Here is a 144,179-nt window from a genome sequence, read left to right as displayed (position 1 = left end):
GGTGGGGAACATAGAACCTTTTTTGGGGGTAAGTGGGGAACATATAGGGTGGACCCCGTTGAGGATAGCAGTCTGAGCCAAATCTCTAAATATCAGTCCATTGTAGGCTAAGCAGACAAAATAATGTAGCCTGACCAAATGGACCCGTGGCTACATGTCCACACTCTGAGTGACAGACTCTAGCAGAGCAGACAGACAAACAATCAAGCACGCATTGGCGCACGCACCATCACACACACACACACACACACACACACACACACACACACACACACACACACACACACACACACACACACACACACACACACACACACACACACAACACACACAGAATGGTTTATTCAGACATACCCGTTTGTTTTCGTGTTGTCCGCTGCTGCTGCTCTCCCCGTCCCCGGCCAGAGAGGCTCGGCTGCGGCTCAGGCTGTCCTGCTGCTGCGGTGACATGTTTTCCATCCAGGCTACAAAAATAGCGCACCGAAGCTCAAAGTCGCACGGCGGGTCCCCGAGGGTGATGCAAGAGTAAAAGTCTGTTTAGCAGCTCCATCCCATCCAATACATGCAGGCAAAGAAGCTAAAGAAAACGTGTATCTGGCATTTAATCGAGTGCGTAAAATAAAATGACGAATGAACTTCAAGAGACAGATATTTCTGTTTCAATCTGTCCAAACTATAAAATAAACAAACCATCTTCATCATTCATTATCCATTGGGAATGAAGTGGGCTCTGCTCTGAAGTAGCTCACCTCCAGAGGAATCCTGTGTGAATGGCCCACACTTTAAAGTGTGCCAATTCATTATGCGTCTTTACGCACAGCCTGGAGGCACATGGGGGCGGGGCCTATCGGTCACTTGGGGCCAGTGGCTCCAATCTAGAGCGGACAGGGGCGTCAATTGGGTATGGCAGGGGTATGCAGCTGCCATACCTTGGGTTAACAAATGGTCACTTTAACAAGGTATTATTATATTCTCCACCCTTGTATTCTCCCCATCTTGACAACATGCTATATTCCCAGGTTCCGCAGGTCAGCTGCACAGGTGCAATGCATTATTGTTAATTGTGGCACGTTTACTAACATGCCAAGTTTCCATATCCAGCCCAAGAAACTGTAGAAACGGGGGGAAAATAGAATGTACTTCTTAAAATAAATGTGTCATGCCTGACTGGTGTCTTGCATGCGCGTGAAGGTGCGTGTGCAAGACACCAGTCATGTTGCCATACCTTAGCTTTTTCTGAACTGACGCTACTGAGCGGACAAAGGATATAGACTAGAGGTGTGTAAAAATAAAAATATGTTTTAAAGTGATGATAGGACTAGGTCTCTTGACTGTTTATGTATCATCATTATTATTATTATTATTATTATTAAGGAATGTGAACTCATGGCAGGCTGGTGTTGACAAGCAGTGCTGTAAAGTAACTACATTTTATTTAAGTACAATTTTGAAGTATTAGTACTTTAGTACAATACTTTTACCTCTACTCCACTAGCCTACATCTCAAATAGTGTAGGCCTACTTTAACTCCACTACATGTATTTGAAAACTTGCTAGTTACTTTGTAGATTGTGATTCTTATTACAAAATAATATACATTAAAGTGTTTAATGATTAAACACTTAGACATTTTGTCCATTTGAAAATATAGCTTATCTAGAAACTTAATGTAGAACTGCTATTTTCAAAAGTATTTTTTCATACATTTGAAACTTGAAAAGGGACTTTCTGCCTAATGAGTACTTTTACTTTGGGTATACTTTAAGTACATTTTGATGCCAATACTTTTGTACTTTTACTCAAGTACATTTTGATTTTGACATTATGTGGACAGTTGGAACACAAATCAATTAGCACAGATAAATGATAATAGAAAATTCCCCATTTAATTTGGACTTTATGTCCAGATTTAATATCTAACCATAATAATCACACAGCTGACAAGACAAGACAGTACACACTCCCTGTCCAATAAAAAAACTTGGATCTTCCTGGTGTCCACACACAGCTAAATATAACAAGACAAGAATGTATTAAAAGGTACAGGAAACAAACCTTTGGACAATAGTCTTCCTCAGGGAACCCCTGAGGAAGACACTTTGCTTGGTTTCAAGGGGAGCTAACATGAAAACAGATGCTGCAAAACATCAAGACAAAGAAATAATGCATATGTTGTGAACCGCTCAGGGGTGTCAATTGGGTATGGCAGGGGTATGCAGCTGCCATACTTTACTTTTAAATAAAAAGTGTCTCTTTGTCTATCTGTTCTGGTTATTATGTTGTTAGATTACAGTAGAATAACTACAAATGCAAAATTTATTATAATTATATTCTCCACACTTGTATTCTCCCCATCTTGACAAAATGGTATATTACCAGGTTCCGCAGATCAGCTGCACAGGTGCAATTCATTATTGTTAATTGTGGCACGTTTACTAACATGCCACATGCACTTGAACAACCATTCCAGGCTGCCATATCCAGCCCAAGAAACCGTAGAAACGGGGGGAAAAATAGAATGTACTTCTTAAAATAAATGTATCATGCTTGTTGCCAAGGTATGGCAACATGTCTGGTGTCTTGCTCGCGTGCAAGACACCAGTCATGTTGCCATACCTTAGCTTTTTCTGAACTGACGCCACTGGAACCACTGTGAATAAGCATGGATCATTCAGCATGGATCATTCAATATCAGACTGAATGAAGAGGGAGAAATCCAGACAATGTGTGCGTGTGCCAGAAAAAAGGCGCTGAAGTAGAAAGAGACAGAAAAAAATGATGCGCATCGTCCCCAAATCGATTATACTTCTGGGGACAGAAGTGGGCCACAAACTGGGCTAAACTAGAACCAGGACAAAAAGTGACACAGAGAGAAAAGTGTGTGAGCTATATGTCTGCACATGTTCGCGCCCCAAATTGGCCCCAAAACAGCCTTGTTAAGTGGATCAGTGCAATGATTACCACCTAGTGAGATGTTGATAATGAGCTGCCTTGGGCATGGTGAAGAAAAGCAGTCATCCCTCCCAACAACTGTCTGTCTGGCTCAGTTTTCAGGGGAAAGAGGTTGTGTTAGCTTTATTAAAGGGATATTTCACTTTCAAAAAAACTTTTGGTAATTTTATCGTCTAATCAGGCTTTTATGAACACCCTGAACAGTTTTTAATTTGCTTGATTCAATATTTAGATAGTTGATGTAAATGTTACCATGGCCTCCAGGCCCAGGGCCTCTCCCCCCGCACACACAACTTCAAACTTCATTTTAACCATGATAGATTAATTAAAAACACCGGGGCACGGTGGCGCAGTGGTTAGCGCTTAGCCTCACAGTTAGAAGGTCCTGGGTTTGATTCCTGCCGGGGAACGCTGTGGGCGCTGGCGGCGTGTTCCTCCCTCCGCGTCAGGTGGGGTTGGCGATAGGGCCTTTCTGTGTGGAGTTTGCATGTTCTCCCCGTGTCTCCTAGGGTAGATACCCTAACAAAAACATGCAGTAATCCTGGTCCCCTCCATCAGGCGACCCTGGCCAGCTGGGGCGCCTGACGGTGGGGAAAGGAACTGGTTGGAATAACGTGTTCCACGCGCTACGTCCAAAACAGGGAAATCTCCAATGTCAGGTGAAAAGGAGCAACTTGGACTCCTCATGCGTAGAAGGAAGCATGAGGTCAGTCCGTTGTCTCCCCAGGCGCGGCAGAGGGAGAGCAGAGCCCAGGATTACAATTAGCACTGGGTGAAAAATGGGTTCCAAAATTGTGGGATAATAAATAAATAAATAAATAAAAACACCCATTATTTTTTTCTGGTGACTCATCCTAATACGTGAGCAGGCCGTGTTTTTTAGATAACTTTTTTCATTTATTTTTAATAATTATTTTTTTTTGTATTTAATTTTTTCCATTTCCCAAATAATTGTTAATTGTTTGTATCATAAAGGTGGGGACGCCCCCTAAAACCATGTAGGGACCCCTCCTAGGGCTTCCTGCCCATAAGTTGAGAACTACTGCTACAGTATAGCATACCACCACTCATCTGTTTTCCACGTTTGCATGCACAAAATGTGTGCATGCAGATGTGGATACATACATCTACGTCACACACATGTCTTCAGCTTTTGGGACACATTTAGTACCTGGGGTGTCGCACCAAATTCTGGGCCCTGGCTACAAGGGTTCCCTGCGGGCCCCCCATGAATATGCTTTAACTGTTGAAAAAATAGAGCTTGTAGATCTGCTATTTTTGAAAAAAAAAAAAAAAAAAAAAAAGAAATGTGAAAAGTATTCAAATCCTTCTTTCCTTTTTTTTTTTTGAAAAACCTATGTTTCTATGTCAGTGGTGCTCAAACTTTTTTCACGTGAAGGACCCCCAAAATGATATGTATTTGGCCATGGACCCCCATCTCAACAACTTTTAGTTCCAGGGACCCCCAGAAGCAACATTTGAGTTACAAATGTTCGCTTTAAAATACACATATTCAAAGACTTGCAAAAATTTTCACAACTTTGCGAGCTTGTATATCTGCAATTTTTCAATAGTTAAAGCATAAAATAATGAAGGCCCCTCCACTTTGGGCCCTGGTAACTCAGTCCCACTTTCCCCCCTTGTGACAACCCTGTTTAGGACACAGCACTGCTTGTGCTGCCTTTATTAAATAAGAATAAGAAGGATTGTCCCTTTATACTCCAGTCATCTGATAACTGATAACAAAATGTGTGGGAGCCACACAACACACAACAGTGAAAAAGAACCAGCACAATATGCTATAGATTTTCACTTGGCATTCGTCATTGCCAAATATTAGAGGCAGAAATTGTGAAAATAGCTGATCTACATGCTCACTAGAACCGTGTTATACAAAATTCCTCAACTCTTAGTGCTCGTCAGGGTGGGGGTTCCCCAGTTCAAATATGATTATTAGAGGCAGAAATTGTGAAAATAGCTGCTCTACATGCTCACAACGCCTCACGTTGCGAGGCATTGTGAGCATGTAGATCTGCTATTTTCACAATAGAACCGTGTTATACAAAATTCCTCAACTCTTAGTGCTTGTCAGGGTGGGGGGTCCCCAGTTCAAATATGATTATTTCGGGGGTCACGGCCTGAAAAGGTTGAGAACCACTGGCATACACTACCTGTCTTTGGGCATTGCGCATCGGAGTAAGCGACTTGTTATTGAGCTGAATTATTGTTATATAGTCCTGGAAATCGGGTTAGCTATTCTGGAAAAGTTTTAGAAATGAATTGGTAAAGATGTGTGGGAACCCTGTTATTTGCATAGTGATCGCAACCTTGAGCGCACGGACGGCCCCATTAGCCATTGAGTCCTGCCACCGGGCCTGATACACAGCCATTCTGTTCTCCACTCCGTTTTGATAAACGTTCATCTTCTGTCATATGTACCATGTTTTGTTTTGTTTTGTTTCATGGATGCTGGATGGTACTGATACACAGCTCAAGGGCCTGTATGTGAAAACATATAAAAAATGTCTCTGCTCAGCTCTGAACGTTTTTCTAACCATTTGTAATGACCAGAGTTTGGTGGCCGAGTTTCATACATTTATTGATATCGTCCCTGTCAGGCAATTCCTCCCATAAATGAATTCCCTATTCTATATTGCCTATAATAGATATACAGTACCAGGTTGAAAGTGGTTAAGTAGGCTAGTGTATGTCTGAGTTTTATAAATATTTAACCAATGAAAAATTCAAACATACATTGGATCCACTGGATTGGAACATCAGTTATTTTTCCCATTTCCATAAAAAGTTACGGTTTTGGACATGTAACAGGTTTCTGCCGGATAGCGACATGGTGAATTGAGTGCCACTTTAGCTGTGCTGCCATATAACCCTCTAGTCTAGAGCTCAGTAGAAACTCTTACAAGCTTGTTAGTAAATGTCTTGTTGGTGTAGATCTTTCTAGTATATTGGAGTATTTTACCCAAGGCTGGTGTATGTGGTAGTGCTGGATATGGTGGGTGTATCACTGTAACTACACCATGACTTGAGTGTTAATAGTTATTAGAACAATTGTAAGTGATACTGTGTTAATTGCTGTACTACAATTTATACTTTTGTGTACATACGGAGAGAAACTCCTCTAAACGTTTCATATAACAGCACAGGCCACGAAAGCAGAACAAATAATGAGTTCATAATAAATAATAAATATATAGGTTAATCAATTACTCCTTTGAAAGGCAAGGATATCGTTTTGTTGAACGTTTTAATAGGACAGGCAAAACCATTTATGGGAATGACCCATGGCCTGAAGAGATAATACAACCGCAAAGAGGAATTATAATTTCAAGGCCATAGTTTTTTTTTTCTTTCTTTATTTTTTAATATACATATCGTCACTGTCGGGCAGAAACCCAGCACAGGTGCGAGGCGTTGTGTGCTTGTAGATCGGCTGTTTTCACTAGTTTAAAGTGATAAATACAAAACGAATGGTTTTGGACATACAAGGTTTCCACCCAACTAAGATATCTAGAGGCATATGTGACTGAGCATGACACTGGGGCAGTCATTTCGGAAGCCACTACTTTAGACCACAGCTGAAATTACTTTTTTTTTTCTTTTTTCTAAAATGTGATAAAGCCACAAAAGCATGTCATAAATATCAGGCTACATTTCACTTAAACGCCAGAGCTTAACTCTGCATGTAAATAAGCCTTTTTTTAAATTAATGTGAGAGATCGGGACATAATTCTGTTGGTCCTCCCAAATTTAGAACTTGAATATCTCAACAGCTTGTCCGTGTGTATCTGTCTATAACGCCTGACACTGTGGTTCTATGGATTTGTCGCTCTGACATCACTGTGATGTCAGGGGAACCACTCTTAACAGAATAGGTTTGCCGCTCTGACATCACCTCTGGCTTCACTGTGATGTCACACTAACATAATCCCTTTTATGCCCATATTTGGAGTTCCCTGATGTCATCAATATTAAGCCCATACTGTATCTAACAGGACTTCATATGGGAATGCCCATATATACAGTAGAGGCCACATTGGCCACATACCACACTAAAGGCTGGTTCTACAGACAGGGATCTCCCATGTATGGGCATAAAAAGGTATGTCGTCAGATCATGTCATTGACATCATAGGACTACATATATGGGTAACTGGTCTGATATACATCACTGGCCAGATGGCCGGGCGAGGTCGCATGTCGCCCTGAGGCGTCTTACTAGTTTAATTAGCGTACATGATAGAAAACCTTTTTTCCTGAAATCAACTATTAGGAGTAAATTGGGACACTTATATACGTAGGTTTACAGCTCTTATACAGTAGCTACAGCATGTGCCTATTATACTGAGCTAACCCTAACCCTAACGTGAATAGATCTATCTATAAAAAGTCACGGCATAATCACATAAACAGACGACAATCTCGCTTGTATTTAATCATCTTTATTGAGATCAGATCACAAAACCACCAGTGTTGAAAACTTACCTGGTAGGTAGCTTCCATCATCTTGGAAATAAGAGCGCAGAGATGTTGAAGTTGAGGTGTAACAGTGTTGTAATACAACCGTGCTACAGTGTGTGGGGAAAGAAACAAGCCTTTACCTTTCTTTTTACTTTGGACGATGAGACAATACTGTCACAGCCAGTTAGCACTGAGAGAGTAATGATATGTCTCTTCCCCTGCTAGTGTTGCCATGTCTGCTTATTAACAGTTTTACTGCCAGATTTATTATTTATTTATTGGGGCCGGTGCCAGCAAAAAGCAGCTTACCTTTGCAATGTTATAGAAAAAGATCTATTGATTATTTCCAAACCTTTTTTTTTGTTTTTTTTACCTATTATATGTGTACTTTAGCCAAGCTGGCAGCATTATGCAAAGAATGGATGTGAAATGGCCCTCCCCTCTTTCCGTCGTTCAGAGCATAGAAATGCATAATCTAGATCAGGTCCACAGAGAACAGCCAGGAAGTGAATTGGACATCCATTGATGTTTACGTGTGGTGGAGATTTGAAAGCAACATTACGGGAGATGTCTTTTACTGTACACACCCGCGCGACCCCTCATCAGCTTACAGTCATCAGACAAGGTAAAAGAACGGCCGTTCGTATTGGCAACGCGCTGTCAGAATTGGGAAGAGTTAAAAAATGACTTCGGGCTTGTTTTTCTGTAAATTGGTACAGTAGTTTAGCCTAGTTCCAGACCCTGAATCGCTAGCCACACCCCTTTAATTTTTTTGTTTTGGCGATTCAGGTCTAGAATCGCTCTCAATGAGGAGGCCTGCCTCGGTTGAAAATCCAAACGGGCGAATCAGCGTCGTGAATCAGCGTCTTGTGATCAGCGTGGGTGGGGGTTTCCCAGAACTCGTGTGTTTCCAAGTACACCAGCGCCGCCGCCGTACCGTACCGCACATCGTGTCGCGGTAAAATGCGGTAAATTGCGGTAAAATGCAATCGTATCGATCTCGCTATGAAACACCAGTAGCAGGCATGTTATGTTGTGTTTGATTACTAGTTCGTAGTGCTCCTATTCTGACTGTTTCTTTGGTTAGCAAGTAGCACTAGCAAGCAACAGGCTAGCCACTAGCCAGTCACACATAACAACACTATGTCATGTGTTGGTCGGTGAACCAATCGCTGAAGACTGCCTCTTTTTGGCAACGCCCATCCCTGCAAATGCCATGGGGGAAACTGAGTTCAGACTGAATAATGAAGTGAAACGAAATGTCAATTCAGGCTGAGTGTCAGGCTAACAGTAGTTGCGAGTTTGCCACCAAATGAATATACGTACTGTATGTGTCCCTAACCTGAAAATGAAAATCTGAAAATATTTTGTGCCAGGGAGCCCCGTACCAGATTTGTGTTTGCGACCGTCAGGGAGCAGTTTACTATGAAAACCTCCACCGGCCGTCCGTCGGTCGGTCACACGTCACACCTTTGCCCTGCTCATAGTATGACATCACACCACATGTGTACACAAACCTTTGTGTACGTTGCTGTGGCAACAGTCTGTTGTTGCTGGTTTGTTAGTGTACGTTAGCAACCACCTTAGCAACCATGGTTTTACCCTAGCAACCAACTGTTTACCCTAGCAACCAACTGTTTACCATAGCAACCATGTTTTTTTTACCCTAGCAACCAACTGTTTACCATAGCAACCAGATACGCAGAGCAGGGATCTCCATATATGGGCATAAACAGGTGACATCACACTGATGTCAGATACTCAGAGCAGGGATTTCTCCATAATATATGGGCATAAAAGGGATTCTGTTAGGGATCTCCATATATGGGCATGAAAGGGATTCTGTTAGGGATCTCCATATATGGGCATACAAGGGATTCTGTTAGGGATCTCCATATATGGGCATAAAAGGGATTCTGTTAGGGATCTCCATATATGGGCATAAAAGGGATTATGTTAGGGATCTCCATATATGGGCATAAAAGGGATTCTGTTAGGGATCTCCATATATGGGCATAAAAGGGATTATGTTAGGGATCTCCATATATGGGCATAAAAGGGATTCTGTTAGCTGTTAGTGATCTCCATATATGGGCATAAAAGGGATGCTGTTAGGGATCTCCATATATGGGCATAAAAGGGATTCTGTTAGGGATCTCCATATATGGGCATGAAAGGGATTCTGTTAGGGATCTCCATATATGGGCATAAAAGGGATTGTATCCCAGATGATGCCCTGTTAGGAGATCCACACTAACAGAATCCATATATGGTCCTACCGACAGCTGCTATAAGCCAACCCTGGCGATAAGGTCTGAGTCGAAGAAATGCTTCTTTCCTGGCAAGAATTGCGCCTTTATACTGTAGGGCTCGTTTGTGTATTGTATGACATCACGCCACATCATCGGCTGAGGACTGTGTGATGTCATCATATCTCCATATATGGAGACATAAGTTGCTCATGCCCAAATATGGGCTGGTGAGGTCAGACTTAGTGTGATGCGTAGGTTATCTCCATATATGGAGATTCAACTTCAATGAGTAACCATGGCAAACTGTCAACTGCCCGTATGTCTTGATAATTGGTAAAACAAATTTTTTGGCCTATTTGTGGAGATAAGCGACCAACGGTCGCTTATCTCCCGATTAGGGAGTCTTACTGGTGTTAGAACTTACAGTGTGTTTCCAAATATTCCACATTTTATATGATATTAGATCTTTAAAGATCTTTCCTATAAGCTCACAACGCACGTTTAAAAGTGCCATAGTCGCTTCTTTTGGGCTGTCCCCCGGGCCAGCTTCTCACACGTGAACATGGGCAATTGTGTTCACTGGGGTGCCCAGCCAAGCGGAAGGCTCAGGGTTCCCACGGTCATGAAATTCCTGGAAATATTTTGAAATTAGAAAAATATTTTTCCAGTACTGGAAACGTTTTGGAATTTATCAAGGGTCCTGGAAGGTCCTGGAAAAAATATCTATGCATTGTCTTTGGTTATTGATTTCGTTAAAGGAGTAGTTCACCCTCAACATGACTTTTTTCTATTGATTACTCATGCCATGGAGAGTAGAGTTCAATAATATTTTTTGGTTTTTGTCACATTCCTAAGACAAAAATGTGATAACAATACATTTTCCCCCATTGATTCCGGATGGTGACCCGTTTCGAAACGGGTCACCAATGGAATCAATGAGGGAAAATTTACTCTAATCAAATTTTTGTCTTAGGAATGTGACAAAAACCAAAAAATATTATTGAACTCTAGTCTCCATGGCATGAGTAATCAATAGAAAAAAAGTCATTTTGTGGGTGAACTACTCCTTTAATACCTCTGAAATGACAAATTGAACATGGGCCAAATTCAGTCAGAAATTGTGAAAATAGCCGATCTACATGCTCACAACGCCTCGCAACGCGAGGCGTTGTGAGCATGTAGATCTGCTATTTTCACAATAGAACCGTGTTATTCAAAATTCCTCAACTCTTAGTGCCCGTCAGGGTGCCGAGACCCCAGTTAAAACATGATTATTTCGGGGGTCACAGCCTGAAAAGGTTGAGAACCACCTGGCATACACTACCTGTCTTTGGGCATTGCGCATAGGAGTAAGCGACCTGTTATTGACCTGAATTATTGTTATATAGTCCTGGAAATTGGGTTAAATATTCTGGAAAAGTTTTAGAAATTAATTGGTAAAAATGTGTGGGAACCCTGAAGGCTCCGAGGAGGAATCAAACCTGGTAAATGTGTTCCCATCAACATTTACCATGGAATGTAGAGATAGCGTGTGTACAGGCTTCTTCACCATGTCCTCTGTTCTCCCGTCTGTATGATGTGCAGTAGGGGGACCTATGTGTGAAAGAGAACACAGAGAGAATGTTTCGATTTTGTAATATGAAATATTTCACGTTCTTCTCTTCAGTACTTCATCCATAAATCAGATCCCACAGGAACATTGGATTAACATAAAGGCTCATTCGTACTCCAGAGAAGCTAAAGAGCAATCCACCCCGGTGTAGCTTTCTAAAGTCAGAAAAGTACAACATTACGTCATTAGCTGCGGTGAAGAGGCTTCACTGCCAACCCTGACACATCTCCCTTGCTTTTACCTTTATCACCCAATCACCCCATCACCTAAAAAAAGTGAGGAGCTGCTCACTTCACCCTAGTATGAATGAGCCTTCAGAATACCCAAGGTCTAGCCTAGAGCAGTGTTTCTAAACCTTTTTTCTGCATGGGAACAATTTTCATGTCCCAAGAATCCATGGGCACACCAACATAATACGGGGGTGTAAATATGTCACTGTCGAGAAGAAACCTTGTATCTCCAAGTTTCAAATCTGTACGTTTCTTCGTAAAGTGAAGCCCTGCTTCATCATACAAGGCTGTCGCACAACAGTAGTGAAAACAGCAGATCTACAAGCACACACCACCTCGCACTGCGAGGCGTTGTGTGCTTGTAGATCTGCTGTTTTCACTAGTTTAAATCATTTTTAAAATGATAAATACAATAATGGCTTTCAAGCAGTTTCAAGGGGCACACTTGACCCTTCTCAGGGGCACACCAAAGGTCCCCAGGCACATTGGTTGAGAAACACTGGCCTATAGGGTCCCTTCACTTTTCAGGGTTTGATCCGGCCGGGAGCGGAAACCACTTTATGTCATGTTGTAGTCCTAGACAGACTACACTTTGGCCAGAACTATCAAACCGGAAGCAGTTAACCCAAACCCAAAATATTACCTCGCACTCAAGGACATACTTTTAGGGCCTACCTAATAAACCCCTGCATGCGTTGGTATATGCAACTTTTAGTCCAACTCGTAGTGACTGGCAAGACTACACTAGGCTACTTGAGCATTTTAATTGGGGAACAACACCACATCAAATGAAAAGAAACACAGAGCACAGAAGGAAAATCGAATAATAACATTATGAACCTTTTTGGTTGCCAGCGGCACCCCTGAACTGATGTTACCTTATTGCACCTCCCTCATCATCTCAACCCGAACAAACAGGGGTTTAGAACAGGGGTCTTCAACATTTTCAGGCCAAGGACGCCTTAGCAGAGAGAGAGAGATGAAGCAGGGGCCCCCTCTACATACATCGTACATGTATATGTACGATCCTACATCGTATAAGCCGTGTGATGGAGAGTCTCGTTGATTTCATAGATAGATCATAGACTTGTTTGACACTTAACCACTTAAAATCATAAATCGTCGATATTTGACCTTTCACTCTGTACGTGTTCTGCTCTTTTTTACCGATACAACAAACCTATTTTTGGCTGAAGTTCTTCTCAGAGTATAAGGATGCAAGGGTTCAATTGTTCATTTAAAATAACTAGTAAGACACCTCAGGGTGACATGTCACCCTGAGGTGAATTATTGGCCAATTCTTGGCCATCTGGCCAGTGATTTATATGGGACCAGTTAATCATATGGAGACCCCTTCATGATAGTTATGTTATGTCAAAACATGCCCATATATGGACATTACCAAATATGGGCATTCCCATATATGTCCTTAATATTGATGAATCTCCATATATGGGCATAAAACGTATGTTAATTAGTAATGCCAAGCAGGGCCTTGGTGAGTTAGGGCCTTGGTTTGATGCCTGTGGATCTCCATATATGGGCATAATGGGGTACCCTAACATTCTCATTTTCGGCCTAGGATTTATGACATCAGAAATCTCCATGTATGGGCATAAAAGGTTTTTTTCTTTTTCTGGGAATGACCATATATGGACTTTTATACCCTGAGAAATCTCGTAGCTTGTCTGACTGTCAGTACAGGAAGTGATGTCACTGACATCCTTTTTATGCCCATATATGAGTCATTCTGTGCACGAGAGTGGAGAGGGGCGCATTCGAGAGAGCTCGCTTAGAGCGCCGACTAGACGCGCTACGGCCCTGCATGAAACCACTTGCTGAATGCCAGTCAGCATTGAGCATTTTTTTTTTATATATATTTTTTATAGGGTGTAAAAGTTTGGGCCCATTCAATTAATATAAACTATACTATAAAGGAAAAAAAAATACCCCAAAGAAATCTGCTTTAAGTAGCATGTGAGGGGTCAAACTAGGGTTTTTTAATTGTTCTGAATCCATTGCAAGCATTTTGTTTGGCAAGAAAAACATGCACCCCCCCCCACACACACACACACACACACACACACAGCCCAAGGAATGTTTTTTCATGCAAAACAAATGCTTGCAATGGATTCAGAATAATTAAAAACCCCTAGTTTGACGCCTCACATGCTACGTAAAGCAGATTTTTATAAAATAAATTGCTCAATGCTGACTGGCGGTCAGCAGGTGGATTCATGACTTTATGTATATATAGAAAAAAAAAAAAGAAAAAAAAATATATAATATATATATATATACCTGTGTATGTATGTGTATATATACACACACACACACACACACACACACACACACACACACACACACACACACACACACACATATACACCAAATTTCATACCCCACCTCAGTGGCAGGCGGACTATCTTGTCGTGAGCTGAAAACAGTAGTTCAACAATCTCACATCACACAGCAGACGCGACACTTTGTGAACTTGTAGATCTGCCATTGTCAGCGCATGATTCTGTCGTAAGACGGAGCGTAAACCAAGCATTAGTCTGCAACTGAGGTTGTCAAACCACGATGTGAGTTTAAAAGTGAGTCATTCTCTGAACCTAAATAAAAAAGGTTTTAACTGTCCGACAATGCTCCAGTGTCATCACTCTCCTACAACTATTGTTGTCCCTGTTCCTGTGACTCACCGGACGAGCCGCATTAGGCTGAGGCACGCCGGTAGAATCCCTTTGTTCTTGAGTACATCTTGTGCGCCTTTTCTAAAATCGGTTGGCTCATGTCAAGACTAAGATAAGGCACTGTTCTTGTATATTGTCACTGTCTGGCCAAAACCTCTTAAAGGGATATTACACTTTCAAAAAACTTTTGGTCATTGTATGGTCTAATCAGGCTTGTATAAACACCCTGAACAGTTTTTAATTTACTTCATTCAGTATTTAGATATTTGATGTAAATGTTACCAGCTCCAACACGCCCAGGCCCTCTCCACATACACACCCATTGTAACTTCAAACTCCATTTTAACCATGATAGATTCATTAAAAACACCCATTATTTTTTCTGGTGACTCATAATACCCTCCTAATACGTGAGCAGACCGTGTTTTTTCAATAACTTTTTTCATTTATTTTCAATAAAATATTATTGTATTTAATGTTTTCCATTTTCCCAAAGAATTATTAAAAATAAAAGAAAAAAGTTATTGAAAAAACACGGTCTGCTCACGTATTAGGAGGGTATTATGAGTCACCAGAAAAAATAATGGGTGTTTTTGATGAATCTATCATGGTTAAAATGGAGTTTGAAGTTACAATGGGTGTGTATGTGGAGAGGGCCTGGGCGTGTTGGAGCTGGTAACATTTACATCAAATATCTAAATACTGAATGAAGTAAATTAAAAACTGTTCAGGGTGTTTATACAAGCCTGATTAGACCATACAATGACCAAAAGTTTTTTGAAAGTGTAATATCCCTTTAACTCCATTTTTGAGGTTTTTGATTTTTTTGTGTGGCATAAATCAGGGCTATTGAACACCCTGAGTGTTGGTTAAAATAATATTGAACCAATGGAAAGTAGTAAGAAGTGCTTGGGACAAAACCTCCTAACTCCACACTTTCTGCCAAACCAGCTAACTCCACCCGATTGGCCTGCTCTTTTGTTCATAATTATGTGCTATTGAACACCCTTTACGTCTGTGTGTTGGTTAAAATAATACTGAACCAATGAAAAGTAGTAAAAAGCCCTTCGGTTAAAACCTCCTAACTCCACTTGAGCTCATTTTCCTGAAAATTGACATTTTGGAGTTAGGAGGTTTCGGCCCGACAGAAGAAATGTTTGAAGAACTTCTCTTCACTAAAAGTCCAAGGTCATGTCATCAGAATACTATACAAACTATCATTGTACTTAACTTCTTGGATCATGATTTCATTTGTATGAAAAGAAAACAGGAGTAGGCCTACATTTCCTTGCGGGAGTCCTGTACAAGTAGGATAATCAGACATTTCTGTGGTCGGTTAAAATGTTTTCATAGTATTAATCAGAACTAAAATCCAAAAAATCATTCTTGCTTATTCTGGTGCTTGATTCTGTACTATAATAATCTGTGTCGAGACAAATAGTTACCAAAGGATTCACAGGTATTTGTTAACAATGTAAAATATTGAATTTTATTCATGGAAATTTGTAAGTGTGTAAATTTTCTTTCCAAAATAGAATACAATAAAAGTTGTCTGGAGCACAAGATTCCAAAGCAAATCTACATGCACTACCCAATTTGCGAATTTACCTGTTTGTGATACAGTGTTCAAAAAACACTCTTCTGTGAAGACAAACTGAAATCCTATTGCAAAAACACCATCCCTTTTCATCGACGGTGACACTATTACATCATCCTTTCATTTCATACCTTCTTTGGATTGAAACCAAAATGGGTCACAATCCTCTTTGTTCTGGGCTCACACAAGTGTACCCTTTTTCGTAAGGAGAGAATGGCAGAGGGAGAGAATAGCGGAGATATGAGTAGGGCAAAAGTGTGACATGATGTGTGACGGCCAGCCAGCCAGCCAGCCGGTGGAGGTTTCGATAGTAACTGCGACCTGACAGTCTTAATAATGGTGAACCAACTGACCTTAAGGTGCCATTAGCTATTTTTGACCACTAGAGGGAAGCAAGTAGTAACTCCATAGTTTTAACTGGATGGATTTCCACCATACTGTAATGAAAAATACATACATTTGTCTAATATTTAGGGATGCACAACATTAGTCATCTTGGTATCGGGAAAATTATTAATTAATTAAGAAAAATGTATTGATTACTCACCCCATGGAGACTTGAGTTCAATATGTTTTTGTATTTGTCGCATTCCTGAGACAAATAATTGATAATAGTCAATTTACAACATTGATTCCGGATGGAGACCCAAATGCATTTGGGTCCCCATCCGGAATCAATGGACCTACAAAGAGTCTCCTCAAATGTTTGGCTTAGGAATGTGTCAAAAACTAATAATAATAATAATAATAATAAAAAAATAATTATATATATATATATATATATATATATTACTGAACACAAGCCTCCATGGGCTGAGTAATCAATAGGAAAAAAAAGTAATTTTGGGGGTGAACTACTCTTAATAATCAGCCTGAAGATCGAACATCCGGAAATACTGCATTCCTCCGCACATCCGTAATATTTTGGAGAGAATGATCTCAAAAGTCGGGCCAATTATTTTACAGCAATGGCGGATCATCTTTAAACCATGGGTTTGGTTCTTTAGTTTTACATTATTTTCAGCACACAAATACTTTAACACAGGGGTCTTCAACATTTTCAAGCCAACAACTCCTTAGTTGAGAGAGAGATGAAGCAGGGACTTCCAGCATAGATTCCATATAGTTTCATTGTTTGACAGCACAATCATCAGTGTATTTTGGATTCATGCCAATGTGTGTTCTCACAGATATTTAACCACTTGAACAGTCAATATTAATAAACTTGACCTTTCACTCTGTACTTAGTCTGCTCTTTTTCCCCTCTACACCAAACCTATTTGCTGAAAATAGCCGATCTACAAGCTCACAACGCCTCGCTGTGCTTGTAGATCTGCTATTTTTGGCTAAAGTTCTCAGAATATGGACGCTGGGGTTCAAATGGTTAAGGAGAAGAAACGATTTGGAGGACCCCCTGTAGTAACTTCAGACACCAAGACCCTTGCTTTAACACACACACACACACACGCGCGCACGCACACGCACACGCACACACACACACATTTCCTCTTACGCCCATTTTACTTTAGACAAGGTTATGCTGATGTTGATGTATCGTATTTGTGACTGATTAGGCATTATCAACTATTAATGTCCCAGGGGGCCAAAGGTGCGACCCCGTCCCCCTGATTGCCGTGAAACGTTGCACGCACATTCCCAGTTCCCCACAAGGCCAAGGAAGAAATTACACAACATTTTTTTCAAATCAGCCTCATGGTGTTGCTATAAACACATTTTTTAATATTACTCCAACAGATTTTGTCCAAACGTCACGCAAATCGGTACCCATGTCTGTTCTGTCATATTTTTCCATCAACATTGGCATCTAAACTTTAACCACAAAATTATGCCTCATGAAAACCCCTTTCTCCCGAAATTAGTATCTGTTTAAATCATAGGATATATTTTATATAAAAGACAGGTTATAATAGCAGCGTAGCTCCAAATGTCTTCTTGTCTATGACATATCTATGATTAAACTAAATGTTAGTGGCAAAATTAAGGAACTTCTGGGAACTCAGATTAAACTAAATGTAACTCAAAGCCCCATTGACTTCCATTATAAAATTTCCCAAAAATTGAGCAGTGCAAACACGACACATGTGCATATCTCCTTGTATGGCCGTTCTGTCTGTGACATCAGTTACTTTATGTGTATGAGCACAGATCTCCATACATGCAGATCTATACTAATACATTGTGACATCAGTTACTTTATGTGTATGAGCACGGATGGAGATCCATACTAATACATTGGCATTCCGTACTAAAACACACAGTGAAATGCAGTGGTGAAAAAAATACTCACATATTTTACTTAAGTAAAAGTATCAATACTACAATATAGAAATACTTTGTTACATAAAGTGAAGTAAAAGTAAAAGTCCAGAATTCAAAATGTACGTGAGTAAAAGTATGAAAGTGTTGGCATCAAATTGCACTTAACTCATTGAGTGCCTATCCCGAACTAGTTCGGGATTATTATCGCATCCCAGAGTGCCTATCCCGAACTAGTTCGGGATATAAAAAAAAAATAAAAAAATTTGAAAATTTTTTTTTGGACCCCATCAAATCTAGTGAACATGATTTCAATCGCGATTTTGCATGTTCCACCCCCATACAACCCCATCTAACATACAGGGCAGCCATTTTTGTTTACATAACATGTAAAACATAATGGCTATTATCTCAAGAATGCCTGAACGGATTTCCAATCGGATTTTTTTGTTTGAAAGCTGTGAACAAACTGCACAAATCCACTCCAATGCAATCCAGGATTGCATTGGATTTTTTAGAGCTCATTCTTCTCTGTTTCTTTCCCATGCATGAGGTGTGCAAGGTTTAATCGTGGCTAAATTGCCGAAAATAGATCTTCTAAAATGCTTGGTAGCCAATAGCTAACTTCAAGCTAACTTCATTCTCTTCCTGTACATGCACAAAGGAAAGTGTTCTGGCAAGTCATGGCTCCAGGGCTTGGGCATGCATTACCAGCATATCTCTATTATTCTATGGCCACTGGGCGCCCTCTAGTGGTGATAGGGTGGCACTAAATGAGTTAAAGTACCAAAAGTAAAAGTACAAAATGTTTGAAAATAGCAGATCTACAAGCTCACAATGCGACGTGTTGTGAGCTTGTAGACCAGCTATTTTCAAATAGCCATGGTATAAAATAGAGCTAGAGAGGTTTATGTATTATGTTTACCTATAACTCCACTGATCAGTGTACAACTTTGTATGTGCACCCCCTAGAGGCCAAGGAAAAACCTTTGCCCTGCATTTTTCATGTCTGCCTTTTATAGCGCCACCAGGAGGCCAACTTATTGAAAACACTTTATTTCCTATTATTCCTTGAGATTGTATCCAAAAATCATGCAGATCAGTACACAGTATCTCTATTGTCATGTGATCAAGATGGATCTGTCCGATATTTCACATTCCATCCTAATTGGCTAACATTGGCTTCCAAAGTTTACAAGATAAAGGGTATGCGCGTGACATCACTGTTGCTGGAAGTTATGTGGGAACGCCTACTGAGTGGCAAAAATGGCAAAAAACTCATTTTTGCCATTGACAGCCCATACATCCAAACAGAAAAGTCCTATCTGATTGTATTAAACAAAGTTAAACTCACCAACCTTGCGGCTGTACCGAAAGCTTGAATTATCCTCTTTCTATCTGCACAGTTTTTGTTTCATAAAAATCCACCATAGGCATGTTATGAGCTACTTTCTGTCAAGACATTCTGTGCAGGTTTTTATTTTTCCAAGTGTCAGAGTTTGGAAGCACTCATTTTCAACAACACAACATCCTGCTGCCTCCTGCATTATGTGCAATTTAGAAACAGGTGGTATGCAGGGCCGTTGAGTGAGATTTGCAACTAGCACTTCCAAACTCCAATGCTCCATGCTGCTCAATGTTTTGCCACCCAGTCTAGATTAGGGGGGCGGGTCCAAGTGGATGTGCATACCCTCTATAGGTCCATTTTGAACAAAATTACATAAATCATGAACGCAGCTTGTGATTATGGAGAAATTCTGCACACACATTCCCACTAAGTAAAGTACAAATACCTCAAAATATTTGGAATTCATTTGGACTTTTAGTATATTTAGTATCATTTTAAACTTGAAGTTCAACGTTATTTTCAGTCAGTTCTAACCAAAATGGCTATTATCTCAATGTTTTCCTCACAACATAATCACTAAAATATCGTCACTGTCGGGCAGAAACCTCGTATCTCCAAGTTTCAAATGTGTACGTCTTTTGTTAAAGCAAAGCCCTGCTTCATCATACAAGACTGTCGCACAAAACTAGTGAAAACTGCCGATCTACAAGCACACAGCGCCTCGCGACGCGTTGTGTGCTTGTAGATCTGCTGTTTTCACTAGTTTAGTACATTTTATAGATGATAAATACAATATAATACAAAAAATATAAATACAATACAAAACGAACGGTTTTGGACATATAAGATTTCCACTCGACAACGACGACATGCTATAAATATAAGGTGCTGGGAGTGGAAAATTATAATGTAGGGGTGCCTCGGATTAAAAAAATATTTATGGGGTTTGGGAACCCCTGTTCTAGACCAGTAGTTCTCAACCTTTTCAGGCCGCGAACCCCAAAATAATCATATTTGAGTTGGGGACCCCCCCCCCCCCCCCCACACACACACACTACGAGCACTAAGAGTTGAGGCATTACATCTTGGATAACATGGTTCTATTGTGAAAATAGCAAATCTACAGCCTCGTTGTGAGCATGTAGATCAGCTATTTTCACAATGTCTGCCTCCAATATTTTACAACTTGACAATGTTTAGAGATATTAAAAAGTCCATAAATTGGCACTTTAGAAATGTGCAGATACCCTGTATACACTTAAACATTATGTTTATGTTTGTTTAATGTTGTCCCGACCCACAGGTTGAGAACCACTGTTCTAGACGGCTCAGATGGACAGATCATTCTTTTGCATGAACGTAATGGCAGAAGAGAAACCGCCATCTCTTCGCTAGTTCACTTTAATTCAAGCATGCATTTGAGAAAACTCTGACACACTATTTTTAGGGCATTTCCCTGGGTTAGGGTCCTTGGTAGCAGTAACTACTGAGGGCATCACTATGTCCTAGGCCAGGGGTCTTCAACAGGGGGTCCGGGACCCCTAGGGGGTCCCCAGAGTTACTACAGGGGGTCCTCCAAATATTTGAGTGATAGAAGAAAAATGTTAACCACTTGAACTCTAGCGTCCATATTCTGAGAACTTTAGCCAAAAATAGCAGACCTACAAGCTCACAACGAGCTTGTAGATTGGCTATTTTTGGCAAAGAGCTTTGGTGTAGAGGGGAAAAAGAGCAGACTAAGTACAGAATGCAAGGTCAAGTGTATTAAGTATTGACGGTTCAAGTGGTTAAATATCTGAAAACACACATTGACAACAATCCAAAATACAGTGCTGTCAAACAATGAAACTATATGGAATCTATGAAAAGGTTGTGGGGGTCCCTGCTTCATCTCTCTCTCAACTAAGGGGTCCTTGGCCTGAAAACGTTGAAGACCCCTGTCCTAGGCACTTGGTAAACATGAATGCCATTGTTACAATAAAGGGAGGGGGGACATAGCCATACATTAGCATAACGAGGTTGAGTGTTTTCTTATTGGGGTTATTTTATTTGATGCTTTATTTAGACAGGAAAGTGTAAACAGGAAACCTAAGGGCAGAGAGAAGGGAGACATTTAACCCATGATGGGAGTTGGATTCTGCCTGGGATCCTCATGAGTCATGACTGACAAGGATTAAGACCTCAAAAATACATAAAACGTCTTCTAAATCCTAACGGTTTTCTGAAAAAAATCAGTGGTGCTCAAACCTTTTAATGTCAAGGACCCCTAGAACAGTGGTTCTCAACCTGTGGGTCGGGACCCTCAGGGGGGTCCCCAAATAATGTTGGGGACCCAGATGATTAACTTCATGTGCAACATTGTTTTCTCACTCAACAGTAAAAAAATAAAAATAAAAATAAGTTTAAGTATATAGAGGGTATCTAAACATTTCTTAATTGACAATTTAAGGACTTTTTAACTCTTTTAGTGCCAGCCATTTTTCTAATTGGGTGGGTAGCAAGTGCCAGGCATTTTCTTACCATTTTGGCCCAACTTTGCAGAGCCACAGAGAATCCAAAAATAGTCATATATGAGCAAACTTTTTTTTTTTTTTGAAGATTCAGGTTTGTACTTTCAGCCGCAAGAGACAGTGATCGTTTATATTGTATACTTTTTTAGTTATCGGCCGCAGAGCGCAAAGCGTTTTGCCCCAATATGTCCCCTGGGAATTAGAAAAGGAGATACAGCCATTTGAAAAAAAAAAGGTTTATGACGCTGAAATCATGGGGATTTCTGAGCCGTTTTCAACATGCAGCACACCGTTGGAAAGTGGAGAAAGTTTTCTCTAACGCTGGCGAACATGAGTTTGTAATATTGTATACTTTTGTCGTAATCTGCAAAAGAGTGCGAAGAGGTAGGACTTTTTGACACAAGGTTTTGCTACACTCTGTACAACTAAAAGGGTTCCACCAGATGTCAGTGTTGACTGACTATAACTTTATCATTGCACTGTGTGCAGTCCAGCAGGGGGCATCAACGCTTCACTCACTGTGACACACACACACACACACACACACACACACACACACACACACACACACACACACGCACGCCTTCTACAAAGATAGATAAGACAGACACACGCACACACACACACACACGCACACACACGCACGCACACACACACACACACACACACACACACACACACACACGCACACGCACACACATATATATGTACATACATATACATATATTTGACTGTCAAAAACAGACATACTTCAGGTGAGCACACACATGCCCACACACACGCCCACACACACACACACACACACACACACACACACACACACACACACACACACACACACACACACACACACACACACACACACACACACACACACACACACACACACACACACACACACACACACACGCACAATATACTTTCAACTCTTGAGAGAAATATGCTTTTTTTCATCTCCTGTAGGGCCTCCATCTCACCCTGATATGACACATATATTTTATCCTCTGTACTGTTCAAATAAACCATCAATTTACCACTAATTTAGCACTAAGAATATTGAACTGTGTTATTTTCAGACCAGATTTGAACTCATAACCTTGCGACCTATAGTTCATGTATCTACCAATGTAGCTACATGAACTCGAACTTGACATTGTCTTAGTAAAGTTGGACTCTGAGAATGCGAGAGAGAGAAATTATCTGCTGGTGAATGCACCAACATTGCAAAATGTAGCTACGACAAACATTTGTATAGCGATGTTGGGTTCTCAGAAAAGCACTATATAATATTGATATATTTTCATTGTTGAGATTTGAACCCAATAATGGTTGTCGGGCTTGTTTGATATACATACAGTACGACCAACCACACAAGCCAGGAAACCATTCACATGTCTAAGTGACATGTCATATATGAACACACATGATGCAGATCTTCGTGTGCATGTATTACATATTACAGTTTCATATTTATGACAGACTAGCTCAGTCGATAGTGCACTCACCTCTGATACGGGAGGTTGTGGGTTCAAGTCTGGTGAAACTATAATTATACCAATTGTATAATGGGAATTGATGAGCATCAGTGAACCCAAGAAAGACAACATCATGGTTTATCTCACTTAGTTTGAGTTTTAGTCATTCACGTCATATATAAAACACAAATAATGCAGATCTGTGTATATCTATTACATGTTAGAATCACATATTTATGACTCATTAGCTCAGTTGATAGATTCCTTGCCTCTCATATCGAAGGTCATAAGTTCGAGTCTGGTAAAAAAATTATCTTATTAGACTGGCCTTGCCTGGGCCAGTCCTGAACCCTTCTTGAGTTCCAAGCTCTTGTGAGCTTGGATGGCAAAGAGAGCAGAACAGACATTTGCATCTATTTCACAATAGTAAAAACTGCTGCACCTCTTCCTATCTGGGCTTTGAGAATTCAGTGTATGAATAACAGTGGTTGCTGAGTGTAAATGCATTTTGAGGAAAAGAAGAATTATACCATTTGTTCGAAAATATATATGTAACGGAGATGATCTGAACTTCCCCACCCGGCTTCGTACCCGGGTCTCCCACGCGAAAGTCCAATAACTTAACCACTAGACCAAAGAGACATCTTTTGTGATCTGGGGGAGATACTAGACTTTTGAGGCTTCAAGGCTGGGGCTGCCTTTACCATTTTCAGGTCTACAAGCTCACAACGCGTCGCGGCGCGTTGTGAGCTTGTAGATCGGCTATTTTACAAGATTGATCAATGATATTTTCTACAAGCTCACAACGCGTTGCGCGAGGCTACTAAATGGTAAATGGTGCATTTATATAGCGATTTTATCCAAAGCGCTTTTATATAGATTGTGCATTACATTCACCCATTCACGCACACATTCATACACCGGTGGCAGAGGAAACCATGCAAGGCAGTGAAGGCCCAACCTACTCAAGGCAAACTTCAAATAAAGTCTTCAATCAATCAATCAAAACCAGGAGCAACTAGGGGTTCAGAGTCTTGCCCAAGGACTCTTCGACATTAACTCAGGGGGAACCCGGATTCGAACTGGGAACCCTTTGTGTTCTAATAACGGTTTCTCCACCCCTGAGCTATGCCGCCCCTGCTACTTAGTTCTGACAAAGCCAAAATAGCAGATCTACAAGCTCACGTTGTGTTAGTGATAGGCAATCTCGTTCATTTCAGTGAACGGATCATTTCACGTTCCCCTGTGTTCTATTTGTCTGTCATTCAATGTTATATGAGATACTTCAATGGTTTCCAGTGGAAATAAGCTTAGGCTTTTCATGGATCACCAGTGAACTGTACCGTCATGAAACTGTACCTTTTCCTATGCAAACTTCTAATAAAGTCTTCAATCAATCAATCAATCAAACCCCCCTGCCAGCCAGGGGGGGAGGGGCGGGAGGGGACGGGTGAACCACGTAGGCTAGGGGTTTGAACATTTCATTTCATTTCATTTATTTTTGTTTCGCACATGTAGTGTACATTACAGTTATATTATATTTATACTCAGAATTTCAATATTTTACAGTACACACACATGAACGAAAAGGAGCAAGCAGAAGAATAAATTCTTATAAATACCTGCCCCCTATTCAAAAAAATATATATAATGATCGGCATATACAGCCTGCATGTTCATGCCTTGAGAAGTGTAAATCTGAACCAAACAAAAAACAACAAAAGCAAAAAAACAACGATGCTGCCACCTGGCAGTCAGATGAACATATTACGTCTCAGGACATAGTCCCCCCTATGTCCTCCTCCTCAGGCTCATGACAAACAATCTATTTTGTCTTTGAATGAATGTCATCACCTTCATAGTCTATAGTCATTGTCTAATACAGTTAGAAGAAAAAGAATAGCTAGGTTGACGCGATACTTGACCCTCGTCAACCATGCGGTTTTTATACAAGTTTGTATAAAAAAAACGTGCGATTGAATTCAACAGGATCAATAGTCTCAATAGCTCTGGTCCATAGCGTTAGCGATAACAGCGTGCAGTGCTGTGCTACAATGATTATTATGCTATTCAGTCAGTTAGTAAACTTTTTGGTTACCACCGCGCTCCCTTTAGATCAACATGTAGGAGGAGAATGGATCGCACACAGTGAAGAAGCACACACTGAAGAAGGCTTACAGTCGAAACGTTTGTTTCTCATCCATGCAAATGCAAGAATAAAGAAAACATCAACTCTTGCCACTGTGCGATCCATCCTCCTCCTTCTACATTCAGTCAGTTAGAAACCCACTTGTGTTAGTAGTGTACCTGACTGTATCCATATGCATGCGGGAGGAACCAGCTTCAACGGCCGTAGCGTAGATGATATCCGAGCTGATCGTGAAATCCACAGACGAGCAAAATTCCGGGGGTCCGCAGCCAACTACGGGCAGGTATTCCGACACATAAAACTAACCCTAACCCCCAAGTTGGCCCAACCCTAACCTCAGTGACCGGCGAACGCGACCACGACGCCTTGGTTCTTCAACAAGCAATCCGAGTTCACACGCAGTGCCCAGGGGTGGGGGCTGCTGCCAGCAGTGGCGTCAGTTCAGCAAAAGCTAAGGTATGGCAACATGACTGGTGTCTTGCATGCACGGTCGCGTGCCCTCACGCGCATGCAAGACAACAGTCATGTTGCCATACCTTAGCAACAGACACAATGAAAAGTACATTTTATTATTTCCCCTGTAGCCAAGGGATGGCAGCTGCCATAACTTGCCATACCCAATTGACACCTCTCATACCCAATTGACACCTCTGGCTGTCAGAGCCGAAAGCCGTGCTGTGCTGCGTGCACCACAGAAATCAACCATACATTTGTATAATATACAATAAAAGGCAGAGAAATGGGCAGTTATCCTTGATTTTATAGAGGATTCTAAGTGATCACTTGCTCACTGGATGTCCTAGGCACATGGACAACATCGCAAAACAACGGATCTTTGTCAGATTAAAGATCAAAATGTGATTTTTCCAAAAAAAGAAAAAAAAAAAAAAAAAAAACATTTTCGGTTTTGGCATTTCTTAATACGTTTTAAAAAACCGAACATTTTCGGTTTTGGCACTAGATGAGTTAATACCTCTAAAATGAGTAATAAAACATTGGCCAAATTGTCAAATATTAGAGGCAGAAATTGTGAAAATAGCAGATCTACATGCTCACAACGCCTCGCAACGTGAGGCGTTGTGAGCATGTAGATCGGCTATTTTCACAATAGAACCGTGTCATACAAAATGTAATACCTCAACTCTTAGTGCTCGTAGGGTGGGGGGTCCCCAGGTTGGTTGAGAACCACTGCCCTAGAATGTTATGAATTTGACAGCGGACCCCCATCTCAAAATATTTTGTTCCAGGGACCCCAAGAAAGAAAGATTTGAGTTACAAATGCGTGCTGTGAGCTTGTAGAGCTGCTATTTTTTTAAGCATAAAATAATGATTAAAGTGGTTAAAAAAGTGACACCAATGCGTTCCTGGTCTGAATGGATTAAGGTCAGTGTATTAACTGGTTGAGTCTCCTGGCAGATTTTATGAGGAATATATATGTTACAGGGTAAATGGGTAACTCAGGGAGACCTCGGTAAGAGCGCTCGTTTTGTAGTTCACCACACACTAATCACCACCAGATGGCGACGTCAGCCACTGGATAAGAGAGTTACGTCACGCTTTGAACTCGCCGCAGACCGGAAGTGTTTACTCTTTATTTACTAGCCTAGCCTAGCCTAGCCTAGCCTAGCCATTAGCTCCATTGTAGTCACTTGGACAGGGCGTTTAACGTGCGCTTGCCCAGGCCTTACGGCCTGGGCATAAATATAACGATTGCATTCACCACGGCTTCGTAACTCGCGCGGCGCTCCGCCGGCCGCGCGGCCCTGGCCCGCTCTTCGCGGCCACTCGCGCCTGCGGCGCTCGGGGGCGAAGAGCAGGACCAAGGTCCGCTGGCCTTCGCGCCGCTTGGGGCTTCGTGGACCCAGGGGGGCCTCGTAACTCGTTTGGGCTTCGTGGATACAGGGGGGCTTCGGTAGCCGCTCGCAGTGTCGTGGACAATAGAGCGGCGCACCGCCTGGAGTACGTTGTATTGGCGACCGCTTGCTCCGCCCCGTGCCGCACCACGAGTGCTCCGCGTCTCGAATGCCCTGGTTCTCTTTAAAACCGTGACATATATACTCATACTCATGTACCACTTTAGTTTAGGCACACTTGTCCAACTGCACATTGAATTTCTAATCAGCCAATCACACAGGAGCAACTTGGCATGCATTTAGGCATGTACAGATGGTCAAGACAATCTGCTGCATTTCAAAACCCAGCAACAGAACGGGGAAGAAGGCATTTCAGAAACTGAAGATCTACTGGCATTTTCACTGCCATAACAAAAGCACTGGTCTGCAATTTGTAAATGGTCCTAGAAAAGCCAGCGAAGCTTAACACCAGAAATGACTCCCCCAATGTTTACTGTACTTATATACGTCCGTTCAGGGGCGTCGATTGGGTATGGCAGGGGTATGCAGCTGCCATACCCTGGGTCCAGGGGGGAAAATAAAAGTTACTTTTAAATATAAATCCATGAATGTCTCTTTGTCTATCTGTTCTGGTTATTATGTTGTTAAATTACAGTAAAATAACTACAAATGCAACATTTTACAAAATGGTCCTTTGACAAGGTATTATAATTATATTCTCCACACTTGTATTTTCCCCATCTTGACAAAATGGTATATTCCCAGGTTCCGCAGGTCAGCTGCACAGGTGCAATGCATTATTGTTAATTGTGGCACGTTTACTAACATGCCAAGTTTAGTTGCACTTGAACAACCGTTCAGGCTGCCATATCCAGCCCAAGAAACTGTAGAAACGGGGGAAAAAATAAAATGTCATGCCTGTGCTAAGGTGTGGCAACATGACTGGTGTCTTTGCTAAGTTATAGCAACATGACTGGTGTCTTTGTGCGCAAGACACCAGTCATGTTGCCATACCTTAGCTTTTTCTTAACTGACGCCATTGCGTCCGTTGCAGTGTTTGGCTTGTTTATTAGTGTGGTTGCCTAGTACAGGGCAATCAATAGTTATTTCTCCAGCTTTATTAGTGTGGTTGCCTATAGGCAGTGGTGGGAAAAGTACTCACACGTTGGGATATTTCAATTTAAAAAAAGAAAAAAACCTTTGGTCATTTTATTGTCTAATCAGGCTTTTATGAACACCCTGAACAGTTTTTAATTTGCTTGATTCAAAAATGTTATATTATATGTAAATGTTACCACTGAGGCCCTCCATGCCCAGGGCCTCTCCCCATACACACTCATTGTCACTTCAAACTCCATTTTAACAATGATAGATTCATTAAAGACACCCATTATTTCTTTCTGGTGACTCATACTACCTTCCTAACACCTGAGCAGGCCATATTTTTTCAATAACTGTTTTCATTTATGTTTAAAGGAGCTATGGTCAACTTTTTCTTGAAAAACGGATGCTAAAATAAAAATGTTTCGAAAATATTTTATAAAAAAATAAGCTTCATATATGTGTTTCAATTAAAAAATGACCACAAAAAGCGTAAAATAATGGTAAAATAATCATTTTGGCCATTGTCAGACCGACACTTTGTTTACATTCTAGTCTATAGACTAGGATGTAAACAAAGTGTCGGCCCTACAATGAAAAAGTTGACTATAGCTCCTTTAATAATTCTTTGGGAAAAAAATAATAATAATAATAAATATTACAAATAAATGAAAAACTTTATTGAAAAAATTAGTCACCAGAAAAAAAAACAAAAAAAAAACAAATACAGGTAATGGGTGTTTTTAATGAATATATCATGGTTAAAGCCTGAAGTGTCCATATACGCCATCATGACCAAGCAGCAAGACCTTATAGCACTTATTACCCGGCTAATACATACAATTAATAATTTGACTAAAAACTAAAAAGTATTTCCTTGTTTACAGACGGCTGAAAGTGTTCCACAAGTGTTGCGCTCGCAGGTCGCCTTGGAAAACAAGGAAGTGCTGATCAAATGGAATCCATTTTCTGTTAGTACGTCGTCTATTTCTCGCCTCAAATGTTTTTAAAAACATTCTTCAGAGCAACGTTTGGTTGTAAATGACGCTGTGTGTTCGTTTAGGGGGCTGACATGGATACGGCACTAATTCCACGCAGAGCAGCCTGAATACAGCAGCTGCTCTGAGCCGTTGATTAGGCAGCTGTGAATTATAGAGCGGAGCGGTCATTATACGCCTATAATTCACTGCTGATTTCAGCGCTCGACCAATCAGAATCAAGCATCCAAACAAGCCGGGTAATAATTATTTATATGATCATCTAGAGCAGGGGTTTTCAAAGTGGGTGACGGGGCACCCTGGGGTGCCGGGAGATAATTTGATAATATTTGGAATTCATTTGGACAATATTTAAAATAATATTTAGTATAATTTTAAACTTGAAGTACAAAGTTATTTTCAGGCAGTACTAATCAAAATGGCCATTATCTCAATGTTTTCCTTGCAACCTAATCACTAAAATACCGGTATGGCATAAATAGTTGGTGTAGTTGGTTCTCTATGACATAATATATTTATCGTTGATTTACAACCTGGAATTCCTTCTTGCATAAGAGAAACGACACCTTCCATTGTTCATGTCTTTTATTTAACCTCGATAACCAACAAAGCAGAGGAGACATTCAATGACGGCATGGATGGAAGTTAATGTAGTTTGTGCTACAGCCTTTTGGTTTAGAAAACAAAGCAGAAAAGATATTCAACTACTGACTAAACAGGATCACAACAAAACACCAAAAGAAGATATTTATTAGATACATACGTTCTAGGAGGAACAATTTGAGCCTGGCATTCTTGGGTACCATTTGGTTTTGTTTCCTTGAAAAGGTACTGTACTTACAGGCCTCTTGTTAAACATGTTGTTATCTAAAGCATAGAGCAAGTATGTATAAGTCTATTAGGATATTAGTGGTTTAATTAGATGGGCAACGCTCAACATGCTATATTTTTTTTTTCACATTCAATGGATTCAATGGAAACTATGGCCAATTAATGATATCAAAGATTTTGAATCCATTATTTGAGTGCTGAAACAACCAGACACGCTCTTACAACCACAGATGCAGTAACGTTCAGAAAATAATGAAATAAAAAAAATATATATACAGGACAGATCAGTGTTTCTACAAAGCATTTGGGGTACTGTGGTCAAACATCATACGCCTGTTATGTTAGTAAGAGTTATGCAATTGTCATAACTACCAAATTAAAAATGTAAAAGACAATATCAAGTCCCCAGCTTCCACTGATAAGAACAAACAAACAAAGAGTATAATCACAGAATTTCCATTAATGGGCAACAGCCTCTAGTTACGAGGACGGTAACTTCAGAATAAAAACGAAATTAAAAAAAAGCAGGCAATAATGGTGTGTGAGGGCAGGAAAATGAAAATCTAAATTTAAACTGGGCAGTTATGCAAAAACTGTAAACCGTCAAAAGTCCCTTGTCTGAATGGAAATCGACTCAATATCTACGACGCTTGTTGTTGGGGCCATCAAAGTTTCCCCCAACAGGGCTTCCCCGGCCAAACCCTGGGGCCCCTCCGACCTGAGGGCCGGGCTGCTGCTGCTGTTGGGTCTGCTGCTGAGGGGACTCTACCCCTGGCCGGGCCCCCATTAACCCAGCTTGTGGGAAACGATCGTTACGCTGAAGCAATGTCATGCCAAAATGTAGTGGTGAAAGTATGTTCCCGATACAGGATGAGAGACAAAAAGAATGATTGAAAAATAAAGAGATAAAGAGAGAGAGAGAGTGAGAGTGTGTGTGTGTGTGTGTGTGTGTGTGTGTGTGTGTGTGTGTGTGTGTGTGTGTGTGTGTGTGTGTGTGTGTGTGTGTGTGTGTGTGTGTGTGTTTTGGGGAATATTTAGGGAGTGAGCGGTGAAAACAATGAATCCATTGGGCGACGATGGGTCATTCAGCAACAGGGTTTTTCAAAGTTCGCCAGTCGGGGGTTTAATTTGATCCAAACGTGATGTGAAGCAAGAAGGGTGGCCAAACAGAGACACAGAGAGAGAGGAATGAACTCATTAGTTATTGACCCAATGTTTCCCAACATCCAAATCAAATAAAGGTCCTATGACATGAAATGTCCCCTTTTCTTAGTTTTTGGTCCTTTGGTCCACTCAGTGGTTATTTTTAGTCAAGTTATTTCTGAATAATGTGTACTTGGGGCTATCACGATTCTGACATTTTACATGACGATTAATTGTCACTCAAATAATTGCGATTAACGATTTAATTGTGTATTTGTCATTGATAATTACATTCCTGTTTGGCTTTTAGGCTTTGAAGTTGCACATGGCAATTATGACACAAAACCTAAATATACAAAGAAATTACTGACATATTTGACAACTTTATACTTAAAAAAAGAACATTGATAGTGGAAATAGCAGATCTACAAGCTCACAACGCGTCGCAATGCTATTTCCATTACTTTCTGAAAGTGTTTGAAACTATATTAACATTTCTCAACATGGAAAAGATTAGGACGATTATGCAAAAAAAATTACCTCAAATAATTGCGATTATGATGATTAATTGTGACAGCCCTATGTGTACGACTTAAAAAGGGTTCTGTCGGCCCATCCGCCATGTTTTAGCACCTATGCCAATTAATGATTATTTGTATTTATTTATCTAGGTACATAAAAATATACATTTCTCATTCAATTGCTCAGTTACATCAGCATTGTTCTAACCAGCACCACTATGAAGCAGTGAGTTTATTTAATGTAATAATGAAACTAAGAGGTAACAGCAAAATGCGGGAATAGTTTAAGTTTCATGTCACAGTAGACTGGGATCAATTCTGTTCGCAGGTTGCAGATCCGGTTTAGAGTGGACATGGAAAATGTGTTTGCATGTATGCGTGTGTGGAAATGACCGGATCTGAGCACTGGACAATAAATAGAAACCAGACAATCCACAGTTAGTGTGAAAAGTCCCTCAACTGCGCCCCCTGCAGCCAGAAATGTTATTTATCATTGCAGCATGTCATAAGACCTTTAAAACATTTCCTTCCTGCTAGAATGTAAGGTTTTAAGCCTTTGGGGCAGCTCTGAGTGCACTCAATTTAGACTCAACTATTAGTTTACTGATTAACATTTTACAACATAAATGTATTTAAAGGGATCCCTGGCTAATACGACAAATATGTTTTAATACATTATAATTGTCCTCTATGAATACAATGTAAAATTAAAAACACCTCAATTATTTTATTTCTTCTAGAAATAGCTAATCTTTCACTCAATAGGGGAAACGCCCGTCGCAGGTTGATGATGTCATAAATGTAATTTGTGATCTATCCCTATGGAATTTATGTCATGCATGTGCAAATAAAAACAAGCGTAATACTTCCTATGGTTAATATGAGCATCAAATCAATATTTCAAATGTGTTTTTTTGCACATGCATGCCATAAAATGTATCATCAACTTGCGACAGGTATTTCCCCTATTGAGTGAAAGATTAGCTATTTCTAGAAGAAATAAAATATTTAAGGTTTTTTAAATTTTACATTGCAGTTATAGAGGATAATTATAATGTATTAAGGCATATTTGTCGTATTAGCCAGGGATCCTTTTAACAAGACAACTCGATTCAAAGCTTTCATTACAATTCACCCTTTGTCAAGTCCCACCCCATGTCGCTCTGTTACTAGGTGGGACAAAAAAGCCAGGGATTTTTCATAGCCTCATTATTACTATTTAAAGTACCAAAAGAAAAACATCTACGTGATATTAATAAAAAAGGAACAAAAAAGTACAGTAGTTTTAATTCGTTTAATCCTCTGAAACAGGCAGAAGGCAGAGAGAGAGAGAGAGCAGTGCATCTAGGGTGACTCGCACTGACCAGGAAATTGTGGAACTATAGGCTCGCTCTCAACATAAAATGTATTTTAATTGTAATTCTGCCCATTTAAAATATATGTACCCAATCGAATATCTTAGTTACATCGATATCGTTCATGTGAACTAGTTTGTTGAAGCTTATTTCATTATAATTATCGAAATCGCTATGACCACGCAGCGCCGTACTGCGCTGCGGCCGTGCCGTGCATCACAATCAGAAGGTTGACAAAGGGTGAATTGCTTCAACAGAGAGAATGAGCTCAAATACATTACCATGGCTCCATTCTCTGGCATCGTGCCCATATTTGGAGTTCCCTCTTGGCCAATGGCTCCGCTCCTTCCACTTATTGCCATGCCCATCATCTGAGGCGGGAGTTGGTTACCACTGGCCCCAGCAGAGGCAGGGTTATAGCCATCTACACGCAAAACAATGGAGCATTGTTTGGTAACTTAGGAAGAATAAACCCAACGCACACAACCACCTCCCGAGGAACTTCACTTCAGTTTGGTGGGGCAAATATCAACAAGTGCACAAAGCTATAGCTAACGTAGCTAACGTTGGCTTTTGGTCACAAACGTTTAAAATGTCTGCCAGACATCTGACCAGTACCTCGGAATTTACCATACATAAAACAAGCAGGGCTATACATTTTAAATGCTGTTAACGGCTGCTTAGCGATGAGATGGTTACATTTCCAAAGCAATAGTATAAATACAGTATACTGTGCAAACCTAACGTTTGTCGTGTAGTTATGTGTATACACAATTCTGCGTTAACCAAAAACCAACATTAGGCTAAAATAGTTACGGTGCCATTTCATTTTACGGAAAAATATATTTTAGATATTTAATCATAGTGCAGAGTCAGCTGTGGGAGGTTCTCTTATAGACAGCTAAGACTTGAGGCAAAGGCAAACGTCCACATTTGTATATTAGACAAACCCAGAACTGCACACCATCTTAGTCAGAGAGCAAGAGAGTAGTTGTTGGAAACTTGACCAGACCTACAATAGACTGACGAGTCATAGTTTTACCACAACCAGACAAAATGCCACGATTAACATACAGTACCACTACTGTACACATGTTTGGTAGTTCAGAGAAGTAGCACACAAGAAATGTTCTTGCACTCAAACCCCACAAAAAGATGCCGTATATTAGAGTACATATGAGAGTTTTGGAGTAGAGGTACATATACTGTAGATGGCAATCTAGTGAAGGAAAATGCTATTAATATCTACAATGAGAGAGATGAGAGATGGACAGGTGTCCAATATTTGAATATAATACATGCCTTGAAAAACACAAACGGGCACAATCACACACAGAAACACACTCAAACTTTTACATTACATTATACTGCCCTTGATCTTAAAAAAAGATCAATTAATCTGTTCTGAAATGGTGGAATACTACAAATAGAGATGATACATGACAAAATCATTATGTGTTTTAACGACTTGCTCGATAATGCTACCTGCCTTGAAGTTGCTAATTATTGTGACTGCATGTGCAAAAAAAAAAAAAAAAAAAAAAAAAGCAGATTTACAAGCTCGCAGCGCGGCACTGCCTCGTAGATCAGCTTTTTTTGTTTGTTTTTTTATCGTGAAAAGTCTTTGAATATACATTTATCAAAACAAACTTCTGTAATTCAAATCTCTGCTTCTGTGGGTCCCTGGAACAACATATTTTGATATGAGGGTCCGTGGTCAAATATGTCATTCTGGGGGTCCTTGGCATGAAAATTCAGAAGGATTTAGAAGACATTTACTGTATAGAATTGGGTTAAAATATTCAAAGACTCACAAAAATAGTAGATCTACAAGCTCACAGCGCGTCTGTGAGCTTGTATATCTAAAAGCATAAAATAATGGTTAAAGTGGTTCAAGTCTAACGCGACAAAGATGCGTTCCAATTCTAAATGACTTCACACATTCTGATCATACATTGGAAAACATACACAATGTTTTCATAGAGAGGTCCGGTCTATTGTGGCTCTTTAAAGTGTGAGGCGATCAATAATATAGTGTGACAATAAATAATCTAGCATGTATTCCATACACTCATGAACCAACGAGATTCCCATAATTGTTTCACGACAACAAACCAGAAGATGACTGGGCTTTTGCATTCAGAGCTGCTACATAGTCGGGGGCCTTAGGGTTTTTTCGTGCTAATCAGTCTAAAAGCGCCACATTGCACAGATGTAGCCCAGGGCATGCTCTAATGATTTAGCTAGGGCGCCCGAGTCGGCGACCTTCGGGGTCGCCACATCGGTCAAATCAAGTTGGGCTCCCATCGACACTATACTACAGGAAGAAAATACCCAGAAAAAAAAAAATCTGCTTTAAGTAGGATGTGAGGGGTCTAACTAAGGGTTTGTCATGATTTTGAATCCATTGCAAGCATTTGTTTTGCACAAAAAAAACATTTTTTGGGCTAAAAATGGCCCACAAAAAACTGTGAAAAGTGATGACTCATCACTAAACCATTGTTTTGTGGCACAGTTATTAGCCCAAGGAAAGTGTTGGAGACCCCACCCCTCATTTCTCACATGGCCCTCTAGCGCCACCATGAGGCCGATTCAGATTTTGCCTTAAAATCAAAAAAATCACTACACAGTATGTCTACACTCATGTCATCAACATGCTCAGGAAGATTTTGGAAAAACACATTTTTGCTCTATTTGTGGAGATAAGTGACCTACGGTCGCTTATCTCCCGATTAGGGAGTCTTACTGGTAGCCAAACTTGATTTGGCCACTGTAGCGACCCCGAAGGTCGCAGACTCGGGCGCCCTTGCATTATTAGAGCATGCCCTGGGCTACATCTGTGCAAAATCTGGCGCTTTTAGACTGATTAGCACGAAATGACCATTTTATCTCCCCAAGGCCCCTGACTAACACAACATGCCCTGCCCGAGGACACCAGGCTTGCTGAGTGAGTGCCTGGTTTTGTATCCCTTCTTAAATTTGCACTTTTAATGCTTAATCCCCTTCTTGCGGTTGTCTACATGTCTCATTTATTGTTCGGAGCACTAACATTTAAAAAAAGTGATATACAAATAAAGTTTATTATCGTTTCAGAGACCTACACAGACGACCTACACAGATGTATTTTTAAATAACATTTTGTGTGTGTGTGTGCGTTATTGCAACTGATTACATTTACATTTATTTTGTAATTTAATTATGTAACAGCTACATTTATAAAGCCTAGCCACAGCTATTTAAACTCCCAACATACTTTAGCGGTCTAATTATAGCATTTTGTTCTTTGCTGAAACATAAATCCTCATAAACAACTATAATTATACGTTTAATATTATTATAATTATATATTATATAATTGTAAGACAAATCTGTGTTCAAAACACAGAATAGAAGCCAGAAATTCAATAAACAAAATCACATTTTCATTCCACGGCACACACACCAGACGGTCACTTTCTCTCTCACACACACACACACACTAAAACAACAAAGATGTTAGAAACCGTTTCAATGTATGGCAAATATTCCTTGGCATTTTGTGATCATATGCAAAAGGTAAACACAATTAAACGACATACAGTAGCTTAGTTGATACTTGATAGTGATGGTGTGCAGTCCTGGATTATAACATTGACAGGGTGAAAAGTCACCATGAACCTCTGACAGTGGACTCTAGCTCTGACAACAGAGTATGGCCCTGCCTAGCTCTGGTCCCCAGACTCTCACCCTGCAGACAGCAGAGCAGTAACAAGTTTGCACACTAGATTTGATTTAGTAAATACAATTGGCCTGGAACTCCTGTAACGTATTCTTACAAAGCATTCAGCTTCAGCCCCTGTACATTTGCTTAAAGGTGATACACCATGCATTTAAAAAGTATTTGTCATATTGTTTATGTCCCAAAAACGTTTTTCAAAAGGCTTGAGGCTAAATTACCACTCCTGAATAGAGAGCCTCTCTCATTTTGAATGGCTTCAGCTGCAGTACCACCTTTGGCCTGAACTGCACCACCCCCCAAAATCTTTTTGAAAAAAAAAAAAAAATGTGAAAAAAAAATAAGTTTTTGAAAAAAAAAAAAAAAAATCTTCAAAAACGGCCGTCGATGACGTCAGCGACGGCAGCAAATCTGGACAGCCTGTTTTGAGAACCCATGGGATACTTTTAACCTCCGCCTTCCCAAAACCAGAGAAAGACACAACGGTCAGAAATGGGACTTTGTGAGGATAGAAGGTGCTAGTGGGACCCCAAAAAAGGTTTTAAAATAGGAAAAGTGAAATTTCATGGTGTATCACCTTTAAAATATAATAATAAACACTTTGCTGCCCCCCCCCCATAAACTTGCTACTTGTTTCAGATGACAGAGGATGAGAGCTTAAGGACCAGACAAAGGTTTTAACTATGAATCCCACCCCCCTACCCACACAATAAAGACTCAGCAGAGTATAGATAATGCACTCTACTGCATATTCCAAATACAGGTGCTTGACTGAAAAGTTGTGTCTCCCCCCCCCCACCCCCCAGTAAAGGAAGGTTTTGTTGTGCACCCCAAGTGGCTCCACATCTGTTTGGATGTATTAAAAAATTAAAGGCAAACTCTGAACGTCTACACAGTGGAATAACACTGCATGGAAATGGAGCCACTAGGGATGTAAAACAACATCAGAGCACTCTCTGCTCAGCTTGTATTTTTCAGTAGTGACCAGTCCTTATATGGTCATGCCCCTACCTCCCATATTAATGGCTCCACGAGGGCCCAGCTCACCCATTCTCATTTCCTGGAAGAAGTGAAGAAGAACCTTGAAAACAAAAGCCTCCCAGCGACCGTTACGGACCGCTCCACACTCATACACTACTAGAACAAAACTAACACACAGCACTGTATTACTGAGGATAATTAGGTAGCCTATGTTAACTAATATGGATGAGATTTCACCATACTTTGGAGTTTGGGCAATACAGGCTAAACATAACGGGGTAAAATGTCTGTAAACTTATACAAGGTCATCTGGTCTATAACTAACCACATGGTATGGCATTTCCTTGACCTCAAATAGAATTATTTGTCCAGATACAATCATGTTTGCATAGTGTGAGTGTATTAACTATATAAAACACCAACTAAACAAATGTAAATTCTATCCATAATCATTTGTAAAGGGGAACTAATCCTTAAAGGAGGCATCCAGACCAAAAACATATGGGGCTGTTAAGTATGACATCATTTTGTAGGCAGAGGAGAATTTCTGCCCCCAGTTTCCGTGAATCTTTTTACTATTTTTACTATTTACACATTTTTCTTCTCTTTGTTGTTGAAAGGAAAGAGTTAGAATTATACTTTAGTCGTTATTTTTGTCTCGGATCTGTTGAAATAGCGAGGGACAGAAAATGCTCTGGGGGCAGAGTTCTCCTCTGCCTACAAAATGATGTCACGGCTTAAAAGCCCATCAGATCCCTTCATACATGCCGCAGTTGTTTTTTTTATATACATGCCCCTGTTCTGCATTCTCCCCACCCCTCCACAGCTAAAACGGGGGTATTTGAAGAGGTAGCTACTCACTAATGCGGCTATTTCTGTCGCTCCAAACATCCTTTTTGTCAATGGATTGAGTATTTACCGTCTCGTGAGACTCACAGATGCACTGTTTGTCCCTCTCTAGCAGCCGTTTATGCAGAAATGAAGAGTAGACTACTCTTCAAATACCAGCGTTTTAGCTGTGGAGAGGTGGGGAGAATGCAGAACAGGGGCATGTATGTATGTATGTATGTATGTATATATATATATATATATATAAAACTGCAGCATGTATGAGGAGATCTGATAAAAGGCAGATTTTGGTCTGGATGCCTCCTTTAAGTGTAAAGCACACTGCTGGCGCATGTCAAAAAAACTGCCCCCATTATTGTCTGGCATAACTTATCGTTTTTAAATTTAATTTAAACCTCTGTGAGTTTGAGCTTGGTCCTGTAATGTAAGATACACAGCTGCAGCCAATAAGCTTAATAATGACTATTGTCAGTTGGCATAAACACACTACGGTCAGCGGTATATATTCTTTTAGCTGCATCAGTGTTGCTTACATCAGTGCAATACGAAACCATGCCTTTAGATTAATTTCAACCTTTAGATGGCAGAAAACTCACAAAATGTCAAGGGTTTAGTTCCCCTTTAATTTTTCTTACGGTTTTATAAAGATCAATTGTTAAACCCAACCCAATATCACAACCTAATGATTAGATATACATTAGTATAGTAATAATACTATTATGAACTCAGTCTTCCAAGCACACAAAAACACACTATAAGGATGGCAAAGGATTCCAGCAACACACAAACAATCCCTACATAAAACAGTCACACACACACACACACACACACACACACACACACACACACACACACACACACACACACACACACACACACACACACACACACACACACACACACACACACACACACACACACACACACACACACACACACACACACACACGCATGGAATGATTTACCTGACTTGGGTTAAGCTTGGCTCTGCAAATTAATATTCCAAATGAAGGAAACCATTTTTTTTACAACTCTGTCAACACTTATTTCAAGTCAGGCAAACCAGCCCAACATGGCATTTGTCCAGAAGGAAAATTGCATCACATAGTACATAATTCACCAATTTATACCAGCATCAACATGAGCCTTGGGAACTAATTATTTCCCCAGACATAGTGTAGAACATAATAAAACATGCACCAACGACACATGAAAATTAAAATAAATGAAAAGATCACTTCATCCTGAACTCACCAGCTGCCAAGAGACACGTGGCCACATTACCACAAGTGTCAAAGCAACAGTTTGAACTTCACCACAAAGTCATCTAGTAGGGCTGTCACGATATGACATTTTACATGACGATTAATTGTCACTCAAATAATTGGCGATTAACGATTTAATTGTGTATTTGTCGTTGATAATTACATTTCTGTTTGGCTTTTAGGCTTTGAAGTTGCATATGGTAGATATGACACATAACCTAAATATAAAAATACATTACTGACATATTTGACAACTTACTACTTAAATAACATTGATAGTGGAAATAGCCGATCTACAAGCTCACAACGCGTCGCGATGCGACGCGTTGTGAGCTTGTAGATCTGCTATTTCCACTATTTCTGACATTTTTCAACATTCACGATTATGACGATTATGACAAAATAATTGCGATAATGTCAAATAATCACGATTAGACGATTATGTAATAATTGTGACAGCCCTATCATCTAGGCCTACCATGTACTGTAGATGGCTCAAAGAATTAGGAAGATATTACTTTACTTAAGGTTCGGGCCATGTACTTATGGTCCACCGATATGGACCACCGGTCCAACCGATATGTCCGAGTCAGTGTTATGGGCTTTGTCAGAGTACCCATTGTAGCTCTGTCTGTCTTTTTTATGCCCATATATGGAGATCAATTTATGTCCGTCTACCAGATCAATGTACAGTAGTGTCCCCTTTAAGCCCAAGATCTTTTTAAAATGTCTTATCTGTTAGTCCGTATCCCTTTTATACCCACATATGGATATCCCTGATGTCATCAATATATGCCCATATATGGGCGTATGGGGTTTGTTTAAGGTTATGTCTGAGTCAGAGTGACGTGGCCGTCGTCCTGCCTATATATGGGCGTATCGGGTTTATGGTTTTATGGTACATTTTTATATATAGGATAAAAACTGTTTACAGTAGGACTTATGTAGCACAGATGAGAAGTTGTTTGCGTATTACAGGCTAAACATTTTAAGCATGGTGTAAATGTGCATTTTTAAATGAAACTAAAGAGTTTAAAATGCCATTTTTAAAATTACATTGAAATAAATGTACTTCATAATGTCATTGAATGGCATAAGTCATAAGAAACGTTTTTTATGTAATATCTTGCAAAGGCATAAAATGTATGGCTTATATCTAATGATTTCTCTCATTGCACCATCTTCAGGCAGTCTTCTTTCCTTGTATAATGTAACCTCGCCTCACCAGGCTTTCCCCTGAGAGAAAGCCTGGTCTTCGTTTACTAAACGGGCCGTTTGATCCGGTCGGGAGCGGAAGAGCTCCTACGTTTTTCTGTAGTCCAAAACGGACTACACTTTGGCCGGAAACAACGACCGGAAACAGTTTCAACCCAGTTTAGCGCATGCGCAAGTAGTTAGCGCATGCGCAAGTACGGGTTAAAACTGTTTCCGGTCGTTGTTTCCGGCCAAAGTGTAGTCCGTTTTGGACTACAGAAAAACGTAGGAGCTCTTCCGCTCCCGACCGGATCAAAAGCCCGAAATTGGAAGCCAGCCCAGGCTATGTATAATGCGTAACTTTGAATATTTTCTTCAATAACTTTGTTTTTCTAAACAAAAGCTGGATAGTCTGGTCTCATCCAAAGTTACTACTTCGATGAAAACTTCAGTTTAGAATCAGCAATGTTGTGTGTTACAGGCGCAAATTATGATACATTTAGAACTACCACTACCACCAACGTTACTTCATCATCCATTTCTAAAGAAGTACATCTGGTAAAAGTTGCAGACCTATATGGTTTTACAGCTTTAGAAAATGTCTGAGTGATGAATAGTAACTTACACCAAGTCACAGTGTGTTAAAAGTGTCTTCAGATTTGGGCCTACATTTCAGTGAAAGGTGTAAAGCTGTAGTACATATTTACTGTACAGCTGACTTGTAATGAACTTGTAAACATTTAGAATTTTACATGGTTGCTATAGTTCATCATCACCAGACGAATCGGCCTGATTGCAAAGAAGGTTTTGACCTAACCAGACAGCAAAGAAAAACATGGAAGAAAGAGGAAGGAAAAATTAGGAAGAGGAAAGAAGAAAAAACAGGTTACCTGGCCGGACACCTAAATATCTTGAACAAGCTACAATAAATGAAAGAAATTGCACATGGAGAGCAATTCAATTCAATGTGAATTGTGTGTGTGTTTTTTTTAAGGCCATGTAATTGAAGTGTCCGTAGTTGATATGTGAAAATCATATGGATAGAAGACAAATGATTATGCAAGGTGTAATAGAATGGCTGTAATAATTGCATTAATTTCCAATATTCTATTGTTTCTAGGAGATGTGTGAAACACTTGTCAACATCCTGTCAGCCGTTTAAACCACTAGGCAAAATAATTATCTGAGTTTGTCATATCCCATACAGCAGTTTTAAACCTGATTATACTTAAAGGAGCTATAGTCAACTTTTTCTTGAAAAACGGATGCTAAAATAAAAATAATGTTTCGAAAATATTTTATAAAAAATAAGCTTCATATATGTGTTTCAATTCAAAAATGACCACCAAAAGCTAAAATAATGATAAAATAATCATTTTGGCCATTGTCAGACGGACACTTTGTTTACATTCTAGTCTATTCTTTGATAGTGTTAGACTAGGATGTAAACAAAGTGTCGGCCCGACAATGGCCAAAATGATTATTTTATCATTATTTTGTGGTCATTTTTGAATTGAAACGCATATAAAGATTATTTTTTTTATAACATATTGTCAAAACATTATTTTTATTTTGGCATCCGTTTATCAAGAAAAAGTTGACTGTAGCTCCTTTAAGTTAGATCCTAGTGATACATGTTGGTGTTGGTGCATCTACTCAGAACAACAACATACCTGGTTAAACGAAAGCTAGTAGAAATAGCGTCTTCATGTATATCAAACAATTGTGAAGAATGCAATACAATAGCTTGGGATCCAGCCTTCTACGATACATTTGGCAGATTCTTTTATTTTTTTTCCTCACTTGAGAGAAAAACATTAGCTGAACGTAGCATAACAGGCTGCATCCTAGGCTAGCAATACAACATCACGTATAAATACATAACATTTTTAACTATGCAGTCAGGGAGTTCCACCTTAAACAGAGTAGGGAAGTTGGGTCAGTTTAAACACAGGTAATTGACCCAAGAATACTTACCAGTTGAAAGATATTGTCATGGTAATCACAAAACAGCTACTCATATGAACATTAACATTAACAGCTAAATAATAATTATAATGTGTTTTAAAGGGCATAAAATACATGTATTAAAATAAGTAAGAATATATATAATTAACAAAATAACTCAACTAGTTAACTTCAATAACACAAGTCAACCCCCACCTGGATAAGTGCAGAGCCAAGCGAGACCCTACAGTAAATCCCCTTTTTTATTTCTAATCCCTGTACGTTACTACCCATTTACTCTTAATTTCTTATTCATGAAGCTCTCCCTCTCTTTATCCGTCTTGTGTTTCATACTGCAGTGCTAATATGACAACTGAATTGACCTTGTGGGATCAATTCAGTTGTCATATTAGCACTGCATTCATTTGTCTATCTCGTCTGACTGTTTATCTAGATAGCAACAGTAGATAGCTATAATCTTCAGCAATACAATAACTATTTGACAAGAACAATGTTGGTGTAACACTGTAACTAGGGTTAGTAGTACAGCTCTTTTGTTTTCTTTTTCCCGACTGTGTCCCAGGTAGGTTTTATGTTTTGACTAAGAGGACAGGACGAGTTAGTCTTAAGCCTTAATATTGCATAGTCTTGCATGCTTTAGAGAGCTCTTGCACGAGAATTATGCATTAGATAACTGTTATAAATAGGAGTTATCTAATGTGGGAACAGAAACCACACAGACATTCTCCATAAAGGAGGCAAATTGAAGAGTGACCATCTACTGCTTTGGTCAGATATGTATCCATCAATCTTATGGACTTCATGTGGGAAAGGGGCTATAAATACAAGATATGAATGTGGTAATAGTTAATATTGTAACAATACCAGCTAATAGAACATCATCTTATGCCCCTAATATGGCAATTGCTGGCTTGTTACACTGTGTTCAACAACATGCACAACTCATAGCAGGCATCTACAAGTGTGTAACAAATAGCAAGCTACAAAAAAACGAACTGAAATGCCAGTAGCACTGCAAAATATTAATAAAAAAGTAACAGCCCTATCCAGCCAATTCATTAGGATAAAAATGCCTTGGAGAAATCCAAATCCACCATCCAAAAACACTCTGCATCAAAGTGTACAAGACACCATAACGTCATCTACAGGGATCTAATAAAAGGTTATTTTTATCATGGCACAATATCATGAAGCCTCTATTATAGGTTTATGACTATGTAGCAAAGAATTTCCTTAAAATTGATTGTATAGAACACAGACCATAATAAGTTGTCATATAGAGAATAATTTGTCTTTTTGGATAGATGGCTGTCCAGGATCAATACCCATTAAACAGTGGTTCTCAAAGTGGGGACCTAAAGGTTGTTTGAGGGGGTCCAAAAGAACCCTTACTGGCTTAACTCTGATCCATTTGTACACTCTCAGAGTTATGAGGGTCCTTGAAATGAAAACTATCAATATGTACTGTATGTATATTTCATACACAAACATGGCTGTCTGGATTTAGTTGCAGAAATATGAAATTAGTAATATTCTTTCAATTGCTATCTTAGTTGGGTGCAGAAGATAGCACCTTCCAGAATAGCATTAATTCGTTACAATTCCTGATACTTGGATAATAACATTTTCAAGTATTCTGGAAAACTTCAAATTTGTATTCTAACTACACATATTGGTGTTCCCGGATTGAATGTTATCACATCGTATACAGTAGATGATTTCAGGCCTGAATGGGTTAAAGCAGGTTACTGACACATACACAGAGAGACAGAACACACACCCACACCCACACCCACACCCACACACACACACACACACACACACACACACACTCTACACGAACATATTACTTCATACATATAGAATGTGAAATAATCTACTTCTATCAACTTGCATAATAGGAAAAGGTTTTGCAATATTATCAATGAATTAATAACTTAATTGAGAAGAAAATATTGGTCTAAATAATGGATCCAATGACAATATGAATCCAAATTCCAATTGGTTTCATTGTGTCAATTCCATTGGTTCTCACCATTTTGATTAATGTCTGTTTCTATTGTCCTTATATTCCAGATTATTTGGCATACGTGCATACACACCAAAATGAGGCATGCTCCCCTTGATGTTTAGAATAATCTGCATTTAAAAACTATATTTAATAATAAAAAACATACAAGATCAGGTAATATATAACTGTCATTTCCATAACCATTTCCATTTTTAATTTAGGGTTAGCACTTTTGTTAAAATGCTGTCTTGTATAAGGCATTTTCAAAAGATTTAAGAATTTTATCCCATTGGGAAATTTAAATAATTGTAGCCTTTGTGGTAGGATGTTTTAATAAATATAAAACTCATTAAGCCATGTGGCTTGGACATTTTCCACAAAAAATATATGAACAAAAAGCATGTTGTCATACGTGTTCTTTACGTGAGATCATGTGATCTGGACGTTTTTTCTTGGTCAAAAATAAATAAATAAATAATCTATGAAGTAAAAAATAGCAATAAACATAGAGTGGAGGTAGAGTGTTTGTGACAGTCTATCACAGTCAGTTCATCATGTCACGTAGAAAATACTGGGAATAATAATAAGTTATATTAAGTTTCAATAAACAATTTGGGCTGTATTTTCATTATCAGCTCTTAAAGTTATACTATGTAACTTTTTTTATAAAACAAATCTTAAAATTGTCCTAACTATTAAATCACAAAAGTTTTAGAAGATCTGCTCCGTGAATTTCAGCCTGTAAAGCCTTCTCTATATATGTAAACGCGATCCTTACCGGGGACCGGATCTCGCGCCAAAATAACGTCATCTGCATCTGAATCCGTATCCGCCTTGTCCCGGATCATACTTCTGGCCAATCACAGCGCGTGTTCTCCGGAAGTAACTAGAGGCTTTGCAAATAACATCAGCCATTACGCTAGCACAGGCTGGCCTGGTTGTAGTTATTCTGGAGCTGAACTATGGAGAAGCAACAGCCGAAAAAACCTGAGCTCCCTGGAACTAATCCTCCACCCACGAAAAGGAAAAAAACACAGGACTATATTCAAAAACAAAAATAATATGACCAGCTACGGCAGAAATCACGGATTTATCTGCTTCATATACACGAGAGGTGGCAAAAGTTGAAGAAAGAAAAAAACTTCCCCACTGATTGGAAACTGGCTCTTTTTCTTTTGAACTGGTAAGTTTGTAAAAAATAAACATACTTGCTCTGTCGGGATGTCGTTCGGTGGTCAGAGACAGTATGGACAGGCCTTTAAGTTAAGGCATAAGAGCTGGTACTTAAGACAAAATACAGCCCAAATTGTTAATTGAAACTTAATAACTTATTATTATTATTCCCAGTATTTTCTACTGTCACGAACACTCTACCTCATGTTTATTGCCATTTCTTACTTCATAGAAATGTTTTATTTGACCAAGAAAAAAACTTCCAGATCACACAATCTCACGTAAAGAACACTTGACAACATGACAACATGCTTTTTGCAAGTTCTAAGGAGGTACAGGGCTGACCTACCCAGCTTGGAGACTGCTAACATTGGTTAACATAAAGATTCCTCTGAGCTCGGATCTGAATGTGTGGTGAAAATCCCAACTTGACATTGCATTTACTGCATATGATAGAAGTAATATTGAGGAGGATGGTGTTATTTTTAAACAAAGATGTGACGCCAATACAACCAAGCTGACATACTGTTGCATATATTAACTAGAAGAAGTGCTCTTCCGAGCACAGGTCTCCACCAGCCATGCGTCCTGGTGGTGCTATAATAGGCCAATGTAAAAAGGGTGGCATGTGTTCTTCACCAATCTTAGACCTTTCATGGCGCCACCATGAGGCTGATCTGAACATTTTGTAGTGTAATTTCTTCCTTGGCCTTTTGCGAATGTGCGTGCACAATTTCATTACAATTGCACGCTGTGTTTGATTTGAGGCATTTTGTTCGAAACGGATCAATCCTGCAAAGTTTGGAGGCCAATTTTAGCCAATCAGGATTGAATATTTAATACGGGACAGATCTGTCTTGATCATATGACTGTAGAGATACTGTGTACTGATTTGTGTTAATTTTGGGTAAAATCTGAAGGAGTAATATCCAAAAATGTGTCTCACATAAGTCGGCCTCCTGGTGGCGCTATAAATGGCTGATGTGAAAAATACAAGGAAAGGGTTTTTCCTTGGCCTATAGGGAGTGTGCTTACAAAGTTTGAAACTGATCGATGGAGTTATAGGTAAAACCACGAATAGTTATAGTGCCACCATTTGGCCTCCTGGTGGCGCTAGAACAGGGCCATTTGAAAAATGTGGGGCAGAGGTTCTGAATTGGCATCCAGGGAGTGCACTTACAAAGTTTGAAACTGATCGGTGGAGTTATAGGTAAAACCACGAATCGGCCTGTTATAGCGCCACCATGAGGCTGATTTCAAAAATTTGAAGTGGCATTTCTTCCTCGGCCTAGTGGGAACGTGTGTGCGCGATTTCATGTTAATTGCACTCTGCATTTGTGATTTGAGGCATTTTGTCCAAAATGGACCAATCTTACAAACTTTGAAAGCCAATATCAGCCAATCAGGATGGAATATGGACAATCAGACAGATCCGTGTCGATCACATGACTGTAGAGACACTGTCTACCGATTTGCGTGATTTTTGGTCAAAATCTGTAGGAGTAGTGTACAGAAATGTGTTTTGCAAACATCGGCCTCAAGGTGGCGCTAGAATAGGGCCATTTGAAAAATGTGGGGCAGAGGTTCTGAAATGGCATCCAGGGAGTGTGTGTGCTAATTTTGGCAGCGACCGGGCCAACGGCGCCGGAGATTAGCTGTACACAAACTTGGAGGACGGACGGACGCACGGACGGACGGACGCTTTTGCTTTTTGGTGCTTTTACCATGGTGCTGACACCTGACGGGCTCCTTTTCAAATCATCTGTTGGTTGAAAATTAATTTTCAAAAACTCAGAACGCCTTGTATTATTTTCTCACTGAATCTCACTGAATCTCGAGAACAAAACAGCAATTTTGTAGTCTAGAGATTCAATGAGGTAGAGGTACAACTAGGGATGGGACGATCATCACTATTATTCTTTATCGTGATTAAAAACACTCACAATAATTGTATGGTGGAGATTAAAATTTATCGTGAAATTGTCCTCCGTCATGCACTGGGATCAATTCACTTTTTATTTGTCGAGCTTCATATCTGGGACAACCCCTCTAATTGGTAAAACGGACCTGTAAATAATGTGCTGGATTCTTTTTTTTTTCACTACCAAATCTCTTTGCCAAAAAAATAGCAGATCTGCTGCAAAGGTTCTGGCTCAGAATGGATGTTGAGGATATTTTAAAATCAATTTTTTTGTGACATTTTCATATCGTCCCATCCCTAGTTACAACAGACATTGTATGACAATTTAAAATGGAATGTGTTTTTATTTGGCCTGTGTGTGTGTGTGTGTGTGTGTGTGTGTGTGTGTGTGTGTGTGTGTGTGTGTGTGTGTGTGTGTGTGTGTGTGTGTGACTCCGGGGAACTTGTCAACACAGCAAAGGACTGGAGGAGAAAGGTTATTACAGATGAAATCAACATCAACATCAAGTCACACACTTCTGCATCTGCTACAGTACATGCATACTGACGAGTTGGGATGTGGCCATTGACTGAGAATTAATTCATACAATTCAGCGGTTTTATTCGTGGATGACACAAATATTTTGCTATAAACTGTAATAAATATGTTCTTCATTTAACTCAATACATATATACTGCTGAAAGAAATTAAGGGAACAAATTATTCCCTTAATTTATTTGAGTATAGTATATTGTAGTACTGCTCAAAGAATTAAAGCTATACTATGTAACTTTTTTAATAAAACAAATCTTAAAATTGTCCTAACTATTAAATCGCTAAAGTTTTAGAACACCCACTCTGTTAATTTCAGCCCCAAAAGCCTTTTCTTTATATGTGTTCTACTGAGCCCGTGTGGCCGTGACGGGGACTGATTTTCCCGGCAAAATTACGTCATCTGCATCATTCTGTACACGTGTCTCCCTACCGGCCAATCACAGCCCAGATCATACACTGCCGGCCAATCACAGCGCATCTTGCGTCTCTTCAGGAAGTAGCTTGCTTCAACAGCAGTGTTGTTTACGCTGGTCTAGGAGTCTAGCCTGCACACCGGTCCGCAGAGGGACACGAGAGACCTCTACGGATGCGTGGCGAGGCGGGCGAGGTGGACGTGGTGGTCTGAAGGCCCGGTCCGCGGCGAAAAACGGCCGAAAAAAGCAGACGCGACCGCGGTTTGCTGTACCGCTACTGACCACTAATTGAGTAACTTACACAGTATAGCTTTAAGGGAACATTTTGTTCCCTTAATTTCTTTGAGCAGTAGGTCTATACTTTAACTCATACCCTGCCAAAAAATATGTTTCTATGATAAAAACGTCTTTAAAACGTCTTTTTCACTATGGACCTCCCTGCCAGACGTCTTCTGAACGTCTTTTTAAAAAAAATAATAAAAAAAAATTTTTTTCTTTTTTGAAAAAAAAAATTTTGAAAAATTTTTTTTTGGACCTCCAACAGTGTACTAGGCATGATCGCGATCGCGAAATTGCATGTTTAACCCCCATACCAACCCCATCTTTCAAACATGGCAGCCATGTTTGTTTACATTTGAAGAAAACATAAGGGCTCCTTTCTCCTGAATGCCTGAACGGATTTCCAAGCGGATTTTTTTGTTTGAAAGCTGTGAAAAGCATGCACATGCATAGTGCCTGATCTGTGCACGAATGTGTGCACCAGCGTGCACACTATTTTTTTAACCCTTTGTTGGCGAACCGGCAATATAAGAGGTCATCCCACTTTAAATATGGCACCGACTGAGTTAATAAGCCTAAGTGCTTGAACTCTGTCATGGAGGTATTCGTTTTTCTGCTCTTCAAGGTTTGATGATGCAGTAATACCACAAGCTTAGTGGTATTATTGTATTATACAGCAATAACGTGATACGTCTAGGGTTGCAAAGGGCCTGCAATGGTTAAGCTGTGGAATTTGGGGAAAACTGCTCAATTTCAATAAATACAATCTTATAACCATAACCAATCAAGTGTGAACTTATTTTGGGGTAAACATGCACATATGGCAATACTATAGCCTGGCATTGCCAGACTGATGACGTGGATTCACTCACAATCAGTCTGGATTTCGGCCCATAGGCAGAGAGTATGAGAAATCAGAAAATGACCGGACCAATAGTGCAGTGTTTCTCAACCACTGTGCCTGGGGACCTTTGGTGTGCCCCTGAGAAGGGTCAAGGTGCCCCTTGAAACTGCTTGAGAGCCAGTATTGTATTTATCATTTTAAAAATGATTTAAACTAGTGAAAACAGCAGATCTACAAGCACAATGCCTCGCAATGCGAGGCGTTGTGTGCTTGTAGATCTGCTGTTTTCACTACTGTTGTGCAGTATGAAGCAGGGCTTTACTTTGCAAAGAACGTACAAATTTGAAACTTGTAGATAAAAGGTTTCTTCCCAACAGTGACGATATTTACATATTTATGTTGGTGTGCCCATGGATTCTTGGGACATGAAAAGTGTGCCAATGCAGAAAAAAGGTTGAGAAACACTGCAATAGTGACTGCTTTTCACCATTTTACGGACTGAAATTGAAACAAAGTCACTGATTGGTCCGGTCATTTTCTGATTTGTCTTAATCTCTTTACTGCATATGGGCCAAAGTCCAGACTGATACTGTGGAGGAACGTGTGAACGGATCCACGTCAGTCTGGCAATGCCAGGCTAGCAATACTAGGTCTTGTGGCATGCTTTGGTTAAAAGTTTAAAACATCTTATTTAATGAAAGTTCAGCTGAATTGCAACCATGCACTAAGCATTCAATGTGTAGTGTATTTTTTCTTTCCCATTTAATCATAATTCAGTATTATTACAACCCTCTGCATGCACAGTGCATTCTGTTTTCACTCCTCCATCATAATGTGGCGATTATCAGAGCTTCACAGCTCCCACCTACTGACTATGCTTAAATCCCAGCGATTAGATACAACCATGCCATTCCCTGCCTGGCCTCACTCGCAGGGCATTAGATTTTATGAGTGGAATGACATAGTCGGTCACTCTACCAGAGTCAGCTAGGACTGGAGGTGGATGCCCATTGTTTAATCTGTGGATACTGTGGTGAAGAGAAACACTCCCAATTCCCGAAATACAACAGGGTATCAAGTGACCGGGAAATCCGGCTCACTCGTTGACTGTAGAAAGTGCATGCATCTCCTAATCTTACTTTTAAATCACGTTCATGTTTAAAACGGGGCCTTCTCTACCGGCCTTTACAAAAGCACTGAAGCCCATAATTGTTATTTTTCTGTTCTGAGTGAAAGCAAATACTGTGAAAATATACAGGACATACTCGGATTACATTTACTCTTACTTACTTTTTGTCCTGGACCTTCAAAACAAGGTCAAATGGTGGGTTTCCATGGCAACAGCCGATTAAATCTTGAATAATCCTGAGCTCATGTGTTAAAATACAAAGTGCATGGGTGCAACCAAAAAATAAATAAATAAATAAAAAGATTAGCTCTACTAAATAAATAAAAAAAACATTAATTTTTAAAAGGATCCCTGGCTAATATGACACATATGCCTTAATACTAGCCTGATCTCAGACTCGGCTCATGCAGTAGTCTGAAACTGTGCCCTATTCTGAGCGATTTACAGGGGAGGGACTTTTTGCGAGCGTGCAAGCGGATGCGCGCGAGTGATCGCAACGCACAAGTGATCGAGACGCACGGTGGACGCGGCGCACGGTCGCGGAGTGTGCGTGTGATTGTGTCTGATTGTGTCTGTCTGTGCCAGTGACTGCTTCCACATAGAACTGCGACCAGAAACATGTAATCAACATTAACAGCTTGGTGAAATCAGCGCGCGCGTGCGTGTGTGTGTTTGTGCCTTCCTCAGCCTGTGTGTGTGAACTTCGTTTGAATCGTTTCAACTGCTGCGTGGATTGGATATTCGTTAGACCCACCCCCCGCGCTCATTGGAGCAGCCGAAAATAAATGCTGATTCATGTACTCAGCTCCAGACCAGAGAAACAGTCCACACTGAGAGTGGGCGGGGTCTATGGTCTGGAAGCAGGCTACCTTAAAGGGCCAGTTCACCACTGGGACAACCAGATCTTATTTTATTGTCGTTTGTTGATGCAGCATGATGACTCATATGATGCAAAATGCATCATCATTCATGCTGGAACACTAAAATATCTCAAAACACAGATTGAACACAAAAAAAAACTCAGGATTGTGTTGATCGTGTCCCAAACAACAATAAAATAATAAGATCTGGCTGTCCCAGAGGTGAACTGGCCCTTTAATACATTATAATTGTCCTCTAAAACTACAATGTAAAATTAAAAACACCTCAAATATATTATTTCTTAGAAATAGCTAATCTTCCACTCAATAGGGGAAATGCCTGCCGCAAGTTGATGATGTCATAAATGTCATGATTGTGTCATTTTTATGGCATGCATGTGCAAAAAAACAAAACAAACACAAACACATTTGAAATATTGATTTGGTGGTCATATTAACCATAGGAAGTATTAAGTTTGTTTTTATTTGCACATCTATACATACATTTTAGAACTGCAGCCAGCGGTATTTATTTGTTTGTCAGACACGACCAAATGCAGCACTCCAATTGGCTAGGACTGATCACGTGGCACACGGAGTTCTTAACCGGAAGTGCGTCCGGCGGTCAAATATGTCCGACCGGAAACGTGCTGCGGCACAATAGTTCCGCCACAATAGTTCCCCCCCCCCAAAAAAAGATTTTTTTTTATTTTTTTTTATTTTTTATTTTTTTTACTTTTTTTCAAAAAACTTTTTTTTTTGGAAAAAAAAAGTTTTTTAGTAAAGAAGCGGGCGTGGACTCTAGATGTGAGCGGCCCGAAGGGCCGCGAACCTCTAGTACTGTACATGCCATAAATTCCATAGAGATAGATCACAAATTACATTTATGACATCATCAACTTGCGATGGGGCCCCTATTGAGTGAAAGATTAGCTATTTCTAGAAGAAATAAAATAATTAAAGTGTTTTTAGCATTGTAGTTATAGAGGACAATTATAATGCATTAAGGCATATTTGTCGGATCGATGGGCATTTCCCCTATTGAGTGAAAGATTAGCTATTTCTAGAAGAAATAAAATAATTAAGGTGTTTTTAGCATTGTAGTTATAGAGGACAATTATAATGCATTAAGGCATATTTGTTGTATTAGCCAGGGTTAACTAAAACACTGTAAAGAGTCCTTTCTTATCTAGGTTGAATTTCATTATTATGCAAGAAGCTAATTGTATAAATCCAAGTGGCAACTTCAAAGAAGTACTAAGAAGTACAGCTCTATGACAATAACAAAAGACACCAATAAGTTAGAATCATGTCATACTTTAAAAAAAAATCTGTGAATGTGACAACGATGGCCATTCAACATCTAGGTTATGTTATTACCCATTAGGTTTTGTATTTGTCAGCATTTTGCCATACCGCAAGAATAAGATCAGTCCAGGGTAAAGCACTGCATGATTATAATCAACAACCCTAACCGATACGTCATCACTGTAAGAAATGCATCCAAAGTACAGCGACCGAGGCTGCACACCAGCAAATAAACGTCATGACCTCGCAAACATCTGAAAAGAATAAACCCACTATCCAATCCAAGTTCAACGAGGATATTCATTCTGGGCAAAGGAACGAGGGGCAGTCTTCAATAAAGTTTGCGAACTTGACACTGAAGGAGAATGTTATGAATTCTACATCAAGGTGCCGTCAAAGGTGTCTGCGGTGTTGGCACAGGTGTTGTGGTAGGTGTCTGTGGTGTTTGCTGTAGGAACACAGCTGTTGTCATGGCTGTGGTGTTGATGCATGTACAGACTAGGGCATTCACCAAATATTCAAATATTCGAATATCAAAGTCACTATTCGACGTTGTTCACAGAAGTCGAATATTCGCTTTTTTTTTTCTCTCTCTCTCTCTCTCTCTCTCTATAGATATAGTTTATAAAGCTTGGCTAGATAGGTCATAAGAATGAGTTGTCAATGCCCCTGGTGGATGAATTTGTTAATGCTCTATACCAAGGGGTTCTCAAACCTTTTTAGGCCATGACCCCCAAAATAAACATATTTGAACTGGGGACACCCACTCTGACAAGCACTTGGAATTGTAGGTATATTTAATGTGACTCGGTTCCGCAGATAAATATTGTGCCAATAGCCGATCTACATGCTCACAACGCCTCGCAACGCGAGGCGTTGTGAGCATGTAGATCTGCTATTTTCACAATGTTCGCCTCTTGCTTACTTACTATTTGACAGTTTGGCCAGTCCTGTCGAATATTCGACAATTTGAATACTCTGAGGTCGAATAATTCTAATACTAAAAATCACTATTTGTGAATGCCCTAGTAGGTACTGTATGCAGAATGCTATGCCAGTCTCTATCTTGTGTTGTCTAGAACGAAAGTATGACACTGTTATCTAGTTTTTTACAGCAGTCGTATCCACAATCCACAGGTCAAGTCTACACAGAACTATACAGCTCTTACATAGTTACAGCGACACCTTGACGCAGAAGGATAACACAGTCTCAACTGAGTGACTACTTGTGTTTTCCTCTCAAACATGTATACATATCATTCACATTGACAATGCACAATGCACATGGACATAGTTTGCATACATCATTACATGTACTCCCCTTGCTGATAAAAAAAAATGTGATGCCCTTCCCTGTATCCAAACAATCTTTAATCTTGCATGTTTACTGTGCATCACTATTATATCCTGTCAAAAGCATGGATGTAGCAAGGGGCATCAATTGGGTATGGCAGGGGTATGCAGCTGCCATACCCTGGGTTCAGGGGGACAATAAAAGTTACTTTTATATATAAATCCATGAGTCTCTTTGGTACCCATCTTTAAGAAGGGGGACCAGAGGGTGTGTTCCAACTACAGGGGGATCACACTCCTCAGCCTCCCCGGTAAGGTCTTCGCGAAGGTACTGGAGAGGAGGGTCCGGTCGATAGTTGAACCTCGGATCGAGGAGGAGCAATGTGGTTTTCGTCCTGGCCGTGGAACCATGGACCATCTCTTTACCCTCTCTGGGGTGCTAGAGGGGGCATGGGAGTTTGCCCAACCAGTCCACATGTGTTTTGTGGATTTGGAAAAGGCTTACGACCGTGTCCCCCGAGGTATCCTGTGGGGGGTGCTCCAGGAGTATGGGGTTGATGGCGCGTTGCTAAGGGCCATTCAATCCCTGTACCGAAGGAGTGTGAGTCTGGTCCGTGTAGCCGGCAGTAAGTCGGACCTGTTTCCGGTGGGAGTTGGACTCCGCCAAGGCTGCCCTTTGTCACCGGTTCTGTTCATAATTTTTATGGACAGAATTTCTAGGCGCAGCCGGGGGGCGGAGGGTGTCGAGTTCGGTGGCGGGAGGATCTCATCCCTGCTTTTTGCGGATGATGTGATCCTCTTTGCTGCTTCGAGCAACGACCTCCAGCTCTCCCTGGGGCGGTTCGCCGCCGAGTGTGAAGCGGCCGGGATGAGGATCAGCACCTCCAAGTCCGAGGCTATGGTTCTCAGCCGGAAAAGGGTGGAGTGCCCACTCCAGGTCGGGGAGGTGGCCCTGCTTCAAGTGGAGGAGTTCAAGTACCTCGGGATCTTGTTCACGAGTGATGGAAGGAGGGAGCGGGAGATTGACAGGCGGATCGGGGCAGCGTCCGCAGTAATGCGGACGCTGCACCGGTCCGTTGTGGTGAAAAGAGAGCTGAGCCGCAAGGCAAAGCTCTCGATTTACCGGTCGGTCTACGTCCCAATCCTCACCTATGGTCATGAGCTTTGGGTAATGACCGAAAGAATGAGGTCGCGAGTACAAGCGGCCGAAATGAGTTTCCTCCGCAGGGTGTCTGGGCTAAGCCTTAGAGATAGGGTGAGGAACTCAGACATCCGGGAGGGACTCGGAGTAGAGCCGCTGCTCCTACACGTCGAGAGGAGCCAGTTGAGGTGGGTCGGGCATCTGGTTAGGATGCCTCCCGGACGCTTCCCTGGGGAAGTGTTTCGGGCACGTCCAACCGGGAGGAGACCTCGGGGTCGACCCAGAACACGCTGGAGAGATTATATCTCTCAGCTGGCCTGGGAACGCCTCGGGATCCCCCCGGAGGAGCTGGTGGAAGTGGCTGGGGAGAGGACTGTCTGGGCTTCCCTGCTGAGGATACTGCCCCCGCGACCCGGACCCTGACCGGAAAAGCGGAAGAAGACGAGACGAGACGAGTCTCTTTGTCTATCTGTGCTGGTTATTATGTTGTTACATTAAAATAACTACAAATGCAAAATTTTACAAAATGGTCACTTTAACAATTCTCCCCATCTTGACAAAATGGTATATTCCCAGGTTCCGTGGGTCAGCTGCACAGGTGCAATGCATTATTGTTAATTGTGGCACGTTTACTAACATGCCAAGTTTATCTGCACTTGAACAACCGTTCCAGGCTGCCATATCCAGCCCAAGAAACCATAGAAACGGGGAGAAAAATAAATAAAACGTACTTCAAAATAAATGTATCATGCCTGTTGCTAAGGTATGGCGATTGGCGACACCAGTCATGTTGCCATACCGTAGCTTTTTCTGAACTGACGCTACTGGATGTAGCCTTCTAAGTGTTGGCGTTACTGGTGTGGCCTATGGAGTGTTACAGAATAGGTGTGTGTGAGAGATACAGAACATTCCGAAAGGTACTAGGGATGGAAATCGGCCAATATAAAAAATCGGCAGGTAAGATATCAAACCGTCTGAATCGGTGACCGGCAGGTCACTGACATAAATACCGGTTTTATGCCAATTGTGTCTATGGCACAGCACAGCATGATGCTCTGGTCCTGTGACTAAAGTAAACATTAGCAAGTAGCAGCCAGTCTACTTAGTGGCAGCCTCTTTGCAATGTAAGGATATATTCCATAATCCTGTGTCAATGTAGTCTCCAAAAAGAAGGGGGGAAAAAAGCACGCGTCACCTGCTTTCCTCCTGACTAGTCCAGACGGTCATATTAGACTGGATATTGTCTGTGATTTTGGATATTGTACTATTGTGATTGATTTGGCATTAGTGTTCTTCTAGCTTATTGCTACTCAAATTGAAGTATGTCTTGTAGGCCTACTTGGCCTGAAAAAAAGAAAAGAAAAAAAAGACGTATTGGAGCAACCCTATTTTCTAGTTCTTAGCTAAAGAAATCGGTATCGGAAAAATCGGTTTTGGCAGGTCAGACCTTCATAAAACCGGTGGATCGGTATCGGACAAGAATTTTGCAATCGGTCCATCTCTAGTACTCACATTGTCCATGAAGTTGGACTTGAAGCCTTCTGGCTGTCGTCTGATGTCCTCCTGCTCCCTGTGTCTCATCATCTCCTCCTCCCGACGCCTCCGCTCCTCCTCGTGCCTGGGCGGGGGAGAAAGGTGACTGATCAGTCGAAGAGAAAATTAGTCCAAAGTCTGCTCGTTTATACAGCCAAAACTACGGTAAAAAAGGGCCCAATTATTAATACAACTCTGTGGATGTAACTAGGGATGGGACGATATGAAAAGTTCATATCACGATTATTGTGACAAAAGAAATTGCGATTTACGATATTATTGCGATTATCAAAATCCATTATCTTGGGGCGGAACATTTGCCAAAAAAATAGCCGATCTACAAGCTCACAACGCGCCGCGAGCTTGTAGATCGGCAATTTTTTGGCAAAGACATTTGATAGAGAGTGAAAAAAAGACTATCAAGTACGTATATTATAAGTACCTTTTACCAATTATAGAGGGTTTAAGTGGTACCAGATATGCAGCTTGGCAAATAGAAGGTGAATTGATCCCAGTTCATGACAGAGGACGGCATCACGGTAAATGAAATCTCCACGATACGATTATCGTGACTGTTTTTTATCCCGATAAACGATAATATCGCATATCGTCCCATCCCTAGATGTAACTCGAGATGAGTCTTGTTGAGAAAAGTGCTGTTGAATCCCCCCTACCTTAGCCCCACCCCCTTGTTTCCCCGATCCTGTACATATAGTTTTTATAACTGCAAGATTATTGAATGTTTTCTTTGCTTGCTATTTATTTATGTCCATTAATTAAATACAGAGGGCTTTCAACGTAAAAAAAAGACCGTAACAGGTCTTATTTGAGATGTTCCTTTTAGGCAGGGTGTTTAACTGTACTTGTACTGTACTACATTTCAATTGTATTGACTATACTTGTACTGTTCTCCATTGTTGTCTAACAAAATAATCAACTCAATCAATCAATACTCTTAATTGTGTATGCTTACGTCCTTGTAACAACAGTACCACGGTTAATGTGTAGTCACGTTGGAAATTGTATTCTTAAATGACCTGTAACCTAGAGGGACCTACAGTTACTACCATGTGTTGTTGTCAATACAAGGAAGCTAGATTTCCTGGTAGGACATTTGATTTCGCTTCTTTGCAAACACTTTTTAATCTAGTTTTTAGCTTTGATAAAAACATATCACGTCATCCAAATATGCAGTTCATTCCGTCGTCAGTCAATTCATTCCGAGTCCTATATTTTCTATAGGAATCAAAACCTGGACCAGCTGTCCGTCAGTCTGTCCATCAGTCTGTCTGTCACACGTCACCTAAAATCACGCTGCGACCTGACGGTCATTTATCTCCCGATTAGGGAGTCTTACTGGTATCTCTATTGTTCGTTCCCAGAAGCTATCGTAGCTCTGTATGTGTCAACCTATTGAGAATACTAGCAAGTGTTTTAGAGTGGTACAGTAATTGCTTTCTCGCAGCCTCAAAACCTCCCAAAAACAACTGTTAAATGACGTTCTGACTGCCTTATGTATGCCAGGTCACACGAGACACTACTAGGGAGTTCAATTTCAGCTCCAAGTCAAGCGGCAGAGAGTGAACATTCCATAAGAGGAAACCTCCCAGAAGTGAAGTTCTGTAATATTCTTTTCTTCTAAAATGTTTGCTTACAAAGTAGTATAGGTTTAACTGGTTAACCCTCAAAGACCTGGAATGTGCCCAATCATGTTAAATTTTAACCACTTTTTAACCATTATTTGATGCTTTAACTATTTAAAAATAGCAGATATACAAGCTCACAGCGAGCTTGTAGATCTGCTATTTTTGAAAAATCGTAAAAAAAAAAAAACGTGTGCAAGTCTTTGAAATTCTACTTCTAAATCCTTCCTCTAAATCAGTGGTTCTCAAACTTTTTCATGTCAAGGACCCCCAAAATTACATTTATTTGGCCGCAGACCCCCATCTCAAAATATGTTGTTCCAGGGACCCCCCAGAAGCAGAGATTTGAGTTACAAAAGTTTTCCTTTGAAAAATATATATTGAACATTTTTCATGATTTCTCAAAAATAGCAGATCCACAAGCTCGCAGAGCGGCACTCGGTGCCGCGCTGCGAGCTTGTATATCTGCTATTTTTCAATAGCATTAAATAATTCTAGAGTAAGTTGAGTTCCGTACCTCATCTCTATCTGCTTGCGCTTTTGCAGTTCCTGGTTACGAAGCTCCTCCAGCCTTCTCAGTTCCTCCTGACGCCTCATCAGATCTTGGAAAAGGAGAGAAATTAGAAGAGAAAAGAAGAGCAGAGGGAGAACAGAAACATGTATTATGTGTCCGTTTATTCTGTTCAGTTCTACTTTGAAGGCTTGAGAACCAAGCCTCCTCAAAACAGTGGAGTATATCTTTGAAAGACCCCTTTTGAAGCATGTCACCCCCCGGTAGAGATTAAAAGTTCAGCCCGAGCCGACGGGTCGGCGCGGCGCGGGCTGGGCCGGGCTCAATTTGTCACGTATATGTCGGGCTTTGGGCTGGGTTGGGCTTTTATAATCCTGTAGGCAAGCGCAGCACAGTATCATGATGTCTCTGTGACTGTGTAAGCTACGCGCTCATGACTATCGCTGCGCTGCGCTGCGCCGCTGCTGGGCAACTTGACACAGTTGAGCGTGTGTGACTGTATGTGCGCTGCTGCGCAACTTTCAGATAGTTGAGCGTGTGAGTGTGCTCCCGTGTGACTGTGTGTGTGTAGCGGTGGCTGCTGTGGCGTGTGTGTGTGTGTGCATGCATGCACTGCCTGAGCAGAGCGGAGGACATCGTTGAAACCATTCACACAGACACTTTTGTATATCCTAATAATATTATAGACGTAGTGTGAATGTTGTAGCTATAACAGCCTGTACGCCTGTTTCCTGATTTAGCGATGGCCGTCAGCTGTGTTCTCCAGCGAGTCTCCGATGTTTATTTGTTCCATACAGGACAGGACAGTGCTTGCTACAATGTCTTTTATATATAGCCAATAAAGACAGTTGGAAAATGGTAGAATGACTCTGTTCTTAACGAATCACCAATATTTTATGAGAAAAAAGGCTACTGCAGCATGCAGCAATTAAGCTAGTTAAGAATGTCGGGCTGCAGGCTGTGTCGGTCTCCAATTGTCAATTATGTATCGGGCTTTGGGCCGAGCTCGGGCTGACGTTCTGCCGGGCTGGGCTGGGCTCACTTTTTTTGGCCCGATTTAAGCTCTACCCCCCAGCTCTACCGAGCGGTTACATGTCTCCTTTCCGACACTAACCCTATCCCTAACCCTAAACTCTATGGAAGTGTTGCCACTCCGACAATAAGAAGTCACTGTGGAATGGAGAGCACCCCCCCCCCCCCCCCCCCCCCCCCCCCCCCCCACACGGTGCGAAGCCATTGGTTTCTATGCGGCGAAAATGACGCTTTTTTGTCCCTTGTATGGGTGTCGCCATCATTGTTTGAATGGTACCCCAGGAATCATAAGGAATGCTATTGGCTGCCAATGGTCACGTGTAACCGCAGGGATACATGGGAGAATGTGGTCGGAGCCTCCCGAAATACAGCACACGAAGAAGAACACAGCCGGCTAGTATCAGTTTAGTTGTCCACGCCCCCTGCAACTTTATCATCAATTTTAACAAATGGGACCATATTTGCACAAAACGCATATCATGGTAATTGAAAGGCAGTTTTTCACTAGCGACAGGAACCATAAAGTATTTATGACGATGTTTATTAAGGTTAGAAAATCAAAGAGGAAAATGAATGGGATCGAGTGGAGAACAAATCTTTTTGGTACCTCGCGGGGGGAAAACAGCGCAACTAGCGGCCAATCATGGTATCTTTCTCTTCCGGGAAAGCTTCATGAATAATCCAGCCAACAACACCCCTGGTTTTAATCAATGAAGGGTGCTTCACTGCCGACGCTCTGATCCACAATGTCCAGTCATGTATAAAATATGATTAAATGCATTGTATATTTAAACGTAGGCAATATGCACGTGCATCCATTCACGTCATTCACATTTACAGATCCTTCTCAAAAAATTATAACATTGTTTAAAAGTTCATTTTCTTCTGTAACATAATAGATTTTTTTAAACTTTGTTTTATTTTATATTCATTGTGCATGCAATGAAATATTCAAAAGCTTTTTTTTGTTTTAATTATGATTTTTATGGCATACAGCTCATGAAAATCAAAAATCCATATCTCAAAATATTAGAATATTCCACACAGCCACGCAAAAGAAGGATTTATAATACAGAAATGTAAAAGTTCTGAAAGGTTATGTTTATTTATGCACTCAGTACTTTGTATGGAATACTTTTGAACAAATTCCTTCATCAGTGGGGCGTGGCATGAAGGTGGTCAGCCTAAGGTACTGCTGAGGTGTTATGGAAGCCCAGGTTTGCTTTTATAGAGGCCATAAGCTCATCTGTGTGGTTGAGTCTGGTGTCTGTCATCTTCCTCTTGACAACACAACACAGATTCTCTGTGGGTTTCAGGTCAGGCCAGTTTGCTGGTCAGTTAAGGCTAGTAATACCATGGTCACTACACCAGTTACTGTAGTTTTGGCTCTGTGGGCTGATGCCACGTGCTTCTGGCTAAAGGAAATCATCATTTCCTTAAAGCTTGTCAACCTACAGAAGCGCAAAGTGCTCTAAAATCCCCAGGTAGATGGCTGTGTTGACTCGCAGTGTGGGCAAAACCAGCATTGCATTGTATTGCAGGTGTTGGTCCTAACCATTTGTTCAAAAGTATTCTATACAAAGTACTGAGTGCATAAATTAACATAACCTTTCAGAACTTTTACATTTCTGTATTATAAATCCTTCTTTTGAGTGGCTGTGTGGAATATTCTAATATTTTGAGATATGGATTTTTGATTTTCATGAGCTGTATGCCATAAACATCATAATTAACTCATTGAATGCCATTTCAAGATGGCCCCCAAGTACCAGACTGCCACTATCCTAGATTTCTAGTGCACGGATCAATTTTTAGTGCACGGATCGTGCACGCCCATGCACCATATATGCATCATATGTGTAGTACTTTTTAACAGCTTTCAAACAAAAAAATCCGCTTGGAAATCCGTTCAGGCCTTCATGAGTTACAAGCCTTCAAAGTCAGACAAAACAAACACTGCCACCTTCCTAAATTTCGAGTGCACGGATCAATCTTTTGTGCACGGATCGTGCACGCCCATGCACCATATATGCATTATATGTGTAGTACTTTTTAAAAGCTTTCAAACAAAAAAATACGCTTGGAAATCCGTTCAGGCCTTCATGAGTTACAAGCCTTCAAAGTCAGACAAAACAGCCATTTTTGACATTTTGAAAGATGTGTTTGTTATGGGGCTAAACATGCAATTTCACAATTGTGATCATGCCTAATACATTTGAGGCATTTTTAGAAATTTTTTTATAAAAAGAAATTTTGAAAAAAAAAAAAAGATTTTTTTTTTTTTTTTTTTTTCAAAATGGCTTCCAACTCGGGAAACTCGGGCTGTGGCAGCCTGGGAGTACTGCAATAACTCGTGAAACTCGTGCCTTGGCAGTCAATGAGTTAAAACAAAAAAAAAAGCTTTTGAATATTTCACTGCATGTACAATGAATCTAAAATATATCAAAGTTTAAAAAAATCTATTATGTTACAGAAGAAAATGAACTTTTAAACAATATTCTAATTTTTTTAGAAGGATCTGTAGATGTCCCAAAAATCAGAGCATATTTTTTATGTAATTACAGTGGTCTTCTTACTTTGATAAAATTATGTATAAACACAACAGGCTGGGAAACAACTCCTTTCTCATTTCTTCCTCCTAAAACAGGTCAGCAGTGAGTGACTGAGTCTGAAGTTCTCTGAACACTAAAGCCAGATTTGTATACATTGTCGTGGCGGTGCAGGTGCACCGAAAATAGCCGATCTACAAGCTCACAAAACAGCATGTCCTGACTGCATGCGACATGTTGTGAGCTTGTAGATCTGCTACTTTTTTTCAGCACTTTACACAGCATAAATGATAAATTAGGCATAATTTTACAGCTGATAATGCTAATATCCTCATCTGATCTTTGATTGAAATATCAACAAATTCACGTTCAGTGGAGCCAGTCGGATCTCAACCATCTATTCCATTCTTGGTGTGTTCAATTGATGATGGTACAATGATAGATTAAAAGCCTGTAATGTAACTCAATAGCGCCCCTCAGTGGCTTCTAAGTATTACTGCAAATGGTCATTGTTCTAAGTGGCTGTACAGTAGTAGATAGGCTGTCTTGAAGTTGGTGATTTTGCAAGTAAGATTTTGGTTAAATCAGCAAAGACAATTATTGTTATTCTTCTTACAGAGAACTCACAAGTATGGGAAATAGGGCGGTCATGATTATGACATTGTACATGACGATTAATTGTCACTCAAATAATTGTGATTTAATTGTGTTTTTGTCGTTGACAATTACATTTTAGTTAGGCTTTTAGGCTTTGAAGTTGCACATGGCAGATATGACACATAACCTAAATATACAAAGAAATTACAGACATATTTGACAACTTTATACTTAAAAAAGAACATTGATAGTGGAAATAGCCGTTCTACAAGCCCACAACTCGACGTATCGCGTCGTGTTGTGAGCTTGTAGATCGGCTACTTCCACTACTATTGACTTTTTTAAATAGATGAAATTTTTCAACATGGAAACGATTATGAAAAATAACCGTGATTATGTCAAATAATTGCCATTAGACGATTATGTAATAACTGTGACAGCCCTAATAGGAAAAATCAATATTGACCAAGGCAAGCCTAGCAGGTGTGCACATGTGGAGTCTCTACCTTGTCTCATTAGCATGAGCTGGTGCTCATGCTTGGCAGACTCCATCTCGGTTTCCAGCTTCTCTTTGGCCTCTCTGATGTTTATGTCCACCTGCTCCCTCTGCTGCTTCTCCATCTCGTCCAGAGCCTTCCAACGGGACGCATACTCAAACTCAAAGGTGCCTGGCTGGGCGAAGCGTGGCGGCTGCTCCCTCTCTCTGGATAAGAAAACACACGGAACATGGAACCATTTAGACCGGGTACACATTATTGCGTATTATTATTTTATGCTTTAACTATTAAAAAAATAGCAGATCTACAAGCTCACAGCACTGCGAGCTTGTAGATCTGCAATTTTTTTTTTAATCGTGAACATTTGAATTTTGACCTAAGTGTCTCCTAAATCTTTCTAAGGTTTTTTGAAAAACCCATGTTTTTATGTCAGTGGTGCTCAAACTTTTTCATGTGAAGGACCCCCAAAATGATATGTATTTGGCCACGGACCCCCATCTCAAAATATTTAGTTCCAGGGACCACCCCCATAAGCAAAATTTGAGTTACAAACGTTCACTTTAAAAATACATATATTCAAAGATTTGCACACATTTTCACTACTTCAAAAATAGCAGATCTACAAGCTCGCAGCGAGGCACTCGGTGCCGCGCTGTGAGCTTGTATATCTGCTATTTTTCAATAGTTAAAGCATTCAATAATTCTAGGTCTAAATGGTTTAAATACTGATGAACATGACTATCATCCCACCAGCATAACATAAGCCTTTAATTAGTATTCAACTACTGTAAAGTATCAGTCAAAGGGTTGGACACACCTTCTCATTTACCCGACTAACCGGGTACCCAGTTCCAATACTAGGCAGTTTAAGCTCCCTGTTTCTACAACCGCAACGCGAGGGGTCCCACCCCTTTCACTGAACACTTTGGTTCCCATGGCAACTCGTCTACACAGCAGGCGTAGTAGACGCTACGTGGGAAGGGACCTTCTGGTGTTGTAGAGGCAGCTGCGACGGTGGCAGGTTGATCTATCGAGCGCTGATCATTTCCGGTTACCGTTGTCATCTGCCGTTGCCGCAGCGTTGCTTAAAGTCGCTACTATAGCAGGACCACAGCAATGAACACAGTCCTGTTCACCCCGGTTGTAACATAAAGACTAATATTAGACTGTAAAATGCTTAGCACCTCATTGCCATGAATGACCTGGCACTTTTGCAATGGAAATTAAGCATTGGACTTAGTTAGTTAGTTTCATTTATTTGTCCACAATGTGGAGATTTGTCTTTTGTCTCATATCTCATATACAATTACAACATTAAAACAGATAACAGCAACAAACAGACAGACAGGTAAGACAAACCATGGGTCCCAGAGGAACACAGTCAGGAACCATTGTTATAGCTAAGCCATCTATACGTTTGCATTCCACCAGTGTTGTTTTTGACAGCAAATTTTGATTTAGTTTTAGTCATAGTCTTTTGAATAAAATGTCATTTAGTTTTAGTCATAATTTAGTCAGCTGAAAAGCTTCAGTTTTAGTCTAATTTTAGTCGACTAAATATCATAAGATCAACTGAAATGTATTTTGGCATCGTAATGACTGATTTTACACTTGGTTGTGTGCTGAAAATAGCAGATCTACAAGCTCACAACGCGCGTTGAGAGCTCTCAGATCGGCTATTTTCAGCACGCAACACCTGAGAGCAACCAAACATAAAATGACTCTTCTCCACTAGTCCTTCCCTAACATTTTAGTCAAGTTTTTATTTAGTTGACCAAATTGTCAATATATTTAGTCTTAGTTTTAGTCATCACAGCTTAGTTTTTTAGTTTTCGTCGGTGAAAAAAACTACAAACATTTTCCCTCATAGTTTTAGTCGAGGAAATCAACAGTGCATTCCACATACTTGTGATACCCTGGATTTTTCTGCAGGAGTTTCTCTGGCAGTCCATCCTCGTCATCCAGCTGCTCTGTGGGCTCCACGATCACCGGACGAGGGGTGCTGCAGGGAGGGAGGGCAATGCAAAAAGTTCAAACAAACTCTACATTAGGGATGGGACGATATATCATATCACGATTATTGTGACAAAATAAATCGCGATTTACAATATTATCGCGATGACCAAAAGGGTTTATGTGGTACATAAAAGGGTGAATTGATCCCAGTGCATGACGGAGGACGATATCACGATATATTAAGAATGAAGAAGAATTTACCTACATCATCCCACAAGGTAAATTCCGTTTTCAGCTTAACCCAGCTGAACCCAGTGCTGCCCACAAGGAGCGAGAGGTGGAGGGGAGAAGTGATAGCTGGAGCGGGGAATCGTACCAGCGACCTCTGGGACCTCTGGAGTCCTAGGTATGGACACTAACCACTCAGCTATCACTGCTATGAAATATTATATTAAATCTCCACAATACGATTATCGTGAGTTTTTTATCGCGATGAACGATATCGCTTATCGTCCCATCCCTACTCTACATACGGTTACTATAAGTTACTCCACACAGAAGTCCGTGCTGTCTCACTGAAGGGCTTAAAGTACACTCAGGCGGCATTCACACAGGCACGTTTTATTACGATTAAAACGAATCCTATAACGTATTGTTGGAAAATACACAACGGTTGGGCATGTGTGAAGACGCATCCGTATTCTTTTTCGAATAAAAGAAACAAATGCAAATCCACAAAAAAAAACGGTGGTTTCGATGCGCTACCGCAAACGTTTCCCTGTTGGTGTGAATCCATCCGTCTCAAATACAGGCAATATATAGAGCCATGTGCGGGTTAAATCCATAGTTATTTATAAAAGGTTAAATCCCCCTCCAGACCGTCCGTTCTCATTAGATTTCTGACCATTCTGGCCGCCTCCTCCCCTCATTGATTCAATTTCTGATCACCGCTCCCTCGATCGCACATGGTGTATTAGGAGTTGCTCACAGTTAGATAAAAGGAAAGTGCCACAGGAGTCACTTGTATATCATATATAGGCTATAGGCCTAATATAATATAGGCCGATGTGTGGGTCTCTCGCCCTTGCGCGCGGCTCTCTGTGCCAAATAATGTCCAAATGGAGACGCTTCATGCGCGGAGCGCAGAGAGGGAACCAGCGGAGGGCAAGACGAGGGGCAGAGAGAGAGAGAGAGAGAGAGAGAGAGAGAGAGAGAGAGAGAGAGAGAGAGAGAGAGAGAGAGAGAGAGAGAGACGTTGATGTCCTCCTCTTCGTAGATGGCTATTAAAAGTATTTGCTGTCTGGTTTATTGCTGGTAGATTTTGCGAGTCCCTCTGGCCGCCGCTGGTTTTATTTTTTGATCGCCCGTTTACGATCGTCGACCGCAGATAAATAGGCTGACGCCTGCGCCTCAATTTTGCGGCGGTCCTGTGGTTACATTGTGAGTTGAACTTGAAGAATTAATAAACACAGGGAGATGGAGGGGGCATTATTATGCAGCTTGGATACATACATGTCCCATGGACAGACGTGGACGATTCCTTGTTTCGGATGACAATGTGCAGTGTGAGGGCAAACGTATCAATTAAATATGCAAGAATGTAGCAACTTCACCCCTCCCATTCGCACGACTAAACCGAATTATATTATGAGAATGTGGCCTCACACAAGGCTAATACTACCAACAGCGATAGGCAAAGGGAAAGTTCATGGAGCGTGCCGTCTTATGACCTCCATGTACAGGGAGGATTCCACCATTGTTCAAACCCTGTAATAATGCAGAGAACCCTACCATTTATACTGTAGGTCAGGGTTCACCAATTAGTTTTCCCCAAGGGCCGAATTATGTCTAGGGTACCAAGCCGAGGGCCATAACATTGCAGGGGGCGACGGTGGCGTTGTCACTTCTCCAGCGACAGTTTTCGTCGTTGTTGGATGACTGTGTCCAAAACCGTTAGTTTTGAATTTATCATTTTAAAAAGGATTTAAACTAGTGAAAACAGCCAATCTACAAGCACACAACGCCTCACGGTGCAAGGCGTTGTGTGCTTGTAGAACTGCTGTTTTCACTACTTTTGTGCGACGGTCTTGTATGATTTGCAAAAGAACGTACAAATTTGGAGATACAAGATTTCCACCCGACAACGACGATATACTAGTGTTGTTGCTGCTCTTATACCACCATTATTATTGGGGTTCGTGTGGGCCAGACAGTAGCCCCCCGTGGGCCGCAAATGGCCCGCGGGCCACCTATTGGGGAACCCTGCTGTAGGTTCTAGTGATGCGCGGGCCGACCCGGTGCCCACAGCACCCGCCAAGGGTGGGTCAAGGTTTCAGACTCAATTGGCGGTCGGGCGGGTTATCACCACTTTCATGTGCAAAAAATAAATATGAATAATCACCTGTTCTTATTTGCCTTTTATTCTTAATAAGAGTAAGAATACAACGTTTTGAATACGAGCACGAGTGAGTTTTAAAATGCGCCAGAGCGGCTTGGAGAGTTCCTTGGTGCAAGTACCATCCCAATTCCGCTCCTGTTGGGGCCGCGAACCACATTTTGCCAACATTTGCGCTCGCTGACACCATCAGACACAACGTGAGCATAGCAGAGAAGAATGCACAAACAATTCAGCGCGTGTCGCAGATCAGGATTTCACTTAAATGTCTCTGTCATCCACACAAGTCTACTTTGTGTCGGTATATAACCTAAACCAGCCAGTCAACAGATACGATTTGAAACAACTTTCGCAAGTGAGACGGATTTTTTGACTGAATGAACCAACCACGCTCACCTTGAGTCGCTCCCATCTCTCCAATCTGGTGATTAATCAATAACCAACAGGATTTAATATTGTCCATCTTTTGTCGTCTGTTTAAAGTGCGAGGCGCTGTATATAAATATGATTGACATAAAACCTGAAACGCCATTCTTACCCCGACGATGCCCCGGCGATTTAGAGAATGAACGTCTTTGAATGAATGTCTTTTAGGCTAAACCCCAATTTGAACAACACGTTTGTTTATTTAGCCCATGACAATATTGTGCTACTATAAACCTTTCTGTAAAGCGACTTTCTGGTACTTAGAAGAGCCGTATATAAAGATGAGCTATTGTGGAGATGATATACCATCTTTTTTTTAAATGCGGGTTGCGGGGCGGGCGGATTCGTTGATTTGTATATTGTTCTGCGGTGCGGGCGGGCGGGTTACGTTCCGTGCGGGCTGTGGGCCGTGCGGGTTATGAAAAAAACCTGACCCGCGCATCACTAGTAGGTTCATCATTACATTTTATTTGAATGACCATATAATTAATATAACCGTATTAATGCACAAATTGAACCTTATTCCATCTGGAATGTTACAGTCTCTTTATCACCCACACACAACACACACAATGCTTGCACGCCTCTTACGTGGTGAGCAGCAGTGCCCCCTCGTTGCAGCGGTCCAGGGCTTTGCGAGCAGTCGGTTTGTTGGCAAACTCCACAAAGCCCTTTCCTGTGGGACGCCCACGGTCATCCACCACCACAACTGCTCGTTCCACTGGCCCAAACTCAGCAAATGCCTGCAGATTAATGTTGATCAGAATAATGATGTGTTGGAAACTTGGTATGCTAAGTAGGGCTGTCACAATTATTACATAATGGTCTAATCGCAATTATTTGACATAATCGCAATTCATTTGAGATATTTGTCATAATCGTTTACATCAGGGGTCTTCAACGTTTTCAGGCCAAGGACCCCTTAGCTGAGACCCCCACAACATATTGTATAAAATAGTTTTGCAGATTTTCATATACTTTTTGACAGCACTGTCATCAGATGTTGGATTCATTTAAAAAAAAAAAATTTCAGACATTTAACCACTTAAATCATCGACACTTAGTCAATTTGACCTTTCACTATGTACTTGGTCTGATCTTTTTTTTAAACTCTACACCAAACCTATTTGCCAAAAATAGATGATCTACAAACTCTCAAGATTCTCCTCAGAATAGGGATGCGTTTCTGTGTGGAGTTTGCATGTTCTCCCTGTGTCTCCTAGGGTAGATACCCTCACAAAAACATGCAGTAATCCTGGTCTCTATAAAGCCTCCCCCTGGCCAGCCGGGGCGCCTGATGGAGGGGAATGGAACTGGTTGGAATAACGTGTTCCTTCCACGCGCTACGTCCAACTGGGGAAGCTCCCCCTGTCAGGTGATAAGAAGCGGCCTGCTCACTCCTCATGCATTGAAGGAAGCATGAGCTCAGTTCGGGGCCCTCCCCAGGTTGGCAGAGGGAGAGTAGAGCCCAGGATCACAGCTTAGGCAATTGGCACCGGGTGAAAAAATGGGTTACAAAAATCGTGGGATAAAGATTTTTTTTTTAAAAAGAATAGGGATGCGAGGGTTCAAGTTGTTAATTTAAAATGATCCTATCATACAGCGATTTGGGGGCCCCCCTGTAGTAACTCTGAGGACCCCCTTGGAGTCCCGTACCCCCTGTTGAAGACCTCTGGTTTACATGTTGAAAAATGTTTCTATATGTTCAAACAATTAAAAAATAGTGGAAATAGCAGATCTACAAGCTCACAACACGTCGCATCGTGACGCGATGCGAGCCTGTAGATCGGCCATTTCCAATATCAATGTAACTGTCAACGACAAAAACACAATTAAATCGTTAATCGCAATTATTTGAGTGACAATTAATCGGCATGTAAAATGTCATAATCGTAACAGCCCTAATGCGTTGGATTGGAATGACGAATGCAATCACAAAGCAGGAGAAACCCAACTAAAACGATAGTAAAAGCAATGAGCAAACGTGCACAGGGGTGCACTACAGTTTGTGTGACTACCTCTTCCAGCAGCTCGTTGGTAACCACGGGAGACAGATTGCGCACAGTGAGTGCAGAGCCATGTGTAGCAAAACGGATCCTTATAGGTCGGTTTTTCAAGACGGTCCCGTCCAACTCTGCCTTGGCGATCTCTGCCAGTGTGCGGGTTTCCTGTGACACAGTAACAAGGAGGATTAAAAAGATGTCCTATACCTAAAAAAAATCCTTACTTCAGTTCAACTGTATAATTCGGGTCTACTATATGGTAGGGTATTCACCAAATATTCGAAAATATTCGAATAACAAAGTCACTATTCGACGTTGTTCACCGAAGTTGAATATACGCTTATTTTTATTTTTTATTGTTTTCTCTTTAAAAATATATAGTTAATAAAGCTTGGCTAGATAGGAAGTCATAAGAATGAGTTGTCTTGTCAATACCCCTGGTGGATGAATTTGTTAATGCTCTATACCAGGGCTTCTCAAACCCAAAATAAACACATTTGAACTGGGGACCCCTACCCTGACAAGCACTTGGAATTGTAGGTATTACATTTAATGTGACTCGGTTCCACAGATAAATATTTTGAAAATAGCCGATCTACATGCTCATCATGAGCATGTAGATCTGCTATTTTCACAATGTTCGCCTCTTGCTTACTTAATATTGTGAATGCCCTACTATATGGTTGAAATGAATGCTAAAATAGTATCCCTTGTTGCAAGAGCCTCATTTTGACAGTGCAATATTAATGCTAGAACAAAACACTGCAGGCAAATAGGTTTTGTATATTATATTAATATATATATTGTATATTTGGCAATAACGTGTCGGCCCATTAGTATTTAGAAATAATTTACTAATACTAATTAAGATATTCACCAGAAATGATCGATTACTCTTTTACGTTTTCTGTTTAATAAAGTATGCATGACAGCTTATGGAGCCTACAATTTTGTTTTAGAATGACAGTCACTAGCAGCAACCGCCAACTTCTGAATCATGAGCCCGAATTTTCTGTGGACACAATACAGGTATGCAAGCGCATATACACACTACTACAGGTGCAAAAACGCTTACGTTTCAGTACTGAGCAGCTGCAAGTGGGACCACTATAACTGATGAAACCAATCTAGACTGTTGGATATTTTTAAATGCATTGCTAGTCCAGAGCATTGGTACCTGACTGAGAAATTAATAACACACATGAATTGCACCCCTGCAGCAGGGTGTACCATGTGCCACCAAGCAGGGTACCAGCCAGTACAGTACCGTAGCCTACAACGAGACTCATAGCGGACGCTTGCCAAGGCCTAATAGGATAACCTAGGGCAACTGTTACCTTGCACTACTGGAACGAAAAGTTGTACGGACTCTGACCTCTAACATACTTTTCCCTGAGAGGGTTGCTGTGGCGTCTTGCAGTGGCACCCTTTTTTTAATTGATTATCGTGATAATCGCGATTTCTTTTGTCACAATAATCGTGGTATGACATTTTCATATCGTCCCATCCCTAATAAGAACACAACTGGCTTGGGGAGGGAAGCCAGGCAGGGAGGGCGATATATTTGTTAATTCAAGATGGTAGTCCTACAGCTGGGGCAGCACCCGTCAGCAGGGAGGGGGAGGAGCAGGACAAAGGCTCTAGTCCAGTGTTTCTCAACCACTGTGCCTGGGGACCTTTGGTGTGCCCCTTGAAACTTCTTGAAAGCCAGTATTGTATTCATCATTTTAAAAAGTACTACACATATGATGCATATATGGTGCATGGGCGTGCACGATCCGTGCACTAAAAATTGATCCGTGCACTAGAAATCTAGGAACGTGGCATCCTGGTACTTGGCGGCCATCTTGAAAAGGGCATTCAATGAGTTAAAAATGATTAACTAGTGAAAACAGACGATCTACAAGCACACAACTCCTCGCGGTGCGAGGCGTTGTGTGCTTGTAGATCTGCTGTTTTCACTACTGTAGTGCGACAGCCTTGTATGATGAAGCAGGGCCTTACTTTGCGAAGAAACGTAAAGATTTGAAACTTGGAGATACAAGGTTTCTTCCCGACAGCGACAATACACCCCCGTATTATGTTGGTGTGCCCATGGATTCTTGGGACATGAAAAGTGTGCCCAGAAAAAAGGTTGAGAAACACTGCTCTAGTCTATGTCCTCCCGGTGGGGGCTCCACTACACTAGCAGGTGAGACAGTGGGGTACAGCAGCAGTGGCAAGAAATTCAATGGCATAAATAAATTGGGAAGAATAGGGGTTAAAAAAATCAAACCTCGGTTCAAAGTGAAGCGGTGAATTTTTATTCTATGTGTTCTAGTCTAGAGCTATGAAATCTGTGTTCTAGATCTATACATTCATTCTGTGTTCTAGATCTATACTTTCTATGTGCTTTAGTTCTATATTTTTATGAATTCTGAATTCTAAATTATTTTGTCTGGAGGGCCAAATTGTCATGTGAAGCTTGACCAATCCTCAATTCTGCATGCACAAGACATGTACGGGACAGACAATGCCACTCCTTGAGAATCTATGGGAATCCTCAAAAAAAAATGTACGGGACAGACAAAGCTTTTACCGCTTCAAAAAGAATTGACCGAAAAGGTCCTATGTTCCCCAGGTTCTATGTTCCCCACTCACTCACACAAAAAAAGGTTCTATGTTCCCCACTCATCCAAAAATGCAGGAAACATTAATTTCTAATCTATACTATAATTTTGCGAATGTCTGTCTGAGTGAGTGTCTGTCTGTCTGTCTGTCTGTCTGTCTGTCTGTCTGTCTGTCTGTCTGTCTGTCTGTCTGTCTGTCTGTCTGAAACAGCGTTTCTCCTCAGTGGCTGGAGCAATTGATCTGAAATCGCATCACCATTAGCATATGAACAGTGAACACACCTGACATAACTGTGAAGCCCGTTTGTCACTTTCACAAATCGTATGCTGTATATTAGCATTTTTATGGTGTATCTACTATCTATTCTGCATCTAGCATGAGGCACATCTATTCTGCATCTAGCTTGAGGCAAAATGTTTAACCAGCTCTGTGTGTGTGTGTGTGTGTGTGTGTGTGTGTGTGTGTGTGTGTGTGTGTGTGTGTGTGTGTGTGTGTGTGTGTGTGTGCAGGCAGGCAGGCGGGTGTGTGTGCAGGCGGGTGGGCGGGCGGGCTGGGGGGGGGGGGGTTAGCCATTAAACGAAACGGGTATTTCTTACATTGATGCTCCTACATATTATCATGCAAGCACCAGTTAAAGTTACTTTCCATCCCTCATATACTGTATGCACAGTGCACATCCCATAACCCACACACTGCACATCATTTTGGAGCTCATATCTTTGAACGGGTAAGGGCTAGTTATTAATAACAACTCAGAACACACAATAATGGGGAGAAATTACTAATACTAGTGGGACAGGGGTACTAGGGACATCTGGACACCATACTTTTGTTAAGGCTGGGCATCTGGATGAGTGGGCACCTAGTCGAGTGGGCACTTAGGGGTGGAGACATCTGGGCACCTGGGCAACTAAATTAGGATTGCCCACATGTTCTTACTTCTTAGTGCCCAGATGTCCCACCATTTCCTGCATTTGAGTTGGGAACATATTTTTTATTTGTATTTATTTTTTGGTAGGGAACATACAGTAGATCCTTTTTTGGTTGTTTGGGGAACATAGAACCTTTTTGTGGGGAGGGTGGGTGGGGAACATAGAACCTGGGGAACATAGAACCTTTTTGTGGGGAGGGTGGGTGGGGAACATAGAACCTTTTTTGGATGGAAGTGGGGAACAGAACCTGGGGAACATAGGGTGGACCCGCACACACACACACACACACACACACACACACACACATACATAAATACATACATAAAGCAGCAAATCATGTATTTGAGGCTGAGCCCTCCACCTCCATCTAAATGAGTCAGAATTTGACAGGTTTGCCAATCATTTAGTGCAACACACCGACCGTTACCACGAGCAACGCAGCAAAACAAACAGCAAAACACAATTTGCATCGCAACTCATTGGAAATTACCAGGCGGATGAAGCCGAACCCCCGGTCCCGGTTGATGAACACCTCGTTCACCTCGCCGTACTTGGTGAACATCTTCTTGAACGCCTCCTCGGAGATGTCCGTGGGCAGGTTGCCCACGAACAGGCGGCAGCGCTGCGTGAACGTCTTCTCCCACGGCCTCCGCATGCTCTTCAGGTCCAGGACCATCTCCCGCGGGCCCTCGCCGCTGCCCTCCTCCTTGGGAGCGGCCTGGGGAGGCGGCGTGGGGCCCTCTTTGTTCGGCCCTCTCTGCTGCTCCGCCGCCGGGGACTCGGTGCCGCCGCGCCTCGGAGGCTGAGGGGAGCTTCTGTTGTTGTTGTTGTTGCCCTGCATGCTCACTTGCTTCAGATTTCGGTTGGCCATTCTCAGACTCCGGAGTGTTGGTTTCTTATGTTGTTGTTTTTTGTTTTATTTTTGCACTAACGTGAATGAACGCCGTTTTTCGACCCTCCGCAGCTTCTGTTGTGTCGGCTAAATGTTCGCTTTAGCAAGATGGTGTTGAAGTGGGACGTTCGCGAACGGATCGAGTCTTTTGAACGGCTCTTTGAAATGAACGATGGGATCCGGTTCGCAGTAGGGAGTGTGTGTGTGTGTGTGTGTGTGTGTGTGTGTGTGTGTGTGTGTGTGTGTGTGTGTGTGTGTGTGTACTTTCAACACATTTTCATGTTATATTGTTTTTATTTTATTACAAATGTATGCTTTACATGTATGCTTATATGCTTACATTTTGCTGGGTTCTCCAACATTTCTTCTGTTATTCCTACATTTCCACATGCAAGCACCACTAATCCCTCATATAGCCTATTGTACACACCCCATCACCTACACTCTGCACATAATTTGAAGCACATGTCTTTGAACAGGTAGGACTAGTTCTTTATAATAAAGGGATTTTATATTTGACAAATCTGCTAAGTAAATCATTACCAAGAAATGTCTTCACCAATGTGTTTCTAAAGGTGTGTAATGTAGACTACTAAGGTTGAAATTCAATTCAACTCCCATTGTGAGCTTGTAGATCGGCTATTTTCAAATGGCCGAAATGTATCTATGGCTGAAATGATTTGTAATTATAATCAAAATCTACAAAGTGACAAACTTGTAACTAAAATGAGTCTTGAACAGCTCTTTGAAAGGAACGGACCCCAGAGCTCCAGCTCACTTCAAAGAGCCATAAATCCCATCTCTAGAATGGTGATGGCTGCGCGCGCAGAGAGCAGCGTGAATTGGCGAATATAGGACTTTCGGTGTAAGAGAACGAATATAAGACCTTCAAAATAAGATGTCGGGAGTGTGGTGTGGCAGAGGAAAGCGTGCGTGTGCTGTAAAGTGCCGACACGAAGAGGCTGAGCCGCCTGCTCTCCAGCGCCCACTAAAGTCGGACATGGTGCATTTTGAGCGCCTGGCTGCACTGTACGGCCTGCAGCAGTTGCAATGCCGCCTCTCCCGCTTAGCGGAGAGTGCGGTGTGGCAGAACGTGTGCATGGGTCAAAAGTGCCGACACGAAGAGTTGTCTCCTGTCCAGCGTCCAATTTGTAAAGGCTATGCACTCCATTGAACAGCATTTATCCATTGATATATTTTTTATGTTATTAAAACTTTTTTATTAGACCCAAAAACATAATTATCATTTAATGTACATTTTGAATGTGCATATCATGGGAAGATTAATCGTTTTTCACCATTTTTCAATTGGCTGAGGGGTACTCTTATTCTGAAGAGATCAGCTTATATTCGCCAGTTTCACATAGACGGATGTTTGTTATGGGACAGACCCGGCGCGACGGTGTGATATTATGGCGGTGTGGTGTCAACATTCGTCCATTTGTCAGTAAATGTTTAAAAGTGGAAATACGCTAAGAGATGTCAGAAACAGCAGTTAAACGTCCAGGAGTTGGAGTGGGTGTGCTGGTGACAGACTCAGCACGGAACCCCCACTGTGTGCTCGTAGGGAAACGTAGGAGTGCGATGGGTCACGGGACATACTAGCCCTAGAATGTCTCTTATTTTCGGTCGATTGACCCTTTGGGTAATCCCTCAAATAGAGCCATAGAACGCTCCCATGGCGCGGCGGTTAGCAAATAATCTGCGCGGCCCTAAAGTGCAGCGCGCTACTTGTGTACTCACCCAATAATGTATTCCTCAGCCTGGGAGAACGATATTGTCCTGTAGTGTTATATCCATTTGAAAGTTCTGGCTGAAAACATGTACTTTGTAAAATATCACCACTTAACACGAGCCAACACGGACGACTTATACGACCGGGCTAGGGGCTCGGAATGACTGCTGGACTGAATATATCATAACTTCCTTTGGGAAGCACAAAACGTACGGGGCAACACAATTGACAGGTGCTTGTGATTGACGTGGGGTGACTAATCACACCACCTGCGTGATTGTGTGCCCCGTACGTTTTGTGCTTCCCAAAGGAAGTTATGATATATTCAGTCCAGCAGTCATTCCGAGCCCCTCGCCCGGTCGTATAAGTCGTCCGTGTTGGCTCGTGTTAAGTGGTGATATTTTACAAAGTACATGTTTTCAGCCAGAACTTTCAAATGGATATAACACTACAGGACAATATCGTTCTCCCAGGCTGAGGAATACATTATTGGGTGAGTACACAAGTAGCGCGCTGCACTTTAGGGCCGCGCAGATTATTTGCTAAGCGCCGCGCCATGGGAGCGTTCTATGGCTCTATTTGAGGGATTACCCAAAGGGTCAATCGACCGAAAATAAGAGACATTCTAGGGCTAGGGACATACCAGCTCCCCGGGGGGCACTTAGAGTTTGGGTGAGCACTACTCTGTACGGATCAGATGATGATAGGCCTAATAATAACTTTCCATGTCCAAACGTCAAACCATTACAGAGAGATGTCAGCTGTGTGAGACTGAGACCCCTATTAGTGACAGACTCAAGACTGGGGAACACGAGGCAATATCTCCTGTGTAAATAAGCAGAAAAGCTTACTAGGATCTCCTTTTAGTTGACCTTTTAGTTGGTTTGTTGACTTACTTGACTTACTTGGTTGGTTTGTACAGTCATGAAATTGTACTTTTTTCTATGCAACCTTCTAATAAATTATTCAATTCTGTTTCTAAAATAAAGCAAGGGGACCTGACGTTATGATGATAATTATGGTAGCTGCCTGGTATGTCTGTCCTGTCCAGCAATGAATGCCATTGCACAGAAGCAGAACACAATTTACAATACAAATACCTGCATTTGTCTTCTCGCCGTTTTCTGTTATTCTACTCTTATCCTTTTATTTTATTTAATAGAGGGTATGCATCATATGCAACTCAGGATCAGCACCATGCAGGAAATTAAGTCATTTTTTTGGAAGAATCGTTAGGTTTGCGAATGCGATACAAGCACCACATTTTGCACAAAGTTTCCTCTGGACCTACCTTTTCCAGAAAGCATGTTAGCCACTCAATAAAAAAACAATAGGGTTGGGGTCCCATTGACTTTCTATACAGTAAAACACAACTGTGTTATGACTCATCACTAAACCATACTTTTGTGGGGCCTTTTTTTAGCCCAATGAATGTTTTTCGTGCAAAACAAACGTTTGCATTGGATTCAGGATCATGAAAAACCCATAGTTTGACCCCTCACATGCTACTTAAAGCAGATTATTATTTTTTTGCCTATAGAAAGTCAATGGGACCCCAACCCTATTTGTTTTTAATTGAGTGGCTAACATGCTTTTTGGAAAAAGTAGGTCCAGAGGAAACTTTGTGCAAAATGTGGTGCTTGTATCACAAAGTGAACGATTGTTTCACAAATTTCCTGGGGAAACAATGATGTCACGCGGAATACCCTCTATATGTGGACTCCATGATCATTAGGCCTATAAGAGTGATTCTCAACCCTTCTTATTTTAAGGACACCCAGTTTGATATGCATAAGGCGGAGAACCATATCGCTCTCATATATAGGCTTTATTTATTACGGGTCTGTTTGGTTTATTTGTACACTCTTTGAGTTACAGACCCCCGGACTCAATATTGAGAACTAGTGGTCTATACTCTAGTAGCCTATAGATTAGAGCAGGGGTCTTCAACAGGGGGTCCTCCAAATCTTTATGTGATAGAATTATTTTTCTTCTTTTTTATATTAACCTCTTGATCCCTAACGTCCATATTCTGAGAACTTTAGCCAAAAATAGCAGATCTACAAGCTCACAACGCCTCGCAGTGCGAGTTGTTGTGAGCCTGTAGATTGGCTATTTTTGGCAAAGAGGTTTGGTGTAGACGAGAAAAAGAGCAGACAAAGTACGGAGTGAAAGGTCAAGCTTATTAAGTGTTGACGGTTCAAGTGGTTAAATATCTGAAAACACAAATTGACATGAATGAATCCAAAATACACTGATGATTTTGCTGTCAAACGAAGAAACTATATGGAATCCACGAAAAGGTGGGGGTCCCTGCTTCATCTCTCTCTCAGCTAAGGGGTCCTTGGCCCGAAAACGTCGAAGACCGATAGGCGGCCCGCGGGCCATTTGCGGCCCGCGGGGGGCTACTGTCTACTCTGGCCCCCACCAACCCCAGTAATAATGGTGGTATAAGAGCAGCAACAACAACACTAGTATATCGTTGTTGTCGGCTGGAAATCTTGTATCTCCAAATGTGTACGTTCTTTCGCAAATCATACAAGGCCGTCGCACAAAAGTAGTGAAAACAGCAGATCTACAAGCACACAACGCCTCGTACTGCAAGGCGTGTGCTTGTAGATCGGCTGTTTTCACTAGTTTAAATAATTTAAAAAATTATAAATTCAAAATATCTGAACGATATCTGAACTGTCGCTGGAGTAGCAGGAACGCCCCCCTGCAATGTTGTAGCCCTCGGCTTGGTACGCTAGACATAATTAGGCCCTTGGGGAAAACTAATTGGGGAACCCTGGTCTAGTCTATACTGTTCCTTTTGGGGGTATTTGATTTAACCGTGGTGTCCGAATGTGCTGCTGATTTATTTCTGTCTGCTTTGAAAGGGAGACGTGGGAGGAGTGTGCCCACAGAGAGGTGATGGAAGAGGCGGGGGTGCGCTTGGTCAACGTGCGCTTTGCGTCTGTGGTGAACTCCATCAAGTTGGAGGAGCATTACCATTATGTGACCATCATCATGCAAGGGGAACTGGACAGGACACACCCGGCGGAGCCAGTCAACGTAGAGCCAGAGAAGAATGAAGGTTTGTGACACACTCAGCGCGTTGGTACGACGGTCAGCGGTTTCCTGTGGCAGTGTTTCTCAACCTTTTTTCTGCATGGGCACACTTTTCATGTCCCAAGAATCCATGGGCACACCAACATACTGTAATACGGGGGTGTAAATATCGTCACTGTCGGGAAGAAAACTTGTATCTCCAAGTTTCAAATGTGTACGTTTCTTCGCAAAGTAAAGCCCTGCTTCATCATACAATTCTGTCGCACAACAGCAGATCTACAAACACACAACTGTGTGCTTGTAGATCGGCTGTAGATCGGCTGTTTTCACTAATTTAAATCATTTTTAAAATGATAAATACAATACTGGCTTTCAAGCAGTTTCAAGGGGCACACTTGACCCTTCTCAGGGGCACACCAAAGGTCCCCAGGCACAGTGGTTGAGAAACACTGTCCAATGGAGACACAAAGGAAACTCTTTGTCAAGTTATTGGCTCAGGAATGTGAGAAAAAACAAAGAAAATCCATGAAATCAAGTCTCCACGGGGTGATCTCTTTACGCCTAATTTACATTTCAGTATCACATGCCAAAAATATCAACATATTACATGAGAGCATGGAATAGATAGAATAAAAGATATACAACTAAAAACAATGTTTAGCAAATAGTTGACGTCGGTGTTTGAATGTTTGATATTTGAATGAAAATCTATGTTGTTTTGGACAGTTACAGACTGTCATAATTTAGTCTCCTGAAAAGTTTTGGTTTTAGTGTAATTTTAGTCGACTAAATATCATAAGTTTTTAGGCGACTAAATCTACAGTTGATTTAGTCAACTAAAATGTATTTTGGCAGGCCTTGATGGCATCGTAATGACTGATTTTACATTTGGTTGTGTTCTGAAAATAGCCGATCTACAAGCTCACAACGCGTCACTGATACTCTATTTTGAGCTTTCCAAATTGCCAACTGACCATGTGACGATTCTTTTCCTTGACCAGGGTGGGGCTGGATTCACTGGGATGAGTTTCCCCCTGAGGAGCAGCTCTTCCTGCCATTAGCCTGTCTGAGGCGACAAAGATTCCAGCCTTTCATGGACTCTGACACACAGCCCTCTGTCACCATGGGACAGTAGCAACTGCCTTATGATACTGTCTTCTGTTTATTAGTTCTGTGAAATACTGTTTACTATTTTGTTGTTACAATGATCATGCAGCCCAAAACCTGAACATGAACTCTATCTGGGCCCAAACATTTGGCCAAAAAATAGCAGATCTACAAGCTCACGATATGTTGTGACTGTGAGCTTGTAGATTGGCTATTTTTCGTCCAAGAAATTTGGTGTAGAAGGAAAAACGGAGCATACCAATTGTAGAACCCTGGGTAACTGAGATTGCAATGTACTGTATATCAGTAGGTTTTAAGTTGTTTACAGTATCACTGTTACTTTATCAAAGTACACCAGACTGACCATAGAGATTTTTGTCTGCAAATATTTATTGACTTAGTTTACAATTGTACAGAACGATTACAAAATATTTTGAAGACTAAATTGGAATGTAGGCTCTATTTGGTGTGATATTTCATGCTTAAACCATCCAATAAATTCCAAATGAATCCTCAACTGTCGCAGAAGGGCAGGATTTATTGATGTAGAACAGGGGGTTTTAACAGGTGGTCCGTGGACCACTGGTGATCTATGAAGATATTGCATGATATGGTCCCTGACCATGCATTTAGTAATGTAAGAAAGTGAAGATTTATTTGTCATTTCCTTCCACAAAATGGTACACTAAATGACCTATGATGGCGCATCAATGTTGTCAGTTACTGGTAAGTCGGAGATGAAGAAATTCCACAGTTAGAAGGGGAAGTGTACAGCAGGGGTTTTCAAAGTGGGTGACGGGGCACCCTGGGGTGCCGTGACGGCAGTCCAGGGGTGCCCCGAGATAATTTGATAATATTTGGAATTTATTTGGACAGTTGAAAAAATATTTAGCATAATTTTAAACTTGAAGTACAAAGTTATTTTCTGTCAGTTCTAACCAAAATGGCTATTATCTCAACGTTTTCCTCGCAACATCCCAACAGCAACATCACAACAGCCGATCTACAAGCACACAACAGCGTTGTTTGATGTAGATCGGCTGTTTTCACTAGTTTAGTACATTTTATAGATGATACCAAACGTACGGTTTTGGACATACAAGGTTTCCACACAACAACGATGATATGCTATAAATATAAGGTGCTCGGAGTGAAAATTATAATGTAGGGTGCCTTGGATTCAAAAGATATTTATGGGGTGCCCTGAGACAAAAAAGTTTGGGAACCTCTGGTGTACAGAATTTCCTGGTTGTGTCATCATTATTATATGTGCCTATATAAATCTGTATATCAGCTAACATGAGTTTAATGGAAGGTTGGATAAAGTAAGAGAATGGAATAAGGGTGACTGTGGGATAGGAATTAGATCAGTGCATATTAAATTAAGCCTGGGCTTGATATCATTTGTTGCATGCATTATCATGTAACAAATTAAATCAAGCCCTTAACAGTCATTATTTAATCTGCTTTATCTGCTTAGTGCCTCTTGGCGCATACAGCTTAGAATAAACCATAACCATGAAAATTTTCGGGATAAAAAACACTAAACAATATGCTTTAATTTGTACACAAGTTACACAACTCCCCAGATCCTTGAAATACATTTAAAATTACAGCTCAGATCTCTTATTGTCTTCACAGTTTCTGCTCGGACATTTAAATGAATGAGTCTGCGTGAACGCAGTAGAAGTGATCATAGAACGATGTTGCGCCGCTCTCACAGCGCTGCGGTGCCAGTGACGAACGCCGCCAGCAGTGTGGTCCACAGCGTGGCGGTGGCGGTGAGGACTGCACCAGACTGAGGAGTGAAGTTCTTGTTGTGCACGTGGTGGATGATGTGCAGGACTCCGGCGTACGCCTCCTCACACGTAGGCTTGATCTGGTCCTCTGGCAGCTTGAAGCCATACTGGCCCTTGTCCCGGAGCTCGAAACAGAATGAGAAAGGGATCCCCACTTGGCGAGCCCAGTCTTGTGAAGAACCAGAATTCGGGTCTGCAGGGAAAGATGAGGAACTTGTCATGCAGTGTTCTGCCGCGACGGCACCCCAAAATGGCTATTATCTCAACGTTTTCCTAGGAACATAATCACTAAAATATCGTCACTGTCGGGCAGAAAGCTTGCATCTCCAAGTTTCAAATAGGTACGTCTTTTGGTAAAGCAAAGCCCTGCTTCATCATACAAGACTGTCACACAAAACTAGTGAAAACAGCCGAGCACAAGAGCTATAGCCAGCAAGCCTTGATCAACTTGCAACACACTTATAAAACTTTTTAATAATCATATAACCTTGTTAATATAACACCATTTAGATCAATGCTATAACATTATGTAGTGATATAAATAGCAGCCAGTCATTGACTATAAGTCAACTTCTGTGTGAGATTGTTGCGCGGCTACTGTGGCCTCATCAAAAGCTCTTGAAACGGGCCTCCAGATTACTAAGGCCGCCCCTGAATGCCTCGGATTCAAAAAATATTTATGGGGTGCCCTGAGACAAAAAAGTTTGGGAACCCCTGTGCTAGAGGTCTGCTCCTATACTTACACAGTATGTCTGGAGACCTTCCCACAGTGTAGTTCATCCCATGAACCTCCTTTATGGCATCTGTTGCAGCCAGACCCACCTCCATCTGAGAAACCAAACAATAGTAATAACGTGTACAGCGATGCTGACAGAACCATCGCTAAAAGCCCCAGGACAAAAATCCACTCGTCCGAGACAGTTGGCCGTCCTGGCCCCCAAGATGTGGAATAAACTCCCTGTCGCACTGAAGACTCACCTTTTCAGACTCCACCTAAACCCATAGCACTACTGAGAAACACTCAATGACCATACAGGAAGCTAGTTAGCATTTGTTTTTAGGTTTTTTAGAATCCTTTTTTTGATTGATATTCATATGCATTTGTTATATTGTTGTTGACGTTCTGACATGTTATCTTGTTTATTATAGTGACTAGCCTACAGCCCCCTGCGGGGGCCTGGCCCCTTTGTGTGTGTGCCTGTTAGTCCCCCTTGGTGTGAAGCAGACAGACTGTCATGTTGCTCTCTCTGGAAGTGCCCCCGGACTGGGAGTGCGCTGCTTGTTGACGCCCATTTGTGATGTAATTCGCATCACAGGACAAAGCCGCCTACAGGCCAAAATTTGGGAAAATATTTTAAACATTTGGGGATTATGAGAAGTAGAGACACATCTGAAGGTGATAAAGTTGATGTTGGGCAAGGTACATGCGTTATTGATTTTTGTATTATGTTTTTTAGACAATTGAACAACTGCTGAACGTGGAGTTACAGATGGAAACACACACACACACATACACGGGGCGATTCTAATTAAGGTTGTGGGATGTATTATCTGCTTATTGTAAGTCGCTTTGGATTAAAAGCTAAATGCCTAAACTGTAAACTGTACACACAGGCAAGTTTGAACAATGGAAGTGGTAATATATGTCTTTATATGTCTTTATTTATGAACAGTATGGTTATCCTCTGTGTAGACTTTGGTACCAGCTCATTGTAGTTGGGGGCAGTGACATTGGGAAGCCCGTAGGGGACCAGAATCATCTGTCCATTGGTGTGGATGGTCAGGAAACACAGGACGTCGTCCATCATTCTCCCTACGAAGTCTGCGAATGCCCGAGCCTCGGGTTCAGACAGGGCCTTGGGGCTGCAGTAATTCCATGAACAGCAGTTATATGATGCGATGGCTGGGGAGTAGTGGTGCAACAGTCAATCAAACTAATTTAATTATAACAAAATAAATAATTAAATGTTGGGGGGAATATAAAAGCATTTGATGCAGTCTGTTTCTGGCAACATTTTAACTAATTTGGCGGCAGTAACATTAGGTCTTTTCTCGCCGTCAGTTAATACTTCATATCCATAGTCAAACTGCCGAGCTAATTTGTTTATTGTTGGAATACAGTTATTATTATAACTGTATTTGACGCAACATAACCCTAACCCTAACCCTAACCCTAACCCTTTAGGCCACAATCTGTAGGAGCATGAGGTGATCTGTGGGGAAGAGCATAGTAGCAATACTGTATGGTAAATGATATGACTGTGATGTTGCCGATTCAACTACAGTAAGCAACGGTTTTAAAAAGGCCAAACCCAAGTTTATATTCACTTACCTCTAGCATTGGATGGTATTTGTAGTAGTCATATTCACTCTGTTAGACCCATAACTCAAATAAACACAGCACACTGAGCACAGTATGTCATAAAGACACAAAGTGTTACAGTATTTACTACAGGTAGAAAGAAAACAGTGGTAAAAAGCAGTAATCAGGCCTTCTGAACAAACAAAGTCACTGAGTATGTTTGTTCATTAGGAAACTGGCATCTGTTTGTCATTTCCGGTCATGGTAATATATTTTTCTTTACATTTATTTTTAAATTTCCATTTCTTCTAAGCAGCAAGTTATATGCTTCGATTTTTTTCATTTATAATAAGAAACATTTGCTAAACAGTAAAGATGAAACAGAAATGGCGAGGAGGCTTCACATCTGCTTTATCATTTGTTAATCTCCATCTTTTAGATAGGTCCCTTTATGAAAGGCCAGATGTGACCTGGTAGGAGGTGGCTGGTGGACTAAGGAAGAAGCCTTTTCCTACTGATGATGTTAGAATAGTTGGAGGAGTTGGCAGCAGAAAGGGTTTACTTGTACCGTTATTAAACAATTATTAACATAAACTTAAAGGGGAAGACCACCCATTTTCAATATTGAACTATGTCATTAATATACCTTAGAGGTTCCCCCTCTTCTGTGTTGCCTAGAACTGGAGGATTGATTTGGGGGTTTGTATTGTAAAGTACAACGGTGTGATGTCATCACATTGTGATTTTGCATTTTTGTATTTCCACACAACTCCTCTAAGGTATATTAATGACATAGTTCAATATTGAAAATGTGTGGTCTTCCCCTTTAAGAGGCACCATGTCACTTTTCTTTTTAAGAATAAAATGTGATTTTGTGTAATCTAATGCAAAATAACTTATACAATTGGGATTGTTGTATTTTGTCTCCCTGCTCGTCTATTGAGACATTTATATTGGATCACAGGATCAGACATGAATATTGACCTGATGGTCGAGATGTAATTTATCCCCTGAGCAAGCAGCTCAATGGTAAAAATGCCAGCACTTGTGCAGGAAACCGGGTTCAAATCCAAGGTAGAAGAGGAAAGTTGCATAGTTGCAGATTTAACAAACAGCTAATAAGTAGTTTACTAATAGTTTTATAATCTAAATTGTTACCCTCCTTGTTATCTCCACTCCAGACTCACCGGTCCTCTGTTGTCGCACCCTGAATGTGTGTCTGAATGGGTGAATGTAATGCACAATCTCTGTAAAGCGTTTCGTATTTTTACCTGTAACTCCACCGATCAGTGTAAAACTTTGTATGACACTCTCTAGAGGTCAAGGAAAAACCTTTGCCCTGCATTTTTCACATTTGCCTTTTCTAGCGCCACCAGTAGGCCGACTTATGTAAAACAATCTTTTTGATATTACTCCTTCAGATTTTATCCAAAAATCATGCAAACCCTTTTCACATTGGCCTATTATAGCGCCACCAGCAGGTCGACTTTTGCAAAACAGAAGAAGACATGGCACCCTTTTCACATTGGCTTATTATAGCACCACCAGGAGGCCACAATAACATACTTGACCTGGCGGAGACCTTTGCTTGGAAGAGTTTATATCTAGTTTATGTATTTATTTAGACGGGACACTGCATATCAATGAACAATACATATCAGTATGTAGTTACATCTGTAATTAAAGTGTTCTATATGATGAGAGATTTACATAGCGAACAGGATAAGGAAAGCAACCATCAAACAGAATAGACTGGATTTAGCAAAGGTGCTAATTTAGTCCACACAAAAAACACACACCCCTAAGGGTGAAAAGTGACCTCGCCCTAAATTCGCACAGGACGGAATTCATTTGCAATTTCGAGTTGCGGTTGTTGTTTAAGTTGGACAGAATGTAGACAAAGTATTTTCCCAAATATGGATATGACTGACATCTGATATCATAGATGTCTTATGTTATAGAGAATATAGACCACATGAGACTAACACAATATGTCCATATATATGGGCATTTCAAGCGTGGAAGGAGAGGAACGCCCGCACACTGTTTATATGCTCCAAAAACGTGACCCATGCCGCCAGCAGTGTGGTCCACAGCGTGGCGGTGAGGACTGCACCAGACTGAGGAGTGAAGTTCTTGTCGTGCACGTGCTGGATGATGTGCAGGACTCCCACATACGCCTCCTCACACGCAGGCTTGATCTGTTCCTCTGGCAGCTCGAAGCCATGCTGGCCCCAGAGCTGCTCCCGGAGCTCAAACCCAAAGGTGAAGGGGATCCCCACTTGGCGAGCCCAGTCCATTGAAGAGCCAGAGTTCGGGTCTGCAGAGAAAGATGAGGAACTTGTCATGTGTGTGTTATAAGAAGAAGAACACTGAACTTGCTAGCCTGATCCCCTCAGGTCATTTCAAAGCCAAGGTAACCCTAGCTGGTGGCAAAGGCTAAATCCAACTTTAGGTGATTTTTGTGTGGGTCTGCTGCTGCTAGTGGTCTGCTCCTACTTACATAACACGTCTTGAGAACTTCCCACAGTGTAGTTCATCCCATGGACCTCCTTTATGGCATCTGCTGCAGCCAGACCCACCTCCATCTGAGAAACCAAACAATAGTGGGTCATGTACTCACAGACAAGGTTGAAAATGGAAGTGTCTGTTTTCGTATAAGCTCAGTTTTCATGATAATATTTTTAATTTTGTCTTTATTTATGAACAGTATGGTTATCCTCTGTGTAGACTTTGGTACCAGCTCATTGTAGTTGGGGGCAGTGACATTGGGAAGCCCGTAGGGGACCAGAATCAGCTGTCCGAAGGCGTGCATGGTCAGGAAACACAGGACGTCGTCCTTCATTCTCCCAACAAAGTCGGTGACGGCCCGAGCCTCGGGTTCAGACAGGGCCTTGGGGCCACAGTAAAACGCTGAACAGCAGTTGTGTGACACCCCGACAGCTGTGGAGTAGGGGTGCAACAGTTCATCAAACTGTAAAAATCCATTTGATGATCTAGCCCAGCCGATTTGGACGTTATCATCCGATATCCTCTGCAATTATCACTTCTTATCAGCAGATTGAAATGCGCCAGTAGGGCCATGCTCTCCCGACTGAGTCGGTCAGAGTGTTAGTGCGCATGCGCCGACGCATGTTGACTCGAATTGTTATCTCCCTTGATAGGCGAACCCGGACCATAGTGATAGTGGCCACCTTGCTCTACTCACTGAGCTACCTAGCAGCTGGCCTTTGACAACGTGGATACTGGGGGACTAATATTTACTATACTGTCCATAACGGCACATAACTCGGTAACGGCGCTGAGTTGGCTCATGCGACATTCGCACCGCTCGACCCAGCGACTCGCTCGCTCGGCGGTGTCTCGCAGGGCTCATCATCGCCTGAGACGGCGCACCTCCGTCGTGGATCCTCTGGTGTGAGCAGTAGCGTCGGGTGGCTGGGAAACACAAGGAATTGGTTTCAAATCCTACCCGGGATTCCCTTTCTTTCTTTGACCACTTGAAGGTGCAATTGCATTACTTATGACGCGCAGCGCTTCAGTCTGCAGATCATGTAGATACAATCGGCTGATGACAGCCTACTGACAGACTCAGTTGGCACAGCATGGCCCTACTGGCCCATTACAATTGGCTGATAATATGTGATAATCTGCCATTGTATGTCATGATAACATCCAAAACGTGTGGCTAGCCATGTGGTACAGTGTTGCCATGGGAGCACACATTTACAATTGTGTTGCATCTCACTCAGACAGTAAAACAAGTTTGAGTGGGGATAGTCTGAGTGTTTCGTGCACAAATCGTGCACTTTATGATAGAAGCATTTGGCACACAGTTAGAAAATGCCATATACCCAGGGGGCAAAGGAAGGTGTGCTGCATTTGCCCCGACATACAAAGTTGTCCACCAGAAATATTATCTATGGCCCAGTAGGATCACAACCTATATGGACAACCCGGTCAATTTGTACAACAAAGTCCAATATGGCCGCCTTTAGTTTTAATGGGGGGTGAATAGGGCAAAATTTTAAACTGAGGGGTATTTCCACGAAACTTCACAGGTTGATCAATTGTATACATATGAACATTTTTTGTATTGCAAGTTTCCATGAAATCCAATATGGCCACCACAATATGGCCGCCATAATGTAAGGACCCAGAAAATGGTTTTGCCTCTAACTTCTGAACCAGATGAGCTAGAAACGCAAACTTGGTGTCTATTTCATGGTGTCTGACCATGGGAGACCCAATGGAATAGCACATTTTATTATTGGGTGTGTCTGGACCTTTATTGTGCATATTTGCAAGATGGTGGACTCCCAAAATAGAGCTTTAACATAATTTCTACCATGATTGTTGACTGCTTTTGCAAATACAAGCAATATGAATCCATTTGCTAATATGGCACAGAAGGGACTTATACCTGTATTATTCTTGAGTTTGCATGTACTACTGTATGTAGTTGTAGCAATGACTTCAGATAAAATCAGAGACCAAAACAATGTATCTTAGAAATTATGTTTTAATTTAAAAAAATAATACAGTAAAATAATACAAAAAATAAATATGCTTTAAGTAGCATGTGAGGGGTCAAACTAGGGGTTTCCAATGCAAGCATTTGTTTTGCACGAAAAACATTCCTTTCCGAAAACATAAGTAGTATATCAATAATCTAGTCTAGAGACTGGGATCAGCGTTTCCTGATCCAGAGAGAAATCTACTAGTGTTAGCTGGTTAGCTGTCTGAATAGTCAGTCCAAAGTCGGACAGTTTTATTATTCATGTTAACAGCAGCACATAAGTACTACAAAATGATGTAATTAAATGTATTTTGAACATGTTGCATACATTAATGTACAAAGTAACGGCATTAAGGTGTGTATGTATGTGTGTGTGTGTGCGTGCGTGCGTGCGTGCGTGCGTGCGTGCGTGCGTGTGCGCGCGTACGCGTGTGTGGTACACCATACGCACGTGTAATCTGTTCTATAATAGCCTATATCGTCATGAACAAAGCAGGTGTCACAACGCAGGTCAACTCCCCAAAACACTGACTGAATTAATTCTCTCTCTCTCAGAGAGAGATTAGATTTGTTTGAACCAGACAAGATCCAGCACATCACAAATTTGGACCGCTGCATATTATGTCAGACCCACCGCTATATTCCATAGATTTCTAGAAGAACACTCACACCCCCAGTTGGCATCAAAGTTGCGGTTGAGGTCAGTGCCACCATCACCGAAACAGACACAGTCCTCAGGTCCCGGTGATCTGGTGTTCCTCCACATTCGAGTCTGCAGAAATCAAATGGTTTAATCAATTCGTCCCAGTCATTCCATCAGTCAATCAATTTATACATTAAATCTGAGCACTTCACATTTCTGTAAAAATATGGTTTTCCCACGTATAAATTCTATTATAATTTAGGCTTATATTAAGGTTTCAATGTAATCCCACTGCTGGCCCAGAAAAGGCATTTCTTCAATTCATCAGCAAATATGGAACAGTTTCTTATATTTTCTAGGCTAAAAGTAAAACATAAACTAGAGATAAAACACTGGGAACAGTGATGGAATTCATAAAGGTAACGTCATTTTAAAGCATTAAAAAACATGCTGACAACTCCTAAGTACATCTCTAAACCAGGGGTTTCAACAGGTGGTCTGTGTAACACTGGTGGTCCGTGAAGATATTGCATGTGGTGCCTGAAAGTGAAGATTTATTTAATGTCAAGCTTTTTCTCCCACACTACACCTAAAATGGATGGAATTGGATGGAATATTATTTGAACATATTTTAATACATTTAACAAAAGTATTTTATTTATGTACCAGTAAGACTCCCTAATCGGGAGATAAGCGACCGTCAGGTCGCAGCGTGATTTTAGGCCAAAATGTGTAGGAGCAGTGTCCAAAAATGTGTTTAAAAAAATCGGCCTGATGGTGGCGCTATATGGGACAGATCCATGTTGATGACATGAGTGTAGACATACAGTGTAGCAATTTGCGTGATTTTAGGGCAAAATCTGTAGGAGTAGTGGCCAAAAATGTGTTTTAAAAAATCGGCCTGAAGGTGGCGCTAAATGGGACAGTTCCATGTTGATGACATGAGTGTAGAGCAAGTGTGTACTGATTTGCGTGATTCTAGGGCAAAAATTGTAGGAGCAGTGTCCAAAAATTTGTTTTGCAAGAATCGGCCTCATGGTGGCGCTAGAAGAAGGCCATGTGAGAATTGATGGGTGGGGGTTGTGGTTTGGCAGGCAAGGAGTGTGTGTGCAAAATGTGTTATGGATCGGGGCAACGGTTGCGGAGATATGAGCAGGGCAAAAGTGTGACGTGTGACGTGTGACTGACTGACGGACTGACTGACGGACGGACAGCCGGTGGAGGTTTTGATAGTAAATGCGACCTGACGGTCGCAATTACCATTCAAACATATTTCCCCACCATAGTAGTTTGTGGACCATTGGATGAGAAACAGTGGGATATAGACATGGGACACATACTGAAGCAATCTCAACCCATATGCCCTCCCCCCAACACAACAATGGTCCCCAGGTTAATTCTTAGGGTGGTGGTCCCTGGTTCACAATCAGTTGAAACCCCCTGCTCTAAACCATTCACCAATGTCATACATGATCACTGAATGATTCATTCTGGACAACAAGACTAAGTGCCGATGCATAGGCTTTCCACTTTTAGAGCCGAGTTTAATGCGGTTCGGAGTCACATCTCGGCGGTATCCGCCCCCGAACCTCTGAATGACGTCATATTGTAGTTTGGACAGAATGTAGCTTGGACTAAAAGTGAACTGAAAGTGGAGTAGGCCTATGCACCGGCCCCAACGTTTCCATAACATGAGACATTGGTACTCACTGTGTTATCCTTCCAGGAGTAGATGTATCCATCCACATTCAGCACAGGGGTCACGTAGAAGTCCACGTTATTCATCATCTCACTCATCTTTGGGTCGGTTTTGTATGCCTGGAGGATCTGATGGCGAGTTGAACATACACTCTTGAACACAAATTAAATGCACACATTCTGCCCCATTCACAGTTTATTTACACACACACACACACACACACACACACAAGGATTATATCTCCAGACTGGCCTGGGAACGCCTCGGTATACTCCCAGAGGGAGTGGAGGAAGTTGCGCAGGATAAGGAAATCTGGAAGTCTCAGTTGGAACTGTTGCCCCCGCGACCCGATTCCGGATAAGCGGTTGAAGATGGATGGATGGACACACACACACACACACACACACACACACACACACACACACACACACGCACACACATGCGCGCGCGCACACACACACACACACACACACACACACACACACCGTACCTCTCTGACAAAGTACTGACAGAATGCTGGGGCGAGCCATTCTCTAGAGTGGATTCCACAGTCCATCCAGATAGCTTTCTTTCTTTCTTTTGTCTCTCCAGTTCTCTTGCCAACCTAGAGAACAGATTTGGGGATCTCATTGCTAAGCTACATGCACTCACATAACTGTATCATGCAAATTGGGAACTATATGTTCTCTTATTTCATGTTGTTGTGTGCAATAAATACATAATGTGGTATGTTAATTACCTTGAGAAGGCTAATTGTTCTGTTTTCATAAGTCTTGCCGTAAGCCACTAGGGACACAAGTGAAGGGTATTCCATGACAGTCTGCTCCATCCAATAGGTGATCTGTGGGGAAGAGCATAGTACTGTATGGTAAAAGCTTAAGGCCAAACTCAATTGCTACACACATAAACTATGGGGAGTACAACATCTCCGTTAGTTGACTCTGTGACTACTTAATCGAAACTCTCCCACTTCAGTAAATGTTTTTATTGCACAATTAAAGGGATATTACACTTTCAAAAAACTTTTGGTCATTGTATGGTCTAATCAGGCTTGTATGAACACCCTGAACAGTTTTTAATTGGCTTCATTCAGTATTTAGATATTTGATGTAAATGTTACCAGCTCCAACACGCCCAGGCCCTCTCCCCACACACACCCATTGTAACTTCAAGCTCCATTTTAACCATGATAGATTCATCAAAAACACCCATTATTTTTTCTGGTGACTCATAATACCCTCCTAATACGTGAGCAGACCGTGTTTTTTCAATAACTTTTTTCTTTTATTTTTAATAATTCTTTGGGAAAATGGAAAACATTAAATACAATAATATTTTATTGAAAATAAATGAAAAAAGTTATTGAAAAAACACGGTCTGCTCACGTATTAGGAGGGTATTATGAGTCACCAGAAAAAATAATGGGTGTTTTTAATGAATCTATCATGGTTAAAATGGAGTTTGAAGTTACAATGAGTGTGTATGTGGAGAGGGCCTGGGCGTGTTGGAGCTGGTAACATTTACATCAAATATCTAAATACTGAATGAAGCAAATTAAAAACTGTTCAGGGTGTTCATACAAGCCTGATTAGACCATACAATGACCAAAAGTGTTTTGAAAGTGTAATATCCCTTTAAGGACTCGCTCACGTGTGTGAAATGCTGGGTTGTTTTGGCTGGGTTGAGGCTGTTGTGTCATTTAATTGGGTTGTTTTCATGCAAATGGGTATTCTGAGAATGTTGGGTATTGAGTTGTTAGCTGTTGGGTTGTAATTTCCATATCATTTGTCGGGTTATTTTGGACTACCCAACACGTTGGGTTAATAAGTTGGTCACCTGTGCAATGCATGCTGGGACAGCATGAAAGGGACAGCATGCTGGGTAAAGCATTTCCAGGGGCATTTTAAGCTTTCGGGAGCTAAAAATGCTAAATGTGTCACATCCACGTGTCTGCCTAGGCAATCTGACTGACATATGTCAGAATTTGATTTGTCAGTATTTGAGCTTCAACCGTAAGTTAGGGCGCTAGGTTAGGGTTGAGCTCCCTCGCCATGGTTACGAAATAAAAGCAGAACCCTTGAGGACTCTCATTAAAGGGCCCCACCATACTTTTCAAAATATATATTTTATATAAATATTGTTCCATAATACGGTTCTCTACAGGTTTTAGCCTATACAACCACTCGGATATTTAAATTTCATGTTCTGTCTGTCTCTAATTCCAAGCCATTTCAGATGCAATACCAAAATGCCCTTTGTATGCTGTCTTTGGGCTAAAATTGGAACGACACAGAGAAGATACCATGGCACCATACTAATCTTCTCTATATTGTTCCAATTTAAGCATGACACCATGCTAACTTTATCTGTATCATTCCAATTTTTGCTTGGTACCATGATGAGAACCATATAGAGTCAATCCATTCCCTAACCCAATAAACAACCCAACGTTGGATTAATTGACCGGCGTTGGGTTGGGGAACGACCCAATTTGGGTTGTTCTTAACCCAGTATGTGCATCCCTGGTGCCTTCAGGTACACAGTGAGTTTGTAATCACTTACCTCTATCATTGGATGGTATTTGTAGTAGTCATATTTCACTCTGTTAGACAAACACATACACACAAACCAAATTAACACAGTACAGTATGTCATACAGACACAAAGTGCTACAGTATTTACTACCTACACAAGTAGAAAGAAAACAAACAAAGGTAAATAGCAGTGCTCAGGCCTTCTGAACAAACAAACTCACTGTGTATGTTCATTAGTGAATGAGGAATACTTATTTGCAACTTTAGGAATTAGAGTAAGAGTTCCAATAGCGTCTATAAACTATTAAGGCCCTTTTCCACCGGCAGTGATAACGATGACGATAGCCATAAAATATCACAGCGATAATTATGCCTTCACATTGATTGACCCCCCCCCCCCCACACACACACACACACCCACCCAAAACATGATTATCAGGTATTATGATTATACTAGAAGGATTTATTTTTCTCCAAAAAAGTGTACAGAAAGAGTTAAAATTAGGTTTTTATGTGGCCACACCCACCAGTTCATTATGTGGCCACACCCACCAGTTCATTAAGTATGCCTGGTTGTCATGGTGGGTGGTGACCCCGCTGAAGTTAGCCACACCCACAGTGTTGGGTGAATGATAAAAGGGGAGGGGATGATTATATGATGTCATTTTATCTGTGTTTTTGGATCGGCACTTTTGACCCACAAGGTGGCAGCCTCCAGGAAGAAACCCCAAATAAAAAGGCAGTGATGTCATTACGTGCGCATCTCACATCAAAAACTCATTCAAGTCACCCAGGGACTCATTCATGTCATGGTCCTGGGGTCCCGGGGATGCGCCTCCATTGGAGTCCATGTTAAAATAATTTACCGCTCAATATAAAGTTTACACGCGCAAAATGGCGTCGGACGTCGGTGGAATCTAAACATTGACGTTTCTATCGCCTGTTTAAGACTTTCTAGGTTGATTTTATTTGTGTTAACGTAGGGTAAAGTAGGATGCTTTCACCCATGAACAATGGTGGTGTCTGTGGATTTTTTCTTTTTTTTCTTTTACCGCGACGCGACCCATTTGAATGACCACCTGTGGGTCCCGGGACCCATTACATTGAAAACCTAGTAACATCACTGAAAAGGGAATACATAATTGCTCATAACAACCACACCAGTGGGTCTAATGAAATAACCTCCTAGACACATGAAAACCAGAAAAAGTACAAAACTATGGCACCACCGCTTTAATGCAATATGACTTATACAACTGGGATTGTTGTATTTTGTCTCCCTGCTTTTCTATTGATACATTTAGATTGTGTCCAGGGGCGTCAATTGGGTATGGCAGGGGTATGCAGCTGCCATACACTGAAAAGTCATACACTGAAAAGTCAACACCAGGAAAGCAGCGGGACCTGATAACATCAACTCTAAGGTGCTTAAGGCTTGCGCGGAGCAGCTTGCTGTCCCCCTTACGCATCTCTTCAACCTCTCCCTGAGGACGGGGAAGGTACCACAGCTGTGGAAGTCCTCCTGCATTGTCCCGGTGCCTAAGAAGACCCGTCCCTCGGTCCTCAATGATTACAGACCAGTCGCCCTGACATCACAGGTCATGAAGGTCTTTGAACGTCTGGTTCTGAACCTACTGAGACCGGCGGTCAGTGATCACCTGGACCCCCTTCAGTTTGCCTACCAGGCTGATATTGGGGTTGATGACGCCATCACCTACATACTCCATAAGTCTCTCACCCATCTGGAAGATCTGGGCAGCACAGTCAGAATTATGTTTTTTGACTTCTCCAGTGCTTTCAACACTATCCAACCGTCTCTGCTTGCGGAGAAGCTTACGCTGATGGGGGTGGACAAGGGCTTTGTGGCATGGATCACAGACTACCTTTCAGAAAGACCACAGTCTGTGAGACTGCAGGGCTGTCGGTCCGATGTGCTGGTGAGCAACACGGGGGCCCCTCAAGGAACTGTGCTCTCACCCTTCCTGTTCACTCTCTATACATCGGACTTCCGCTTCAACTCCAAGACCTGTCATCTGCAGAAGTTCTCAGATGATACCGTAGTGATCAGCAAGATCTCGGGTGACAACACGGCTGAGCACGATGGTGTGGTTAGGGACTTTGTGCAGTGGAGCGAGGACAACCATCTCAAACTCAACGCAAGCAAGACTAAGGAGATGGTGGTGGACTTCCGCACCTCCAAGAGAGTCCCCCCGGTGCCAAGCACCATTAACGGTGAGGTGGTTGAGCTCGTGGATAACTACAAATTCCTCGGAGTACACCTGAATAGTTCACTGGATTGGTCGGACAACGTGCAGGCGATTCACAGCAAGGGGAAAAGCAGGCTGTTCCTCCTGAGAAGACTGAGATCGTTTGGGGTGTGCAATAGGATGCTACAGATCAGTCTGTCATGGCAAGTGTCCTCTTTTTTGGTATAACATGCTGGGGTGGCAACAACAGAGCAGGTGACACGTTTAACCTAAACAGACTGGTGAAGAAAGCAGGCTCTGTCGTTGGGTCCTCTCTGCAGGGGGTGGAGGAAGTAACCAGGGTGCGCACTGCGAAGAAGCTAGATTCCATCTTGGAGAACTCCTCCCACCCCCTCCATCTAGAGATCACCAGTTACTGGAGTAAGAGAGGAAACGACCGCTTTACCTACCCAGTACGGAGATGTGAGAGATTGCTATGGTCTCTTTTGCAAGACACTTTATGTATATATACTTATATATTATTCGCCCCCTCTATTGATGCACCTTCTCTTTATTGGTACTGTACTGCTCTTGTCTTTGTTTTTTTCCCTCTTATCTTTCTTTTCTTACGTCTCTGTAACTTTGTATATAACTGTATACTGCTGTGCTACTTCTGGACAACTGAATTTCCCCCTTGGGATAATAAAAGTATCTATCTATCTATCCACACTGGGTCCAGAAAATACATATATACAAGGATAAATCCATGTGCTACAAATCCACTACAAATGCAAAATTTAACAAAAATGGTCACTTTAACATGGTATTATAATTAGCCTACTGTATATTCTCCCCATCTTGACAAAATGGTATATTCCCACCCAGGTTCCACAGGTCAGCTGCACAGGTGCAATGCATTATTGTTAATTGTGGCACGTTTACTAACATGCCAAGTTTAGCTGCACTTGAACAACCATTCCAGGCTGCCATATCCAGCCCAATAAACCGTAGAAATGGGGGAAAAGAATAGAATGTACTTCTAAAAATAAATGTATCATGCCTGTTGCCAAGGTATGGCAACATACAAGACACCAGTCATGTTGCCATACCTTAGCTTTTTCTGAACTGACGCCACTGATTGTGTCAAAGGTCATGTCACAGGATCAGACATGAATAATCTGCACTTGTGCAGGAAACCGGGTTCAAATCCAAGGTAGAAGAGGAAAGTTACGTAGTGCAGCTTTAACAAATAAGTTGTTTACAAATAGTTCATGAGTTAGTAACTATTCATTAGTAGTATATTCTAAAGTCTAAATTGTTACCCTCCTTGTTATCTCCACTCCAGACTCACCGGTCCTCTGTTGTCGTACCAGTCCAACATAGCAGCATCAGAAAAGAAAGTCCCACGTATGGCACCATGGCATCCAGTTGAGAAATCCCTGACTTTTCTTTTTTTTATATATATTTGTAGTCTCTAAGCCCACCTCTCCTCCGTAGCAGTCTAGATTTGACCAATGGTATTACTATTGCAATACATTATAATCTGGTTCTGTCAGGAACAAGAGGTGTTGTTGTAGGACCCATGTGCAGGAACTCAGAACAGACACGAGATGAGAATCATAAACTTGTTTACTTAGAAAGCAATGATATCATTTACAAACATTATAACCACAATAACTGAACCCACACAGAAACAGTCTACTCTCAGCAGCTTGTCACAACTTATGACCCGGGTCATAAGTTGTACAGTATTCATTGCTGGCCAGCATTGAATACACACAGAAACAGTCTTTATACTCTCAGCAGCAGCTGGTCACCAAACCAGGCTCAGCTGGTCCTCATATGTGACGGCACCAGTGTTGGGAAAGTTCACTTTCAAAATGAACTTTAGTTCAAGTTCAAAACTTCTAAAATGAACTAGTTCATTTCATAGTTCATAATACCACATTTTGAACTAAAGTTCATGGTTCCCCAAAATGAACTAACAGTTCTTTTTAATCATATTTTTTTAATACTTTTGGCTATTCAAATTTTAGACATTACTACAAGCTATTATTTGTCAAATCTATTGGCACAGCCCATATAGAACCTCACACAGCAATTATTTCCGTTTTAACACCCTGAAACTATGTGTTAGATTCATCTTCGCAAAGCCCATTCAGTCCACACTAGCAGCTGCAGGCAGCTTTCATCTCTAGTACAGTATATTTACATAAACATGAGTAAAAACGTGCTGCTTGAATGGTCTTTAGACTCTTTATTATGAATAGAAAAACAGGACTTTAGTCCTTAAAGGCCCACTTCACCTCTGGGACAACCCCATCTTATTTTATTGTTGTTTGGGACACGATCAACACAATCCTGAGTAATTTTTTGTGTTCAATCTGTGTTTTTAGATATTTTGGTATTTCAGCATGTACTAGTGATGCATTTTGCATCATCAGTGATGCGTTTTGCATCATATGATGCAAAACGCATCACTAGTACATGCTGAAATACCAAATTATCTCAAAAAATCGAACCTCTGTTCGAAGTGGAGCTGTGTGTGTGTGTGTGTGTGTGTGTGTGTGTGTGTGTGTGTGTGTGTGTGTGTGTGTGTGTGTGTGTGTGTCTGGCCTGGCCTGAACAACAGCGCCCTCGTGTGGTCACAAAAGGTTACTGCAGGCTACATACCGGAGACAGACAGACAAACAGACAAACAGACAGACAGACCCACACACACGGCCACGTATAGGGAGCTCCACACAGCTCCAAAAACAGATTGAACACAAAAAAACTCAGGATTGTGTTGATCGTGTCCCAAACAACAATAAAATAAGATCGGGTTGTCCCAGAGGTGAAGTGGCCCTTTAAGGTGCATGTTTTCTTTCTTCTTCTTTTTTAATTTCTATACTTTAACAACAAAGTCCAGAACATGTGCCAACATGACTATAATAACACAACACAATCTGAGATAGGATTAGGAACCAGGCTGAGGTAGGAAACCTCAGTATTCAAAGTGCAAAACATTTAAATCTATAGCCATGTTTCCATAAACTTATTCGAATTAGGGAAGCAAATTATCAGAAATGCGCTTTAAAGGAGTAGTTCACCCCCAAAATGACGTTTTTTCTATTGATTACTCATGCCATGGAAAGTAGAGTTCAATAATATTTTTAGTTTTTTGTCGCATTCCTAAGACAAAAATGTGATAACAATAAATTTACCCCCATTCATTTCGGATGGTGACCCGTTTCGAAACGGGTCACCATCCGGAATCAATGGGGGTAAATTTACTCAAATCAAATTTTTGTCTTAGGAATGTGACAAAAACCAAAAGATATTATTGAACTCTACTCTCCATGGCATGACTAATCAATAGAAAAAAAGTCATTTTGGGGGTGAACTACTCCTTTAAGACAAAGCGAATTTAGCCCGTTTCCATTAAACTGGTGAAATGCGATTCTTGGGAGATCCTGCCTGGGTCCGCCTGACCGACGTGCTGTAAACACTTCCCGCGGGCTTGCACACAGTGCACAGAGCTGGGATGGGGCTGAATTTTTCAGACCGAGAGACGTGAGGGCACTGCTGTGACTCGCCCCTCATCAAAAAACACTACTGAATCACTACACAAAACCTATTCGTGTAGTAGTGACTGTGTAGTCATGTGTAGCAATTGTGTAGTAAATCTGTAATGTTTTCACTACTCATGACACACCAGTAGAGTTTTGTAGTGAAACAGTAGTGTTTCCAGTAGTAATCAATCGTAGTAGTGAAAAAGCTGTTGAAACACTACTGCTTCACTACAAGGGCATATAAATAGTGATTATGTAGAGATTTTACTACTTGTTTATGTGTAGTGAATATGTAGTCACAACACTACATATTCACTACTCATGACACACCAGTAGAGTTTTGTAGTGAAACAGTAGTGTTTCCAGTAGTAATCAAATAGTGATTATGTAGAGATTTTACTACTTGTTTATATGTAGTGAATATGTAGTCACAACACTACATATTCACTACTCATGACACACCAGTAGAGTTTTGTAGTGAAACAGTAGTGTTTCCAGTAGTAATCAAATAGTGATTATGTAGAGATTTTACTACTTGTTTATGTGTAGTGAATATGTAGTCGCAACACTACATATTCACTACTCATGACACACCAGTAGAGTTTTGTAGTGAAACAGTAGTGTTTCCAGTAGTAATCAGAGTAGTGAAGGCATTTAAATAGTGATTATGTAGAGATTGTACTACTTGTTTATGTGTAGTGAATATGTAGTCACAACACTACATATTCACTACTCATTCATGACACACCAGTAGAGTTTTGTAGTGAAACAGTAGTGTTTCCAGTAGTAATGAACCGGAGTAGTGAAGGCATTTAAATAGTGATTATGTAGAGATTTTACTACTTGCTCATATAGTGAATATGTAGCAAGAACACTACAGAAACACTACATATATTTTTAATAGTGATCAAGTAGAGTTTTTAGCACTCATACATGTTTAATAGTGATCAAGTAGTTTTTAGTGCTCAAGTATTAGTCAAGTCGCTTGTGTAATTTCGTTCAATGTTTCACTTCAGAGTATACCTTACATACATGTTTCCAAAAATATATAGTTTTCAAAACCCTCTGAACAGACCTTTCATGTTTGAACATATTAAACTGGCATATACAGTATATGTAATGTGGTAACCAGTAGTATTTCACGAAAGTCTGTGCGTGTATACTGTATACATACTAGATCTTAAGTATTGATCAATATTCTTCAAAATAGACAATGAGATGGCTGTGAGATCATAGTTTTCAAATTGATTTACAATTCAATAAAATTACTGTAAAATAGGACAGGAATGTAGGATAGGAATGTGGCATGCTAACACAAGAGACAGAAATTGCATTTAAATCATTTATTCACTTTGAGTTTGTTTACAGGCTAAAAGCCCTCCTCCTGAGCCTAAGACTCAATCTGTTTCTTTTCTTTTATTTTCTTTTCAATGACTCAGTGTTCATTACATTTCACACAAAAACAGGATAAAAAAAATATACAAATTAAACATAAACTGAGTAAGACGCCTAAGGGCAAGGTCGCACAGGATGGAATTCATTTGCAAGTTTGAAGCGAGTTGCAGTTGGTTGTTTTTAAGTTGGACAAAATATAGACAAAATATTTTCCCAAATATGGGTATGACTGACATGTGATTCGAGGTACAGTTGGTTATTTAAGTTTGACAAAATATTTTTTTCAAATATGGATATGACTGATGTTATAGACCACATCAGACTCACAATATGTACATATATGGGTATTCCAACAAATACATTTTTTGCTTAATATTGATGACATCAGGGGTCTCCATATTTGGGCATAATGTATAAGGACAGATTGTGATGTCGGAATGTGATGTCACAACAGGTCATCAGCTATAGACATTGCGGCGTTACAGACAAGACACATAAGAACAACAGACAAGATGTGACGGTTTTCAGATTAAACTGCCACCTATGGTCACAGAAAGAAAATCAATCTGTTTCTTGGTGATTTGGCAAAGGGATGACATGGAGTCTCATTTCACTTTTAAGGAGCACACATTTCCGGAGTATCTCATGTGGTCTAATGGCAAAGAAAATATCTGTCAGTTTGACCTCTTTAAGTAGAGAGTCTAACTGGATCCCTACATCATAATGTCTACATGTATTTGTGTGTTTTTGAGACAATTTCCGAAGCACCACACATGTTTTCAGCTCACAGTCACACTTGTTACTTCTACAGCTACAGTGGATACACACCAGTTTTTCTAATACGCCAAATGACCCATCTCTAACGAGAACTACGGAGTTGTCTCGTCTTGATTCTCTTGCATAGTGTGCTGTGGTAAAAATGGAACCTCGGAAAGAAAACCTGTCATAACCAGACACCTGACTGTCCTCTACGTGACACCCAAACAGTGTCTCTATGGGCTTCTTCATGTTTGTCAGGGATGGACTATGATGCCTTGACATAACATAAAGGTCAGCAGCTAGAGGCTGTCTATTTTTCAGGGTTCTTGTTTTGGTGATGAGGGTCTCATACAGTGATTTGCACTTACTGCTTTCTTGCAGTAGATGAGATGCCCGCTTTACAAGTGCTCGTTGTAAATACAGCGACTTGCATATTTGTTCAGGAATGTGTCTTGTGCCATTGAACCCACTTAACAGAACCGAATTGTTCCCCTCAAATGAAAAAGTGGACGTCGCCCACAGTGGCCCAAAATTTAGGACACTCTTGGGGACATGGAGAAGCTGGTGAACATTGTAAGTGGTGTTTTCTTTACCATACAGTACTGGCATTTTCTTCACAAACTTTGTCAACATCTCATCAGCTTCCTTAACTGCAGACTTTGTAACAGTGTCCTGCAGCAGCAGATGAATGGCAAACGAGAGTAGAAAGAGTTGTCTCAGATATGCAGTGGGCAGGATGCCCTCCAAAGCAACATAACCATAAAAAAGAAGAAAAGCTCTCCATTCTGACCCTTTCCAATGTCTCCTCTCAGACATAGCCCTTGGTAGACGGGTTATCTCAGATGGTGGGGCAAAACTCTGCAAGCGCTCATCTATAGCTTTAATCTGATTGCCTATGTACCATGATTTCCGGTGGTGAGTAGTCTCAAACCAAAGGGAAGCCAGCTGCCGCATAACACCGAGCAACACACAATGAAGATAGTCTGGAACAAAGCCATCTACCACATTGAATAGGGGCAGAGTCATTAAGGACGTTGGTCCTTTAGTGCCACATACAGACTTCTGAGTCCTGTGAGCTTCAAGTGCATAGTTAACTTGTTCCTGGTGGGTTCGAAGTATTGGTACATCTTTTGAGCTATATGATCTCATAAATCCTGCTCCCTTAGGTACAATTTCACCTGGTGTTAAGCACCAATCACACCCATAGATGCCATTGAATTGAGTAGTATTTTTGAGAAGAGGTCTTGCTATAGCATCAGCAGTGCAAACAAGGTTGAAAACCTTGGACGTTATTTTTTTCCCTGTGATGGGATTTCTCCACTCTACACCATCTTGAGCTAGTCTATTGCATTCCGTTATGTATGGAAGCAAGAAAGTATCCATTTTTGGCTTAATTGGTCCAAACCAAAGGGCTATCATCATTATATTTTTTTTACGCAGTTTGGGTGGTAGCTCAATTAGTTGTGTTTGCAAGGGCCATATGGAGTACTTGGACGAACGAAAAACTGGGACGCCGTCACAATTCCAAATGATAGACAAAGAATCCTTATCTAGTTTCCCCTCAGACAATAATTGCTGGTAAAGGGCCCCATCCATTATATCACCAATGCTTTCATCTTTTCTTGTTTTTTCCCCCTTCAGATGTTTAGAAACATCTGACATACTGAGAAGGTCTTTTAACTGTTCAACCAGAGGCATGTAGAGAAAGAAGCAGCCCTCCTTTAAATTGTGTTCTGCATTAAAAGGGTGTGAACAGTTACCACAATGCAGAATGCCTGGACTTTCAATGTACTCAAAGCAGTTACTACAATAATGATGTATTTCACTTATTCCATTTTTTGAGTAAGAGAATGCCTTTTGGAAGAGATATTTTGTGGCTGGTAGCATATTTGGGAAAAATAAATTGAAAACAGATAACAAATCTTCCAGAGCCACCCCATTCACACAGTGCCTTTGACAGAATGCCAAAAGTATCAGAAGGCTTTCACCAATGGTGACTTGGGAACCGGGATACAGAGGCTCGTTGTCACTGGTCTTGTGGATGGCATTGTCCTGGCTGTCTTCATCGCGCTCATCTTCCTCAACCGATTCCATAGGTTCATTGACCTGTAAAGTTGTAGAGGAATAGCAACATAAATGGTTGGAAAACAAATTTGGGGGTCCTTTGATTAAGCCCTTCATACTGTATCTAAAATAAAAAAGTAGGGTACAGCACAGTTAGGTCTGTAGTCTGTTGGCTACAGTATATACAGTAAGGTACAGTGCAGTAAAGTTTGTAATCTTCCAGCATAAGGAGGGTACAGTAGTACACTGTGTAGTACTATAGTGCACTGTGTAGTACAGACTTTACTTACAGTACTGTACTCTGTGGGCTATAGTATGATACAGTACAGTATAGTAGGGTATAGTACAGTAAAGTCTGAAGTCTATTTGTGGGCTACGGTAAGCCCTATTGTAGCCCACAAACATACTACAGACTTTACTGTACTGTACCCTACTGTTCAGTAATCCATCCCTACTTACACAATAATGTAGTTTTATTACAGTCATCACTTATTGTGTACCTCATCATCTTCCTCTGTAGACACAGAGTCCTCTTCTTCAGCAGTGTGCTGGTCTATCTGTATTAAGGAGAACATTCAACACCATACCATTTCAAATCTTTCCTTTTTCTATTGTTCAAACTCTTTAACTAAAATATGTCAAAACCTCTGGGATATTTTCATACCGTTTCATCTGTAATCTCCAGGTTGTCGTCATACTGGTTGTCATCATCATCAGCAGCCATGTGCTGGTCTATCAGGTTGTCATCAACCGTCTGCTGATCACAAAAACATTCAAACACAATATGATGAGGTTATAAATTAAAGGAATGATTATATGAATGTATGACCTGTATAATAAGATGATCAAATAAACTAAACTAAACTAAACTAAACAGTCTGTCTGGAACGTCAGCAAAACTGTCCAAGTGGCTCTACACATGCACAAATGCAAAATATAGGACACCAGAGTGCTTCTGCCAACTGTTAAGAACTACGCAGGAAGCCTTTTTTAATGTATTAGTCCGTATTTTTTGCTACAAAGAGCTTTTACCAAACAGCAGAAGAGCCTAGACCCAAAGCCAATGCTTTTGTATTAGTCAATAGTGCCACCTAGTGGTCAGAAATGATAAATCTGTCAAGGTACGTCCATGGTTTGCATGGCTTACATAAGAAATCTGTCATAACTCGTCCATTGTCCTGGAAGACTTAATGAAGGCTCTGTTACATTATGGTGAAACAGAGCCAGGGTGCTGATATTGTGAATGTTGGCTCAATGGAAACACTCTAGGCTACTACACCGGTGGGTCCCAAAGTGTGGTCCAGGGTAACTTGGGGGTTCCAAAATACCCCTTAAAAGTTGTGTAACTCTGAGAGCATACAAATGGAACTAAATGGACCTGTAACGGTCCACTTGGTTCCATTTATATGCTCTAAAATCCCCGGGTAGATGGCTGTGTTCACTCTGAACTTGATAAAACACAGTGGACCAACGCCACCAATATAATGCAATGCTAGAGTTGCTGCACATTGTTTTATCAAGGTCTGAGTCAACACAGAGATTTTAGAGCACTTTGTGCTTCCATAGGTTGACAAGGATTGTAAATCCTTCTTTAGATTTTCATGTGCCGTATGCCATAAAAATATAAATGTAAAAAAGGTTTCAAATAATTCACTGTATGCACAATGAATCTAGGAAAAAAAAAACTTTTACACAATATTCTAATTTTCTGAGATTGATCTGTATCCACAACTTTCCAAAGTCCCATCGTGCATTGCGCAGAAGGTGCAGGCAGCTTACGGCGCCGCAGCCGAGTGTGATCTACAAGCTCCCAACGGTTGCATCTGCAACGCGACGTGAGCTTGTATGTCTGCTGTTAACCGGAAGTGTCTTGCAAATAATGCTCCAGTAAATTCTCACGGAAACAGCTGGATAGTCACATAAACAGAAATTCTCTCAGAAATGGTTGCACACCTGAGATTAGGAGCCTACCTCAATCATGTGTTGTCTTTCCATTTCTTGATCAGCTGCTCCATCATCATCAAAAGTCTGCTGGTCAACCTGCACGGGTAAGGAATAATGGTTACACATCTCTATTATCTATTGGCTATTTTTTACCATTTTAATTAAAACGGCTATGAATACAAAACATGTCCTACTAGTGTTTAAAAAAAAAGAAAGTTGTCAATGAGACACATAAAGGTCGATTGAGGAGGACTAACTCCGTAACCTAGAATGACGGAACTATAGTTGTACTGACTCTGACCTCTAAGGACCTTCCAGGGAGAGTGCTCATGTAAATCTGGCTGTGACACCCTTGCTAGTTTATTTTTCCTTTTGAGTTTTTCTTTTGACACTGCACTATTAGGTTGTGTTAGTAGTTTTGGGTATTTTTGCTTGTGTTTGATATGCCAATGAGATACTTGTTGCACTAACTAGCATTGGCTGCTATGGTCACTTTGATTTGCTTTGGACACTGTACTATTTTGATAGTTGTGCTTAAGGACACTTTATGTATATATTATATATTATTTATATATTATTCGTTCCCTCTCTTGATGTACCTTGCTCTTTACTGTACTCTGTTCTTGTTTTTTTTCTTTTTCTCACTTCTCTGTAACTTTGTAAATAACCTTATACTGCTGCGCTGCCTCTGGGCAACTGATTTTCCCCCTTGGGATAATAAAGGTATCCATCTATCTAGGTATATTTTCCAATTGGCAGCTCGATTTTGTAAGGCTACCTGCCACTCTGGCAGCTAAATGTTTGTATCAATGGTCACATAAACAGAAATTCTGACTTTTCTCAGAAATTGCTGCACATCTGAGGAGCCATACCTCAATCATCATGTGTTGTCTTTCCAATTCTTGATGATCTGCTACTCCATCATCATCATCATCATTAAAGTTCTGCTGGTCCACCTGCACGGATAAGGAATAATTAACTATTGGCCTTTTTTACATTTTTTTAAATGAAAACAGCTATAATAAGCTACTTACATTTGTGTTGGTGCCAGAGGTGACGCTTGTCTTTTCTTTGCTGTCATCTTGCCTTCTCCAATTGTATCTTGTTCGTTGTGGTGGGAGTTTGAATTCCCCCCACAGATAGGACTTGTACTGGACAGGCATAATGACTTTATGTAGGCCTATAACCTATAACATAACTTAATATATTAATACAATAACATTTATAATAGTTATCTGGCCCACGTTGGTGAAGAGAGGCGTGACGAGTGTTGACTGTTGAAACTTCCGGTCCTAACACAGCAGCTCCATGCACCAAGCCTATTATATTACAGCTGCGTCATTAAATTGGCACGCGCACTCTGGCACTAGCCATAAATCATATACCAGCAGAGGTTGCTAATATTCGGACGTTACGTCTCTCCGTCTACTCATATACTCTATGATATTAGCGACCTCTAGTGGTGTTATGACTACTCTGGCACTATAGTCTGGCAAGCGCGAGCCCTTCATTAGCTCAGCTGCGCAGTAAGTTCTTCAAGAAGAAGAAAACCAAGCCGTCGCGCATACACGTCGACTACACCAGTTACAGTTAGTTAGTTTTATTAACTATTAACCAAACTAGGAGGAAGAGCACATTGAGCAGGATGAGTGACAGCGAGTTATCAAGCATACTGGTAAGTATGAGTGGTAGTGCTACAATGTTTTACTCAAGTCAAAATATCAATACTGCAATGTAGAAATACTCTCAAGGCCTGGAATTGATAATGTATCTTAAAGTAACAAAAGTAAAAGTGTGCCTACAAAAAAACGAAAATAGCAGATCTACAAGCTCATAACGCGTCGCCTCGCGACGCATTGTGAAGCATTTTCAAATAGGTATAAAATAGGGCTAAAGTGGTTTATGTATATTTTATAATATTATAATGTATGTCTGCAAAGTCAATTGTAATTAAAGTTTTCAGCTGGGTACTTAGTTTACACCATTGTAAGTGACGTTAGCTAGCGACGTTGATGTTGGCTGCCAGCTAACATTAGTTAGCTACGTAGCTAAGTTAGCTACGTTAGCTAAGCTAACGTAAGCTAACGTAGCTATAGAGGTCCGTACTAGCTGCGTGTAGGAGGCTCTCTCCATTCCGACATGTCGCCACTCCGAAATGGACTTCTTATTGTCGGTAGTGGCGACACTCCCATGGGGGTTCGGTTTAGGGTTAGGGTTAGAGATAGGGTTAGTGTCAGAATGGAGACATGTCAGCTAGGGGTCCCTGGCAGTGGTGTATCAATACAGCAATGTAGAAATACTCCGTTACAAGTAAAAGTCCAGAATTCAACATGTGCTTCAGTAAAAGTATCAAAGTATTGGCATCAAAATGTACCAAAAGTAAAAGTACAAAATGTTTGAAAATAGCAGATCTACAAGCTCACGCTTGTAGATATAGAATAGGGCTAAAGAGGTTTATGTATGTTTTATAATATTATAATTTATATCTGCAAAGTAACTTAGTAACTAAAGTTTTAAAATAAATGTAGTGGAGTAAAAGTACAATATTTGGATCCCAGATTTAGTGGAGTAGAAGTAAATTATTGGAAATTGGAAATACTCAAGTAAAGTACAATTACCTCAAAATTGTACTTAAGTACAGTAAATAAGTAAATGTACTTAGTTACTTTACACCACTGGTCCCTGGTTGTGACAGGTTGTGGAATATTTTTACATGAGGGTCCACGGGTTATGACTACATTTGGGGGTCCTTGACATGAAAAGGTTTGTGATAGGTGGATAGCTAGATCAGTGGTTCTCAAACCTTTTCATGTCAAAGACACCCAAATGTAGTCTTAACCCGAGGATCCCCATTTGAAAATGTGCCAGGGACCCCCATAAGAAGTTTCTCAGCCGAGATTCTCAACCATTTTAATTTCATGGATCCCCAGTTTGACATGCAAGGTTGGCTCTATGGCAGTGGTTCTCAACCTGTGGGCCGGGACCCCCAGGGCCCAGGGTCTCCAAATTATTTTGGGGTGGTCCCCAGATGATAAACTTGTTTTTCTCACTCAACAGTAAACAAACCAACACAGTTTAAGTGTTAAGAGGCCATCTGCACATTTCTAAAGTGTTAAGAGGGCATCTGCACATTTCTAAAGTGACAATTTAAGGGCTTTTTAATTACCTGTTAAACATTGGCCAAATTGTCAAATATTAGAAGCAGAAATTGTGAAAATAAAAGGCGTTGTGAGCATGTGTAGATGTGTTATTTTCACAATAGGACCGTGTTATACAAAATGTAATGCCTCAACTCTAGTGCTTGTCAGATTGTGGGGGTCCCCAGTTAAATATGATTATTTTGGGGGTTGCAGCCTTAAAAGGTTGAGAACCACTGCCCTATGGACCCCATTTAATGACATTTCTATCTCTGTGACCCATGTTTCAATTGTAAAATCAATGTTAATTTAACTCAAATGGAACGGTGTACAGATTAAACCACTCTATTCCATTTGTAGAGTGAAGACAGCACCAGAAGGAGCTCCCAGAGGCAGCGGTCCAGATCCGTAGTGAGCAACCCAACCGGGAGGTTGCCTCCAGAAAGGTCCGCACAGTCTGGCAGTGGGATGGACCAGGAGTCACAGTGTGACAGCGAAGCAAGTCAAGCAACATGCTTTGTAAGTATGAGTGGTGGAAAAAGTACTAAAATGTTCTACTCAAGTAAAAGTATCAATACTGTAATGTACTCTGTAGCGCCTGAATCGGTCAATGTATCGGTCCTAAAGTTATTAATCGGTTCACTGGATTTTAGCTTTAAATAAGTAACCCACCGTGGAATCTAAACTCACTTACTCAGCGCTTACAATTATAAATCATTGCTTCATTGCTTGAGCATGTAGATGTGTTTTTTTCACAATAGAACGGTGTTATACAAAATGTAATGCCTCAACTCTTATTCTTCGTCAGGGTGGGGGGTCCTCAGTTAAATATGATTATTTTTGGGGTCGCGGCCTTAACAGGTCGAGAACCACAGCTCTATGGACCCCATTCAATGTCATTTCTATCTCTGACCATGTTTCAATTGTAAAATCAATGTTAATTTAACTCAAATGGAACAATTGAGCATCGCAGTGTTTCTCTCATAACATTACCCACGTGTGGCATCTGTTCAGTCAGCGACAATAAGGCTCGGACGGGGTGGGGCTGAAAATGCCCTCACGTAGCATGCGACACGCTGCGGTGCGGTGTTGCGTTGTGACCGTGAGCTTCTATATCTGCCATTTTTCTATACGAATTAATAGGCTGGCTGCAAGCTGTTTTTAGACCAAAGAAACGTGAGAATTACTGTGATATGCAAATGTAAGCCACTAAAGCCAGCAGGCTGGCTGGCTGATAGTGGCACTGCACTGGCTGCGCAGAGTCAGACCTATATTCTAACGGGAGATTTACAAAAGCCGGACAATAATGTGTCCGGCCACAGGTTGAGCTGGGAGGAGGACAGCATGCAGGGTCAAAAAACAGACTGTCCGGCCAAAATCCGGACGTATGGCCACCCTACCTGTGGGTCCTCGGACCCCATTTTGAGAACCAATGAGCTATAGATGGCTTAGGTTAATTGGGGGAATTTGGTTGTACAAGGAGATTGAGACGGTGTCATAGGATTCAAGTGTGTCGGCTTATTATTCCCAGAGTGAAGACAGCACCAGGAGGAGCCAGAGGCAGCAGTCCAGATCCGCAGTGGGGAGGTTGCCTCCAGAAAGGCCCACAGTGGGCAGAGTGCCTCCAGAACGGTCCGCAAGGTCTGGCAGTGGGATGACCCAGGAGTCACAGTGTGACAGCGAAGTAAGTATGAGTGGTAGATTCTCCTAGGGAAACTGAAGTTCAGTCTTTGTGAGATATGTTACTAGACACCTTTACAAACACATTGGTGAAGAAATGTTTTGGTAAGGAATTTATTCCAGGATATGACACTATGACTATGACTACTATCAGACTATAATAATGGGTCCATTTGGTTCCATATACACTTCAGAGCCTGTTGACCCAGAGGCAGCGGTCCAGATCCACATTGAGGAGGGTGCCTCCAGAAAGGTCTGCAGTGGGCAGAGTGCCTCCAGGACGGTCAGCAGCTGGGAGGGTAGCTACAGAAAGACCTGCAGCTGGGAGAGTGGCTCCAGAAAGGGTGTGTAGTAGAAATCTATCAATATATACTATGTGTACTGTATCTGTCACTTTTCTCTACAGTATTGACTTGATAGCAGCTGTCCGTCTGGACAGCTGAGTTGCTCCATGCTTGCTCCAAAGTCATCAGTCCATATATGGAAGACTTCTGTAAGAATAGACCTGTATCTATAGACACTGTCTAGTAGACACTCCTTTGCCCGTTCTTGTCCAAATGTCCTGTATAAATAAGACGCTGCCCAGAGAACGGGGTGAGGACACTTGAAAGCGTGTGCCTCAAGAGCTCTTAACTTTGTTGTTGAATAAATGTTGTTTCATGCTCACTCTACCTCGTGGAAATTCAATGTTATACTATATTAAAATGTAAAAAATGCTATTACAGGTGGCTCCAGAACGACATGCAGCAGGGAGGGTGCCTCCAAAACGCTCTGCAGCAGTGAGGGTGGCAACAGAAAGGGTGCGTAGTAAATTATCAATATATACTGTGTATCTGTCACTTTTCACTACAGTATTGACTTGATAGCATCTGTCCGTCTAGACAGCTGAGTGGCTCCATGCTTGCTCCGACGTCATCAGTCCATATGGAAGACTTCTGTAAGAATAGACCTGTATCTATAGACCAGGGGTTTTCAGAGTGGGTCACAGGGCAACCTGGGGTGCCGTGACGGCAGTCCAGGTGTGCCGTGAGATCATTTGATATTTGGAATTTATTTGGACACTTGAAAAAATGTTTAGTATCATTTTAAACTTGAAGTACAAAGTTAATTTCAGTCAGTTCTAACCAAAATAGCTATTATCTCAACGTTTTCCTCGCAACATAATCACAAAAAATATCGTCACTGTCGGGCAGAAACCTTGTATCTCCAAGTTTCAAATGTGTACGTCTTTTGGTAAAGCAAAGCCCTGCTTCATCATACAAGACTGTCGCACAAAACTAGTGGAAACAGCCGATCTACAAGCACACGACGCCTCGTGATTTGAGGCATTGTGTGCTTGTAGATCGGCTGTTTTCACTAGTTTAGTACATTCCACCCGACAATGACTATCTGCTATAAATTTAAGGTGCTGGGAGTGAAAACGTTAATGTAGGGGTGCCTCAGATTAAAAAAATATTTATGGGGTGCCCTGAGACAAAAGTTTGGGAACCCCTGCTATAGACACTGTCTAGTAGACACTCATTTGCCTATTATTGTCCAACTGTCCTGTATAAATAAGACACTGCCTAGAGAACGGTGTTAGGACACTTGCATGCGTGTGCCTCAAAGAGCACTTAACTTTGTTGTCGAATAAAGCCCTTTGCACACAGGCGCGTTTATCCGTGCGGATAAAACGGACAATTTCACTTTTTAAAAAGAAAACAATGATTCTCTACAACCTCAAGCACACCGGATCCGAATTAGCCGTGCGACGAGTGGCTGCGGCCGTGCGTCTTTTTCTCGATCGAACCCAGTTCGATTCGTGCGTCTTGTCGCATGCGGTAAAAAAACTCATCACTCCTTTTATGACTCCTTTTTGGATCCGCAGCGCCGAATCCGCACAGCCTTGCACACCAAATCCAATGCGTTTTATTCATGCCGCAAACGAAAAAAAGACGCAACTGTCCTGTGTGCAAAGGGCTTAAATATTGTTTCATGCTCACTCTACCTTGTGGAAATTCAATGTTATATTAAGATGTAAAAAATGCTATTACAGGTGCCTCCAGAGCAATCTGCAGCTGCTCCAGAAAGATCTGGGAGGTCAACTGGTCAGAATGACCTGGTTGCCAAGATTATGGCCCAAAATAGAAAGGTATGAAAATGGTTGGCATTGGTGCTCGTTGGACAGAATTGCAGTTTCATTTACATGTTTGATTGATTATTTTATTAGAACAAAATAGAGAACAGTACAAGAAATGCATCTAATGTTCTGGCAAAGTGAAATGCATCTAATTGGGGGTATCTTCTCTCAGGATAATGCACAAACATTGCTGCTTTTCTCATCACAAGTAAGTATTGAGCTCTAAACTTCCAGTACATTAGACTGTTTCAATACAATATCAATTTCCATAATTCATCCAAGAATGAAAATTCACATCATGTCGATGGAATCTGTTTAAAGTAACATTAACATTGTTATGTACTTTTCTGTCTTCAAGGATAGCTCGGATGATGCAGATGGGGCCTGTGGGACGGGTCTCCTACTCAATAAAATTCGAACGCTAGAATCTGAAAACTCCAAACTGAGGAAGGAGAACGCAAGACTCAGGAACAGTTTGGTGTTGTTTGATAGTAAGTACTAGACCAGGGGTTCTCAACCTTTTTGACTTCAAGGCACACCTATTTTTATGTCCAGTGGACTGGGGCCAATTCCCTTCCCAGGGTGCACAGGAAGTGCGAGTGAGATTGGGACAGTGTTGATTCAAAATGAAATGCAATGCATGTACATACTGTAGGCTACATGTTTTACTCTGATAGGCTGACTCAAGTTAAAGAATATGGATTGGGCAATTAACAAAACAATTTGGTCACTCACTAAACACATTCCAAGATCAGCCAGTCACCTAGTCTAGAACTTAGTCGGTCACTCATTTATATGATGTTTGTTGTTGTGTTTTTACAGAGCTACCTGATCTTCTACACAGAGTGGAAGCCCTTTCAGGGGCAATGGAGGGGGTCGGCCAGAGGTCGGCCACTTTGCCCGACGCCGAAGCTCCTGTCGCACCGAAACAGGTAAAGAACTAAGGCTGGTATTAGGAAAACCTTAAAGATTCGATAAAGTTGTTGAATACCTCGATCGATATTACTCACAATATAGTACCAGTAAGACTCCCTAATCGGGAGATAAGCTACCACCAGGTCGCATACACAAACTTAAGAAGGCAATGGGAATCAGGAGGAGGGAATATGGGAAATGTGACAGATCCACGTTGATGACATGACTGTAGAGATACTGTGCACCGCTGTGATTTCTAGGCCAGGGGGCAGTTTCCCAAAATGTGTTTTGCAAAAAATCAGCCTGATGGTGGCGCTAGAAGAGGGCCATGTGAGAAATGGTTTTATTTAAATATTTCAATTTCCCAACAATGGTTTTATTGAAATAACCACACCTGCTTACTGATTAGAGATGGGTATCGTGTGCGATACTTTTAATGGTATCGATTGCATGACGTTGATACTATCGGTCCTAAAAACGAACGATACCTCGTTTTCGACTCTGGAACGCACCCCTGGTCGGTCGCATCTGTAACAGCTGGGCTACTGGGAGTTGAATGACTGCTTTAGTAGGCTATACACTTAGCCGACAGCCGACAATAGCCTATAATGGTTATTATTATGATGATTATCCAACGTCTACTCTATACTCTCCGCTCCGCCACACTGTGTGATCAACATCAATAAAAAGTATCAAAAATGATATCGAAAAGGGTATCTTATCGATTCCCAGGTATCGAAAAAGGGATTGTATCGATTCAAAGGTGAACGATACCCATCCCTATTACTGATGGACTTTTTTTGCATGTGACTGTATCACTTTCTCCTCTGTCTCTTTCTGGTCAATATGTAGACAGTCTGACAGTAGACACCGGTGTCTTTTGTTGAGATTCTGAAATCTTAACTCTCCTGAATCCCCGTCTCTACACCAATCCAGTAACTTTGATTAGTGTAGGGCTGAGCATGGATCAGATTGTAAATACCATAATGTATTTATTTCACTGAAGATTAGGTAGGTAATCATCCCAAACCCTTAAATTCAACATCCTTTCAATGGACTAAAATCTTGTTTTATTTGATGGCCTTCCTGCCCTGGCATTTGGCTTTCGTGCCCTAAAAAAATGGAACACGAAGGCCAAGTGGCCTTGCCCCTAAAATAACAAAATTCCAGGTCTGGTTACATCGTAATCCTGTTTTGCTGAATGTTTTAGGGGTGCCTCCAGAATCCTATATGTTGTTTTACTTGGGTGTTCTATATTCTGTCTGTACTCATTCTGTACACTATGTTCTGTATTCTTTGCCAGACTGACATTGGAGGAGGGGTCTTTGTACCAGAAACTTCGCTCCGCTGCATCGACCACACAAAACATCATCGCCTTACAAATGGTGTGCTGACACTGCTCTTCAACCGAGAGACGCTAGCAACCAGCAGCCTCACAGGGAAGACCTGCAACATAAAAAAAGAGGCCAGTCCTAAGGCCATGCTGGACCCAAGGAAGGTTGAAGCAGTTGTTGGTGAGAAATTAAAGATCTTTTCTTGCTTCAAAGATTTCTCCCCTGTAGCTAAGGAGATTGAGTGGTGGTCCAATAACCGAAGACTTATTTAAACAAATCAGATTCCACTCTTGATGTTGCACATATCTGATTCAGGCTGGATTTGGCTGTCAGTGTAAATCTGGCCTAAATGTAGATGGGTCACATGGAATTAGATTTTTACAAATGTGACTTACGCCACATCCAGAAATGGGAAATGTACAGGAACAACCAAGGCAATAAATGAAGACAAATCTCACGGCATAGCAGAAAATGTGTTCAAAAGGTCCTATCTGCAATGTCGGTCTACGTCGTTACTAACGTAACTAAAGCAGCTATGTCGACGTAGGGCGGCTTTGGTTTGATGTTGTTAAAATCAGTCTGAACACACAGATCAGATCTGGTCACACGGTTGGGCCAGAAGATCGGATTTGAGAAATAAATCAGATTTAGGCTAGATCAGGACTGGAGTCTAAATGGGGCCTGATTCTATCATTCTGTTTTTTTCCCCCCATACAGGCTACGTGATGGAGAAATGCGGAGTGCAGAAGAAGCAAGTCCTGAATATTGTGAAGGCAAAACTCAATTATGAGGCCAAGGCATGGAAGCGTTAATCGCTGATGTTTTGAGTGGTCGATGCAACGGAGCGAAGTTTCTGGTACAAAGACCCCCCCCCCCCCCCCCCCTCAAGAACAGACTAACTGGGCTCCAGTTAAGTGAAAAGGACCTTTTCTTTGACGATGGCTAACCAGATTGCTGTCATAGAAACATAGGTTTTTCAAAAAATCTTAGAAGGATTCAAAAGACACTTCGGTCAAATTTCTAATTTTCAACATAAAAAAAAAAAATAGCAGATCTACAAGCTCGCAGTGCGGCACTCTGTGCCGCGCTGGTAGCTTGTAGATCTGCTATTTTTCAGTAGTTAAAGCATAAAATGACACACAAAATGTGTACCCGTTCTAAATGGGTTAAATTGTCACTTTGAAATGTGCAGATGAAGTTTGTTAGTTTGTTTACTGTTGAGCAGGAAAACAATGTTGCACATTAAGTTAATCATCTGGGCACCCCCCGCAATAATTTGGGGACTTTGTTTGTGGAAAAAATAAACAATTTTCATACCTGATTTCACGCCTCCCCTCATAACTGAACCTGAGCATGATACTGAATTATTAAATGGTAATGTGACCAGTTTCATCATCAGAAATTGTAAAGATATGCAGCGGCAAATGTGTAAGAATTAGGGATGGTCCGATCAGGTTTTTTGGAACCGATCACCGAGCACCGATCACAAAAGTTTGATCACCCGATCCCGATCAATCACCGATCCGATCAAGTTATTTATATTTTCTAAATGTTAATGTTTTAACTTTATTTCATTCATTCACTCATGAATTCATTTATATATTTGCCTTATAGTTATTTACCAGCATTACTATGTATTTATTATCATAGCAGTAACTAATTATTCCTTCAGCACTGTGGAAATCAATACCCCAAAATGGCCTCAAGTGGGCATACTGAACGGCTGGTTGATCAGATGCACCGATCCGATCGGATCGGTGAATTTACCTTTTGATCTAAACCACCGATTATCGCCGATCATGCTTTGATCGGCCCGATCCGATCCATTGCCGATTGATCGGTAACATCTCTAGTAAGAATGTTGCAAGTAAGTTTAAAAAAAGAAAGTTGAATGAGTAGCTTGTCATCATTGCTTAATAAGTAATTGAATGAAAATCATGTACAGTTTCAAAAGTGATTCAAATGGGTTTGTGTAAAAACATGGGTTTGTGTAGAAACAAAGTAATTGAGTAGTCATTAAGCACTACACAATTCTATAGGGATTGTGAAGCGATGCAACAGTAAATGTGTAAGCATTGTACAGTTTCAAGTGATTCTAAAGGGTTTGTTTAATAGTAAGACAGAAGTAATTGAATGATAATAGTGTACAGTTTCAAAAGGGTTTGTGTAGAAACTTAAGTAGTGAAAACACTACATAAACACTACACACAAGGTAATTTTCCACAGGGATTGAAGAGATGCAGTAGTGAATGTGCAAGCACTACTTAAACACTACATAAACACTACACACACTCAAGCGATTGAATGATAATCGTGTAGAGTTTCAAAAGGGTTTGTGTAGAAATGAAAAGTAAATCAGTAGTGATAAAACACTACATAAACACTACACACACGGAGGTGATTGAATGATAATCGTGTAGAGTTTCAAAGGTGATTCAAAAGGGTTTGTGTAGAAATGAAAAGTAAACCAGTAGTGATAAAACACTACATAAACACTACATAAACACTACACATACAAGGATGTATTAATTCCATTGGGATTGTGAAGAGATACAGAAGTGAATGTGTAAGCATTGTGTAGTAATTCAATAATAAATGTGAAGTAATTGAGTAGTGATTGGGTAGTACTTTCCCAAAAGCCAATAGTGATACTGAAGTAATTAAGTAGCAGTCGTGCAGTGATTTGAATAGTCATTAAGTAGTGATTATCAGTAGTGATTCAGTGGGTGAAACCAGCCAATACTCTACTCATTACTACTGGGAATCACTACTTAAATCACTACACATTGCAATAGTAATCAAGTAGTGAAATGGTAGTGTTTGTGTAGACATTTAGTAGTAGTGATGAGTAGTGATTCAGTAGTGTTTTTTGATGAGGGGCTGCACACGCATCCCGATTCCCGACCCAGAGCCAGTCGCGACGCACCGCCGCGGAGAAAGTGCGGCCGGCGGGAGCACAGAGCAAGCGACCCCGGCCGGGGCGCCCCGAGGGGCGTCCCCGAGCCGAGGCGGCCGGCCCGCCGCCCGGTTGAGTCCTCCGGGCCGTCGCAGATGCAAGCTGCTGTGATCTTGTACGGCCACTTTTGGTACGCGCAACGCGGTGTGATGACGAAGGGTCACTCCGTGTGTAACAACCGATTTGTTTTGTAGGCTAACGCTATACAATGGACGTTAATTAAGCGGCGGGGGAAAGTGTTATAGGAGGACAACATGGACCAAAACGTCATATGTTATTCGCATTTATTGTCTGACCCGTTTCCATTCACTTATGCGCATTTAGTTTATTCGATAAAGACTCAAAATCCTCCTCCTCCAAGCGGATATTTTTTTTTTGCGGATAATGAAAGTTTATTCGCATTTTGAAGTGTTTCCATAAAAAGATTTTGCGAATAAGCCGTTAATGCGCAAAAAGTAGCTTTATGGAAACGTCACTTATGTCTCCATACTGTGGTTACAACTAGGCAAACTTAAAGGACAACTTTAGTTTTTTACAACAAGGGTTCATATTTTAGATTATAATTAAAGAATAGAAAAGATGAGTGTTCAAATTATTTCATTTACTTCTTTCTATTGTTTTAGAGATTCTTATTTCAGTGATTGGGGGCATGCGTACAAGTGGCTAAATATGTCATTTTACACAGAATAAGCCCATTCCCAAGATACAATGCAACCTTTCATGGTTAGATGTGACTTATGGGGGCTAGAAGTGTTACTGTAAATAGCAATAAAGAAACTGCTGGCTTATTGTGTCTAAAAAGACATATTTAGCCACTTGCCCCCATACGCATGCCCCACATTTTAGCATGGTAAACGCGATAAAACAAGAGAACGAAGCAAATGAAAACATTTTAACTCTCACTTTTTCTTTTCTCTAATTACAATCTAAAATATGAACCCTTGTTGTAAAAAAACAAAGTTGTCCTTTAACACCCTGAAACTATGTGTTAGATTCATCTTCGCAAAGCCCATTCAGTCCACACTAGCAGCTGCAGCTTTCATCTCTAGTACAGTATATTTGCATAAACATGAATGGTTGAATGGTCTTTAGACTCTTTATTATGAATAGAAAAACAGGACTGTAGTCCTTAAGGTGCATGTTTTCTTTCTTCTTCTTTTTTAATTTCTATACTTTAACAACAAAGTCCAGAACATGACTATAATAACACAACACAGGATTAGGAACCAGGCTGAGGTAGGAAACCTCAGTACAATTGTCGTTGTCGGGTGGAAACCTCGTATCTCCAAGTTTCAAATTTGTACGTTCTTTCGCAAAATAAAGCCCTGCTTCATCACACAAGGCTGTCGCACAAAAGTAGTGAAAACAGCCGATCTACAAGCACACAACGCCTCGCGGTGCGAGGCGTTGTGTGCTTGTAGATCGGCTGTTTTCACTAGTTTAAATCATTTTTAAAATGATAAATGTAAAACAAACGGTTTTGGACATACAAGGTTTTCACCCGACAACGACGATATTCAAAGTGCAAAACATTAAAATATTTATGTCTCAATACTGTGGTTACAACCAGGCAAACTTAACTGCAGTGTGCTGTGTTTGATTCCCACTTAAACGTTACCCCTCCTCTCTGCTTTCAGACTGCCTCATCATTCCTCCCTGTCTGTTATTTAGTACAATTGAAGGCACTAAATATGATATGCATTTGGAAAACACATTGACGTACAGTAACAAAGTGTCATAAAGTGCAACATCCAGTATCCACAAATGAACGAGGTAAAAGAAAAGGTTAAAATAATAATAATAATAATGGGTAATAATAAGGGTAATAATAATAATAACTATAATAACTTAAGTGTAACAATAGTTAAGCCGTACACGATAGGGAGTTCCAATAGAAAAATATAAGCCTCGTGTACAATATAGGCTCGAAGTACACGCGAGCGTACACGCCCCCATAGTTATAATGGGGCGTGTACGCTTGCAACAGGGTGTCGTGTACGGCACCTGTGCCGACTACAATTTCCCAATGGAGGGCAGCAGAGAGCCATTTGTTGAGATCTAATAGGCCCATCCACATGTTTTACAGATCTAATTGGCCCATCCACATGATTTGTAGATCTAATTCCATCAGCAGTTCCATACCATGATTTGTAGCTCTAAATCCATCACCTGTCACATCCACATGATTTGTAGATCTAATTCTAAAACCAGTCACATCCACATGATTTGTAGATCTAATTCTAAAACCAGTCACATCCACATGATTTGTAGATCTAAACTATACCACAATTTGTAGCTCTAAATCTATCACCTGTCACATCCACATGATTTGTAGATCTAATTCTAAAACTAGTCGCATCCCCATGATTTGTAGATCTAATTCCATCGGCAGTTCCATACCATAATTTGTAGCTCTAAATCCATCACCTGTCACATCCACATGATTTGTAGCTCTAAATCCATCACCTGTCACATCCACATGATTTGTAGATCTAATTCTAAAACCAGTCACATCCACATGATTTGTAGATCTAATTCTAAAACCAGTCACATCCACATGATTTGTAGATCTAAACCATACCACAATTTGTAGCTCTAAATCTATCACCTGTCACATCCACATGATTTGTAGATCTAATTCTAAAACTAGTCGCATCCCCATGATTTGTAGATCTAATTCCATCGGCAGTTCCATACCATAATTTGTAGCTCTAAATCCATCACCTGTCACATCCACATGATTTGCAGATCTAATTCTAAAACCAGTCACATCCACATGATTTGTAGATCTAATTCTAAAACCATTCACATCCCCATGATTTGAAGATATAATTCCATCGGCAGTTCCATACCATAATTTGTAGCTCTAAATCCATCACCTGTCACATCCACATGATTTGTAGATCTAATTCTAAAACCAGTCACATCCACATGATTTGTAGATCTAATTCTAAAACCATTCACATCCATGTGATTTGTAGATCTAATCCATACCATAATTTGTAGCTCTAAATCTATCACCTGTCACATCCACATGATTTGTAGATCTAATTCTAAAACTAGTCGCATCCCCATGATTTGTAGATCTAATTCCATCGGCAGTTCCATACCATAATTTGTAGCTCTAAATCTATCACCTGTCATATCCACATGATTTGTAGATCTAATTCTAAACCCATTCGCATCCACATGATTTGTAGATCTAAATCCAACGGCAGTTCCATACCATAATTTGTAGCCCTAAATCCATCACTTGTCACATCCACATGATTTGTAGATCTAATTCTCAAACCAGTCACATCCACATGATTTGTAGATCTAATTCTAAAACCAGTCACATCCACATGATTTGTAGATCTAATTCTAAAACCATTCACATCCATATGATTTGTAGATCTAATCCATACCATAATTTGTAGCTCTAAATCTATCACCTGTCACATCCACATGATTTGTAGATCTAATTCTAAAACTAGTCGCATCCCCATGATTTGTAGATCTATTTCCATCGTCAGTTCCATACCATAATTTGTAGCTCTAAATCTATCACCTGTCACATCCACATGATTTGTAGATCTAATTCTAAAACCATTCGCATCCACATGATTTGTATATCTAAATCCAACGGCAGTTCCATACCATAATTTGTAGCCCTAAATCCATCACTTGTCACATCCACATGATTTGTAGATCTAATTCTCAAACCAGTCACATCCACATGATTTGTAGATCTAATTCTAAAACCATTCCAATCCCCATGATTTGTAGATCTAATCCATACCATAATTTGTAGCTCTAAATCTATCACCTTTCACATCCACATGATTTGTAGATCTAATTCTAAAACTAGTCGCATCCCCATGATTTGTAGATCTAATTCCATCGGCAGTTCCATACCATAACTTGTAGCTCTAAATCTATCACCTGTCACAAAGGCTCTGGTGGGCTGTTTTGGGCTCTGGTGGGCTGTGCTGGGCTCTGGTAGGCTATACAGGGCAGTACTGTAGTATAGCCTAGACATGTTCATGTAAAACTATTGGCCGTGTACACTAAGGCATGTAGAAACTAGGGCCTGTGTACACAGTGGATAATCCCATCAACGAGGAGCTACAGGACTGGCGGGAGCCTTGAGCAGCCCGGTGGAGACTGCTGGAGTCTGGTGCAGTCCTGTGCACCCTGGTCTGGCCTATAACAGCCGGATCCAGCCTACTGTAGGCTAGTGAAGCCATCTAAGCTCTCCACTTCCCTAATCTATTCTCCCACTGTGCTGGACTTGGATGTGCTGGGCTGTGCTGGACTCTATCAGGCTCTGGTGGGCTGTTTTGGGCTCTGGTGGGCTGTGCTGGGCTCTGGAAGGCTATAATAATGGGCTCTGGTGGGAATTAGATCTACAAATCATGGGGATGTGAATGGTTTTAGAATTAGATCTACAAATCATGTGGATGTGACTGGTTTTAGAATTAGATCTGCAAATCATGTGGATGTGACAGGTGATGGATTTAGAGCTACAAATTATGGTATGGAACTGCCGATGGAATTAGATCTACAAATCATGGGGATGCGACTAGTTTTAGAATTAGATCTACAAATCATGTGGATTTGACAGGTGATAGATTTAGAGCTACAAATTTTGGTATGGTTTAGATCTACAAATCATGTGGATGTGACTGGTTTTAGAATTAGATCTACAAATCATGTGGATGTGACTGGTTTTAGAATTAGATCTAGAAATCATGTGGATGTGACAGGTGATGGATTTAGAGCTACAAATCATGTGGATGTGACAGGTGATGGATTTAGAGCTACAAATTATGGTATGGAACTGCCGATGGAATTAGATCTACAAATCATGGGGATGCGACTAGTTTTAGAATTAGATCTACAAATCATGTGGATGTGACAGGTGATAGATTTAGAGCTACAAATTGTGGTATGGTTTAGATCTACAAATCATGTGGATGTGACTGGTTTTAGAATTAGATCTACAAATCATGTGGATGTGACTGGTTTTAGAATTAGATCTACAAATCATGTGGATGTGACAGGTGATGGATTTAGAGCTACAAATCATGGTATGGAACTGCTGATGGAATTAGATCTACAAATCATGTGGATGGGCCAATTAGATCTGTAAAACATGTGGATGGGCCTATTAGATCTCAACAAATGGCTCTCTGCTGCCCTCCATTGGGAAATTGTAGTCGGCACAGGTGCCGTACACGACACCCTGTTGCAAGCGTACACGCCCCATTATAACTATGGGGGCGTGTACGCTCGTGTGTACTTCGAGCCTATATTGTACACGAGGCATATATTTTTCTATTGGAACTCCCTATCGTGTACGGCTTAACTATTGTTATTATCACAGTGGCTTTTTCCTTGACCTTTCGAGTTAGGAATGTCGTAGAGACACGAGACCGGGTTTGTTGGATTCAGCGTCAAAAAGTAAGTCAGAATAAGTGTATTTTATCCGAAAGAATGTGTAATCGTGTTGGTGGCGTGCAAATTTCGTGTCTTTTTCGCAATCGTAAAGGGTTCAAATTGTCGGAGAGACACGAAACCCATTCCATTGGATCAGGCATCCTTCAAATATGAAAAGTGTTTCCTGCGTGAAACAAACAGGTTTTTTTAGATTTTTTTATTGATTTTAAGGACAGAAATCCGGGTTTCGGTGTCTTTTTCGCAATCGTAAAGGGTTCAAAGTGTCGGAGAGACACGAAACCCATTCCATCGGATCAGGCATGCTTCAAATATGAAAAGTGTGTCCGGCCTAAAACAAAACATATTTTTTAGATTTTTTTATTCATTTTAAGGACAAAGGGCCCGTTTTGACGCCTAAAACTACCCTTTCCCTTGACCGTTCGAGTTAGGAGTGCCGTGTACACAGGATCTACAGAGCTGGCTGGAGTATGGAGCAGCCTGGTGGAGTCTGGTGCAGTCCTGTGCACCCTGGTCTGGCCTATTCAAGCCGGATCCAGCCTACTGTAGGCTAGTGAAGCCATCCAACCTCTCCACTTCCCTAATCTATTCTCCCACTGTGCTGGGCTGTGCTGGACTGGACTCTATCAGGCTCTGGTGGGCTGTTTTGGGCTCTGGTGGGCTGTTTTGGGCTCTGGTGGGCTGCGCTGGGCTCTGGTAGGCTATACAGGGCAGTACTGTAGTATAGCCTAGGCATGTTCATGTAAAATTATTGGCCGTGTACACTAAGGCATGACTTCTATGTAAACCATACTATATGGACAGTTTTTTTCTGCATGTCACTATGATGGAAAGCATCTTCAGCCTCACAATAACCATATTGAGTTACCACATGATTTTGTGTGCACGCCACAGCCAATAGTTTTACATGAATATTTCTAAGCTATAGTACAGTACTGCCCAATACAGCCCACAGGAGCCCAATAGAGCTCCAGCACACCTAAGTCCAGCCCAGTCCTGCCAAGTAGGAGTATAGACCAGGGAAGGGGGGTAGTTAGATGTCTCCACCAGGCCATTACAGGCTGGACCTGGCTTGAATAGGCCAGACCAGGGTGCACAGCACTACACCAGACACATCACTGTGACATCACAGGTGATATCATAGGTGACATCACCTATGTAAAAGTCCATATATGGGTATTCCCAGAATCCCTTTTATGCCCATGTATGAAGATCCCTGATGTCATTGATATATACTATATCACTGGCCAGATGGCCAAGACATGGCCCATATCTGTGTGGCTGGTTCAGACAGGGATCTCCATGTATGGGCATAAAAGGGATGTACTATATACAGTACATGGATCTCCATATATGGGTAACTGGTCCGATATACATCACTGGCCAAATGGCCAAGAATTGGCGCGACCCTGGCAAGGTCGCATGTCGCCCTGAGGCGTCTTACTAGTAATAAACATTATTTGTAGAGCACCTTTCATGACATGAAATGCTTAACAAGGCTGTACTTGGTCTCCACTTATGTTTTACTTCTACATCAAACCTCTTTGCCTAAAATAGCCGGACTGCAAGCTCAAGCTTGTAGATCTGCTATTTCCCTCAGAATAGGGGTGTAATGTACACCGTTCCCGTCACACAAAGATTCTGTTACAACAGAACTAAAGACGTTCCTATCACACATTCTGTTACAACAGGGCCCCCTGCAGTAGCTCTGAGGACCCCCTAGGGGTGCCGGACCCCCTATTGAAGACCCCTGACCTATCCCATAAATGGTAAATGGTGCATTTATATAGCACTTTTATCCAAGGCACTTTACATAGATTGTGCACTACATTCACCCATTCACACACACATTCATTACATTCACCCATTCACACACACACATTCATACAGCGATGGCAGAGGAAACCATGCTTGGCACCAACCTGCTCATCAGTAGCAGTTAGGGGTTCAGAGTCTTGCTCAAGGACTCTTCGACATTAACTCAGGGGGAGCCCGGGATCGAACTGGGAACCCTTCGTGTTCTAAAGACGGACCAACATACTATTATGAGTGTGGGCAGATGTAAACAGGCATACAAGACAACACTATGTGGTGTTTCTAGTTCATGGCAGGGCCGCTCCATTTGGTTCCATTAGTACACTCTGAGTTACATATACCCATATTAGGGTCCATTTGGTTCCATTAGTACACTCTGAGTTACATATACCCATATTAGGGTCCATTTGGTTCCATTAGTAGGGTCCATTTGGTTCCATTAGTACACTCTGAGTTACTTATACCCATATTAGTGTCCATCTACACCAGAACATGCCTAGGCTATACTACAGTACTGCCCTGTATAGCCTACCAGAGCCCAGCCCAGCCCACCAGAGCCAAAAACAGCCCACCAGAGCCTGATATAGTCCAGCACAGCCCAGCACATCCAAGTCCAGCACAGTGGGAGAATAGATTAGGGATGTGGAGAGTTTAGATGGCTTCACTAGCCTACAGTAGGCTGGATCCGGAGCAATAGCTTGTAGATCGGCTAATTGAGTATTTTCCATATTTCTTTTCCCGGTGGCGCTGGGGTCCCTGGGGGTCCCTGGAGCTCCAGGGGTCCCTCGGGGCCCAGGCGGTGGCCCTGCCGCCAGGGACCCCATGGGTGCCGTCCCCGTCTCTCCCGATCGCTCCGGGGCCGAGTTAAAGCCTTTTTAGCGGACTGCAGTTACAGGGGTCTGCCACTAGGTGGCAGACCCTAGGTGGTCTATGAACGGCCGTCTCCGGGCCACCGAGGCGGACGCGTGGGTACCGGCCCCAGCTCTCCCGGTCGTTCCTAGATCGAGTTACAGCATTTTATTTGCGCTGCAGTGGCGGGGGGTCCTCCACTAGGGGCGCGACCTGGTGCGTCGTTCCGGAGCACCAGGAGTCGTGGTCCCCGGGAATTCCCTGTGAGCAGCCCCTTTGGGGGGATCATTTGGTCATTTTTTAGCTTTTTGACGGTGGTCCCTGGGGGTCCCCGGAACTCCAGGGGGTCCCTGGCTACTCTGCAGTCCCAGGCCGAGGCCCCAAAGTCGGACAGGAGCGGAGGTGGTCCCTGATCGGTAGTCCCCGGACTCTGCAGTCCGAGGCCAAGGCCCCAGAAACCCCTCAGGGACCCAGAGAGGTCCCCGAACCACACTTTGGGAACCAGCCAAGGACCCCTTTGAAACCCTGTAGGGCCCCCCAGAGGTCCCCGAACCACACTTTGGGAACCAGCCATGAAATGTACTAGGCTGTTGTGAACCAGCCATGGAAACCCTGGGGGTCCCCAAACCACACTTTGGGAACCAGCCACGGACCCCCTGGAAACCCGGGGTCCCCACCTGGCTGCTCAAGGCTCCCGCCAGTCCTGTAGCTCCTCGTTGATGGGATTATCCACTGTGTACACGGGCCCTAGTTTTTAGTCATGAACATGCCAAGGCTATACTACAGTACTGCCCTGTAAGTTAGGCGATGAGCATATGCTATTCCTTTGGTCTTGGTTGCAAACACACCAACAAAACACAGTAAGTCCAAATGGAAAACAAACACACTTTGCTCTGAGCTCAAACATGCTTCTCTCCTAGTGAACTCCAAAGAAAGACTGAGGCCACTTGGCAGGAGGCACTGATCAAAAGACAGGCACTAATTGACCACACCTGGCTTGGTGACCTGATTGGTAGGCAGGTGATGGTTGGTGTAGTAGTGTGTTGACAGCAAGGCTTATACAGGCCAACCAAACTGTGTCCCTGGCAGGTGCTTGTAGATCTGCGAGGTGCTTGTAGATCTGCTGTATTGGGTTGAGCCCCCCTCACCCAAAAAATATTTATGGAATAAATACATTAAATATATATGAATACGTGAAGGACAACTGCCTACATGCGGCTTACTTTGAATATGGATGGACAGAAGTTTTAGATTTTTACAATATGTTTGGAGCAATTTATTACAGATTTTATGCCCCTCACAAGTTTGGATCATGCACTGTACACGGGCAATAGATTGTGATTCTGTCTGTACACGGTGGGCTGTTCCAATAGCTTTGAAAATAGCCTGCCACACTGTGGAAATGTGCTTGAACTGCAAGATTCCTAGCAGTTATAATAAGGAACACATAAAAAGGAATAAAAGATCATCCAGACGGCTGATGGGCGATCAAGTGGCGTCCATACGTAGATGGGGTCCCAGAGAACATGCAAAGCCCACCCCCTTATTTTTCACGCCCACAGGATCCATATGGTGGGCCATGGAAATTTGGTGCCGTACACCAGCAATAGCACTGGTTGTCGTGTACGCAAATAACGATAGGGGTAATAATACTAATAACTTAAAGAGTAAGTTCCAGTGTGAGTAAAAATACTGAGTGAATATCTGTCACCACTGGTTACAGTTCACATAAATAACTACCAGTAAGACTCCCTAATCGGGAGATAAGCGACCGTAGGTCACTTATCTCCACAAATAGGCCAAAAATGTGTTTTGCCAAAATCTTCCTGATCCATGTTGATGACATGAGTGTAGACATACTGTGTAGTGATTTTCGTGATTTTAGGGCAAAAATTGTAGGAGCAGTGTCCAAAAATGTGTTTTGCAAGAATCGGCCTCATGGTGGCGCTAGAAGAGGGCCATGTGAGAAATGAGGGGTGGGGTCTCCGCGCCGGCAAGGCGGACGAATAGGTACCATCCCCGGCTGTCCCGGTCGCTCCTAGCCGGAGTTACGGCATTTTATGTGAGCTGCAGTGTAGGGGGTCCTCCACTGGGGGCGCCACCACTTTTGCATCCGTTCTGGAGCACCAGGAGTGGGTGGTCCCCGGGAATTCCCCGTGAACAGCCCCGTTGGGGTGGTCATTTGGTCAGTTTAGCACATTTGGTCATTTTTTACATCTGGGGGTCCCCCAGGGACCTGGGGGTCCCTGGAGCTCCGGGGGCCCTTGGAGGTTGTAGTTTGGCAGGTAAGGAATGTGTGTGCAAAATTTGGCATGGATCAGGGCAACGGTTGCGGAGATATGAGCAGGGCAAGAGTGTGACGTGTGAGGTGTGACAGACAGACTGACTGACGGACTGACGGACAGACTTACACTTTGTGCAGGGTTTGATAGTAAATGCGACCTACGGTCGCAAAAAGAATATTAATTTGTAAGTCCAAAAGAGTGCAGGGCCAAGCACAGTGTTACTTTCTGTCCAGCCTGAAAATGCCTTATCTAAATGAAGATCCTCTTGGTCTCTCCCTGCTGGATCCTGGTGGAGCAATAGTTTCTAGCTTCCTGTAAAAACCAAAAAACAAGATATGCTGTTATTTTTATGCAGCTCAAATAACGTTATACTTGACGTTTAACCACTTGAGCCCCAGCATCCCTATTCTGGGGGGAAGGTTCCCCAAAATAGCCGATCTACGAGCTCACGTCACACGCTGTGAGCTTGTAGATCAGCTATTTTTGGTGAAGAGAGTTGGATAAGATGGAATCATGAAGTACAGTGCAAATCACGTCTGTTTTACTACGCGATGCGACGCGTTGTGAGCTTGTAGATCGGCTATTTCCACTATCAATGTTCTTTGATAGTGGAAGTATAAAGTTGTCAAATATGTCAGTAATTTCATATATAGGTTATGTGTCACATCTGCTATGTGCAACTTCAAAGCCTAAAAGCCAAACAGAAATGTAATTGTCAATGACATGAAACACAATTAAATCGTTAATCACAATTATTTCAGTGACAATTAATCGTCATGTAAAATGTCAATCGTGACAACCCTATTCTAAATTGTTACCCTCCTTGTTATCTCGACTCCAGACCAGGGGCGTCAATTGGGTATGGCAGGGGTATGCAACTGCCATACCCTGGATCCAGGGGGGGAAATAAAACTTTTTAAATATAAATCCATGAATGTCTCTTTGTCTATCTGTTCTGGTTATTATGTTGTTAAATTACAGTAAAATAACTACAAATGCAAAATTTAACAAAATGGTCACTTTAAAGGGGGCGTGACACGGCCAAAACAGCTAATTATGGCTATCAAATTAGCATTTTTTTTTAATGATGTCATGTACCCCCATGTTAAATTATCCAATCAAATTATGCTGCCGACACGCTCATACAGCTACAGTAGCTGTATGGGCGTGTCGGCAGAATAGGCTGTTGATTGTACTGCCTACTTTGAGCTCCACCCCCTTTCCAAACCGTTTCAACAAAGACCACGTGACCTACTGTACCATAATGTTAAATTTCGGCCGGTGTCACCACTCCTTTAAGAAGGTATTATAATTATATTCTCCACACTTGTATTCTCCCCATCTTGACAAAATGGTATATTCCCTGGTTCCGCAGGTCAGCTGCCCAGGTGCAATGCATTATTGTTAGTTGTGGCACGTTTACTAACATGCCAAGTTTAGCTGCACTTGTCTTGAATAACCATTCCAGGCTGCCATATCGAGAGACCAGCCCAAGAAACCATAGAAACGGGGGGAAAAATAGAATACTTCTTAAAATAAATGTATCATGCCTGTTGCTAAGGTATGGCAACATGACTGGTGTCTTGTACCAGTCATGTTGCCATACCTTAGCTTTTGCTGAACTGACGCCACTGCTCCAGACTCACCGGTCCTCTGTCCTATGTCGGTTTGTCGGTCAATCCAACATAGCAGCATCAGAAAAGAAAGTCCCACATATGGCACCATGGCATCCAATTGAGAAATCCCTGACTTCTCATCTTTGTACTGTCTCTGAGCCCGCCTCTCCTCTGTAGCCGTCTAGATTTGACCAATGGTATTACTATTGCAATACATAATCTGGTTCTACCAATTAAATCATACAGAGTACATTTCCGTACCTTAAACACATTATTATTTCAAAATACTCATCATTTCTCATAATTCCTGATGAAACTGATCCCATGATTTCCTGAGTTTGAGTACCTGCAGGAAGTGCACAGATTTCCTGCAAATCCAATCAGAGTTTATTTACACACACACGCGCGCGCACACACGTACGCGGACGTGGAAACACTTTCTGACTGACCTCTGGTGACTCTGGTCAATTATTTAATTTAAATCAATGTTTAATCAGTCTATACTTTAATACAGATTAGGCTTCAATGAATGTATTTCAAAATATACTTTTTAATGTTGTTTTTAATTAAATAATTACAATCAATGAAAAGCTGTCCTGTGAAAAAAAATAAAAAATAAATGTCACTTACGCCCTTTTTGCTCCAAGCCCTCAATAATCTGGTTGCACCAGCTAAAGCTAAACCATACAGAGTACATTTCAGTACCTTAAACAAATTATTGTTTAAAATACTTGCTGGTGAATCATTTCCCATTAAATGATCGCCTCAGAGTTTGAGTACTTGCAGGAAATGCATAGATAGAGCCCAACTGGGCCAGAGAGTCATCCTGCCTCCTTACTTTCGGTTACTTTATTACTTCACTTCACTTGTTTATTCAGACGGGACACCGTAAATACACCGGATTTAGGAAAGGTTGATATGTGATGATCTCCCCTTAACTTTGACAGTGTACAAATTGGTTCCATTTGTACACGGTCAAAGTTACAGACTTGTAAGGGTCAATTTAGACCCCCATTAAGGAACCTAGAGAGTCCCTGAAATCCAATTTGAGAACCACTGATTTAGTCCACACAAAAAACACAAAAACAAAAACAGGCAGACAATAGAGTACACTACATTGCATTACACAGGGAAAACAGAGCATAATACATAAATACAAGAACAGTTGTTTTGCCTAAAAGCATCATTACAGTAGCATTACAGCAGTTTAAAGAGGAGTTTCTATTCATGCATTCTTCTGGTGCCCAGTCATCTGTGCCAGTGTGCATGCATCAACCATGGCCCAGCTCACCATTAAAAACAATCAAGTATGCGTTGTTCCCCCCCCTGACTTTGTCATTCAAGTAAAAGATCTCGGACGTAGCACCGCGACCGCGGTTTTCCCGGTGAACCTGAGCGCAACGGTGGGGGTGCGGGAGTGTGGTGAACACACCACTGACTATTGCCGATGATGGAGAGGTTATACTTTATGTATTGAGAGGAACTCTTGCCAATTTCGGAAGAGACTCGTCGCCAATTGTAAGATATTTAAAAGTTATTTGGGGCCATGATGATTGGGGCCCCTTCTTCCCACTACTAGACTAATAAGGATTTAGATTGTCTGTTATTGTTTACAACCACAATTAGTCACGTGTGGCAAGATCGCGGTTCTACTAGTTTTATAGTAGTTTAGTGTAGGCTTAGATTAGAAGCATTTTCAGAAGTTAATTTCATGTTTTCCATTTAATGATTTCCTTTATCCTCATCTAATCTTGCGCTAATGCACGCAAAGTTTTTGCCATAAAGCCTAGTGGGCTTTTCAGAAGTTCATTTAATTTTTTCCATTTAATGATTTCCTTTATCGTCATCTTGCGCTAATGCATGCAACTGTTTTCGCCAGGTTTTAAGTCCTTATTTTAGTTGTTTCTCATAAGCTCGCGACCCTCCTTGCCCATTGGCCCCCACTGTTGCGCTTAGGTTCACCGGGAAAAACGCGGTCGCCGTAGCACCACACCTTGCCAGGTTTCAAGCCCAAAGACCCGTCCATTCTCAGAGTGGACTGTTTCTCTGGTCTGGAGCTGAGTAAATGAATCGCGGGGGGTGGGGGTGGGTCTAACGAATAACCAATCCGTGCAGCAGTTGAAACGATTCAAACGAAGTTCACACACCAGGCAGGCTGTGGCAGGCACACACACGCGCGCGCACGCACGCTGATTTCACCAAGCTGTTAATGTTGATTACATGTTTCTGGTTGCAGTTCACTGGCACAGACAGAGACACACACACAAACACACACACACATACACACACACACATGCCACGACCGTGCGTCGCGCGATCACCGGGCGTCGCTCGCACAAAAGTCCCTCCCCCAGAATTTAGAAATCTTTCAGAATAGGGCACAGTTTCAGACTAAATCGTGAGTCTGAAATCAGGCTACACCACACTTGCAATGTTTGTGGGTACAAGAGAGAGAGCTGTGCAAATTTGCAGAGCTTATCATTAGTGTTAATCTGGCATTAGCCAAATTCACTAACATAAGACACTTTCTTGGTCTACTTGGTATCGAGTGCGAGGTTGTGTGCTCGAGTGCATTGCGTGAGTGATGAAGATGAGACAGAAATCGATTTAATTGAAAGTAAATGAAGTGTTCATAGAACGATGTTGTGCCGCTCTCACAGCGCTGCGGTGCCAGTGACCCATGCCGCCAGCAGTGTGGTCCACAGCGTGGCGGTGGCGGTGAGGACTGCACCGGACTGAGGAGTGAAGTTCTTGTCGTGCACGTGCTGGATGATGTGCAGGGCTCCGGCGTACGCCTCCTCACACGCAGGCTTGATCTGGTCCTCTGGCAGCTTGAAGCCATACTGGCCCTTGTCCCGGAGCTCAAACGTGAAGGAGAAGGGGATCCCCACTTGGCGAGCCCAGTCTCTTGAAGAGCCAGAGTTCGGGTCTGCAGAGAAAGATGAGGAACTCGTCATGCAGTGTTCTATAGCAGGGGTCTTCAACGTTTTCAGGCCAAGGACCCCTTAAGCTAGCCTTACACCTAACAACTTTGAAAAGATTTCTCAGTCGTAATAAAATCGAGACGAGTCGCGGCGCGCTCCCGTGATTCGGTCGTTACTCAATCAGTAAATGTGAGGTAGTGGTCCGACTCGATTTTTACCCCGACTTGAGACCCAGATTCTGTTATGAGAATATCAAACTGGTTTGATATTTTCACAAATCGGGGCTGAGTCTGACTAGAGTACAATGACGTAACAACCAAAACAGAACGCTATAGTGAGCCAAAAGCCATTCATTCCCCAAACGCTGAGCTGCCAGCCTGGTCGGTAACCGGTCACGTCGCCACTAGTAGCTGTTGGTGCGGCTGCGACAGCCCTTTATTATTATAGTTCATTATTCCAAACATTGGAAGTTGATAATAAGTTGATAGGATCATTAGGATCAATCTGCGTCGGCTAGAGGAGAGAACGAGATAGGACTGAGGGAGGAGGGCGGAGCTCGTTGTGTGTGCATGCAGTGATGGAAAAAGTACTCACATGTTTTACATAAGTAAAAGTATCAATACTGTATACTGCGATCATGCAACGCGTTGTGAGCTTGTAGATCGGCTATTTTCATTAGCCAAATAGGGCTAAAGTGATTAATGTTACACCACTCTGTAGGGGGGAGCTAGTCAGAGGAATAGGAACACAATGGCTATAATAGGCCTATTTCAGACAGATTTCAGCAAATAAAAGGGAATCTTGAACCAGTCTTTACAAAATCTTTAGAGGCATCTCACATCTAACAACTGGAATCTTTTAAAAATCAATTAAGTCTTTGGGGAGTCTTTTTCAAATCTTTTAGTGTGAGAGGGTAGTCTTTTAGAAATCTTTCCAAAATCTTTTCAAAGTTGTTAGATGTGAGAGGGCCTTTAGTTGAGAGAGAGATGAACCATAGATTCCATATAGTTTCATCGTTTGACAGCACAGTCATCGGTGTATTTTGGATTCATGTCAATTTGTGTTTTCAGATATTTAACCACTTGAACCGTCAATACTTAATAAACTTGACCTTTCACTCATAGTGAAAGGTCAAGTTGTACTTAGTCTGCTCTTTTTCCCCTCTATACCAAAACGCTTTGCTAAAAATAGCCGATCTACAAGCTCACAACGCCTCGCAGCGCAAGGCGTTGTGAGCTTGTAGATCTGCTATTTTTGGCTAAAGTTCTCAAAATATGGACGTTAGCGTTCAAATGGTTAATATAAAGAAGGAGAAAAAAGGTTTCTATCACACAAAAATTTGTAGGACCCCCTGTAGTAACTCTGAGGACCCCCTAGGGGTCCCGGACCCCCTGTTGAAGACCCCTGTTCTATAGGTTAATTCAGGCTTTTGCAAATCCCGCCCTATTCTGCCCTGTTACTATGGTGGGACATTAACCCTGGGCAGATTGTTTTTATAGTGGCAGTGAATGGGATTTTTTTTTTCATAGCCTCATTATTGCAATTTAAAGTACCAAAGGAAAAACATCTAGGTGATATTAATAAAAAGGGAAGACAAAGGTACAGTAGTTACATTGCAAAACAGGGGGTTTCCCCGAAAATATATGTTTTAATTTGTTTAATCCCAGTGGGACAGAATCACTATTGCAGATTCTTTTATAGTGGAAGTGGATGGGATTTTTTTTTCCTTCATAGCCTCATTACAGCTATATAAAGTACCAAAAAAAACACATCTACGTGATATTAATAAAAAAGGAAGAAAAAGGTACAGTAATTACATAGCAAAACAGTAATTTACCCCCGAAAATATATGTTTTAATTAGTTTAATCCTCTGGATCAGAGAGAGAATAGAAATAGAAAAAGAAAGCGCATTGCATCTTGGGTAGGAAGAGGAGAACTATAATCTGTTCTCCTCACATAATAGGCTGGCTTTTCGTAATTCTGCCCATTTAAAATATATGTACCCAATCGTAACTCTTAGTTACATTGATAAGGTCCATGTGAACTAGTTTGTTGAAGCTTATTCATTATATTGAGCGAAATCGCGGCCGTAAATCGCGGCCGTACCAGACGCATGCCGTGTCGCGCAGTGCGGACTGTTCTTGAAAGCCTGAAGCAACATTCTCCACTGCACAAACTCCACCCCCGATAGCAAAAAGTGAATGGTTTTTTCTGGTTGGCCAGTCAGGGAGTCTCAGGAACCAATCAGAAGGCTGACAAACGGTGAATTGTGTTTTTAACTAGTAAGACACCTCAGGGCGAAAGGGCCGTGCCCTAAAGGGCGAGGTCGCTCCATGTCTTGGCCGTCTAGCCAGTGATGTACCTGGACCACATATATGGAGACCCCTGGTACCCATATATGGAGATCCTTGTACTGTATATGGAGAGATGCTGTGAGACCCAAACATGCTTACTCAGTTTTTTGTTATGTGAAAATGCTATGATGTCTATCACATCTGACATCATACATACAATCCCTTTTATGCCCATACATGGAGATCACTGTCTGAACCAGCCACACAGATATGGGCTGTCTTCCTGTTGGTCTTCCCCCATATACTGTATGGGCATTCCCATATGAAGTCCTGTTAAATATGGGCTTAATATTGATGACATCAGGGATCTCCATACATGGGCATAAAAGGGATTCTGTTAGAGTGGTTCCCATGACATCACAACATACAATTCCTTTTATGCCCATACATGGAGATCCCTGTCTGAACCAGCCACACAGATATGGGCTGTCTTCCTGTTGGTCTTCCCCCATATACTGTATGGGCATTCCCATATGAAGTCCTGTTAGATATGGGCTTAATATTGATGACATCAGGGATCTCCATATATGGGCATAAAAGGAATTGTGTTAAGAGTGTTTCCCATGACATCACAGTGATGTCAAAGTGTGATGTCAGAGTGGCAAACCCATAGACCATAAAAAAGTGTACACGTCCAGACAAACAGACAGACAGACAGACAGAGTCAGCCTGCGTTGTTTCAGATACTAAGGTCGCAATAAGTGTTATACAAGACTGAAAAACACTGAACTTGCTAGCCTGATCCTCTCAAGTAGTTTCAAAGCCTAGGGCCACAGTACTGGTGGCAAAGACCCAGTCGCCCTTTAGAACGTTGCTGTGTTCAGTGTTATTATAGGTGATTTGGGGGTAAATCTGCTGCTGCTGCGAGAGGTCTGCTCCTATACTTACACAGTATGTCTGGAGACCTTCCCACAGTGTAGTTCATCCCATGAACCGCCTTTATGGCATCTGCTGCAGCCAGACCCACCTCCATCTGAGAAACCAAACCATAGTAATAACATTGTGGGCCATGTACACACGGGCATGGTTAAAATGGAAGTGTCTGTTTTCATGGTAATATTTTTAACTTTGTCTTTATTCATGAACACTATGGTTATCCTCTATGTGCAGCCGTTTCTGCCGTTTATCATCCCATTTGGCGATTATCACTTGTTATCAGCTCATTGTAATGGGCCAGGATGGCCATACTCTCCGACTGATGGCATTTTGACGCATTTTGGACCATATTAATAGCAGCCACATTACTCAACTCATGCACTGAGCTACCCAGCAGCTGACCAAACCCTTCTTTTTTTGTGTTTTTATCTTTGACGTGTGTCTTATGCCTAACCCTAACCCTAACCTCAGTAAAACTATGCCTAAACCTAACCCAAACCCTAACTTAAAGTAAAACTATGCCTAAACCTAACCAAAAATCTAACCCTAACTTCTGTTGTGTATCCAGTAGTGTGAGCTGTTATATTGGTTGGCTAGAAAACACAACCTATTGGGTTTGAATCCTACTGATACCCTTCTTTTCTTTGACCACTAGATGGTGCAATTGCATTACTTATGAATGGGCTGACGACAGCCTTCTCTAATGGGCTGATAATGGGCCGGCAGAGCATGGCCCTTCTGGCCCATTACAATTATCTGATCATACGTGATAATCGGCCATTATATGGCATGATAACATCCGAAACGGGTGCTATGTAGACTTTGGTACCAGCTCATTGTAGTTGGGGGCAGTGACATTGGGATGGCCGTAGGGGACCAGAATCAGCTGGCTGTAGGAGTGGATGGTCAGGAAACACAGGACGTTGTCCTTCATTCTCCCTACGAAGTCGGTGACGGCCCGAGCCTCGGGGTCAGACAGGGCGCTGGGGCCGCAGTATACCTCTGAACAGCAGTTACGTGACACCCCGATGGCTGTGGAGTATGGAAGCAACAGTTAATCAAACCTATCGATTTATCGATTACATTTTTTGGTGGTGTATATAAAAAATCGCTCCAAAATATTTTTGTTTAAAACATTTAAATATCTGACCTACAAGCTCACAATGTGTTTCAATGTGACACGTTTGTTTTTTGAGACAACGTACAACAAAGTATACAATTGGGCTTAATTTGTTGATGACTTCATTTTAGTTGATTATAAAATGTACTGTAATTCACTATACAGTACATATACATGTTGTCTTTTTACGTGCTTCTTGATTATTCAATTATTAATGGAAAAAGTAATCGATAGAATAATTACTAAGTAAATAATTGATCTTTGCAGCCCTAAGAGTACAAGTATTACTCAGTTGAATAATTAGGATCACAAATGGATATTGCATATTGCTAAGTATTGAGTTCATTCAATGAATTTGCTCGCCATGTGGTGCAGTGTTGGTACACATTTACGATTGTTTAGCATCTCAAACCAGCAGTAAAACAGGTTTAGCCGGTTAGACCAGGGACTGAATTGAGGTCTGGGGCTCTTGTTTTATGCCAGTGGGTCTCCTATTAAAATAGATTTTTCAGATCTGAGTACTAATGTACTTAGTGCCATATATCGCCACTGTCGGGCAGAAACCTCGTATCTCCAAGTTTCAAATGTGTAACTTTTTCCCGCAAAGTAAAGCCCTGCTTCATCACACAAGGCCCTTGCACAAAAGTAGTGAAAACAGCCGATCTACAAGCACACAACGCCTCGTGGTGCGAGGCGTTGTGTGCTTGTAGATCGGCTGTTTTCACTATAGTTTAAATCATAAAAAAATTAAAAAAAGATAAATACAAGACAAGATTTCCACCCGACAACGACGATATGCAGCTTGAGCTCCAAGGTAAACCATAGCTTATCATTATTGTACCTCAAGTCATAGCATCAGCATATCATTAATCAAGATGTTAAAATTAGATAGAACGCTAAAGTTATGATGTCCAACACGTGATTAGCAAAAGGCAGTACAGCGCAAGGCGCAAGTCACTTTGTCGCACACTCGGGGGGGAGTTGGTTTGTGTAAGTGCATAGTAGGCAGTGGCCCAGTGGCCAGTAGAGCGGCCGGAGGGAGAACCGCAAGGTTCCCAGTTCGATCCCTGCCCAGAGTTAGTTGAAGTGTCCTTGCAGGAAAGACTATGAAGTCTGAACCCCTAATTGCTACTGATGCGCTGGTTGGTGCCTTGCATGGTATCGGTGTATGAATGTGTGTGTGAATGGGTGAATGTAATGCACAATCTATGTAAAGCGTTTTGGAATAAAACACCATTTACCATTTAGGCATGCGTGCGTGTGTCTGAGTATGCTATAACATGTTCTATAATTTAGACCAGTGGTTCTCAACCTGTGGGTTATTTTGGGGGGTCCCCAGATGATTAACGTGAAACATTGTTTTCTCACTCAACATTAAACAAACCAACATAAAGATTAAGTGTATAGAGGGTATCTGCACATTTCTAAAGTGACAATTTAAGGACTTTTTAATACCTTTAAAAATGACAAATTAAACATTAGCCAAATTGTCAAATATTAGAGGCAGACATTGTGAAAATAGCCGATCTACAATGCTCACAACGCCTCACAATGTGAGGCGTTGTGAGCATGTAGATCGGCTATTTTCACAATAGAACCGTGTTATACAAAATGTGTTGCCATAGGGTGGGAGGGTCCCCAGTTAAAATATGATTATTATGGGGGTCGCGGCCTGAAAAGGTTGAGAACCACAGATTTAGACCACCAACAATGCAGTGGTTGATACAGTTTTACTCATACAAGTAATGGAGGTCAGGACAACTGCCCAAAACAGTGAAAAGTGATCTCCCTCTGACCACTACCTATTTTGGCAGACGCACCACTACTATAACCCATATACAGTATTTGTTGAACACTCACTCCCCCAGTTGGAATCGAAGTTGCGGTTGAGGTCAGTGCCACCAAAACAGAGACAATCCTCAGGTCCGGGTAATCTGGACTTCCTCCACAGTCGAGTCTGCAGAAGTCAAAATGTATGAATAGTGTGTTTAATAAACATTATGCCCTATTAATTAGCGCTCATTTGTAATACACAGCCCATGCTGGTCCCTGAAAAGCTTTCTTCCCATCTCTAGTGGCCAGTTTAACAACTGAACAAGACCACTGAGCTTTGTGTGGCCAAGTAACTCATCAACTACATTTATTGGGAGCATTTTAATATGGTGTACAATTTCTTATCAATTTGAGGCTGCTTAGGGTGCCATAAAAGTAAAACATCAACCCAGAGTTAACTGCCAAAATCATGGAAACATTCGATGAAAGGTAAATCTTTTCCTCATCTACATTTTGCATGCACCCAGTCCCTAGAATAGTGGTTCCAAAACGATTTTGCTCATAAGTGTCAAGACCTTTGCCTGGGACCCAAACTAGTGAAAAAAGCAGATCTACAAGCGCACTTGTGAGCTTGTAGATGTGCTATTTTCATTACTTCATTTCATTTATAAAATACCTTTGCATTTCTTTTTTTTATCTTTTGAAATATTATATTATTTCAATATATTATGGAAAAAGAAAATAAATGTGATATTTACTCATGACACATAAAAATTGGTCCGTGACCCAGACATGGGTCCCATCCCACAGTTTAGAAACGGTGGGAACAAATGATCTTTGAACGATTCATTCTTGGCACCGAGATGGCACTTCTATGAACACTAGTGTTACTGCTGGGGCATCAATTTGGTATGGCAGGGGTATGCAGCTGCCATACCCTGGGTCCAGGGGGGGTCCAGGGGTATGCAGCTGCCATACCCTGGGTCCAGGGGGGGTCCAGGAGTATGCAGCTGCCATACCTTGGGTCCAGGGGGGAAAATAAAAGTAACTTTTAAATATAAATCCATGAATGTCTCTTTGTCTATCTGTGCTGGTTATTATGTTGTTAAATTACAGTAAAATAACTACAAATGCAAAATTTCACAAAATGGTCACTTTAACAAGGTAGTATAATTATATTCTCCACACTTTTATTCTCCCCATCTTGACAAAATGGTATATTCCCAGGTTCCGCAGGTCAACTGCACAGGTGCAATGCATTATTGTTAATTGTGGCACGTTTACTAACATGCCAAGTTTTTCTGCACTTGAACAACCGTTCCAGGCTGCCATATCCAGCCCAAGAAACTGTAGAAACGAGGGGAAAAAATAAAATGTACTTAAAATAAATGTATCATGCCTGTTGCTAAGGTATGGCAACATGACTGGTGTCTTGCATGTGACGAAGGTGCGCATGCAAGACACCAGTCATGTTGGCATACCTTCGCTTTTTCTGAACTGACTCCACTGTGTTACTGTTTCCATAACTGCGCCTCCTGTAAACATCAGACATTGGTACTCACTGTGTTATCCTTCCAGGAGTAGATGTATCCATCCACATTCAGCACAGGGGTCACGTAGAAGTCCACGTTCTTCATCATCTCACTCATCTTTGGGTCTGTTGTGTATGCCTGGAGGATCTGATGGTGGGCGAGTTGAACATGAGTAATTGGTGAACATGAATGAGATGCACAAATTCAACCCGATTCAGAGTTTATTTTTACACACACACCGTACCTCTCTGACAAAGTACTGACAGAACGCTGGGGCGATCCATTCCCTAGCGTGGATTCCACAGTCCATCCAGATAGCTTTCTTTGTTGTCTCTCCAGAGCTCCTGCCAATCTAAAGAACACATTTGGCAGGGACGTGCAGAGAATATTAGAGAGGCAGGGGCTGACATTTCTAAAAGGGCCTTTTGGTGAAAATATCGACTGCGACGTGTTGTGAGCTTGGAGGTCGGCTATTTTTGGTGCTTGATACCACACTGAACTACTAAGCCTAATCAATACTGGAGATGTGAAGTAACGGCATGGATTTCAGCATAAGATGCTGCATTCAAGTAAAGCAGAGTTTGGACAAGGGAGAATATTTTATGCAGGTGATTCAGTCCGAGTGTATCAAAGGGTGCGTTTGGAAATGCGCACCGGGTGTGGTTATGGTTAGGGTTAGGTTTAGGCATAGTTTTACTGAGGTTAGGGTTAGGATTAGGGTTAGGTTTAGGCACTCACTACACTGAGCACACACCCGGTGCGCATTTCCGAACGCACCCTTTGATACACTCGGACTGAACGACCTGCAGAAAACATTCTCCCGTTTGGACAAGGCAATTCGCTTGAATGCTGCCTTCAGGTATGTCATGGAAAGAGGGCATTTGCATTTCTTTCACCATAGTGAAAACTGCATTCATGGTCTGGAGAGGGCACTTTTTACAGACAGATAAAACTAAGGGATAACCTTGTTTTCATACAGTATGTTGTGACATAGGTGGATTACCTTGAGAAGGCTAATGGGCCTGTTTTCATAAGTCTCGCCATAAATCTCTTTGGAAACAAGTGAAGGGTATTCCTTGGCAATCTGGATCATCCACGAGGAGATCTGTGGGGAAGAGCATAGTAGCAATACACTGTGGTAAAATAAAAGCACACCATGTGACTGCGATGTTACAGGAACCCATTATTACAGCCTTGAAATACACACATACCAAGACTAGGGAATGTGCTGGATAACTATCTTTTTTGATCCATCTCCATCTGCCCTTAACTAAATAAACCAATCACTACATTAAAATGTAATACAAATAAAATACGTTCTGTTTTGTAAAGTGAAAAAAATAAGAAGAGTAAAGACTAGCTGGAACATAATTATTCTCTGTCTAAACAAAACTAAGTGATAGCTTGTCAGGTTCTATTGCGCAATTAAGGGTGTGTGTGTGTGTGTGTGTGTGTGTGTGTGTGTGTGTGTGTGTGTGTGTGTGTGCGTGTGTGCGTGCGTGCGTGCGTGCGTGCGTGCGTGCGTGCGTGCGTGCGTGCGTGCGCGTGAGAGAGAGAGAGAGAGAGAGAGAGAGATTTAGTGCTTGCCAAAGCATACATGTGTATTGTCTTACCTCTATCATTGGGTGGTATTTGTAGTAGTCATATTCCATTCTGTTAGACACACACACATACACACCACACACACATCACACACACACCACGCACGCACGCACGCACGCACGCACGCACCGCACCGCACCGCACACACGCATGCACACGCACACACAGACCAAACACAGTATGTTATACAGACACAATGATTACGTGCAGTATTCTCAACCTCTCCTGTCATAGCCAGAGACAAAAACACTTAAGTTACAAATGTATCAGTTTTCATGAATATAGTAAGACAGCCTACTCTAGCCTAACAGAATCAATAGATGATTATTAGCAGGATTTAAAGTACCACACCACCGCCATTGCCAAATGGACCGTTTTTATCCACAACATAATATTGAATTAATTTTTCAATATTTGAATACATACCTTGATTCTTTTGATTCAGGTATATACTCAAATGGTAAATATGAAATATTAATACTTTATATATTTATAACATAATGAAATATTTCATCAGTAACTGAAACTGGCAAGATATACATTCATTTGTTCATTTACAGTAAAACATTGTTTTATGTACGGTGACTAACTAATCTTCAATGTAAACATCAGAAATCCTGGTCTCTATAAAGCCTCCCCCTGGCCAGCCGGGGCGCCTGATGGAGGGGAATGGAACTGGTTGGAATAACGTGTTCCTTCCACGCGCCACGTCCAACCGGGGAAGCTCCCC

The 144,179-nt window shown here is 41.5% G+C and overlaps 5 protein-coding genes across 8 annotated transcripts in view; 1 reads left to right on the top strand and 4 right to left on the bottom strand.

The window, feature by feature from the left end:
- LOC308280353 (rho GTPase-activating protein 20-like) overlaps positions 1 to 464 on the bottom strand; it is a gene marked incomplete at its 3' end in the record, with an annotated part of 55,992 nt that extends 55,528 nt beyond the window's left edge. The window contains exon 1 of the mRNA XM_080720615.1: positions 355 to 464. Within this exon, the coding sequence (XP_080576741.1) occupies positions 355 to 459 (105 nt within the window). The 5' untranslated portion in view covers positions 460 to 464. The remainder of the gene's footprint in view (positions 1 to 354) is intronic.
- Positions 465 to 30,148: 29,684 nt separating this feature from the next.
- Positions 30,149 to 75,913, bottom strand: pspc1 (paraspeckle component 1). Of its 4 annotated transcripts, none has more exons than XM_080720622.1 (10): positions 75,430 to 75,913; positions 71,413 to 71,562; positions 69,986 to 70,137; positions 66,524 to 66,619; positions 64,627 to 64,823; positions 59,949 to 60,033; positions 57,768 to 57,894; positions 38,103 to 38,151; positions 33,658 to 33,800; positions 30,149 to 31,174 (listed from the first exon to the last, which is right to left on the bottom strand). In XM_080720622.1, exons 1-10 carry the CDS (start codon positions 75,808 to 75,810, stop codon positions 30,992 to 30,994), a joined length of 1,563 nt encoding a protein of 520 aa, XP_080576748.1. In that variant the 5' UTR covers positions 75,811 to 75,913; the 3' UTR covers positions 30,149 to 30,991. The 4 variants fall into 4 exon arrangements, 2 of the variants coding, with proteins under 2 accessions (XP_080576748.1, XP_080576749.1); XM_080720623.1 differs by having other exon boundaries at positions 57,768 to 57,873; XR_013961718.1 differs by lacking the exon at positions 38,103 to 38,151 and having other exon boundaries at positions 31,043 to 31,174.
- Positions 75,914 to 77,310: 1,397 nt separating this feature from the next.
- Positions 77,311 to 81,752, top strand: nudt15 (nudix (nucleoside diphosphate linked moiety X)-type motif 15; the record flags this gene model as incomplete). The annotated part of the gene is made up of 4 exons (XM_080720614.1): positions 77,311 to 77,419; positions 78,196 to 78,238; positions 80,446 to 80,642; positions 81,619 to 81,752. The coding sequence occupies 4 exons, from the start codon at positions 77,311 to 77,313 to the stop codon at positions 81,750 to 81,752; spliced, it is 483 nt and encodes a 160-aa protein (XP_080576740.1).
- A 1,689-nt stretch (positions 81,753 to 83,441) lies between these two features.
- On the bottom strand, positions 83,442 to 108,285 carry LOC308280351 (uncharacterized protein; the record flags this gene model as incomplete). Its single annotated transcript, XM_080720613.1, has 17 exons — positions 83,442 to 83,716; positions 84,267 to 84,351; positions 85,227 to 85,426; positions 87,870 to 88,145; positions 88,329 to 88,413; positions 88,566 to 88,768; positions 91,014 to 91,116; positions 92,698 to 92,814; positions 93,177 to 93,290; positions 93,426 to 93,527; positions 95,249 to 95,288; positions 105,129 to 105,220; positions 105,679 to 105,735; positions 105,843 to 105,935; positions 107,150 to 107,218; positions 107,995 to 108,078; positions 108,157 to 108,285. 17 exons carry the CDS (start codon positions 108,283 to 108,285, stop codon positions 83,442 to 83,444), a joined length of 2,124 nt encoding a protein of 707 aa, XP_080576739.1.
- Positions 108,286 to 133,921: 25,636 nt separating this feature from the next.
- LOC308280350 (carboxypeptidase O-like) overlaps positions 133,922 to 144,179 on the bottom strand; it is a gene marked incomplete at both ends in the record, with an annotated part of 11,431 nt that continues 1,173 nt past the window's right edge. Inside the window, 8 exons of the mRNA XM_080720612.1 lie at positions 133,922 to 134,196; positions 137,435 to 137,519; positions 138,252 to 138,454; positions 140,403 to 140,499; positions 141,878 to 141,994; positions 142,092 to 142,199; positions 142,851 to 142,952; positions 143,461 to 143,500. Coding sequence (XP_080576738.1) covers positions 133,922 to 134,196; positions 137,435 to 137,519; positions 138,252 to 138,454; positions 140,403 to 140,499; positions 141,878 to 141,994; positions 142,092 to 142,199; positions 142,851 to 142,952; positions 143,461 to 143,500 — 1,027 coding nt within the window. The remainder of the gene's footprint in view (positions 134,197 to 137,434; positions 137,520 to 138,251; positions 138,455 to 140,402; positions 140,500 to 141,877; positions 141,995 to 142,091; positions 142,200 to 142,850; positions 142,953 to 143,460; positions 143,501 to 144,179) is intronic.

This window comes from Nannobrachium achirus (genome assembly GCF_963921795.1).
Source record: "Nannobrachium achirus genome assembly, chromosome: 24".
Lineage (NCBI taxonomy): Eukaryota > Metazoa > Chordata > Actinopteri > Myctophiformes > Myctophidae > Nannobrachium > Nannobrachium achirus.
This window is presented reverse-complemented; position numbering and strand designations above follow the sequence as displayed.

What these genes read in the sequence shown, in the direction of transcription:
- pspc1 (XM_080720622.1), bottom strand. Translation starts at nt 75,810, where the DNA reads ATGGCCAACCGAAATCTGAAGCAAGTGAGCATGCAGGGCAACAACAAC. An exon ending in CCAACGAGCTGCTGGAAGAG is followed by an intron (nt 70,138 to 71,412) that starts GTAGTCACACAA and finishes ATTAATCTGCAG; the next exon opens with GCATTTGCTGAGTTTGGGCC. An exon ending in AGTCCAACTTCATGGACAAT is followed by an intron (nt 38,152 to 57,767) that starts GTGAGTACTAGA and finishes CACTTCTTCCAG; the next exon opens with GAAATGAGAATGGGTGAGCT.